The sequence below is a fragment of the Anabrus simplex genome, chromosome 2, assembly GCF_040414725.1.
Source record: "Anabrus simplex isolate iqAnaSimp1 chromosome 2, ASM4041472v1, whole genome shotgun sequence".
NCBI lineage: Eukaryota > Metazoa > Arthropoda > Insecta > Orthoptera > Tettigoniidae > Anabrus > Anabrus simplex.
In genome coordinates this window covers 340,827,184-340,971,362 of record NC_090266.1, presented here as the reverse complement: position 1 = coordinate 340,971,362, position 144,179 = coordinate 340,827,184, and the positions used below count along the sequence as shown (strand labels likewise).

General features: G+C 41.8%; 1 protein-coding gene across 1 annotated transcript; it reads right to left on the bottom strand.

Annotated features, from left to right (window-relative positions):
* Positions 1-35,289: 35,289 nt before the first annotated feature.
* Positions 35,290-142,593, bottom strand: LOC136862815 (uncharacterized). Its single transcript, XM_067139077.2, has 5 exons — positions 142,575-142,593; positions 73,886-74,177; positions 65,949-66,266; positions 47,881-48,221; positions 35,290-35,661 (listed from the first exon to the last, which is right to left on the bottom strand). The coding sequence occupies exons 2-5, from the start codon at positions 74,156-74,158 to the stop codon at positions 35,532-35,534; spliced, it is 1,062 nt and encodes a 353-aa protein (XP_066995178.2). The 5' UTR covers positions 74,159-74,177; positions 142,575-142,593; the 3' UTR covers positions 35,290-35,531.
* Positions 142,594-144,179: the final 1,586 nt, after the last annotated feature.

Genomic DNA, 144,179 nt, shown 5'->3' with positions numbered 1-144,179 from the left:
ATAGGTCATTACAACACGTCAGTAGGAATGTAGTGATTGAAAGCAATGTTATCATATGAAATACTCGATCAAATGAAAAACCGCAAACTTTCTCACTTTCAACGAACAGTACTACGGTGCCGATATAAGAGTCCGAAGTTCCAGAGCTGGAATAACCAGGTCGCAGACTGCCGTGAACACTCCTCTGTCATTATTCCGTTAAACATGCACACTACTCATTCCAATCAGTGCCTCCGAGTAGGGATTGAATAGCTCGAATACTATGATGAACCAATGTGTTACAAACCAGATATATCACAAAATGTATGAACCAGAGGAATGGCATGCTACTTCCCGCCAATATACAGGCAGGCTGTTTCAGTCGGTACGACCAGGCGAGTTGGCCGTGTGGTTAGGGGCGCGCAGCTGTGAGATTGATATATATAGATTTATCTATACGACCACTAATGACATAAATAACTTATTTGAGAATTACATTTCAGGCCTTCCCCTAAACTACCATTTCACTCAGCGTGATTAAAATAATTTATAGCCTAGATTGTAGTGGATCATCACCCGACATTACATGACGATTTTCATTAAATTCTCTTCAGCCGTTTCCTCTTGATGCGTGTACATACATACATATAGTTAGACAGACAGAAATTACGGGAAAGTAAAAAAATGCATTTCCTTGTTACTGTAGACATGACAGATACAGAAATACCATTCATTTCAAATTCTGAGCAATGTACAGGCAAAACACTTATTTTATATATAGATTACATTTCAGGCCTTCCCCTAAACTACCATTTCACTCAGTGTGAATTACATTATTGATAGCCTAGATTATAGTGACCTATTCCCAGACTTTGCATCCCAATTTTCGAGAAGATACGACCACTAATACAATAAATGTTTGACAATTAAATTTTAGGCCTTCCCCTAAACTACCATTTTTCTCAGCGTGTATAGCCTATATTGTAGCGACTTATTTCCAATGTTTGTCTACTGATTTTCGTTAAGGCACGACCAATAATAACATAAATCTTCGAGAATTAAATTTCAGGCCTTCCCCTGAATTATCATTTCACTCAGCGTGATCAAAATAATTTATAGCCTAGATTGTAGCGGTTAATCACCCGACTTTACATTCCGATTTTCATTAAATTCTCTTCAGCCGTTTCCTCGTGATGCGTGTACAGACAGACAGACAGACAGACAGAAATTACGGAAAAGTAAAAAATGCATTTTCTTGCTATTGTGAACATGACCGATACAGAAATACCATTATTTTCAAATTATAAGCAATGTACAGACAAAACTCTTAATTTATATACAGGGTGAAGCGAAATTCGCGCACTCAGGCGTCGCAGCGCGACTGCTCACATGCCAGCAATAAAAAAATATCTCTCACAAAAGTTCGTCCTTCGAGTATATCCGGCAGAAAAAGGGCGTTGAAGAGTGGCAATCTGGCAACACTGTAACCACATGTAGGGTAACTACCTCTGTCAGCACGTATTATTTGTGCTGTACAGTTGGTGCAGTGGTTACAGTTTTGGGTTAGCATTCAGGAGGTCGAGGGGTCGATCCTGGGTTGAAGCGTATTTTTTTTATTTCATAAATGTAGTCCAGGTGGTATGGTATCTGGCAACTTAATCGTCAACAGCCATTGCAGCGGGTCCTCTAGAAACCCTTTGCACTTACATACTACGATCCTACAAATGGACGAACAATCGTTTCCCTTGGTCAGCTTTGAAAGACGTCCTTTCCACGTCGTGGGCGTGAATTTATTCGCACAAATTCATATACTAAATGCGAAACCTGTTTTCTTTCTACCGTCCTCCAACGATCTCATAGATTAGTAGCAACTGTTATTCTTGCCTCGTTCAAGTCCATGGTATTTCGTAAGGGCTTACGTTACCAGTAGGCCTAACAAGGTATTTGTTGTGTTCAGCGTTACAAAATGTTGTAAATGTAGGATACATGAGACCTAAGGTACGGTGTCTTACTGTATTACAGTATGTAATGACCGATGGAAATTAGTAAACAAAAAATTGCGCGTTAACCTAGGATCGAAACCTCTACCACCTGCATGCCAACCCAAAACCCTATCCAGTGCACCAACTGCTCAGCACGGATATATGATGCTGACAGAGGTACTTAAAGTACATGTGGTTACAGTGTTGCCAGATTGCCACAATACAACGTCCTTTCTCTGCCTGATATACTCGCAGGACGAACTTTTGTGAAAGACATTTTTTATTGCTGGCATGTAGGGAGTCGCACTGCGACGCCCGAGTGCGCGAATTTCGCTTCACTCTGTATATAGATTACATTTCAGGCCTTCCCCTAAACTACCATTTCACTCAGTGTGAATAACATTATTGATAGCCTAGATTATAGCGACCTATTCCCCGACTTTGCATACTAATTTTCGTGAAGATAAGACCATTAATACAATAAATATTTGACAATTAAATTTTAGGCCTTCCCCTAAACTACCATTATTCTCAGCGTGTATAGCCTATATTGTGGCGACGTATTTCCCATCTTTGTCTACCGATTTTCATTAAGACACGACCACTAATAACATAATATTTGAGAATTAAATTTCAGGCCTTCCCTAAACTACCATTTCGCTCAGCGCGATTAAAATAATTTATAGCCTAGATAGTAGCGGTTCAACATCCGACTGTACATTCCGATTTTCATTAAATTCTCTTCAGCCGTTTTCTCGTGATGCGTGTACAGACAGACAGACAGACAGACAGACAGACAGAAATTACGGAAAAGTAAAAAATGCATTTTCTTGTTACTGTGAACATGAACGATACAGAAACGCCACTCTTTTCAAATTCTGAGCAATGTACAAACTCTTATCTATATATATAAAATAAGAGTTTTGTCTGTACATTGCTCATAATTTGAAAAGAATGCTATTTTTGTATCGGTCATGTTCACAATAACAAGAAAATGCATTTTTTACATTTCCGTAATTTCTGTCTGTCTGTCTGTCTGTCTGTATGTATGTACACGCATCACGAGAAAACGGTTGAAGAGAATTTAATGAAAATCGGAATGTAAAGTCGGGTGATGAACCGCTACAATCTAGGCTATAAATTATTTTAATCACGCTGAGTGAAATGGTAGTTTAGGGGAAGCCTGAAATTTAATTTTCAAATATTTATGTTATTAGTGGTCGTGTCTTAATGAAAATCGGTAGACAAACATGTGAAATAAGTCGCTACAATATGGGCTATACACGCTGAGAAACATGGTAGTTTAGGGGTAGGCCTAAAATGTAATTGTCAAATATTTATTGTATTAGTGGTCGTATCTTCACAAAAATTGGTGTGCGAAGTCGGGGAATATGTCGCTATAATCTAGGCTATCAATAATGTTATTCACATTGAGTGAAATGGTAGTTTAGGGGAAGGCCTGAAATGTAATCTATATATATAAAATAAGAGTATTGTCTGTACATTGCTCATAATTTGAAAAGAATGCTATTTTTGTATCGGTCATGTTCACAATGACAAGAAAATGCATTTTGTGCATTTCCGTAATGTCTGTCTGTCTGTCTGTCTGTCTGTCTGTCTGTCTGTATGTATGTATGTATGTACACGCATCACGAGAAAACGGTTGAAGAGAATTTAATGAAAATCGGAATGTAAAGTCGGGTGATGAACCGCTACAATCTAGGCTATAAATTATTTTAATCACGCTGAGTGAAATGGTAGTTTAGGGGAAGCCTGAAATTTAATTTTCAAATATTTATGTTATTAGTGGTCGTGTCTTAATGAAAATCGGTAGACAAACATGTGAAATAAGTCGCTACAATATAGGCTATACACGCTGAGAAACATGGTAGTTTAGGGGTAGGCCTAAAATGTAATTGTCAAATATTTTTTGTATTAGTGGTCGTATCTTCACGAAAATTGGTGTGCGAAGTCGGGGAATAGGTCGCTATAATCTAGGCTATCAATAATGTTATTCACATTGAGTGAAATGATAGTTTAGGGGAAGGCCTGAAATGTAATCTATATATATATATATAAAATAAGAGTTTTGTCTGTACATTGCTCATAATTTGAAAAGAATGCTATTTTTGTATCGGTCATGTTCACAATAACAAGAAAATGCATTTTGTACATTTCCGTAATTTCTGTCTGTCTGTCTGTCTGTCTGTCTGTCTGTCTGTCTGTCTGTCTGTCTGTCTGTCTGTCTGTCTGTCTGTCTGTCTGTCTGTCTGTCTGTCTGTCTGTCTGTATGTACACGCATCACGAGAAAACGGTTGAAGAGAATTTTATGAAAATCGGAATGTAAAGTCGGGTGATGAACCGCTACAATCTAGGCTATAAATTATTTTAATCACGCTGAGTGAAATGGTAGTTTAGGGGAAGCCTGAAATTTAATTGTCAAATATTTATGTTATTATTGGTCGTGTCTTAATGAAAATCGGTAGACAAACATGTGAAATAAGTCGCTACAATATGGGCTATACACGCTGAGAAACATGGTAGTTTAGGGGTAGGCCTAAAATGTAATTGTCAAATATTTATTGTATTAGTGGTCGTATCTTCACGAAAATTGGTGTGCGAAGTCGGGGAATAGGTCGCTATAATCTAGGCTATCAATAATGTTATTCACATTGAGTGAAATGGTAGTTTAGGGGAAGGCCTGAAATGTAATCTATATATATAAAATAAGAGTTTTGTCTGTACATTGCTCATAATTTGAAAAGAATGCTATTTTTGTATCGGTCATGTTCACAATAACAAGAAAATGCATTTTGTACATTTCCGTAATGTCTGTCTGTCTGTCTGTCTGTCTGTCTGTCTGTCTGCTGTCTGTATGTATGTATGTACACGCATCACGAGAAAACGGTTGAAGAGAATTTAATGAAAATCGGAATGTAAAGTCGGGTGATGAACCGCTACAATCTAGGCTATAAATTATTTTAATCACGCTGAGTGAAATGGTAGTTTAGGGGAAGCCTGAAATTTAATTGTCAAATATTTATGTTATTATTGGTCGTGTCTTAATGAAAATCGGTAGACAAACATGTGAAATAAGTCGCTACAATATAGGCTATACACGCTGAGAAACATGGTAGTTTAGGGGTAGGCCTAAAATTTAATTGTCAAATATTTATTGTATTAGTGGTCGTATCTTCACGAAAATTGGTGTGCGAAGTCGGGGAATAGGTCGCTATAATCTAGGCTATCAATAATGTTATTCACATTGAGTGAAATGGTAGTTTAGGGGAAGGCCTGAAATGTAATCTATATATAAAATAAGAGTTTGTACATTGCTCAGAATTTGAAAAGAGTGGCGTTTCTGTATCGTTCATGTTCACAGTAACAAGAAAATGCATTTTTTTACTTTTCCGTAATTTCTGTCTGTCTGTCTGTCTGTCTGTCTGTCTGTCTGTCTGTACACGCATCACGAGAAAACGGCTGAAGAGAATTTAATGAAAATCGGAATGTACAGTCGGATGTTGAACCGCTACTATCTAGGCTATAAATTATTTTAATCGCGCTGAGCGAAATGGTAGTTTAGGGAAGGCCTGAAATTTAATTCTCAAATATTATGTTATTAGTGGTCGTGTCTTAATGAAAATCGGTAGACAAAGATGGGAAATAAGTCGCCACAATATAGGCTATACACGCTGAGAATAATGGTAGTTTAGGGGAAGGCCTAAAATTTAATTGTCAAATATTTATTGTATTAATGGTCTTATCTTCACGAAAATTAGTATGCAAAGTCGGGGAATAGGTCGCTATAATCTAGGCTATCAATAATGTTATTCACACTGAGTGAAATGGTAGTTTAGGGGAAGGCCTGAAATGTAATCTATATACAGAGTGAAGCGAAATTCGCGCACTCGGGCGTCGCAGTGCGACTCCCTACATGCCAGCAATAAAAAATGTCTTTCACAAAAGTTCGTCCTGCGAGTATATCAGGCAGAGAAAGGACGTTGTATTGTGGCAATCTGGCAACACTGTAACCACATGTACTTTAAGTACCTCTGTCAGCATCATATATCCGTGCTGAGCAGTTGGTGCATTGGATAGGGTTTTGGGTTGGCATGCAGGTGGTAGAGGTTTCGATCCTGGGTTAACGCGCAAGTTTTTGTTTACTAATTTCCATCGGTCATTACATACTGTAATACAGTAAGACACCGTACCTTAGGTCTCATGTATCCTACATTTACAACATTTTGTAACGCTGAACACAACAAATACCTTGCTAGGCCTACTGGTAACGTAAGCCCTTACGAAATACCATGGACTTGAACGAGGCAAGAATAACAGTTGCTACTAATCTATGAGATCGTTGGAGGACGGTAGAAAGAAAACAGGTTTCGCATTTAGTATATGAATTTGTGCGAATAAATTCACGCCCACGACGTGGAAAGGACGTCTTTCAAAGCTGACCAAGGGAAACGATTGTTCGTCCATTTGTAGGATCGTAGTATGTAAGTGCAAAGGGTTTCTAGAGGACCCGCTGCAATGGCTGTTGACGATTAAGTTGCCAGATACCATACCACCTGGACTACATTTATGAAATAAAAAAAATACGCTTCAACCCAGGATCGACCCCTCGACCTCCTGAATGCTAACCCAAAACTGTAACCACTGCACCAACTGTACAGCACAAATAATACGTGCTGACAGAGGTAGTTACCCTACATGTGGTTACAGTGTTGCCAGATTGCCACTCTTCAACGCCCTTTTTCTGCCGGATATACTCGAAGGACGAACTTTTGTGAGAGATATTTTTTTATTGCTGGCATGTGAGCAGTCGCGCTGCGACGCCTGAGTGCGCGAATTTCGCTTCACCCTGTATATAAATTAAGAGTTTTGTCTGTACATTGCTTATAATTTGAAAATAATGGTATTTCTGTATCGGTCATGTTCACAATAGCAAGAAAATGCATTTTTTACTTTTCCGTAATTTCTGTCTGTCTGTCTGTCTGTCTGTCTGTCTGTACACGCATCACGAGAAAACGGCTGAAGAGAATTTAATGAAAATCGGAATGTAAAGTCGGGTGATTAACCGCTACAATCTAGGCTATAAATTATTTTGATCACGCTGAGTGAAATGATAATTCAGGGGAAGGCCTGAAATTTAATTCTCGAAGATTTATGTTATTATTGGTCGTGCCTTAACGAAAATCAGTAGACAAACATTGGAAATAAGTCGCTACAATATAGGCTATACACGCTGAGAAAAATGGTAGTTTAGGGGAAGGCCTAAAATTTAATTGTCAAACATTTATTGTATTAGTGGTCGTATCTTCTCGAAAATTGGGATGCAAAGTCTGGGAATAGGTCACTATAATCTAGGCTATCAATAATGTAATTCACACTGAGTGAAATGGTAGTTTAGGGGAAGGCCTGAAATGTAATCTATATATATAAAATAAGAGTTTTGTCTGTACATTGCTCATAATTTGAAAAGAATGCTATTTTTGTATCGGTCATGTTCACAATAACAAGAAAATGCATTTTTTACATTTCCGTAATTTCTGTCTGTCTGTCTGTCTGTCTGTATGTATGTACACGCATCACGAGAAAACGGTTGAAGAGAATTTAATGAAAATCGGAATGTAAAGTCGGGTGATGAACCGCTACAATCTAGGCTATAAATTATTTTAATCACGCTGAGTGAAATGGTAGTTTAGGGGAAGCCTGAAATTTAATTCTCAAATATTTATGTTATTATTGGTCGTGTCTTAATGAAAATCGGTAGACAAACATGTGAAATAAGTCGCTACAATATGGGCTATACACGCTGAGAAACATGGTAGTTTAGGGGTAGGCCTAAAATGTAATTGTCAAATATTTATTGTATTAGTGGTCGTATCTTCACAAAAATTGGTGTGCGAAGTCGGGGAATATGTCGCTATAATCTAGGCTATCAATAATGTTATTCACATTGAGTGAAATGGTAGTTTAGGGGAAGGCCTGAAATGTAATCTATATATATAAAATAAGAGTATTGTCTGTACATTGCTCATAATTTGAAAAGAATGCTATTTTTGTATCGGTCATGTTCACAATGACAAGAAAATGCATTTTGTGCATTTCCGTAATGTCTGTCTGTCTGTCTGTCTGTCTGTCTGTCTGTCTGTCTGTATGTATGTATGTATGTATGTACACGCATCACGAGAAAACGGTTGAAGAGAATTTAATGAAAATCGGAATGTAAAGTCGGGTGATGAACCGCTACAATCTAGGCTATAAATTATTTTAATCACGCTGAGTGAAATGGTAGTTTAGGGGAAGCCTGAAATTTAATTTTCAAATATTTATGTTATTAGTGGTCGTGTCTTAATGAAAATCGGTAGACAAACATGTGAAATAAGTCGCTACAATATAGGCTATACACGCTGAGAAACATGGTAGTTTAGGGGTAGGCCTAAAATGTAATTGTCAAATATTTTTTGTATTAGTGGTCGTATCTTCACGAAAATTGGTGTGCGAAGTCGGGGAATAGGTCGCTATAATCTAGGCTATCAATAATGTTATTCACATTGAGTGAAATGATAGTTTAGGGGAAGGCCTGAAATGTAATCTATATATATATATATAAAATAAGAGTTTTGTCTGTACATTGCTCATAATTTGAAAAGAATGCTATTTTTGTATCGGTCATGTTCACAATAACAAGAAAATGCATTTTGTACATTTCCGTAATTTCTGTCTGTCTGTCTGTCTGTCTGTCTGTCTGTCTGTCTGTCTGTCTGTCTGTCTGTCTGTCTGTCTGTCTGTCTGTCTGTCTGTCTGTCTGTCTGTCTGTCTGTCTGTCTGTCTGTCTGTCTGTCTGTCTGTCTGTCTGTCTGTATGTACACGCATCACGAGAAAACGGTTGAAGAGAATTTTATGAAAATCGGAATGTAAAGTCGGGTGATGAACCGCTACAATCTAGGCTATAAATTATTTTAATCACGCTGAGTGAAATGGTAGTTTAGGGGAAGCCTGAAATTTAATTGTCAAATATTTATGTTATTATTGGTCGTGTCTTAATGAAAATCGGTAGACAAACATGTGAAATAAGTCGCTACAATATGGGCTATACACGCTGAGAAACATGGTAGTTTAGGGGTAGGCCTAAAATGTAATTGTCAAATATTTATTGTATTAGTGGTCGTATCTTCACGAAAATTGGTGTGCGAAGTCGGGGAATAGGTCGCTATAATCTAGGCTATCAATAATGTTATTCACATTGAGTGAAATGGTAGTTTAGGGGAAGGCCTGAAATGTAATCTATATATATAAAATAAGAGTTTTGTCTGTACATTGCTCATAATTTGAAAAGAATGCTATTTTTGTATCGGTCATGTTCACAATAACAAGAAAATGCATTTTGTACATTTCCGTAATGTCTGTCTGTCTGTCTGTCTGTCTGTCTGTCTGTCTGCTGTCTGTATGTATGTATGTACACGCATCACGAGAAAACGGTTGAAGAGAATTTAATGAAAATCGGAATGTAAAGTCGGGTGATGAACCGCTACAATCTAGGCTATAAATTATTTTAATCACGCTGAGTGAAATGGTAGTTTAGGGGAAGCCTGAAATTTAATTGTCAAATATTTATGTTATTATTGGTCGTGTCTTAATGAAAATCGGTAGACAAACATGTGAAATAAGTCGCTACAATATAGGCTATACACGCTGAGAAACATGGTAGTTTAGGGGTAGGCCTAAAATTTAATTGTCAAATATTTATTGTATTAGTGGTCGTATCTTCACGAAAATTGGTGTGCGAAGTCGGGGAATAGGTCGCTATAATCTAGGCTATCAATAATGTTATTCACATTGAGTGAAATGGTAGTTTAGGGGAAGGCCTGAAATGTAATCTATATATAAAATAAGAGTTTGTACATTGCTCAGAATTTGAAAAGAGTGGCGTTTCTGTATCGTTCATGTTCACAGTAACAAGAAAATGCATTTTTTTACTTTTCCGTAATTTCTGTCTGTCTGTCTGTCTGTCTGTCTGTCTGTCTGTCTGTCTGTCTGTCTGTCTGTACACGCATCACGAGAAAACGGCTGAAGAGAATTTAATGAAAATCGGAATGTACAGTCGGATGTTGAACCGCTACTATCTAGGCTATAAATTATTTTAATCGCGCTGAGCGAAATGGTAGTTTAGGGAAGGCCTGAAATTTAATTCTCAAATATTATGTTATTAGTGGTCGTGTCTTAATGAAAATCGGTAGACAAAGATGGGAAATAAGTCGCCACAATATAGGCTATACACGCTGAGAATAATGGTAGTTTAGGGGAAGGCCTAAAATTTAATTGTCAAATATTTATTGTATTAATGGTCTTATCTTCACGAAAATTAGTATGCAAAGTCGGGGAATAGGTCGCTATAATCTAGGCTATCAATAATGTTATTCACACTGAGTGAAATGGTAGTTTAGGGGAAGGCCTGAAATGTAATCTATATACAGAGTGAAGCGAAATTCGCGCACTCGGGCGTCGCAGTGCGACTCCCTACATGCCAGCAATAAAAAATGTCTTTCACAAAAGTTCGTCCTGCGAGTATATCAGGCAGAGAAAGGACGTTGTATTGTGGCAATCTGGCAACACTGTAACCACATGTACTTTAAGTACCTCTGTCAGCATCATATATCCGTGCTGAGCAGTTGGTGCATTGGATAGGGTTTTGGGTTGGCATGCAGGTGGTAGAGGTTTCGATCCTGGGTTAACGCGCAAGTTTTTGTTTACTAATTTCCATCGGTCATTACATACTGTAATACAGTAAGACACCGTACCTTAGGTCTCATGTATCCTACATTTACAACATTTTGTAACGCTGAACACAACAAATACCTTGCTAGGCCTACTGGTAACGTAAGCCCTTACGAAATACCATGGACTTGAACGAGGCAAGAATAACAGTTGCTACTAATCTATGAGATCGTTGGAGGACGGTAGAAAGAAAACAGGTTTCGCATTTAGTATATGAATTTGTGCGAATAAATTCACGCCCACGACGTGGAAAGGACGTCTTTCAAAGCTGACCAAGGGAAACGATTGTTCGTCCATTTGTAGGATCGTAGTATGTAAGTGCAAAGGGTTTCTAGAGGACCCGCTGCAATGGCTGTTGACGATTAAGTTGCCAGATACCATACCACCTGGACTACATTTATGAAATAAAAAAAATACGCTTCAACCCAGGATCGACCCCTCGACCTCCTGAATGCTAACCCAAAACTGTAACCACTGCACCAACTGTACAGCACAAATAATACGTGCTGACAGAGGTAGTTACCCTACATGTGGTTACAGTGTTGCCAGATTGCCACTCTTCAACGCCCTTTTTCTGCCGGATATACTCGAAGGACGAACTTTTGTGAGAGATATTTTTTTATTGCTGGCATGTGAGCAGTCGCGCTGCGACGCCTGAGTGCGCGAATTTCGCTTCACCCTGTATATAAATTAAGAGTTTTGTCTGTACATTGCTTATAATTTGAAAATAATGGTATTTCTGTATCGGTCATGTTCACAATAGCAAGAAAATGCATTTTTTACTTTTCCGTAATTTCTGTCTGTCTGTCTGTCTGTCTGTCTGTCTGTACACGCATCACGAGAAAACGGCTGAAGAGAATTTAATGAAAATCGGAATGTAAAGTCGGGTGATTAACCGCTACAATCTAGGCTATAAATTATTTTGATCACGCTGAGTGAAATGATAATTCAGGGGAAGGCCTGAAATTTAATTCTCGAAGATTTATGTTATTATTGGTCGTGCCTTAACGAAAATCAGTAGACAAACATTGGAAATAAGTCGCTACAATATAGGCTATACACGCTGAGAAAAATGGTAGTTTAGGGGAAGGCCTAAAATTTAATTGTCAAACATTTATTGTATTAGTGGTCGTATCTTCTCGAAAATTGGGATGCAAAGTCTGGGAATAGGTCACTATAATCTAGGCTATCAATAATGTAATTCACACTGAGTGAAATGGTAGTTTAGGGGAAGGCCTGAAATGTAATCTATATATAAAATAAGTGTTTTGCCTGTACATTGCTCAGAATTTGAAATGAATGGTATTTCTGTATCTGTCATGTCTACAGTAACAAGGAAATGCATTTTTTTACTTTCCCGTAATTTCTGTCTGTCTAACTATATGTATGTATGTACACGCATCAAGAGGAAACGGCTGAAGAGAATTTAATGAAAATCGTCATGTAATGTCGGGTGATGATCCACTACAATCTAGGCTATAAATTATTTTAATCACGCTGAGTGAAATGGTAGTTTAGGGGAAGGCCTGAAATGTAATTCTCAAATAAGTTATTTATGTCATTAGTGGTCGTATAGATAAATCTATATATATCAATCTCACAGCTGCGCGCCCCTAACCACACGGCCAACTCGCCTGGTCGTACCGACTGAAACAGCCTGCCTGTATATTGGCGGGAAGTAGCATGCCATTCCTCTGGTTCATACATTTTGTGATATATCTGGTTTGTAACACATTGGTTCATCATAGTATTCGAGCTATTCAATCCCTACTCGGAGGCACTGATTGGAATGAGTAGTGTGCATGTTTAACGGAATAATGACAGAGGAGTGTTCACGGCAGTCTGCGACCTGGTTATTCCAGCTCTGGAACTTCGGACTCTTAGATCGGCACCGTAGTACTGTTCGTTGAAAGTGAGAAAGTTTGCGGTGTTTCATTTGATCGAGTATTTCATATGATAACATTGCTTTCAATCACTACATTCCTACTGACGTGTTGTAATGACCTATGTTGGATTAAGTTAGGAAAACCACCAAGTCAGTCTTTCTGAGAATCCCGTAGCGAAGCACGGGTACATCAGCTAGTCTATATATAAAATAAGTGTTTTGCCTGTACATTGCTCAGAATTTGAAATGAATGGTATTTCTGTATCTGTCATGTCTACAGTAACAAGGAAATGCATTTTTTTACTTTCCCGTAATTTCTGTCTGTCTAACTATATGTATGTATGTACACGCATCAAGAGGAAACGGCTGAAGAGAATTTAATGAAAATCGTCATGTAATGTCGGGTGATGATCCACTACAATCTAGGCTATAAATTATTTTAATCACGCTGAGTGAAATGGTAGTTTAGGGGAAGGCCTGAAATGTAATTCTCAAATAAGTTATTTATGTCATTAGTGGTCGTATAGATAAATCTATATATATCAATCTCACAGCTGCGCGCCCCTAACCACACGGCCAACTCGCCTGGTCGTACCGACTGAAACAGCCTGCCTGTATATTGGCGGGAAGTAGCATGCCATTCCTCTGGTTCATACATTTTGTGATATATCTGGTTTGTAACACATTGGTTCATCATAGTATTCGAGCTATTCAATCCCTACTCGGAGGCACTGATTGGAATGAGTAGTGTGCATGTTTAACGGAATAATGACAGAGGAGTGTTCACGGCAGTCTGCGACCTGGTTATTCCAGCTCTGGAACTTCGGACTCTTAGATCGGCACCGTAGTACTGTTCGTTGAAAGTGAGAAAGTTTGCGGTGTTTCATTTGATCGAGTATTTCATATGATAACATTGCTTTCAATCACTACATTCCTACTGACGTGTTGTAATGACCTATGTTGGATTAAGTTAGGAAAACCACCAAGTCAGTCTTTCTGAGAATCCCGTAGCGAAGCACGGGTACATCAGCTAGTTTTATATATAGATTACATTTCAGGCCTTCCCCTAAACTACCATTTCACTCAATGTGAATAACATTATTGATAGCCTAGATTATAGCGACCTATTCCCCGACTTCGCACACCAATTTTCGTGAAGATACGACCACTAATACAATAAATATTTGACAATTAAATTTTAGGCCTACCCCTAAACTACCATGTTTCTCAGCGTGTATAGCCTATATTGTAGCGACTTATTTCACATGTTTGTCTACCGATTTTCATTAAGACACGGCCAATAATAACATAAATATTTGACAATTAAATTTCAGGCTTCCCCTAAACTACCATTTCACTCAGCGTGATTAAAATAATTTATAGCCTAGATTGTAGCGGTTCATCACCCGACTTTACATTCCGATTTTCATTAAATTCTCTTCAACCGTTTTCTCGTGATGCGTGTACATACATACATACAGACAGCAGACAGACAGACAGACAGACAGACAGACAGACAGACAGACAGACAGACAGACAGACAGACAGACATTACGGAAATGTACAAAATGCATTTTCTTGTTATTGTGAACATGACCGATACAAAAATAGCATTCTTTTCAAATTATGAGCAATGTACAGACAAAACTCTTATTTTATATATATAGATTACATTTCAGGCCTTCCCCTAAACTACCATTTCACTCAATGTGAATAACATTATTGATAGCCTAGATTATAGCGACCTATTCCCCGACTTCGCACACCAATTTTCGTGAAGATACGACCACTAATACAATAAATATTTGACAATTACATTTTAGGCCTACCCCTAAACTACCATGTTTCTCAGCGTGTATAGCCCATATTGTAGCGACTTATTTCACATGTTTGTCTACCGATTTTCATTAAGACACGACCAATAATAACATAAATATTTGAGAATTAAATTTCAGGCTTCCCCTAAACTACCATTTCACTCAGCGTGATTAAAATAATTTATAGCCTAGATTGTAGCGGTTCATCACCCGACTTTACATTCCGATTTTCATAAAATTCTCTTCAACCGTTTTCTCGTGATGCGTGTACATACAGACAGACAGACAGACAGACAGACAGACAGACAGACAGACAGACAGACAGACAGACAGACAGACAGACAGACAGACAGACAGACAGACAGACAGACAGACAGACAGACAGACAGACAGACAGAAATTACGGAAATGTACAAAATGCATTTTCTTGTTATTGTGAACATGACCGATACAAAAATAGCATTCTTTTCAAATTATGAGCAATGTACAGACAAAACTCTTATTTTATATATATATATAGATTACATTTCAGGCCTTCCCCTAAACTACCATTTCACTCAATGTGAATAACATTATTGATAGCCTAGATTATAGCGACCTATTCCCCGACTTCGCACACCAATTTTCGTGAAGATACGACCACTAATACAATAAATATTTGACAATTACATTTTAGGCCTACCCCTAAACTACCATGTTTCTCAGCGTGTATAGCCTATATTGTAGCGACTTATTTCACATGTTTGTCTACCGATTTTCATTAAGACACGACCAATAATAACATAAATATTTGAGAATTAAATTTCAGGCTTCCCCTAAACTACCATTTCACTCAGCGTGATTAAAATAATTTATAGCCTAGATTGTAGCGGTTCATCACCCGACTTTACATTCCGATTTTCATTAAATTCTCTTCAACCGTTTTCTCGTGATGCGTGTACATACATACATACATACAGACAGACAGACAGACAGACAGACAGACAGACAGACAGACAGACAGACATTACGGAAATGTACAAAATGCATTTTCTTGTTATTGTGAACATGACCGATACAAAAATAGCATTCTTTTAAATTATGAGCAATGTACAGACAAAACTCTTATTTTATATATATAGATTACATTTCAGGCCTTCCCCTAAACTACCATTTCACTCAATGTGAATAACATTATTGATAGCCTAGATTATAGCGACCTATTCCCCGACTTCGCACACCAATTTTCGTGAAGATACGACTACTAATACAATAAATATTTGACAATTACATTTTAGGCCTACCCCTAAACTACCATGTTTCTCAGCGTGTATAGCCCATATTGTAGCGACTTATTTCACATGTTTGTTTACCGATTTTCATTAAGACACGACCAATAATAACATAAATATTTGAGAATTAAATTTCAGGCTTCCCCTAAACTACCATTTCACTCAGCGTGATTAAAATAATTTATAGCCTAGATTGTAGCGGTTCATCACCCGACTTTACATCCGATTTTCATTAAATTCTCTTCAACCGTTTTCTCGTGATGCGTGTACATACATACATACAGACAGCAGACAGACAGACAGACAGACAGACAGACAGACAGACAGACAGACAGACAGACAGACAGACAGACATTACGGAAATGTACAAAATGCATTTTCTTGTTATTGTGAACATGACCGATACAAAAATAGCATTCTTTTCAAATTATGAGCAATGTACAGACAAAACTCTTATTTTATATATATAGATTACATTTCAGGCCTTCCCCTAAACTACCATTTCACTCAATGTGAATAACATTATTGATAGCCTAGATTATAGCGACCTATTCCCCGACTTCGCACACCAATTTTCGTGAAGATACGACCACTAATACAATAAATATTTGACAATTAAATTTTAGGCCTACCCCTAAACTACCATGTTTCTCAGCGTGTATAGCCTATATTGTAGCGACTTATTTCACATGTTTGTCTACCGATTTTCATTAAGACACGACCAATAATAACATAAATATTTGAGAATTAAATTTCAGGCTTCCCCTAAACTACCATTTCACTCAGCGTGATTAAAATAATTTATAGCCTAGATTGTAGCGGTTCATCACCCGACTTTACGTTCCGATTTTCATTAAATTCTCTTCAACCGTTTTCTCGTGATGCGTTTACATACAGACAGACAGACAGACAGACAGACAGACAGACAGACAGACAGACAGAAATTACGGAAATGTACAAAATGCATTTTCTTGTTATTGTGAACATGACCGATACAAAAATAGCATTCTTTTCAAATTCTGAGCAAATTCTGACAAAACTCTTATTTTATATATATAGGTTTGTTCAATTTCATTTTCATTAGTAGGGGTTAAAAATAAGGAATTAGATGGGCCAGGTTCAAGGTGAGGGTATTTACACTGAGGAATGTTCTTAGCTAAAGACAGACCCATAGCAATGAAATAGTCATTAAATATAGTAGAAATTTGACTAGAATCAGTCACCAACTTATCATTTACTTTCAGTTGTATTTGTTCATTGTTACTGTTATTAGTTGTTAGTATATTATTAATAACTTTCCACTGATTATTTGTGCTATTTAACTTATTGATATAATAATTATTTTCCAGATCTCTTTTCATTCTAGTAACCCTGTTACGTATGTCTGTATAGTCTTGTATTAACTGCTGTGAAATATAGCCACATCCCATACTAAATCTCATCTGTTGTCTTTTAATTTTATAACATAAATTATTTTTTGTTTGGTTAAATTTAACAGCTCTGAAGTAAACCATGGGCAAAAGGGTCTAACTTTCTTATTTAGATTAGGACTTCCATTTTTAACTAAAGCAGTACTTTCTTTAAAATATGTCATTAATTTATTTGTTATGATATCCGAGCTATCCTCTTCATTTATAGTTAATGGCGTTTGAGACACGTATTTTTCCATAGATGGGACATGGTATTTTGTAGGTTGTATTACATAATTTCTTTGTGTATTCAATTTGGGTGTAATATTAATATCCAAGATTAATAAATTGTGATCACTCAGATCATATATTATGTTATATATTTTCCATTTGCAGACTCTGTTTATGTAAAAATGGTATATAAGTGTACTAGTTGTCAGTGAAATTCTAGTAGGAAAGACAGTGTTACATGAACTCTGATTATAACACCCACAGAGATTCTGAAGCTCAGTAGATATATGACTATGTTCTAAATTATTTATATTAAAGTCACCAACAGTAATACGAAATGTTTTACCACCTTTATTCCAAATATCTTCTAACCATTTTAGAAAATCTTTGGAAAATTTGGTATGAGGGTTATATACTGCCACTAAGTGAATGTCATTCACAAAACCCTTTATCTCGATTAATAATATCGATTAATAATATACTAGGGCCGATGACCTTCGATGTTAGGCCCCTTAAAACAACAAGCATCATCATCATCATCAATAATATACTATATGAACTGGCATTATAGTTAATAGATAATAATACAGTAGCCTTATACGGTTCCTTTATATAAATGGCAATTCCACCACCCCTATTATGTGATCTAGAGCAAAACAGACCATCATATCCATTTAGATTAAAATATTTTTCTTCCTCTGGAGAAACCCATGTTTCAACAATTACAATGATTTCAGGATATTGTGCTTCCTGTATTGTATAAAGTAAATTACTCCACTTATTACGAATACTTTGGGAGTTGATGTATATAATTCTAATTCCATCTTTGTTAGCAAGCTCCTGTAGTTCACTTAGTTGGAATTCAGAACTTTCCATAAAGAATATCGTGGATTATTCATGTACCTACAAGTAAATAGCCTACCTAAGTCCTAAAGGGAAGAGAGAGCTAAGACATTGTCTATGGTTTTGATATGTATAATGCTAGAAGTATCATTTCTCCTTACAAAAATTCTCCCTTCCCTTGACCACACTCATTTGAAGCCTTTTGCTCTAAGGTCTTTAGCTCTCTTAAGAAGACCTTTAGATTTAGCTGTTAGGTGGTCATTGAAGTAAATAGTATTGTTAGTGGCATTAATATTAAGTGCAGTGGATGAAAGTTGCCTAACATTTTTCTTTGCAACCATAAGTTCATGCTTCTTCCATCTGTTCACGAACTTAACCACAATAGGTCTAGGCAGAGATTTATTGGATGTTGGAATTCTATGAGGAATGTAAATGTCTGTTTTATTGATTACACAGCCAACTGCTGACCCAATATCCGTGACTAATTTATATATATCTTCACTCTGTAGTTCTGGTATACCATGAATTTCCACGTTATTACGTCGTGAGTATTGATTAAGTTCATCAATCTCGTCACAAGATTTGGATTTCATAGTTTCAAGTTCTAGTTGCAGTTCTTTTATTTTTGTATCTTTTTCATTTACTACCTTTCTAAGATCTTCAATAATCTTCGTATTGAAGTCGATGCTGTCCTTAAGCCTATCAATTACTTTATCGATAAGTCGCTCAAGGATACAATCGAAGAACGTAGAAGTACTCAGTATTTCACGAACAGTTGATTCTAGATTGTCAAGTCCACTTTCAGCAACTCGGATGTTAGTTTCGTCCACTTTGAGACACTTTAACTGACCCTGGGTATCCATCATGTTGCTGTTCTTGTTCTTATTATTTTGCTTTTGCTTATTCCGTGACATAACCTACAATTACAAATTTGATTACACTACCACAAAGCGAGAATACGAAATTATATAATTACACAGCACCTTAAGGTTAGCCCGCAGTACGTGATTTTTCCTTTCAATAGTCACTAGGAAATATACATTACTATAGCGTAGGAAAACTTCAAACTCCTTTAATTACCCGCCACAAACACTATTTTAAGAGACAAACATACATCACACAATATTAGCCCCTTATCCTTCCAGACTTCAACAAGGATTTCATCAGGTCCGGTTTCTTTGCTGTTTTGATTGGTGCAACCTCGGCAGGTGAGGTGGGTGCAACTGCACTCAGCACTGCACTGTCTGTGGGAACTCCTCATTACAAATGACATTAAAGTATTCAAGCCGGTGTCTAAGTATATCTGCTGGGTTTCCAAGAAGCTGTCTATGTTCGTCCTTGCTGTGGATGACATTACCATTACCAATATCTTCAGTGGCTCGATGACAAGTTCTGGTGATCCGATAAATAGAATTTGCTCCTCGGGTTTAATCTAATTCTCCATAGTGATCACGAAAGTAATTGACCTTTTGGGTTGCTATCACTGGTTTGGTGACAGATTTGAGTTCCCTATAGTGGACCAGATCGATGTCGGTTCTTTTTGGTGATATTCTTGGACTTCATAGAGCGCTGGCCCTCGTCATTCCACCACCAGACCTGTTTGCCCGTGAAACGCTTTCCTGGATTCGTCAGCCCTACTATTTAATTCGCACTCGATCAAATTCGTGCAGGGATCACCCCATGTACTCTTCACAAGGCGTTCATTATTGAGGAGGAGACAGATGGTGTCCATTAGCACTGTTGTTTGTCTTGAAGCTTCCACCATTTGATGCTTTCTGTGGCGGTGACAGGTCGTAAAGTTGATCGAAGGTGAAGCTGATATTCAATAACCAGGAGTCTATGCTGAGTAGTGATGTTGTCTTATGGTATCACTTTGCAGTCCACTACTAGCCGCAGATCCTTCCACTTCACTATCCTGTAATTGATTTGTGACTTGCGACAACCACTGCTATATGTGATAATATGGGGCAGGAGTTTCTTAAAGAGCGTATTTACTCTTTGCCAAGTTACATTCAAAGGCGCGGTCACCATATTCGTTAAGTACGCTAAACTTGAATTCACCACATACTCACTTGAAACCATCCTTTGAGTTGCCAACATGGCTGTTGAGGTCTCTACATAGATGACAACTGGCGTCAATAGAGTGGATGTATGAGTCAAGTTCTGTCCAAAAATCCATCTGGTTTCCCTACAGGGCATTCTATCTGTGGTTCATAACAAGAGACGATTGTTGACCCGGTGACAACTCGGATGCCATTCAAGCGATCGGCTAGAGGGTCTACGTAGGTGATGTTATCTCACAATCTCTCGGAGGCGGCACTTGCTACGCCATTTCAGAAGGATGTTGTGCCAGAGAATAAAGACTCGTATCCTTGACCAATGTCACAGGCTTTTGCACCTTTCCACTTTGTCCACTGGATACAAGGAATGTATACCCGTCGTAGCTTGAGTGATTCGGCCAACTCGCGGCTGCGTCCAGTCATTGTCCCATTACTGATCGTCACAAATTTGGTAATTTTGCCTCGCTTCTTTAACCTGCTTCGGCCTTGCGCTGGTTGGCCCCACGTATTTCTCGTACTTTCCGGGAGGCATCGGATTTCTGATGGCACTCCATGTCGTACGATGTCGGCATTAAAGCTCTCTGGAGGCACATTTGGTGTCTACCCGACAAAGTTCATTTAAAAAAACTCAGGCATAGGTCATCCAATAGCGTTTTAGTTCACTATTGCAATCTGGCGGATTAAAACAGAACGTGAAAACTGACATGCAGGCAGTCTATATGGCGTCACCTCAATATTCTGCGACCTGGTGGCTGAGGCCTTTCAGTTATTATCGTCACTATTATTTTGCTTTAAATTCGCCGCGAGCGCTAATAGATCTATTTGCAAATAGAGCATACTGATTGACTGATTTACTTTCTGGTGTTTAGAAGCAATTTCAGACACTTTCAAAGTGTAAGGTTAATTATATTTAGGGATAGCCCCGAAGACCTCCTATGGCGAATTTTCGTACCCACTAGGGCTGACGGTCGAAGTTCTCCCCCATCCCCTCCCAAACTGCTCCCTGAATCCGCCCCTGCTTCTCCATCATCTTCTATATATTTAAAACATTAGGCTGATTTTTGTTACATCGTTTTTGAGAGAACGGCTGAACTGATTGACATCGTAAAGCATTCTGACGAAAGCTCTTGACCTGTAGATTTGCAAAGTGTCTTTAAAACCATAAAACCATAAACATTTCTTGCCGTATATTTTAAAATTATATACGTAGGTTGAGTCATAAGTCATGGCAACTATTTTTTTCTCGCGAACAGGAGACAGCTCGGAAAATCTAAGATATGCATTTGGAAACGTACGGTATATACTCGTGCATGATGCCACTAGATGGTGTATGTAAACAACAGTGTGGGTCTAAGCATGCCCCCAAATTCAGTGTGTGAGTAAGAGCGTCACAAAATGGAAGTCAACAAGGAGGAACAACGATCTTATATTCAAATAGCAGTTCTCCGCGGCAGAAATGCACGCCCATGCCATGCAAAGCTACGGGAAGCATTAGGTGTGCATGCCATGCGCTATAGAACAGTGGCGAGGTGGGTGGAGACGTTCAAACGGGGTAGAGTATCAACTGCCGATTTGTTTCGCCCAGGACATCCAGTGTCCATGGACAAAGATGTATGGATAATGGTCTGTAATCAGTGGAGATCTGTCCTTTGTACGTAGTCTTGTGTATTTGCTGTCTATACCATAATGAAACAATGTTTACCAATGGCCTGTGTTCTGTCACTTTCCCACGAGAATCAGAATTTGCCTTCAGGCACTATGCATAAGTGCATGCCCTATATTTCCAAATGCATATCTTAGATTTTCCGTGTTGTCTCCTGTTCGCGAGAAAAAAAATAGTTGCCATGACTTATGACTCGACCCTTGTATTAAAGAAAACTGTAGCATTCTGATTGGCTAATGCGTTCGCCAGTACTTCAAGCTCGCCTCAACCGTGAGAGCGCTGAGCAGCAGGCACGATAGGGGAAGTGGAAGCGGAGTAGACACACAAGCGCAGTCACCTATACTGTACTTCGTGGATAGGAATAGAGGCTGTCTTGCTGCCCAGCCGTTGAACAGTACATATTACATTCGAAATTCCTCTAAATTTAAATCTGAATTCGGTGTCTGGTTTAAAAATAAATTCCAAAACAGCTAGCGATATTCGATTAGCACGGCTCAATATGGGATAAAGCCCCTATGGCATATAATCATTCAGTAATGTGCGTGAATCGTCTTCTAAAATATCATTGGTAACGACTTTCCATTCCTTCTGGTGGGAAACATATTTAACTTGGGAGAGATTCCATAAAGGTTTTGTCTGTTCTGCCACATGATTATCGTCAAACAATTATTCATTTATAATTGTATAAAGTAATATCCTCTTTGAAACTTTTCAAAATACGCCACTTACTGTAACTTACATAAAATATGCGGGCAAAATCACAAAAATAAATGGAATTCGCTGAGCTTTCTTTGCAAGAAATCGTAACGGTGACTGCCTCTCTGTAGATGGTGACGGGTCAAATCTTATTGAACTACCAGCAAGAATTTTAGCACATGATGATATCGTGATTGAAATTTACGGCAAAACGTTCACTTATGCGATATATATTATTCTCTTGAAAGTTCCCAAATGTAATTAATTTGAACGTCATTGGGCTTATAGTCCATCCGGTATTGTAATCCATACACTAGCGTCAACAAATTAATACTGAAGATGAAATGTAGCTACTTCAATTTCCTACATAATTCTTGAATTCCTTGGAATTAGTGGCTTGCCTCCACATATTCTTATTCTGAAAACAGGAGCCACATTATAACTCAGACCAACGGCGTCCTACAGGGGGACCCATTAAGCCCCCTATTCTTTACTGTCGCAACATACCATGTTGTGGACCGATGACCTCGATGTTAGGCCCCATTAAACAACAAGCCATACGATGTTGTACAGATGATTAGACAAGAGACGGAAGATATAAAAATCTACATATATGCGGACGACATGGTCATTAGATCGAACTTCATCCACAACCTGCAAAGAGCCACAAACCAACTCTGAGAGGTGGGCACAAGAAAACAAAATGGAAATTAACACCGAAAAAATTGTACAGATGACATTCCGCAACGGAGGTCGAAGAGTTGCGGAGCACAGGATATATCTAGGACCAAAACAGTTTTTGTGACAGTCAACAGCTTCAAATACCTGGGAGTGACTCTGCAAACCACCGCCAGATCTTTTAGAATACACGTGAAATCCCGTGCAACATCTGCCACAAAAGCAATTTTTGACATCAAAGGAATATCCAAATTATCATTAAAAACCACTATGACCTTATTCCAAGCAAAAATCCACTGAGTGAGCAAATGTCATGGGATAGCGGAGCACTGACTCGCAGGTGTGTTGTCTGCGCACCACACGCCCCATGTGCCAGTGGTAGTTGTATAGGAGACCTTGTGAGCAGTGGCTGTGCACGTGACAGGTGTAACATGGAACGTCGTCGTGAGCTGACACTGTTCGAACGGGGTATGGTGGTCGGTGCCCGACGGATGGGAAGTGCGATTTCGGAAGTAGTGCGGGAATTCGGCTTCACACGATCAACCATGTCCAGGTTGTATCGTGAATGGTTGAATGCGGGTGTCACCGTACACAACAGACGAATGACCGGCCGTCCAGCCACCCTCGATGACCGTGACCGGCGACATCTGAGACGGATTGTCAATAGTGACAGACGGCATCCGTGTAGCAAATCACGGCTCAGTTCAACACAGGCCGTGCTAGACACGGCTCCCAGTGGACAATCCGTAGGAACATGGGTTCTATGGGGTATGGAAGCCGGCGCCGCACACGGGTGCCACTGTTAACCCAACGTCATCGGGCACAACGACGCGCATTTGTCGCCAGTCACCAGGGATGGACACTGGAACAATGGTGTAACGTGATATGGTCGTACGAATCACGATTTCAACTGCACCATGCCGATGGGAGGCACCGTGTATGGCGCAAACCACATGAAGCGATGGATTCCGCCTGCCTCGAAGGTGTGGCCCAGGGCGCTGGTGTTTCTGTTATGGTCTGGGGTTCATTTTACTGGTATGGAATGGGCCCCCTAGTTGTTCTGGAAGTGACTTTGAATGGTACGCGGTATGTTGAGCTGCTTGGAGACCATCTCCACCCATTTTTGGCCTTCCAGCGCCCAGGCGGTTCTGCGGTGTTTCAAGATAACGCCCCGCCACATCGCTCCCACGTCGCCCGGGAATGGTTCCAGGAACATGCAGCGGAGGTCTAACGACTGCCATGGCTACCCAGGAGCCCCGATATGAACCCTGTCGAACATATCTGGGATGTCCTGGAACGCAGGCTCCGTGCCATGGATCATGCACCCACGAACAGACCAGCATTGGCGGCCGCTCTGCAAACGATTTGGTGTCAGCTGCGACCAGAGGACTACCAGGGACTCGTCGACTCACTTCCACGGCGCCTTACTGCAGTTCACAGGGCCAGAAGAGGCCCCACACGCTATTAGGTGACTATCCCATGACATTTGCTAAGTCAGTGAAGTTCCTATAGCAACTTACGGAATAAATATTATTCGGGATAAGTTAAGTCTAAAAGATCTAATGACTTTGGAAGCAGTTAAATCAAGATTCTTGAAAGCCACTGTAGGTGTTTCAAAACAGACAAATTTGGGGCTAGAATACGAGCCCGCGGGAGAACCGTTCTTTATAGAAGAACTGCGTATGAGACTCCCATCTACCGACAGCTCGAATAAACTTCTCATTGAATGACGAAAGGAACGAAGAGAAATTTGGCTGGACTTTTATACTACAGAAGCCATGGTAAATAGACCCTGGGCCAACACAAATTAAGACCTCCGACACCTGGTGACCTCAATAGCTGTGCATGGGTACCACCACAGAGTGTGCAAGAACAAGCGTTTTCACTATCCCGGGAATAACTGCGTATGTGAGTTGTGCTATCAACCCTGTGATCGTCACGACATGACCACTTGTAAAAACCGAGTTATACACAACTTGTGTGCATTACTTAAATAAATAATTACGCTCCTTAAAAATTGGAACGTTTCCCAATGGAACCTAAACGAAATCAGATTAAGGCTTAATTCTAAGAAGCATGTACGAAAATTGTTTAGATTTGGAAATAATAAGTGAAGATAAAGCTGGACAGAGCTCTGATCCCTCGAATTGACTTAATAATATCCGATAAAAACACTTATATTTTCTTTCTTTCTTTTCTTACCAATTCACTTGGCATTTAGTATCACGATCAGTAAACTTCAAGAGACGTGGAGGTCTCTGTTTACCTCGGCCAGTTTTCAGTCATGGCCAGTTAAATGTGGCAATGTCAAGAGAGCGATATTTTAAAGTTTCAGTAGTGCCGAAAGGTACAAGGAATGCACAGGGCAAAGGGCGGCGTGGTATGGATCTCGTAGCTATCAGATTGCACTCGGGAGATAGTGGGTTCGAACCCCAGTGTCGGCAGTCCGAAAGATGGTTTTTCCGTGGTTTCACATTTTCACACTTGGCAAATGCAAGACCACGCTCGCTTCCTTCCCACTTCTAGCTATTTCCTATCCATCGTCTCCGTAAGACATATGTTTCGGTGGGACGTAAAGAAAATATTGTGAAAATGTAATGTCCGAGGAATATCGTATGTAAGGAAATCCTTCAATAAATGACGGGTTGCAACTAGTTATCTTATATTGTTATTATTGTTATGTTATTTTCAGTATGCGCCACGTAATTGAAACGTTCTATGAGAGGAATAGACAGTTATGTTTATATCAGTCGTCATCCCTAAAGCTGGTTGGATCTTCAACAGCTCCACCATCAGCTGTCATAGATGGCCTAAAGGAGTACTAGGGAAATGAGGAATGAGGTAGTTTCCCGTTGCTTTCCTCACTGAGCCAGAAGTTGCTATTACATATCAGTCTGCCAAGCCCACCGAAATGCATACACCAACCAAGCCTATGAGCAAAATTTGCACACCATTCATAACAGGGACTGGCTGCATAAGCAATGGTATTACTAGCATCACTCATACCTCAGTCACTTTCGTATTGTCAAATCCAAGGATAAGACTGAGACAGATCATTGAAAGTAACAAAATTGCTCTAGCCCATACCAGAAGACATAGTGCACTGTAAACACTAGGTCCCGCCAGAATTGCGTAAATCTAAAGAAGGCACATGACAGAATACCGAGGGAAAAGGTGTTCACCTTACTGGGGGACTTTGGGATTAAAGGTAGATTATTAAAAGCAATCAAATGAATTTATGTTGATAGTTGGGCTACAGTAAGAATTAATAGTAGAATGAGTTCTTTGTTCAAGGTACTTACAGGGGTTAGGCGAGGGTTTAATCATTCACCTTTGTTGCTCATGGTTTACATGCTGAAATTTATGAAGTGTCAGGGAGGGATTCAGTTGGGTGGAAGTGCCGTCGGTAGATGCAGAGTGGATCTTGGCCCATAAGTGGCCACGGCTCCTCCGTGGTCCGACACTCTGCATTCTGACCGGCCAACCGACCAGAGGAGGGGTGGCCACGGCTGTACCGCCTCTGCATTCGGGAGTCGGGATTGGGACGGCGCCTACCATCGGCTGTCCTGAGAATGGTTTTCCGTGGTTTTCCATTCTCCTGCACCAAGGCGGATGTCGGGACAGTTCCTAGTATAGGCCACGGCCGCCAACCCCGTCACCTTCTCCGTGCGTCTCCGTCACCGTAACAAATCTCCCGGCCTCAGAGACGACGTCACCGTCTAGAGGCCCGCCTCCCTTCAGAGGAGGAATGAACATATTTTAGTAGTAGTAGTAGTAGTAGTAGTAGTGGTAGTAGTAGTAGTGGAAGTGCAGTAAGCAGTTTTGGCCTATGCCGACGCCTGGGTCGTAATGGCAGATTGTGCTGAAAGCCTACCAGCCTAATATCTTGGAACTTGAAAATGTTGCAACGAGTATGGTATGAAAATTAGCATTTCCAAGACTAAACTATATCAGTAGGTAAGAAACCGCAGAGAATTGAATGTGATGTTGCAAATACAAAGCTGGAACAGTTGGATAGTGCCATGCATGTAGTACGTGTATTCTTCCAGGATGGTAGTGTTGTAGGTGAGATGGAATCAAGGTGCAGTAAAACTAATGCAGTGAATTCGCAGTTGCGATCAACAGTATTCTGTACGAAGCTCCCAGACGAAACTATATTTACACTAGTCTGTCTTCAGACGAACTTTGTTTTACGGGAGTGAACACTGGGTGGACTGGGTGGATTCATAAGTTAGAAGTAATAGACGTGAAAGTAGCGAGAATGGTCGCCGGTACAAGCAGTTTGGAACAATGGCAGCAGGGTACTCGGAATGAGGAGATAAAGACAAAATTAGGAGTGACTCGATTGATGAAGCTGTACGCTTAAATCGGATTCAGTTCTGAGGTCATGTGAGGCAAATGTTGGAGGATAGGTTGCCTAAGAGTATAATGAACTCGGTCGTCGAAGGTAAAGAGAAGTAGAGAGACACCAAGAGGACGATGGTTGGATTCAGGTTCTAATTATTTAAAGGTGAAACGTATAGAATGAAGCGAGGTCGCAGAACTAGCTAAAAATAAACGTTTTTGGTGGCGTTTAGTAAATTCACAGAGGATTGTAGTCTCAACGCTGAAAGGTATAATAGTATATAATGAAGACATAGGTATGTCTATCGAGGAGTTGACCGTGCGTTTCGGGACGCGCTACTGTGTACTTGTATTCAAGAGCAAGTGGGTTCGAACCCCACTGTCGGCAGCCCTGAAAATGGTTTTCGGTGGTTTCCCATTTTCACGCGAGGAAAATGCTGGGACTGCACCTTAATGAAGGCCACGGCTACTTCCTTCCAACTCCTAGTCCTTTCCTATCCAATGGTCGCCATAAGACCTATCTGTGTCGTTGCGACACAAAGAAACTTGTAAAAAAAAAAAGGTATGTACATCTTAATTATAGCCAAATGGTTCAGGGAGGTGAGAAGGAAGAAAGGATCTCAGACAGGTGGGACTAAATTCGGAAGACATCTCAAACCGAACAAAGTTTAGGTCAGTGATCGACAGATTTCAGGGATTACATGACGAACCAAAACTTAACCGTGGTTGGACGGACGAAAGAAGACAGGCTGCCAGAGAGAGGATGCTGAAGTTCTGGGCTGTGAGGAAGGCTTCCAGAAACATGTAATTGTTATCTAACGTGGTCTGTAATGGCCGTAAACGAATATATATATATAGCCGGTAATTTCAATGCATCGTACTTAAGTTGGTAGTGTATTAACTTTCCGCCTTTGAATACGTCGATGCTCGTGCTAAGCACTTGTACCGGAGGATGAACTCCATTCCTAGCACGTTTGCTAATATTTTCTCAAAGCAGCATGCCTAGCTTTGGTACAAGCACCATATGAAAATACTTATTTTCCTTTGTTGTGTTTGTTTATTATGGAATCACTGCGCAATCTAACGTTGCTTTCTTACACACCGGTACTTATGTATGGTAGAAAAAGCCATGAATCTATTCTTTAACCGGATCGTCACAAGGTGGTAGCAGAACTACTACTACCTTTCCCCGCCTACAAAGGTCACCACAGTGACGACTGTTTCGTGTGGTAACACTTTGGTTTTTATTATTTGTTTGAGATATTGACTCTTGGCGAAGTTATAGTTAAATTAGTATGCCTTTCTACCACAGTGGCGATTAAATATGAATTTTGCCTTTTGAGTTAGTGATGAAGAGATCGTATGATTCTACGTAACCCAGTATTCGCTAAGCGTCACCGTTCTTCGTTTCTTTATCTCTGTCTACAGTGGGCTTCATAGTCTTCCTTCCTACGTAGATCGCTGGCGACGATGGTGTAGTCTTCTGGAGAGACTTCAGCCGTTTTCACATCGAACATTTCCAGAAGGAATCATGGGTCGTTGCGGGTAGACGTGTTTACGCCACTTAAATGTTGAGAAGTGAATTTTCCTTCCATCGTCGTAGACGATCTTCATCTTGTGGTCGTCATACCACAGGATTTCGGAGTTAGAACAGTCGATCTTTGTTGGTACATCAATTTCGATGCCGCTTATCGCCCTACGATTAGCACTGTATAGCTTATCATTTTATGTAAACATCTGATGATTTACGATTTCTTTCCCCTTCATCAAGTCTCCTGCACAGAACTCTCTTCTTGAGGGTCTTCACCAGTTCGTGGTTAAGTCTAGACATCGTGCAACTTTGAGCGATATAGACGGGATGTAGAGTGTAGCCTGTGTAACCGCTATCAACCCTTGCGAATTTAAGACGTTGACCAAGCGTTATCGACGCGCTCCGCTTACCGGGGACACGCTAACCCCTAACGTTTGACAAAATTATTTTAGATAGCATTCGATGAGGATGTTTTTCAGTCGGCTTACCTCGCTGGCAGTGTAAAAATATTTTACATCTACTACCAATAGGAATTTAGGTCAATACTAACATGGAATACAGACTCTTTCCGTAGCTGATCTGCGGGAGTTCAGACGCCAGAAATGTATTTTGCCTCTTTCACCTCCCTCCCCGCACCGAAGCCCATTTTCTCCGCCAAGTAAACCGTTGAGCACTTGGGATGCAGTAAGTACGGTTGTAAACTTATATTAAGGATATACTGGATCTGAAACATATCGTTAGCAACCTTGAGGAACATTTTCCATAGTCTGTCATTTTTATATCAGGCAAATGCAACGGCTGTAGCTTAAATGAAGATCACGATCGTTACCTTCCCAGTCCTCTCTATGTCTTGTTCCTGCACCGCCGAAAACTTGTTTGCATTAGCATAATGTTAAACAAATAGTACATACCAAAACAAAAAGACATCAAACAAAATCTAATAATAATAAGCCTTTGTAGGGCTCCTTAGCTAAGGTTTAGTATTACTTTGAATGCTGAGCTCATAGCAACAAAGTAAGTCGAGTGCTAATAAATACCAGAATTTGGTTTTTAAATGATACAGCTAAGTTCGTAAACAAACCAAATAGCTATTTTATGCAGTTGATGCGTGTTTATCTCTATAGTTTAACGTAGCGGGTAAACATATATGACAGCAGAGTGCCTGATGGACATCTTAAAATTAGGATTAGTGTTCCACGTCGTTCCTCCGGAACCAATAGAAAATTCTCTCCCCTACAAACTGTACATTTGGCTTTGCCAGAATTGTGTCGCCCACAGATGCATGCCAGTAAGAGGCCATTTTCCCACTTTTCTACAAACACACGGAATGTCTTTGCTTTATCATACATGGACGAGAATCACTTCGTCTCGTGTCTTCACACACACACACAAACACACGCACGCACACGCTCTCTCTCTCTCTCTCTCTCTACAGTCAATAAATACACTGACGTAATACGAAATTCCTACACCATGAAGACGTTCGTTTAGAGGAATGCAATTTAGGCTAAGGAATTGTCTAGGTAACTTATTTATTTGATAGAATGAAAACCTACAACCTGTTTTTCCAGTCTTTGACCGGGTCAGGGATGTAATGAATGAACTATATATAGGCTTTATTACAATTGGGTCGCCACTCCCAAGGTGATTTATTAATGACTGATAAATGCTATAAAATTATATTGGAGAGTGTTGCTGGAATGAAAGATGACAGGGAAAACCGGAGTGCCCGGAGAAAAACTTGTCCCGCCTCCGCCTTGTCCAGCACAAATCTCACATGGAGTGACCGGGATTTGAACCACGGTATCTAGTGGTGAGAGGCCGACGCGCTGCCGTCTGAGCAACGGAGGCTCTTTATTTATTTATTCGATTAAAGTTTTCAAATCACAGGTTCAAGTACAGTATGCGCGAGATTACATGTGGCATTGTGGTACATTAATAACCGCTGTAGTAGCCACGATTTTGAATGAAAGCATGCAAACCTGCATGCATTGTGTCGTACAGGTATCGTGTGTCATTTTGTGGGTGGAGTTCCACGCCTGTTGCAGACAGTCAGTCAAATCAGCAACGATTAATGCAAGTATTGGATGACGATGGATTTGTCATCCCATAATATCGCATAGATGTTCAATGGGCGAAAGGTCTGGTGGTCTCGCAGACCAAAGCAACTGGTCGACATTCTGTAGAGTACATTGGACGACAGCAGCGGTATGAGGACGAGTGCTATCCTGCTGGAAAATGTCCCCTTGAATATTGTGTAAAATCAGAAATTAATGGCAGCACAACCGGTTCAGTCACCAGTCTGACGTACAAATCCATGGACATATTTCTTGGGGTAACGATGAGAGTGCTCCTGCTGTCAAAGGAAATCGCTCCACAGACCATAAATCCTGATTTAGGTCCAGTACGTTAGCGCTGCAGTAGCACTCACCTACCATCCTTCTTACCAATCTACGGCCATCACTGGCACCAAGACAGAAATAGCTCTCATCTGATAACACACAGATCTCCACTCCACCCTCCAATGATGTCTGGCTTGACACTAATTAAGTCGCACCTGGCAATGAATCGGAGTTAGTGGCATGAACGCTACAGGACGTCTGGCTCAGAGCTGTCCCTCAAGTCATCAATTTGTTAGTTTGTTGTGTCAATCTGCGGCTCTAATGGCTGCTGCAGATGCAGTGCCATCCACCATAGTGATGCGCCGAATACGGCGGTCTTTCCTCTCCGTAGTGGCCCGTGTGCGATCGGACCACGGTCTTCTTGAGACAGACCACAGTTGCCAATACCGATTCACCGTGGATTCATCCCTGCCAAGGCTTTCTGCAATATCGCGGAAAGGAAATTCACCTTCTCTTAGACATATTACACTTCCTCGTTCAAAGCAAGCTGCTGATACTGCCTTTTTAGTCTCCTTAAAAGGCATGTTCGACTCTCACCTACCTCACGTTGTCAACACCGGAAGATGACTAACGCTCTCGAAGTGTACAGCGCGTATTTAAAGCAATCTTGATTTGCAAGGTCATAGTGACGCTACTAGCGCCACTCTTCGTTGAATAGCACGCAAATTGGAATAGGCACCATCTTTCAGATATGCAAATACGCCTCCTGAATCTCGTTAATCCAGTACAACTCCTTGTTGGGATTTCATTTACTGCCAATGTATAACACTCTTTAAAATCTGGGGCTTAAGAGAAACTGACAATGTGGAGAAATTGAACCTAACCATTGTAACCCAGATATATCACTTGACGACGTAAATAAACACTTCTCTGGCGTTAAAATTAAGCACCAACCACAGATTATAACTCATACAATTCATAAATTACTGACTAAACCACCACCAAATAGGCCAATGTTCAAATTCCATACTGTTAACGAAACTAAGCTGAAGCGTGAAATACTCTCGATCAACTCTAATGCCACTGAAGTTGATGATCTCCACTTTATCATCATTAAATGTATTCTAGATATTATTTGCCTGGTAATTACTCACATATATAATTTCTGCCTCAGTTCTGGAACATATCCAAGAATATGGAAAGATGCAATCATAAATCCGGTACCAAAAATGTCTCCAGCTGTTTCCCTGTCAGACTATCGACCGATGTGTATACTTTCATCTCTCTCCAAACCCTTCGAATGGATAATCCATCGGCAACTAACCAAGTACCTTAAAAAATATGCTTTCTTTGACCCATTACAGTCAGGCTTTAAAATGGGACACAGTACGACCACTGCTCTATTGAAGGTTACAGATGATATTAGATACGCAATGAGTGAACAGAAGGTCACATTACTTACTCTTCTTGAATTTATTAGTGCATTTGACACTGTAAACATAGGTATACTGCTGTCCAAATTAAAATCCCTTCATCTAAATCAGACTGCTTTACAACTCTTTAGCTCTTACCTCACAAACCGCAGACAACGAGTCGTTATAAATAACAAGACTTCTCAATGGGCAATGAAACACACAGAAGTACCCCAAGGTTCTGGTAGTTGGATCATTGCTTTTTATTTTCTACATAAACGACATAGCATCTCGACTGAAATATTGAAATTATCATATATATGCGGATGATCTCCAAATAAATTATCACACAAAACTGGGAGATATTCGTATAGCAACTGATAGAATGAATGCTGACTTACAAAATATATCATAATACGGTTGCGTAAACTCTATATTAATAAATACCTCCAAGACAAAAGCTATTATAGTTGGACAATCGAAATTAATAAACATGACAAAGACCTTAGACATCTATTCACTCACTCTACCTAGTACCAAAATTCCGTATGAAAGTTTGTTAAATAATTTAGGTGTTGTTATAAATGAAAACCTGAATTGGAATAAATAAGTCATACGTAACTGCAACAGAGTATATGCCTCACTCCATCGTCTGAAATACCACCATAACATTTTACCGTTAAATATGAAAGTCAGGCTTATAAAAACATTAGTTCTTCCTTTATTCTATTATTGTGGTGCTATATTCATAGATGCTACGAAAGAACAAATTAGAAAGATACAAAGGACCATGAATTCCTGCTTCAGGTTTATATTTCCGTTACGCTACGACACTCGTGTCACACCTTATTACAAGCAACTTTCCCTCCTGAAATTTGAAGAACTCAGAAATCTTCATGTAGCCGTGTTTGTGTTCAGACTGCTAACTGAGCGAACTCCCCATTATCTGTCATCAAACTTTACATACCTTTCCTCTTTTCACCAGCATAATACACACTCTGTTACTACACTTGACATTCCTTCAGCAGGTCAGCTGCCTATAATCGATCATTTATTGCGACGGGAACTCGATTATGGAACTACTCCGTTCCAAATAACATTCGCAGCAGTAACTCACTAGAGTCATTCAAGTCTTCCTACAGAAAGTAGCTCTTAGATGCATAAACCAACGGTGTGAACCTTGATGTGTGAATGATGGTGTGTGTGTGTGTGTGTGTGTGTGTGTGTGTGTGTGTGTGTGTGTGTGCATAATTTAGTTAATTTTCTTTAAATTATTTTAAACTTATTTTTTATTAAATTTCATTTAGTAGTTTGACAAATAATTTATACATATTGGTATAAGTATTATGTTGCATTTATTTTGAATTTATGTTGCAAATTAGTTTACTTTAACATAAATAATATTCTCCACAATTTCTCTGTACAATGATGTGGTTAAGTGTAAGAGAGGACCATGAGTCCTAACTTCACTACTAAGGACAAATAAAATAATAATAATAATAATAATAATAATAATAATAATAATAATAATAATAATAATAATAATAATAATAATAATAATAATAATAATAATAATAATAATAATAAATGTGTAAAATGAGTATAACACTTCTTAGATCTAAGTTTAAGGTTTAATATAGTAATGGGCAAATCGACTGTAATAAGAATTACTTAATATTCATGAAACAAAACAATTTTGGATTTCAGTCAACTAATCATCTCTCCTTAGTTTTTGGTTATCCATAACTAAGGCAACAGTACTTTATTATGTTACATTGTTAAACAGAAGGAAAACGCTGCATAAAAGAAAATCTTGAAAACTATTTAGGAGACGTAACTACACTATTTGGAATGGTAAATAAATTATCTCGATAAAACATGTTCTACCATGTGGGAACGATCGCCTTCAGCTACTGATTCAGAAACATTTGTTGCCCATTACCAATATTGCGATTAGAAGGGTATTTCTGCATTATATGTTTGTATAGTGCATGGGATTTCAATCATGTCTGTTCAATTAGTCCATCGCTGTTTTAGATAGTTTCTGTAAGTGTCATAAGGGCGTATTCATTGGGGAAGATGTGGAGAATGCCCATGTTTGTGTTGATGTCTCCGTATCTCTGTTCAGTAAGATGGAAGATACAGATTCTATATTTTGTTCTGATGTGTTCCAGGTACTGTGCTTTTAAATTTCAGCTTATTCATCCAATATTAGGTAGGTAGGTTGTTACGTGATTGACCCGACCATCTGAGAATCTGTCCAATGTTGTAGAAGGAACAAGGAACTTAGCCTCAGCAAGCCAGCAGGATGAAACTCTGGTCCGGAAACTATGACAACTAAGTTATAACATTTATTTCGACAAAATATATGCTAATATATAAAACATATTAGATATACTACACATAAATAAATACGATAAATAAACAAATAACGGATAAAGATAAAATAAATTATTGAGCTTGGAATTAATAAATAAGAGACAGTCTTATCGAAGAGGTGGCAACCGTGATCATTAGACACTGTAGTACAAATGAGGGCACTGCATATTCCTAGTTGATGTCAGGATCACGACAAACCGTCCAGAAAATGACTCGGTGCTTTTATGACACCATGTACTTCTTATTCTTCCACTTGCAAGGAATGAAATTACACTTCTCCCTCCTGGACGCTGCTTTTCGGATGTGTTGAAGTTGCTTACCGAGTGCAGGCGGGAGCAATATCTCCAGAATCCTGTAAATGGGAAAACGCATTAAAACAGTGTTCCCTGCATTTCCATTTCTAGAGCAACGTAAGTGATAGATCTACATTGGAATTTGGTTAATTCGAATTAATCACGAATCCGAATTAAACAGTAACACACACCCAAAGTCTATAAGACCGGAACAGAAGTATACGTGATAAAGTCGGTGGATTATCCACCAAAGAACTTTGTTCTAGCAAGCATAATATAATGGATACATACATATACTACATCTTCATTATAGACTGTTATGCCTTTCAGTATTCAGTCTACAAGTCTCTCTGAATTTACACAATGCCACCACAATCCTCTATCTGTAACTAGCTCTGTGGCCTCAATTAATTCTGTACGTATTATCTTTAAATCGTTACAAACTGAGTCTAAACATCACCATCTTTGTCTTCCTCCATTTCTCCCACCGTCCATGACCAAGTCCATTATTCTACCTTGGTAACCTATCCTCCTTCATTCCGGTCACATGACCCCACCACCCAAGCCAGTTTCTGCGTACAGCTTCATCAGTCGAGTTTATTCCTAACTTAGCCTTTATACCCTCATTCCGAGTACCCTCCATCTATAGTTCCCACCTCTTTGTACCAGCGATCATTCTCACTATTTTCATGTCTGTTACTTCCAACTTATGAATAAGATATCCTGAGTCCACCCAGATTTCACTCTCGTACAGCAAAGTTGGTCTGAGAACACAGACCGATGTAAAGAAATGTTAGTCCGGGAGCTGACTTCCTTCTTACAGAACACTGTTGAACGCGACTGCGACTCACTGCACCAGCTTTGTTGCAAATGGATTCAGTCTCACTTACTATACTACTATCCTGGGAGACCACACATCCTAAATTGAAATGATCTACATGCTCCAGTTTTGTATTCCCAACCTCACATTCTCTTAGGTTTCTTACCTACTGACATATCATGCTCATTGTATCTATTTTTGAGTTCCAAGTTACAGGCTTGCAGGCTTTCAGCACAATCTGTCGTTAAGACCAATTCGTCAGCACAGGCCAAACTGCTTACTACATTTCCACCTAAGTGAATTCTTTCCCTGCCACATAATACCTTTCAGTATATGATCCATACTGAACCATATCGTTTTATGGTGATAGAGCTATTACTTAACGCATCAGGAACGCTGTACGGAGAATCGAAACTGGAAAGGCGCGAAAAGAAGCTTCGAGCTCGAAGGGGGGCAAAGCGAGCTAGACTGGGCGTGGCAAGATGTGTGAGCGAGCGAAGAAGCCAGTGATAAGATAGAACGACTAAAACGCTGTCTGAAGATTCACAGATACCACACTTATAAGAAGAAACGCGGCATGAATCAAGTCTGGCAAGGTATGAAAACATGACGATAATTACTCATGTGAACAAATTTCGGCAAAGTTAAAATAACAGGAAATTTTGAAGTAATTTACTGTGTGATTCGAGCTTATCCGATGTACTAAGTGTAATTGCCTTTCTAAGTATGATCTGAGTGGGATGAGCGTGGAAACCAAGCTTTATATTGCACAAAGGAGAAGTGTTCGTATCTTAGTGGTTCCCCGTCTGTGGCGTCTCTCGAGAACATAGAAAGGAGCATTCAGAGAAGATGGGGCATTGAAAGACAGACGGTGAGATAAAGTGCGTCGTGAGCTTGTAGCAATCACACAAAGCCAGTGTTAGAATATATAGTGTTGGCCAGTTTTATCATCCGTAGCCTGGAGCAATAGCAATCAGTCCTCAGATTCGTGCTACAGTTTTAAAAAAATACTTTCTACTTATGATTAGGAGCTCTACGGGACGAACTATAAGCCCGATTAGGAGACATGTTCTACAGTTTATTCAGTCCTAACCCACGATATGCTGAACTAGGAGTGACGGGAATGCGCAAACAGGCATCTTAATTCTGTGTATAAAATTGAAGTTATTGACGGTACGGGAATCTACGACAAGACCTGATTAAGCACAAGACCTTCCCACGAAACCAGCGCTCAAGCAGATGGCAGCACGATGGACCATTCCATGGAACTGAACCGAGGACCAACAGCCCAAGGCGGCGCTAGCGAAATGTTGGGTTACGTCAATGTGATCAGTCTAGGATGGAGAGGTCGCAATGTAAAGGTAAGATTGAACAGATTTTTCTTTCAGCATGAGAGGGGCAGTTCAGCTACGCATATGTTTCTTTGTAAATAAACGTTCATTATGCCTTAATGGCGATCATTTAAATATACTTGGGACTAATGCATGTGTTCTCTGTGTTATTAGCTTTGAATCAATTGTGTACGGTTAAGAGGGTATTCGGTTTAAAACAGTTGTTTTTCTATAGTCATGTAAAGTAGTGTTATTCGTATTGGGGATTAATTTATGGAAGCTTGGGGAGCTAGGGTCACTGAAAATTAAAGGACGCAGGTGCCTTCTAAGTATCGAATGGGAAGACTCTTACTGTGAATGGTAGGAGATCTAAAGAATAGGAACCACATGTTATGTTTATGTGCATGAGTCTTTTAGATATGGAGAGCAAGCAGTGAATATCAAATCCCAGCGTTGCAATAGGAAAGGTTTTCGAAACAATGCGAAACAATCACGTGATATGAACTGGAGACCGTTACATAGAGAAAAGAAATTTACTGAGGATATTCCAGATGGGCAGAGGTGAGGCCAAGCATGTAGGCCCATCCGATGTGGAATACCAGTCTGAGGAATATGATTCCAGACCAGAACGATATGTTATTATGTTTTATTGAGAGGCCAAAACCGCCCGCAATGTTTCCTAGCGAATGGATGGGTGTCGGCCCAGCTGAGGACTGCCTTGTACTGTCTGGCAGGAAGGGGACCCGTTAGCCAACCTCGGTACTCTCTCATATGCTTTCTATAGATCTACCAAACATAAACACAACAGTATATTCCTCTGGAAGTATTTTTGTGTTACATGGCGAATACTGAAAATCAGACACTGACAACCCTTTTGTGGTCTGAAACCACACTGGTTTTCATCCGGTTTGCTCTCAACCAATGCTGGCATCCTCCCTTCAAAATGCCAGTGAATACCTTGCCTCGTATACTGATCAATGAGATACCCTGATAGTTGTTGCAATACTTCCTGTTCCTTTGCTTATAGATAGGTGCAATTTCTGTTTTCGTCCAATCAAAAGGTACCTTACTAACATTGCATGCTAATCTTATTACGCTATGAAGCAATTTCATCACTGTATTCCCAATATATTTCACCATTCCAGGTCTAATTTCATCTATTCCTGCTGTTTTATAACAATTTGGTTTATTTAGCATCATTTCTACTTCCACAAACGTAATTTCAGCAACATCATTGTCATCCTCCTCATGAGTTCGGCTGCTCACAACTTCACCAGAAAGACTTCTTTGTACGTTGAGAAAATTTTAAAAATATTCCTTCCACCTGTCCAGCGATCCCCTGGTACCTTTGAGTTCACCTGCTTTACGCCAAACGCTATTAATTTCCTTTATTCCTCCCTTTCAAAGATTCTTCATTATTTACTTGAAACTTTTCCCTGCCGCATGACACAGCCTTTCCAGTTTATTACCGAAAGCTTGACATGACTTCTTGCATTCTACAATTATTTGTATCGCTCTTTTTCTTTCATCTACGTAAAATTCACTGTCTACATCAGTTCTTGTTTGGAGCTATTTCCGATGTGCTTCCCTGTTACGTTTACAAATTGACCTTACTTCGTCATTCCACCAAGATATTCGCTTTTTCCCGTCTTTACACACAGTTGTTCCTTGGCATTCCCTTGCTATTTCTACTACAGCATTCCTGTATGCCACCCATTTTCCTTCTGTATACTGAACCTGCTTTATGCCTATTGTTTGGAACTTTTCATTAATCAAATCCATATACTTCGGTCTAATTTCCTCGTCCTGGAGCTTTTCTATCTTTATTCGTATGCAGACGGATTTCAATTTCTCTATCCTTAGCCAAGAGGTACTTAGTTCACTACAGATCGGATATGTCTGCATCATCAAAAATTTCCCTGAATATCCGCACATTCATACCAGAATTCCCGAGTTCAAAGTCGGTTATGATACAGTCTATTATGGATCTGGTGCCCCTATCCTCCCATGTGTAGCGGTGAATAGCCTTATGCTTGAAGAATATATTCGTAATGGCTTATCCCATACTAGCATAGAACTCGAGGAAATGCTTCCCATTCCTATTAGCTTTCATATCCTCCCCACCCTTACCCATTACCTTTTTATAACCTTCAGTTCTGTTTCCAACGCTCGCACTGAAATCGCTCATTAGCACTAATGCTCTTGAGCCTGACTACGGTGTCAATCTTTCCTTCATAAAACTTGTTAATATCATCGTCATCTGGACTCTAACATGGTGAATACAATAATACGATTCTCGTCTTAAATTCGCCAACAGCTACGCAATGAGAATTGTAAGAAAAAATCATACTGAATAAATCAAATTATCACGCTGGTACTTGTAATTACAACAGCTAATGTTCTTTATTATACAAATCATATTTTTCAGAACTTTACTTTGTCTAGGTACTTTGGTGCTTTTTTTTTTCATTGGACATAAGTTATAAAATTCAGTGCAATATACATGTGACATGTTTTACTGAAGGTCACAAATGACTGAAATGGATGACAGGGATAACTGTTTGGCAGAAGTTAAATGCTGAACCACTCAAAATGGAAGCAACACAAAACACCAGTATAATGCAAAAAGAAACAGAATTGGTAGCAGTATTCAAAACGAGGCTGGCGTATTATTTCTGCCAGCTATAGTACTACATGATAGTTATTACTCCAAGATGGGTAGGATAGCGACTACTTGATGGTCGGAAATTTGATTAGGGTATCTTAATTTAATGTTTGGCAGTCCATTTCATCTCTCAGGTTCATGACGCCTGGTTCATAGCTGGTTACACCAAACCGGATGTAAGAGACCAAGTGCTCACCTATTAGCCCGTTTTTATATATTATTTGTTAATTGCATGCTTGAAAATTTTGATTCACAGAGAGACGTAGAGCAATGTAGCGCGTTCATTTTCAGAGCTGCATTGTTCAATTCTGTGTATTTGTTGCTGGGCACAACAGAACAAAACCTGTCTTCATTTTCTGTCCAATGGCACTTTCCCAGACAAGCCGTATTGTAGATTAATTATTTCGAGTTAATTTCTTTTCAGTGGTGCGGCACGTTTCTTTTTCAGGTTAAGAGACAAATATGGATTTGCAATGAGCAGAGCAAGAGGATCGATATCTCTGAAGTCCGGGAACCAGATTTCGAATTCATCTGTAACTTTTAATAACATTGCTACGTGTCTGCTTTCTCCTATTTGACATTCTCTTATCATGTTTCCAATAAGGGAAATATTTGAGCTCACCTGGCTTCATACTCTTTTTCCACAGTTGAAGTTATGTGTCCAATATTTCTCCTGGCTTTATCCCAATTACTTGGGAATCAGTACTGTGCGTGGGTTTAGCCCAATTTAAGGGCGGATGCCTTCTCCGACGCCAATCCTATGTGGAGGTATGGATTCATTATTGCGTGCTTCTGAGGCGATCAGTAGTGTAATGTGTTGTGTGTAAATGGAGATGTGCAGGGTTCGGATAATTATGCATTTGTATATTTGTAGCAGTGTTATCTTAACAGTGCATATTTTGGATTTTTCCTCCTGTTAGGGCATATTTCAAAAGTATTTTTCGTCTTGAGTGTGCACATCAGCTTCTACAGGACACTACTGGAAAATTTTACATGTATTTGAGAAAACTGAAGTGTTAAGCTGTGCTGATTATTCTTGAGTAGGCTGTTTGACAGGTCGGCAGCGTGTTTAAATTTAGCAACACCAGCTCTAAAACCGGTCATGTCTTTGTCTACCTACAATGCAATGAAGTGGGTAGTGATTCTCGGAATTTCCCTTAGAGCAGGGCTGTCCTTTCGTCATTTCGTAAATAATTACCTTTCATGCACAATTAGTTTGTCAGTTTTACTTTGGTTGAGTTGAAACAGGTTGCGGTTCAATAAAAAAAATTAATTTCATTGAACCACAACCTGTTAGTACATGAAATAGTTGTATTCTTGCTACTTAATTTATAATGCCTAAGGAAAAGAGAACTGTTAGTGAAGCACTGAAAAAGCATGTACAGGAGTTTCAAGACTTTTCAACTGACAGAAGTGTAATTTTTTGTAAATACCATAGCACAGTCGTAAACGCAACTAAAGAATATAAATTCAACATCTTCAAACAACGAAACACAGCAAATAGAAATAGGTAAACTTGCAAAAAACCAGCCCCTTGTAACGACTGCTTTAGTTAAACCTGGACCAACCCGAAGTAAATCCAATGAAGATCTGTGTAAAGCATTTGTCTCGGCTAAGCTAAACAATAAGAACTTAGTTCAGTTTCTGCAGGAGTATACGGAACAACCAATCCCAGATGAATCAACAAGTAGGACGAATTGTGTTCCTGAACTTTATAAGGTATTTTTAGGTAAATTAAGGGAAAAAGCTGATGGAAAATATATTTGGGTTTCACTAGACGAAACAACGGATGTGGATCAAATATATGTAGCTAACTTCGTGTTTGGAATTTTAGGAGAGGAAGAAGAGGTAGAGGGACAAACCATATCTACTAAATATGGCTGTATTTCCTCAACAGTTGCTGAAGTTTTCAAGGATGCACTTTCTTGTTTGTGGCCGTCATGCATTCTTTATGATCATGCTCTCGCGGCCTGCACTGATGTTGCACCTTACATGTGTAAAGCCACGGGATGTCTTGGGATATTATATCCCAAGATGATAAACGTTACATATGTACCACATGGACTTCATCGAATCGCTGAAGCAGTCCGGGCTTCCTTTCCTGAAGTAAACGCGTTGATCTCTACAGTGAGAGGAGTGTTCTTGCAGGCTCCAAGTCGCAAGAAATTCTTTTTGGATGCAGTTGATGATGTGCCGCTCCCATCTTCACCAGTACATACAAGATGGGGAACGTGGCTCGAAGCTGCTGTTTAATATGCCTATTATTTTAGGCAGTAAAAAAAGGTGGTTGAAGACCTCGCTTCTGAAGAAGCTGCTTCTATTAAAGAAGCTCAAGAAGTCTTGAGCAAAGATGGTGTTCCAGTTTGCATTTCATACCTTCAGGAATCAAGAAATTGCAAGAAAAAGGACTGCCCCTTCACATTAGTATTGGAATTGTTGAAGAAGTCGAACGATCCCTAATGAACCTACTAATCAGGTTTTATCGGAAAAATTGCAGAGTGTAGTGCTTAAAAACTCCGGTCTCCTCAAACTCAAAATTATTTCTGGAGCTATCCAAGGCAAAGGCAAATTTGACAGTGCATCGATTCTAGAATTATCTGATTTCGTCAAGTAAGAGTGTGCTCCAATTATGGCATGTGATGTGGAGAGAGTGTTTTCGGAGTGCGATGTTATTATAACCGAAAATAGGTGCAAATTTGTGTTTCAAAACCTATTATATCATGCAGTGATTAAGTGTAATCAGGATGTTTGAATTTCGCTGATAAACTGCAGAATTTTATTGTACTACGGTATGTAATTCATTTTTATTTTGGCGAAGTTTAAAGCGTAACATTAATTTCTCATAATATACACCGCTAATTGATATCAGACACGTGTTTGTTTTTAATGCACATTTCAGACTGTTCAGTGTACATCTTGACACTTTTTACTGTATATTTGAATGCACATTTTGGAATTTTTAAGTGCATAATTATCCGAAGCCTGGCAGATGTGTATTAAGGTGGACACAAACATCCAGTCCACGAACTAGAAGATTAAACTAGACGTGGTTTAAAACCCCGGTCTGGCCAGGAATAGAACCCCAAGCCCCCTGAACCGAAGACCACTACTCTGACTACTTAGGTAAGAAGCCGGACAGTTGAAGTTATGCACTAAATAAATTTATCACCGAAATCATTTGTGGAATGTTGTTTTTCTTGCTCTGAAGTTACAAATATCACTCGCTGAGATTTTCAGTAACATCAAGAATACTAGTCAGAGGGAATCTTCTAAAATAGAGTACAGTAGTCATCACCACTTTAGGAAAAAGACCACAACTGGCAGTTCACAGAAGTGACGGGGAGGCCTTGTTGGTGAACAACGCAATAGCAAGAGATAAAATATGGAAATATTTCATTATTCCGGATAAGTGAAATGAAACTGGTAAGTCATATTCTGGAAGCAAAAGCCCCATCAGGTGTTATATCAACTAATTTTTGTGTTGGGAATTGGGATCTTGTTGAAGTTAAGGTAGTCTTTCACAAATATATCGTCGCTGCCGGGACAAAACCTCTTATGTGAAACATTTTAGCTTATAACTTTGGCCGGTAAGATTCTGTCGTCTAAGGTACAATATTGTGTGAATATAGTCAAGGCATTCTCACTCTTCATAATGTATGTGCTGCGAGTCAGTATATCTCCAAAAACATTATCACATAGGAGGTTTTGTCCCGGCAACGACGATATGCCCTCGCCTCGTGCTCGGTCGTTAAGAGGCAATTTTAATTGGCTCTTCCTTCACTCTGAAGTCATTGAAAACTATTCGGACAAACAATGGCTAACTGGGCTATGTCCCTGATAATAAGTTGTAGACCAACAAGACTGAGAAATAAGCAGAATGTTCCAAATCTTTCTTCAAAAGACAAGTGACGTTTCCTGATTTATTTCAACACGTCTAGTAACTTTTCAGGCTGTGAGTTGAAAATAATTTTTGGAATATTTATTCTGAACATGATCAAATAAGGAGGCAGCAGCTTGTAAATATATGATTTAATATACGCTCCATCTTTGAAAGTTATTTTCGTTTTTTTCAACAAACTACAGTGAGTCGAAATGAAACTCATACAGTAGAGGAAAGCTTATTCATTTGGATTTAACAAAAAATAACCATTCCTTTATTTTGGTCTTGGTTGTGGTTCAACAAACACGCACTTCTCTACTAAGGTACAAAGTAAATCAACTCCTATTTCTTATGCTTACAAATAAAATTAATGCATTATTCTTAAACATGCATGAAAGAGGTCAAAGAGAAACTCATACACCTACAAGTAGTTCCTGATTGACCTCTAATAACACAATGCTTTTAACAGTTAATACTTTGTAGGATACCTTTTGGCACTTTTCACAGCTCTTAAACAGTTAGGCATAAATTCTACCAACTTTTAGGAATAAGATAGATCTATTTTCTTCCATTCTTCACTTAAAGCCATTTTCACATCATCTTTGTTCCAAATCTGGTGTTTTCTTATCGCTACTTCAAAGTAATGCCATTTATTTTCTATCACATTAAGGCTGGTGACTGCTGAAGTGTCTCGAGTACTTTTGGGCAATTATACAGCAGCCACATCCGTACTTTATGAGCTTTGTGCTTCGGGTCGTTTTCTTGGTAATACTTAAATCGATGAAATATTCCAAGGTTTTGAGCACTAGCTCGTAACTGCTCTTTCAGCATATTTAGATGCACATGTTGATCCATGGTCCCATAAATAAAAGTCAACTCTCCTGGTCCAATAGCTTACATGTTCTCCCAAACAGTTACACTACCTCCACCATGTTTGACACTTGGACGTAGATTGCTAGATTTCAACTCCTCATTTGGCTTCCTCCAGACGTTAACTGTTCCATCTGATCCGAAGAGATTGTATTTGCTTTCATCCGCAAAAATAACGGTCTTCCGGAAGTCAAAATCTTTTTCTATATACTCCTTAACGAAGCTCAACCTTTTCTTCCCATTAATTTTGCTAACCAATTATTTTCCCTACCTATTCGTTCATGCCCGTTACTTTTCCTTAGGATAAATTGAATATTTTCTGGATGTGATCTATTGTTGGTATGTTCCTCAGCCATCACAGCCAGTTTCGGAGCACTAATAGCTGGATTTTTCTTCACTTGTCTTACTATCCACCGTCCCTCCCTGAGGTTGAAAATTTGTCTCCTACTCACTTTGTCTTTATTTTCAATGCTGCGTGTACTTTTATATCTATTTATAACGCACTGTACAGTTGCATGACTCCTGTTTACAGGTTTGCCAACTTCTCGGAGTGATTTTCCTCTCTTATGGTGAAAAATCGTCAGTTCTCTTCTTTCGAAGACTGTCCTCTTTGACGCCCCATGACAGCACCGGAACTTGTCTGTATTTTACAATTCTCTACAACAAACTGAATGTCGTGTCGAAACACGAACATACAGCATTTGTACTGCCCTCGTATCTGCCCATGTAGGACTGTATGAGTTTCATTTGGACGTGCCCCAGCAACATATAGACAAAGAATCTGTTATAGCTTGCTAAGTTAAGGAATACGCTAACTAGCCTGTGGTGACTTAATAATTCAAGACATACCTTTATTGTTCCACACATAAAATGCGAACATAAATTATTGTCCACATTGCTATTCATAAACACATACTAGTTACAGTAGTGTATGAGTTTCACTTTGACTCACTGTATGACTGTTGAAGACAGGCTTACATGCTAGTAAGTCTATAGATTACGTTGAACAACAATATAATTTAATATTGTAAAGTAAATGAATAAGGGACACTTCATTTCCTAAAAGCAAGACCAAACTTACTTTTCCGTCCTATAAATGAATATTTTTCCCCAATTTTTTCTCTTGAATTCCAAGTTTATCTTCAAAAGCTCCGCTCAAGTTTATTCGTCTACTAAAGTCATTCCACGCCATCTCTCCACTGACAGATCGGAACGTACCACTTAGTCGACAATCTCGCCTCCTTACTCCAAAGTCTTCCTAACTCAAAGTTTGCAGCATTTTCGTAACATATTCTCCTTTGTGGAAATCACGCAGAACAGATCATGCTGCTTTCCTTTGGATCTTGTCCAGTTCTTGTATCATCTAGTCCTGGTGAGGGGTCCCATACACTGGAACCGTACCAGTACTCTAACTGTGGTCTTATCAGAGACTTACACGCCGTCTCCTTTACATCCTTTCCACAACCCATTAATACTTTCATAACCTTGTGATGAGTAACCTTTATTTACAAGCTCGTTAATATGATTACCCCAATGTAGATAATTCCTTATATTAACACCCATGTACTTACAGTGATCGCCATGACGTACTATCGCCCTGTCAACACTGAGGAGACTTTTCCCTTAGTGAAACTTACAACGTAACTTTTCATCCCGTTCACCATCATACCACTTTCCGCTCTCCATCTCATAATGTTGTCTAGGTCCTCCTGCAGTCGCTCACAATCCTGTAACTAATGTATAACTCTATACAGTATAACATTATCTGCAAATAGCCTTATCTGCTATTCCACTTCTTTATGCATATCATTTATCTGTATAAGAAAACATAAATGTCCAATAATACTGTCCTAAGGGATCACCTTCTTAATCATTACAGGTTCAGACGGCACTTCACCTACTCCAATTCTCTGAGTTCTATGTACTATCAATCTTTTTTCTAGTAAAATGGCTCACATTTTTATCATTTATCTCCCATGATCTGCCCTATCAAAAGCCTCATAGCGATACAGTCCATTTGACCTCATGAATCTAATATCTGCCATATCTTGCTGGAATCCTACAAGGTGAGCCTCGCGGGAACAACCTTTCCTAAACCCGAACTGAGTTCTATCAAACTAGTTAGTAATTTCGCAAACGTGTCTAATATAATCAGAAAGAATGCTTTCCCAGAGCTTATAAACAACACATGTCAAGCTGACTGGCCTATAATTATCCGCTTCATGTTTTTCTTGTACAATGGGGCTACTGACCAAGCAACAACAACAACGTACTGATATAAATAGAAAAATAAGGAGATCTAGCGAGATGTACCGTACTCTTAAGAGATATTCTCTAAAATACTTCGCATTCAGAGAGCTGTTATGAGCGTTCTGGAATGGCGTTCCATTATCGGTACAGCCAATTCTATCTTGGTTACAACATTAAGAACAAATAACACGATAGTGCAGCTGTAAGCCTGCATTCAGGCGATAACCATCGTCAGGAGCCCTGAAGAATGCCTTCCATGCTTAATTAAAATCACGGCTATTAACTTCCATCTTACCTACACAGATTAATCGAAAACCGGCGTGAGTTAATGTGATGAAACACATAGCTAAGATGAACAATTTCTAGGGTATGCATTCAAAAATAACTTAGAATAAGCGTTCTTGTAAATATTCTAGGCAAACCGCGGTCTTATTAACCCCGAAAGTGAAGTGAGAACTTTACCTGATGGGTCTGTCATCCAGCTTCATCCTTCTAACAGCACGACCAACTTCACAGGATATCCTTTCGCTGCAATCTTTTCCATCTATTGCCTCAAAAATGAGTTTCGTAAAACTCATTACTTCATCTGGAGCGTTCTTTAGGGCCGATATTCCTCGAGACCGAAGAGATCCAAACTTGGGGAAGAAGAGTATAGACACAATGAACATTACAGCCATTCCTATGAAGCCAGCCATCGCCATGAAGAGTGGCTCCACGGCTTTCTCCTCGTTCTCCATCACCATCATCGCAGTCGGGTCCATTTTCATGTCTTCCGGTTTCTTGTCAGCCTCTTCTTTGGTGTGCTGATACAGAGAGATACAACATTGAATTAGACACAGCAAATGCAAGAGAAAAACTTTACCTTACAGACCTACTTCAGTGGATATAAAATTGTCTCTTTAGCTCAATGAACAGCAATCTTAATGAGAAAGTAATCATTAGAAGTCAAATAATGAAATACAGATTAATAGCAGCTAGAGTTCAGAGTAAAAGCAACCTAGCTTGAAGTCCTACGTGACTGTAAATCTTTGATAACAAGAAAATGGGAGCTACAGTCTTAAATGAAATCCAAACTACAGGGACGTGACTTTCCACTTTGAAAATCTCAATGTATTGACCAGGATTCGAACAGCAGCCGGCTTGGTTGATGATTATAGTGAGATATGATCCCTTAACAGAGCTGGATTCCGATCTCAAACGAAAAGGGAGAATGTCATATTGCCGAAAAATTTTCTGCAGGAGTATTTGAACAAAATATTAGGTATAAGTTTTATATGTAAGTGGATATTATTCGATAAACCACCGTAAATTTTACTGAAATTTCATAATACCTTTATGATTCGTAACTTTTAGGAGCAAAGGAACTGCAGTTTGTTCGACAAATTATACACGTAATCGTGTATTTTTCGTATATTCTAAGACGTGTACCATCTCGTCATATTTCAATAAAATACACATTCATAGCTAATTTCATGACTTTGTATCATCTTTATATTTTGAACAAAATGTATTATGTATTCATATTCTCAGATAAAGCATATATGCTTCCTGCAGATATTATCCAACGTTTTTAAGTGTTCTTACATTGTACTGTTAGGAGGTACAGAGGGTGAGGTCTGCCACTTAATGATGTTACTGGTCTTACGTCCCACTAACTGCTTTGAAAGGTTTTCGGAGATGTCACTTTGTTGTTGTTCATCATCCAGTAAATAGTTCAAAGCAAGCACGCTTGCGCGGCCAACAATGTCGTGCAGTAATAGGCTAGAAGGCGTCCAAATCCTTGGCTGAATGGTCAACGTTGATGTCCTCGGTCCTGGATTCAAATACTGGCTGCGTCAGGGATTTTAGTCTATTCTGATTAATTCATCTGACACGGGGACTGGGATGAACTTAACAGTATATATTTGTTCATTTACACATAAAACATTGCACAACAGTCAGCACATTCCTCCAGATACGGACAAGAGTCAGGAAGTGCATCCAGCTGTGAAAACAAGGCAAAGGCCACATGTACGACACTGTTTTCTCCCGCGGCCCCACCAAACTAAACCAAACCAAACCAAACGCATGGCGCAACAGCCCCGAAGGGTCTTGGCCTACCAAGCAACCGTTGCTCAACCCGAAGATCTGCAGATTATGAGCTCTCGTGTGGTCGGCACGATAAATCCGCTCGGTATTCTAGACCGAGGCCGCTATCTCATCGTCAGATAGCTCCTCAGTTGAGAAGCTTACTTCCAAAAGTACCAAATCCAAAAGTAAAGTTTTTGCAGGAGATAGGAAAACCGCTCAGAGTGTAAAATTTCAACTGAAGATCCATTTGAGCACTTTATTAGGTTCAGATAAAATTACTGCATTAAATATTTTGTCGTAGGGGTCTTTGGAAGATGTTTGTGATTTTTTAAACAAAAATTAGTGTAAGGAATAAGCAATTTACTAGCATTAAGGTGATTACGTGATTGGACTTATTATAAAGTTTTAACATTTAAAACTTAAAAGTACAAATTATTCCTGTTAATACTGTTGCAGTTTAAGGAATGTTCACGAAAAGGGGGTGGGGTTGGTGCTTTTTGACACTGAAACTCTAAATACTTCCATCTGAAAGAAAGATATTTCATTGCAGTCATCAGAAAACGGACTATATTTAGACATACAATGATCAAAATTTAGTTATTTACTGTGAACGCACAGATTACTTAAATAGCAAACAAAATCATCGAACACAACAATCTAAATTAAACAAGTGTTGTGGTCATGGCTCCTCATTGGCTGCATGGATACGTTATGTGTTGGTAAATTCACTCTGTGGGATTTGGTAATTATTGGCGTCAAACGTGATTTTCAATACCCTGTTTGACATGGATTTGGGTCGTTTTGACGATATCTTTTTCTTTCATATTACGGGGCTTCCTAATAACGTACGCTTTCGATCATCACCTCAATTGTGATTTTTTGGGGATTTAGTATATTTTGGAAATAAGCTTCTCACTTGTAATCACGCAGGCTGAGTGGACCACGAACCAGCCCTCAGATCCAGGTACAATCCTTGACCTGGTTGGGAATCGAACCCGAGTCCTCCAGGTAAGGAGTAGGCACGATAGCCCTACACCAAGGTGTGGGAAATGTGACAGAAGTATAAGAATAAGAAGAATACGTTAGAGAGACTCAGTGGCTCAGACGGCAGCGCGTCGGCCTCTCACCGCTGGATACCGTGGTTCAAATCCCGGTCACTCCATATGAGATTTGTGCTGGACAAAGCGGAGGCGGGACAGGTTTTTCTCCGGGTACTCCGGTTTTCCCTGTCATCTTTCATTCCAGCAACACTCTCCAATCTCATTTCATAGCATCTATCATTCATTAATAAATCACTTTGGAAGTGGCGACCCCATCGTACTAATAGCCTATATCTGCTTCATTCATTCCATCCCTGACCCGGTCAATGACTGGAAAACAGGTTGTAGGTTTTCATTTTCAAGAATACGTTAGAATGGAAAAGAATATAAAGTTCTTCTTGCCTGCTCTACGACAGATCGCACCAGATTGTCTATGCAGGTCATCTTTACCTACACACACCGACGTGGGTTCGCGGGTGCAAAGTGTGTGGCACCGACCTTCCTGACGCCAACCCTGTGTAGAGGGATGTATCCAGTTCCCATGTGTAGCTGCGGTGTTGACGGTGGAGCGTGTGTGTAAATGAAGAGGTCTATCATGTCCCCGAGGCAGAGGAATTAACCAGAGGTGGTTAAAATCCCTAGTCGGGGCCGATGACCTTAGATGTTAGGCCCCTTTAAACAACAAGCATCATCATCATCATCAATCTCTAGTCCGTCACGGAATTGAACGCGCGGCTTCCTGAATCGAAGGCCGCCAAACTGACCATAGAGCCAAGGATACAAATGTCTACGTATGCATGACATAGCGAAATAATTGCCGTGCTGGAAAGGCGTTAGACATTCGCTTGCATGCTAGCTTATATCACTGATGACCCATTCCGGCTCCATTGCCAAATGTTTATAGAGTGCTGGCCTTTGGTCACAGGGGTCCCGGGTATGATTCCCGTCAGGGTCGGAAATTTGAACCATAATTGGTTAATACCCTGTCGTCCTCGTCATCATTTCATCCTCATCACGACGTGCAGGTTGCCTATGGGAGTCAATTCATAAGACCTGCACCTGGCAAGCCGAACTTGTCCTCGGACACTCCCGGCACTAAAAGCCATACGCCATTTCATTACGGATGACCCAAATATTTTCCGTGGAATACGAAATATCTGGACGTGACTTTCAAAAACCTCACTTGCATTGGTCGGGATTCGATTCCCATATGCCTTGGTTAGAAGTCTCACACAGCCATCACATCCGCTATAAATAGTTCATTATTAACTGGTTTTAGATAGAGTAGAGAGATTCACCATTTCATTTATATTAACCTAGTTCGTCATCATCATCATCATCTTCCTTCCAAGTATTGGGCCATGTGACCCGTTACGGTCTTGCATTTTACTTTTTGCAAGACTTGAAAGCAATCAAATGTCCTTCCGACGGGTTGCTAGCCTGCCTGCTAGCTGCCACCTCTCAGCTAATGGACTAGCTGAAATCACAGCATTTCCTCCATAATGGATGTAACGGTTATACCGCCGTGACTCTGTCAACAGGGATGGGAACAGGTTTTTTCATCTCGGGAAGGTGAGGTTGGCCTTTGGGCAGGAGAGGTTATGTCATAATCATCATCATCATCCTTCCAAGTACTGGGCCATGTGGCCTGTTACGGTCTTGCATTTTCTTTCCATCGCTTCATTGGACGTCCTATAGATCTCTGTCCTCTTGGTTGATAGCGTAGGATCACCTTTGGTAGTCTTCCAGATTCCATCCTTTGAACATGACGTTTCCAGTTTTCTTGGTAATCATAGATGTAATTGATTACTGATTTCACATTCAGTCCCTTAAGCACATCTTCATTTATCATACGATCCCATTTCGTATAGCCTGCTGTTCTGCGCATGAATGTCATTTCAGGTGCTGTAATTCTGGAAATGTCTTGAGTTCTTATTGTCCATGCCTCACTGCCGTAGCAAAGCGTTGGTCTGGCTAAAGAGTTATAAAGACGTAAGCGAGTGTGTTTTTGGACAAGAGATGGCTTCATGATATGATTTATGATTCCTGTTGTTCTGGTAAATTTGGTTATTTTTGCAGAGATATCAATTTCCCCTTGGTAAGATAAATTGTATCCCAGATAATTGAATTCGTTGACTCTTTCCAAAATTTTATTATCTAAATAGATTTTACTCGGGATAGGGTCCTTCCCCTTAAAGGCCATTATTTTGCTCTTTTGTGGTGAAATGATCATGTCGAATTTTGAAGAGACTTTCTGGAGATTAAATACTGACCACTGGAGATCATTTTCTGATGATGCTACCAATGCAACATCATCAGCAAAGAGTATGGCATCTAGATGTGTGAGATATCTGCTGACTGGGATTGATCCATGCCTTTCATGCCTCCATTCCTGTATTATGTTGTTCATATAGATTATGAACAACAAAGGAGAAAGTCCACAACCTTGTCTCACACCTCTATTGATCGGTTTCCATTCAGTCTGATGATTACCTAACTTTATTGCAATAAGGTTGTCACTGTACATGTTGTATATGTTATCTATTAACTGTTGTTGGACATTATCTTCTGCTAAGATATTAAGAAGTCTGTTCCTATTAACTAGGTCAAAGGCTTTCTTAAAATCAACAAATGCTATGTGAGTTTCCAAGTTAAATTCCCTGCGTTTTTCGAATAAGATTTTCAAGGTAAAGTAAGCATCAGCACATGAGCGTCCCTTTCGAAATCCATGTTGTTCATTTCCAATCACATTTTCATAATACCTGAATAATTTTTCTCTGACAATATTTGAGTAAATTTTGTAACCTGAGTTGAGTATACTTATCCCTCTGTAATTTCCACAATCTTTCACACTGTCCTTCTTATGAAGAGGAATAACTATAGCTTTTTGCCAATTCTCTGGTGGTCTGTTGCCATTCCAAATTAAACTGATGAATTTGAGAAATCTTTGCTTGAAGATGTCACTGGAATACTTGAATAATTCTGCATTTATTGAATCTTCTGCAGATGCTTTTCCATTTCTATGTTTTCTGAGTATTAGCTCCAGTTCTTCGAGTGTAATGGTTTCCGAAGACTTGTTAAGAGATGTTGGCAGAAGAAATGGCTCAATATTTGAACCTCTCCAAAGGTTCCAAAAATAAATGAGCCACTCCGTTAGAGGTATTGCATTAATGCGTATGTCTTCTTTTACATCATTATTTACTTTCTTGAGTATTTTATAGGTCTGTGGTTGTGGTCTTGTTATATCAGTCTCCAGTTGTGAAACAAAGTTTTCCCAACTCTTTCTGTGCTTTTTCCGCACTTCCCTTTTTGCTATTGCTCTCTTGTGGTGATACTCTATTTTATGTTCTAATTTGCCAGTTGACAAAAAAATTTTATAAGCATTTCTTTTGTCTGAAATAACCTTTTCAATCTCTTCATCCCAGATTCTTAAACCCTTTTTCCTCTGCCATTGTTTCTTAACTCCCAAACTCTCAAAAGCAGACTGCTTTAAAATTGAACACAAATTAGACCACTCCATTTCCACATTGTCACTAACTGGTGTCATCTGTGTAAGTTCGTTAAGTCTGTTCTGGTACAGCCATTTTATACTGGGGTCTCTTAATAGGTTAACCTTATAAGAAGTTTTAATTTCTTGTGTTGTTTGTGTGTTTCTTTTATACCATCTAGGCCTCAGACGAATAGGTGCTACTAATAGATAGTGATCAGTTTCCAATTCAGGGCCTCGATAGACTCTTGTATCCAAGACTAAATCTGCCAATTTACCATTACAAATTATATAATCTATAACCGATTTCTGATTTCGTGCAGACCACGTATACTTGTCGGTGTCCTTGTGTGGGAACATTGTGTTCATCATCTTTAACTGATTGAAGACAGTGAAATCTATTAATTTCGTTCCATTGTTATTACGGGTTGTTTCTCCGTGGATTCCGATGTGATTCTGAATTTTCTCATTACCAACTCTGGCATTGAAGTCTCCCAGTAGTAGTAACATATCTTGTTTGTTAATTTTATAGACTATCTTTTGCAGATCATTATAGAACCCATCACTTTCGTTTGAATTGCCCTCCACTGGAGCGTATGCCCCTATAACTGTAAGATAACCCCTGAATAGTTTTAGTCTTAATTGGATAATCCTTTCATTCCAAAAAGTGTAGTTATCAATTGTTGATCTTAATCTTTTGGGTACCATGAGCAGTACACCCGCCTGTGCTCTAGTATCTCTGTCAACCCCACTGTAAAACTGTAAATAATTTACTGTCTCTTTTGATCCCTGAAGCTTTCTTTTTGTTTCTGAAATTGCTGCAATTAAAATGTCTTTTTTTTGCGAGAATGTCGTCCAGCTGGTCGTCTTTGTGTGAGATACCTTGTACATTCCAGGTAGCACATCTAAAAGTATTTTTCTTCTTCCAATCTTTGTCCATTTCACTGTCCTTTTCAATGCCAGGAGAGGTTATGTATTCCACATAAAGTTAATTTTAGATAATATACAGAACAATAACAAATAGGTTAATATGCCAAGTTCTTCATGATATAGATAAAATACATATAAAGTGTATAAAATATCATAAATTTAAAATATTCACCGTATAAGGAAACTTCAATCTTCAAAGAATAAGTTAGTGTTAAGGATAAGTCATTCCAATATGTACAGTCATAGCAGTCTTTCACTGGCAGTGACAAGAAGCAGATTGTCTATAAAATGGACTAGTATTTCCAGTAAGTTTGACGAAGAGTCTATTTATTAAGAGTAGGTCTGCTTCAGACACTTTTAGTTACACGAGGCTGCTGAGCACAAAAGATTTCTCAATGAGTAACAAAATCAACAAACTCTGTTGTGACAATTGCTGATCTGATTGGCTAAACAACGAGATTGTTAGGAAATTATTCTTCTCCGTGCCTTAGAGAGACAAATGCATCTCTATTTCTCCACAGAGTTCCTCACTGAGTTGGTGTATATTGAAAATCTGATCCAGAAATCATCTTTATAATCAAAATTACCCCTATCTTTCATCCGTCTTATCCTTCCATATGGTATTACCTAATAGTCCTACTTTTACAACTTTCCTTTCTAACACATTTATTTTTTACTCTGACAAAGACAGCTTCATGATCACTTAGGACCTATACCATCCACAACTTCACTTTCCCTATCTGGTTTTATCAGCACCACGTCTAGAATATTTTTCCCTCTAGTTGGTTCCATCACTTTCTGATTCAGTTGTCCTTCGCATAATGACTTATTCACCATTTCTTGGTCATGCTTTCTGTCATTTGCATTCCTTTCCCAGTTAACATTTGACAAGTTCAGATCATCCGCTACAATAACGTTCCTCTCTGTATCGTTCCCCACATCGCCGATTATCTTATAAAATAATTCTGCATCAGCGTCAGTGCCAGCCTTGCCAGGTCTGTGCACCCCAAAAACATAAGTCGCCTATTTTCTTTAGAGATGAGTCTTACGCCTAGAATTTCATGTTCCTCATCCTTAACTTGTCTTACCTTTCAAATTCTTCTTTCACCAGTATAAAAAAACCTCCTATCGTTCCTCACCTGTTTCTATGATACAGTTCTGTGAGAAAATGTCCTCATCCATAATATCACTTCTCAGCCATGATTCAATTCCTATTACAATATCCGTTAAATATACATCTATCAAATTACTTAATTCTGTTCCTTTCTTTCCCGGCCAACTAATACGGTAAATTCGAAATAAAATATATCCTCACGGTTGGGATTCTAGGTAAAGCTACAAGCTATCTTGCTTACTTATTATTTGTTTTAACGTTCTTTCTAACTCGTAATGGTCTTCTTAGGCACTACGGTGTCGTATGTATCTCCCGTAGGATTTATTTACTGTACTGGATATATATTTGTCGCATTAAATACTTTGAGATACGGTGGACATCAGCCGGGACCAACCCTGTAACTTGAGAACAGAAGACCGAGGAGTAACTGACTGATACAGCGGTCGGAAAGAGCAAGTTCAGGAAATAGGCAAAGATGTTTCAATTAAAACACTTATGACTGCTGTACGTGGTATGATATTTCATGTCAGAGATATTTTCAGCATATGGAGATTAAATGTATATTAATGCTACAATAAGCAAAATATCTGTATCTTTTCTACCACTGATTTTTGTTTTTATTAAGTCCCTTTCACCACATATATAACTTCAGAAGAAAGGTGGGCCTAACATTTGCAAAGCCCCTCCTAAGTTAAAATTCACGTCTTTTATGGGCGCTAGGCCGGCACGCGCTTGGTATCACAATGGACGTTTGTTCAGGAACATAATAGAATTACTGTCGTTAAAAAAAGGTATAGCTGTGATTGGAAAAGTTGATTGCACAGTAAAATTATTGAATCTTTTATTATGCACGTGTACACAAATTCATTTCTTACTATATATTAACGCTGAAAGCTATGCTCTACGAATTATTGACTTCTTTTGAAACTATGGTCACTATTACTGTTTACAATTGTGATGGAACAGCACAAGACACTTATGATGGTACATGAACGAAGACAATATTTTCTGTTAAGAAAAGTGTGATTTGAGACAAGAATGAGAGAGGAATCCAAGAACAACCTGATGCGGTGAAAATGAAATGGCGTATGGCTTTTAGTGCCGGGAGTGTCCGAGGACATGTTCGGCTCGCCAGGTGCAGGTCTTTCGATCTGACACCCGCGTCGTGATGAGGATGAAATGATGCTGCAGACGACACATACACCCAGCCCCAGTGCCAGTGAAATTAACCAATGATGGTTAAAATTCCCGACCCTGCCGGGAATCGAACCCGAGACCCCTGTGACCAAAGGCCAGCACGCTAACCATTTAGCTATGGAGCCGGACACCTGATGCGGTAAATGAAACGTTGGAAGAATGGAAAATTTAAAATCAGTACAGAGAAAACGAAGGAAAATGTGATGGGAAGAGTTAAGGAGAAGAGAGTCAAAGGATAACAATTGGAGGTAAGGCTATTGAATTGTAAAGAATTTCAAGTAATTAGAATGTGAATTAAAGGAGCATCCATGATCAGAAATGGGAATCAAGTGTGGAATTTAATGAGAGTATTATTTATAAATTATTTGCATCCAATGTTTAACTTTCTAAAGTCCAGTGATTAATTTTAAAAACAGCGTCTTAATCTTCCTTTAAAATAATACCACGGTATGTCCGACTCGTTGGCTGAATGGTCAGTGTAGGCTACTGGCCTTCGGTTCAGAGGGTCCCATGATCGCATACATTCAGCAGCAAAAGTTCGCATGTTACTCTCACATACAACATACAATATGCTTTTCTCTTGTAACTCGTTATAGATACTGATTTGTGATTTCCAGTATGAATAATAATGACATCCTGTGGTTCACATAGATTTCTGTACAACACATATTCAATATTCAGCTTTCATGAACTAGACTTTCAGTTTATTTACAAGGTCGTGTAGAATGCGTCCAGTACGTACGGAAGAGATCGAGAGAATATCCGGCGCGAAATCTGATGGTTACTGCCTGTGGCTGGTTGGAAAGTTTTGTTCTGCGCTCTGTCCTTTCTCCTTGGGTAAATGATCAGCGTACTGGTCTTTGATTCAGACGACTCAGGGTTTGATTCCTAGTCGGGCCGGGGATTTTAACTATGTATGGTTAGTTCCTCTGGCTCGGGGACTGGGCGTTCGTGCTCGTCTTAAGACACACATCTTCATACACATACAACGCAACACACTACCAACCACCACAGAAAACACGCAATAGCGATTGCATCCCTCCACGTAGGGTTGGGTTCAGGAAGGGCATCCACGCGTAAAACTGAGCCAAGTCCACATCTAGTGCCAACTCCAATAACTTGGGAAAGGGCCATGAAGAACAACTCAACATCTCCTCGTCATGTAGTATACGTACTCGACACGACCTAATAACTAGAGCTAGCAATTTTAGGTGCTGCACCTTCATTTTTTTCTCTATTAAAATGCCCAAATTAGCTTGTCTTGCAAGGGAAACATAAAATGAACACCCCTAACTCTGTTTTAGTTGCACCTTTTCTCAATGCAAGCACCTTTTCCCTCGTGTTTCATACTTTTTTTTTTTTTTGGCTATTTGCCGTATTTCATTCCTAAAGAAATTAAACAAGAAAAACGAACGTTTCTACTATAGAGCTTGGTTCTATACGGTTCCTCAGTTCGCCGATAGGATCGTGGGCTCCCTATTCTGCATTCGTGGGGAGCTTAAGCGTGGGCCTGTGATTGTTGAACTAGTATCTTGACGCCCTCCATCAGCAGCGTATCTGCCGGCCTTGTTAGTGTTACGTAGGTGACTGTTCACAATGCGCTTTGACGCCATGTTGCATGCATTGGCAACAGTTATCAAGCAGAGTTGGGAAGTAACTGGGTAAAAGTAATCGGATTACTTGTAACGATTACATTCTTAGTCAGTTTTACTTTTAATCGTTACTTTTTTAAATGTCATTTTTACATGTAATCATTACTTTTTAAAGTAAAAGTTTTTACTTCAAATTTATTTCTTGAAACAAATTTTGATCGTTACATTCTAGTAATTGATATACATCGCGCGGAAGCAGAAACGGGAAAATACATTATCACGAAAAGGTTTTTTTTTTTTCAGTTCTGTTAACAGCAGAAGCAGTAACTTCACTAGTTGAGGATGAGCTAATTTGTTACCTTTCCAGTGCTTCCAAAGATATCATTCTTATGTTGTTAAGATCAAACACAGGTAGCCTATTCCTTCAATGCCCCAGTAAGTCGTGTTTCCAGTAAACGCAGAGGTGTACTTTCCCCCAAAGACGTCGACACTTAGAGATGACAATCTGAAGAACCAATTAATTTATTTGCAAAGTAAATGGAAAATTATCTGAAACGCCAAAAGTCATTAACTGAAATAAAAATGATGGAAAGCGAATTTTGGAAAGGTCCAAGGTATCATGTCTAGTCCCACCTGGCGATGGCGGCCACGTAAGTTTTTTAAAAAGGAAAAAAAAACACGTACACAAAATGAAGAAATATATTTTCCTTTCAAACTTTGTATTATGCTAAAAAAAGTAATATTTCCATTAATACTAGCGGTCTGTAAACCGTCCCCCCCAGCCCCATGGCACTACAGCCCTTTAAGGGCCTTGGCCTACCAAGCGACCGCTGCTCAGCCCGAAGGCCTGCAGATTACGGGGTGTCGTGTGGTCAGCACGACGAATCCTCTCGGCCGTTATTCTTGGCTTTCGAGACCGGGGCCTCTATCTCACCGTCATATAACCCCTCAATTCTAATCACGTAGGCTGAGTGGACCTCGAACCAGCTCTCGGGTCCAGGTAAAAGTCCCTGACCTGGCCGGGAATCGAACCCGGGGCCTCCAGGTAAGAGGCAGTCACGCTACCCCTACACCACGGGGCCGGCCAAGCGGTCGGTAAAGTAATTGTAATTTTACAGGTTACTTGTTGAAAAAGTAAATTTTAATTGTAATTGAGTAACTGTAATTGGTAACTGTCCGGCTCATTGGCTGAATTGTCAGAGTTGAGGCCTTCGGTTCAAAGGGTCCTGCGTTCGATTCCCGGCCGGCTGAGGGACTTTAATCGCGTCTGATTAATTATTCTGACTCGGGGAGTGGGTGTTTGTATTTGGTCCGACAATTTCCTCTTCATAATCAGACAGCACACTACACTACCAACCACCACAGAAAAACGCACTAGTGATTACATCCATTCAGATAGGGTTGGCGTCAGGAAGGGCATTCGGTCGTAAAACAGGACCAAATCCACATGTGTTACACAGTTCGCACCCTCGACCCCACAGGTGTGGGAAAAGGTGGAGGAAGAAGAAGAAGAAGAAGAAGATTTGTCAGGTAACTACTATTTAGCCCAATTAATTTTATCTTGTATTTTCCCATCACTGGTATCAGGTATGCTGAATCAGAAAACAAACACCGAGAAAATACGTGACAGTGCTAAACAGTTTAATGCAGATGGTATTCAGAGCGACGGGTCTATTCTGATGTATAATGTTTGTGATATATCAATAAAAACTGATTAAAAAAATACACCAATGTAATCATATGCAGCATATAGCTAGCGCAAAACATGTGAACTACAATGTAGTAAGGGTGCAGTGCGAAAACAATTCATTGTCGAGGCAATGGCTTCTTAAAATTCAAGATTTTTTTGTATTGTTTTTACTGAGACAGCAAAGACATTTGTGGCGTGTGGTATTCCTCATTTTAAGCTTAATAACCCTATTATGAGAATGTATTTGCAAAAATATACTGGTAAGTCTGTTCCAGAAGAAAACACCTTATGAATATCATATCTTCAGCCTCTGCATGAAGAAAAATGACAACAGATCATGCAAGTAATAGATATAACAGTTTGTATATTCTAGACATTTTTATATCACCACTAAATGGACAGCAAGTGAGTTGAAAATGTACTTACTGAATTAAACCAACAATTCCAGTGTGATCCAAAGTATTAATGATGCATGTATTTTACTGTGGCTTGAAGGAATACAGTATGATCGAGTGTAGCTAGTACTTTACGAGTTATCGGCATCTGCCAACCTGAAGCCTATGTATTGAAATCTAAAGCACGTGACCTGTATTGCACATGCATTGCATCAGGTTTGTGAAGCAATAAAAGATGAATATTCATATGCAAATACATTTTATCTTGCATTAAGAGGTTACTAAAAAAGGCTTCTGCTAGGAAACAACTGTATGTTGAAAATACAGGACATCCTCTTCCAGCTTCCCCATTTCTTACTAGACGGGGTGCAGTGTTTAACCATTTTAAGGCTATATGAAATTTCTTAAAAGGGCTGTTGTGATGGATGTGAATGAAGCGCTGGAGGGTATTGCAAAGACAGAGCTTAGCCAGAAACCCTGATGTTAAGGATGTTGCAACAAACAGGCATTTAATATCGACTGCAAACAAAATATGCACCACCTGTGTCTGTTGACGTTCAACATTCCTTTTCTATGTTGAGTATTTATTTAGTGACCGAAGATGCAACCTCACTGAAAATAACATTGACAGTTTGATTTTAATAACATTGTGTTCTGGGACTTCTTTTAGGCATATTTTTAATACATGATAACATGAGTGAATTTTGTATCTTTATATATGATGTAAAATTGGTTTTGGTGATGTTTGTATGAAAATTTACATTTGAAATGTCCACCTTTTTTGCGCCTTTTTCGACTAAATGAAAGCACCTATTTTGCACATTTTTAACCAAAATGTTTCACCTAAAATTCCTAATTCTACTAATAACCCGAAAGTATACTTGAAAATAAATATTTCTCCTCCTCAGTTCTAACATCCTAGATGACGACGTCGCACATCGTCCGAAGCAAGTACGTTACTTAACAAAATTATTTATCTTTTCATATTTATGTTTTCACTAGAAATTAGCTTATAATACAAATAATTTTCGCGTTAATGGTTAATAATTTACATTGCCTTCTTCCTGAGATAGCGTTCTTGCAAGAACTCCATGGTACAAATACTGTATACATGTTATGTACAGAAGAACACTGCTTGATGGCAGCTCAACTAAAGCTTCGTCATTTTCCTTTTCAATGTGCCGGAAAAATCTGAATGCTTTCTATATGTCATCATCATCATCACCATCTGTTTACCCTCCAGGTTCGGTTTTTCCCTCGGACTCAGCGAGGGATCCCACCTCTACTGCCTCAAGGGCAGTGTCCTGGAGCTTCAGACTCTTGGTCGGGGGATACAACTGGGGAGAATGACCAGTACCTCGCCCAGGAGGCCTCACCTGCTATGCTGAACAGGGGCTTTGCGGGGGATAGGGAAGATTGGAAGGGATAGACAAGGAAGAGGGAAGGAAGCGGCCGTGGCCTTAAGTTAGGTACCATCCCGGCATTTGCCTGGAGGAGAAGTGGGAAACCACGGAAAACCACTTCCAGGATGGCTGAGGTGGGAATCGAACCCACCTCTACTCAGTTGACCTCCCGAGGCTGAGTGGACCCCGTTCCAGCCCTCGTACCACTTTTCAAATTTCGTGGCAGAGCCGGGAATCGAACCCGGACCTCCGGGGGTGGCAGCTAATCACGCTAACCACTACACCACAGAGGCGGACCTTTCTATATGTACCACCTCTAAAATTGTTTTCTTGTACGTCATTCACTACTCTATTAGAAAATAATATCACTTTGTTCCTACTTTGCCGACGAATTTTCCTTGTCGTTTATGTAAGAATTCCTTTACTATTAGTATTGGTAAGTACTGAGGGGCTGCCTGGCCGAGGCGGTAAAGGCGTGCTCGGTTTGCCCGGAAGGGCGTGGTTTCGAATCCCCGTCAGGAAGTCGTAAAATTTAAGAAACGAGCTTTCCAATTCCAGAGGTGCATCTGGCCCTGAGGTTCACTCAGCCTACACCAAAAATGAGTACCAGGTTAATTCCTGGGGGCAAAGGCGACCGGGCGTAGTGCTAACCACTCTATCCCATCACGTGCCGTGGTTAACAATGGTGGAAGCTTTTACCTTCAACTCCTCCAAGGGCCGTCATGGCCTGTACGGAGGTGACTTTGTCTTTTGTTATTGGTAAGTATTTCCTCCACACCTATCACATTCATCGTCATCCACAGCACAATATTATTCCTCAATATGGTAAATGCACGAAAATTCCACTCATGTAGCTAATTATCCCCGGTCCGTATTACCCAAACCTACAGCTATTTACAAATTTTCGTCTGGGTTGAGCAGGAAATGAATGTTTCACGGCATTTTGCTCATAGCATTACCGGTTTCGTATTAGCACATTGATTCATTGTTAGATGAGACTACCAAGACTCCCATGAGGACAATGTAGCCTTCTCGGACGACGAACAACAAGTAAAAGCGTAGGATATCGACCTTGACGCCGTATTTTACATAGAATCACCCAAAAGGCGATACAGCCAGCGACGAAGGTCTCAAACAGAACTGTTTGGATACTTAGGGCCAAGCATGTTTTACTTATTTCTGCCTACGATGACTTTAGTTAATGCAAACCGTTAATCGTCGAAGGAATTTATGCATACATCTTCATTATAGACTGTTATGCCTTTAAGCTGTGAATTAACTGACCGCCGCCACAATCCCCCATTTGTACTATTTGTGTGCTCTATTTTAGTTCTATACCTCTTATCTTTAAATCGTTAGAAACTGAATCTAACAAGCGTCGTGCTGGACTCCCTTCTCTTCTCTTACCCTCCATAGCAGAGTCTATTATTGTCCTACGTAACATATCCTTCTCCATTCGCCTCACATGACCCCACCACCGAAGACGGTTTATGCGTACAGCTTCATCACCTAGCATTTATCTCCTGATTCCGAGTACCCTCCTTACACTGTTCACATCCCTCCCTGCCGCTTAATACCTTTCAGTAGGTGATCCATGAACAACTGCCTTGTCTTTTCCTTTTTGTACCTTACGTCGCACCGACACAGATATGTCTTATGGAGACGATGGGAGAGGAAAGGGCTAGGAGTGGGTAGGAAGCGGCCGTCGCCTTAATTAATGTACAGCCCCAGCATTGTCTTGGTGTGAAAATGGGAAACCACAGAAAACCATATTCAGGGCTGCCAGCAGTGGGGTTCGAACCCACTAACTCCCGAATACTGGATACTGGCCGCACTTAAGCGACTACAGCTCGGTCACAGCCTTGTCTAACTCCCTCTAAGTATCTTGAACCAAGAACTCATCCTACCATAAATTCTTACCGCAGCCCAATTGTCAACAAAAATGCCTTTTATTGATTTTAATCATAATAATCTACCCTTAATCCCATAGCCTCGCAGTATGGCGAATTATTATTATTATTATTATTATTATTATTATTATTATTATTATTATTATTATTATTATTATTATTATTATTTAGTCCGTCCCTGTGGTGGAGTGGTTAGTGTGATCAGCTGCCCCCCCCCCGGAGGCCCGGGTTTGATTCCCGGTTCTGCCACGAAATTTGAAAAGTGGTACGAGGGCTGGAACGGGGTCCAGGGGGGGGGGGTTCGATTCTCACCTCAGCCATCCTCGAAGTGGTTTTCCGTGGTTTCCTACGTCTCCTCCAGGCAAATGCCGGGATGGTACCTAACTTAATGCCACGGCTGTTTCCTTCCTCTTCCCTCTCTATACCTTCCAATCTTCCCTTCCCCTTACAAGGCCCCTGTTCAGCATAGCAGGTGAGACTGCCTGGGTGAGGTACTTGTCCTCCTTCCCAGTTGTATCTCCCGACCCAAAGTCTCACGCTCCAGGAAACTGCCGTTGAGGCGGTAGGGGTGGAAGCCCTCACTGAGTCTGACGGAAAAACCAACCCTGGAGGGTAAACAGAAAGAAAGGAAGAAATATTATTACTTTAGCTTCGTTGCAGTCATCCAGTGAGTGTTGCCAGGTGTCCCGAAATTTCAAGAGATCTCCAGATTTTTTGCAACTTACTAGAATATCCGAACAAACCAAAAAATCTCCCGAAATTTCTTCTAATCCAGTTTTAAGGAATATAAAATAACAATGATAAATAGTGCATAATATATTCGTGACTTTTATCGATAACATCGCTCATTAGGTACTTCACCACATTCACTTTAGGCTCGAATTACTTAATCTCTCCCCTCTTTTTGAACTCAAAACTCACGCTTGACTGCATCATTCGAAGGGAAATCACCGACCCACACATAGAAATACAAAATCTACATCCTGCTGCGACTTCAAAATTGCCGCACAAATTCTACGCCTGATGAAATGAAATGTCGTATGGCTTTTAGTGCCGGGATATCCCAGGACCGTTTCGGCTCGCCAGGTGCCTGTAGGCGACCTGCGCGTCGTGATAAGGATGAAATGATGATGAAGACAACACATACACCCAGCCCCCGTGCCATTGGAATTAACCAATTAAGGTTAAAATCCCCGACCCGGCCGGGACCTTCTGAACCGAAGGCCAGTATGCTGACCGTTCAGCCAACGAGTCGGACTACGCCTGATGAATAACTAACTACATATACAGGAAGATTGGGCAGAAACAGAAGATATTACGGGTGAGTGAAATTGTATATTTTTCTCATAATAACTTCAAATTACTATTGCATTCTGTAATTTAAATACATTATTAGAGTTAAGTGCTCGTGAAACTACCAAAATTTTCATTAAAACTCCCGAAATGTTTACGTAGAATCTACCAGTAAAATCCAATAGTTAAAACTTCATTTTGAAAACAATTTTCCTCTTTTTTTTTTTTTTTTTCTAAGGGCTTTACGTCGCAAACAATTTTCCTTTCCGTTCGTATGATCACAGGAGTAAAACATAATTGGAGATAGTAGAATTTGGTGCAATTATCGTATAATTTCGCCTATTCACTTCTTTACACTCCGTTCTCACTTCAACATTTGCAGTTACAGTAGATGTGAAAGAATAGTTACCTCATTCTTAGACGGCACAGCTTTGATGGGGTAGAAGTAGTAGTAATATCCTGGTATGGACGAATGAGTACCCATTTGTGCAGGTCCGGCCGCCAGTAGACTCTGTAGCTGCTCAAATCCCTCAGAACCTTTGACAGAGTTGGACAGCATGCTCACCAGGGAGGAGCCCTTGCTAACTGCCGCTTGATACAGGGCCATCAGCTCATCCTTCGACAATGGCGGTGGAGGATTGCTCGGCATATTTATTAACTGACTGAGGCCCATGTTTTGGTTTGTTGCTACTGGAACTGAAGCCGTTTCTGTAGAGGCCATGTCCATCTGTAAGTAGAAAGGGAAAAACGTATGTGTTTACATTATAATAGTGAATTGTAAAGAAATGGCAAATGTGAAAATAATTCAATTACTATAAGAACAAATTAAAATAATTAAGCGCTAATTTCCGCTACCAACACATCTACTAACATCAGTCATTTAATGCCATACTTAACAGATCCGTGCCTCTTGTGTTGTTGACACGTTATGAATTATGTCGTTTTCCTTTCCTGCTTTCCCCGAATATCATTCCTAAAACATCCAATCCCGTCAAGTTTGTTAATTCAGTAAATTCTTACATAAACTTAATTCATATTGCTGCCGTTTAATCGAATTCAGTCCGTTTCCCGAGTCACCTCTGGCCTGTCAAATGGAAATGGAGGGGCCGATGACCTCAATGTTTGGCCCATTAAACAAACAACCATAAATGGAATTATGTCACCTCCGCCAACGGCCGTAGCCGTGTTGAAACACCGGATCCCGTGAGATCTCCGAAGTTAAGCAACATTGGGCGTGGTCAGGAGTTGGATGGGTTGCCACGCGCTGTTTGGGGGGGGGTAAGGGAATGGAGGAGCGGAAAGGAACTGGCCACCCTACCGCACGTAAACTCCGGCTCAGGAATGCCTCTGCGGAGGTTCGGACCTGCATTCGGGCAGAATAACCCTTATCCCGGCTCTGCCACGAAATTTGAAAAGTGGTATGAGGGCTGGAACGGGGTCCACTCAGCCTCGGGAGGTCAACTGAGTAGAGGTGGGTTCGATTCCCACCTCAGCCATCCTGGAAGTGGTTTTCCGTGGTTTCCCACTTCTCCTCCAGGCGAATGCCGGGATGGTACCTAACATCAGGCCACGGCCGCTTCCTTCCCTCTTCCTTGCATATCCCTTCCAATCTTCCCATCCCTCCACAAGGCCCCTGTTCAGCATAGCAGGTGAGGCCGCCTGGGCGAGGTACTGGTCATTCTCCCCAGTTGTATCCCCGACCAAGAGTCTGAAGCTCCAGGATACTGCCCATGAGGCGGTAGAGGTGGGATCCCTCGCTGTGTCCGAGGGAAAAGCCGACCCTGGAGGGTAAACAGATGATGATGATGATGATGATGATGATGTCACCTCCACCGGCTACTAGCACACTGCAGACGTGCTTCGCAGGTGTCTATGAAGTATGGTCCTGGGCTTGTATATATAAGGTGAACCGAAATTCGCGCACTCGGGCGTCGGAACGCGACTCCTCACATGCCAGCAATAAAAAAATATCTCTCACAAAAGTTCGTCCTGCGAGTATATCCGGCAGAAAAAGAACGTTGAAGAGTGGCAATCTGGCAACACTGCAACCACTTGTAGGGCAACTACCTCTGTCAGCACATATTAGTCGTGTTACGCAGTTGGTGCAGTGGATAGAGAGATGGGTTTGCATGCACGAGATTGTGGGTTCGATCGTGGGTTGAGGCGTATATATTTTATTTCGTAAATGTAGTCCTGGTGGTATGGAATCTGGCATCTTAATCGTCAAAAGCGAATAAATTCACGCCCACGACGTGGAAAGGGCTTCTTTCAAAGCTGACCAATGAAAACGATTGTTCGTCCATTTCTAGGATCGTAGTATATAAGTTCAAATGGTTTCTAGAGGACCCGCTGTTGACGATTAAGGTGCCAGATACATCTGGACTAATTTACGAAATAAAAAACATTACGCCTCAACCTAGCATCGACCCCTCGACCTCCTGCATGCAAACCCAAAACTCTATCCACTGCACCAACTGTACAGCACAACTAATATGTGCTGACAGAGGTAGTTACCCTACATGTGGTTACAGTGTTGCCAGATTGCCACTGTTCAACGTCCTTTTTCTGCCGGATATACTCGCAGGACGAACTTTTGTGAGATACATTTTTGTATTGCTGGCATGTGAGTAGTCGCGCTGCGACGCCCGAGTGCGCGAATTTCGGTTCATTCTGTATAGGTCTACTGAACTTTAAACTGCAACGGCTTAAAGACCATCAGGTAACGCGTTTACAACATTTAGTGGCCTGCAGAAGTGACAGACTTCCATTTCCTTTGATGATTGTTTTCTTCTTCTTCTTAATCAGTTTTTCCCTCCAGGGTCGGTTTTCCCTCGGGCTCAGCGAGGGATCCCACCTCTACCGCCTGAAGGGCAGTGTCTTGGAGCTTCAGACTCTTGGGTCGGGGGATACAACTGGGGAGGATGACCAGTACCTCGCCCAGGCGGCCTCACCTGCTATGCTGAACAGGGGCCTTGGGGAGGAATGGGAAGATTGGATGGGACAGGCAAGGACGAGGGAAGGAAGCGGCCGTAGCCTTAAGTTAGGTACCATCCCGGCATTCGCCTGGAGGAGAAGTGGGAAACCACGGAAAACCACTTCCAGGATGGCTGAGGTGGGAATCGAACCCACCTCTACTCAGTTGACCTCCCGAGGCTGAGTGGACCCCGTTCCAGCCCGCGTACCACTTTTCAAATTTCGTGGCAGAGCCGGGAATCGAACCCGGACCTCCGGGGTTGGCAGCTGATCACGCTAACCACTACACCACAGAGGCGGACGATTGTTGTTTTAAGGGTCCAAATATGGACGTCATCGACCACCTCCATTTCCATTTGACAGTCCAGATACGACTCTGGAAACGGAATGAAATACGATGGAACGCCAGCAATACCAATGGAGTTTATGTAGGAATTTACCAAACGACCACTGCTCAGTCCGAAGGTCTGCAGATTACGAGGTGTCGTGTGGTCAGCACGACGAATCCTCTCGGCCATTATTCTTGGCTTTCTAGACCAGGGCCGCTATCTCACCGTCAGATAGCTCCTCAATGGTATTCACGTAGGCTGAGTGGACCTCGAACCAGCCCTCATATACAGGTAAAAATCCCTGACACGGACGGGAATCGAACCCGGGGCCTCCGGGTAAGAAATCTACTGCTACGTCGCGGAAGAGGACGCTAGATGTGTAAAAAAGAAACGTTTCCGTTATTAACACACAATCTTTTTTTGCTATTTGTTTTACGTCGCACCGACACAGATAGGTCTTATAGCGACGATGGGATAGGAAAGGGCTAGGAATGAGAAGGAAGCGGCCGTGGCCTTAATTAAGGTACAGTCCCAGCATTTGCCTGGTGTGAAAATGGTACACAACGGAAAACCATCTTCAGGGCTGCCGACAGTGGGGTTCGAACCCACTATCTCCTGAATACTTGATACTGGCCGCACTTAAGCGATTGCAGCTATCGAGCTCGGTAGTTCCTTTCTACCAATGTTACCACCAATTATACAATTTAAGACTTTATTTCTGTATTCTACCAAAATTAACGAACCGGTAGAAATGAAGAGCGCAGCCGAACAAGTAAGTGATGACATGATCGTTCAGCTATCAAGCATCGTGAACAGACAAGTGTGAAAATTCAAGGTCATACTATCTCCTTTCCTGTTCATCTCATCTCAACCTGCAGGCAATGCACCGGCTATTTTGCAAAAATATACCAGGCATTTTCATGGCCCATTTTTGAAGGAGAATTCCATAACCTGAGTGTTTCCTTTAAAGAACTAAGGAAAGACACGTCATAAATGTGATAATTTGGCAAACAAGATGAACACAGTCCGCCTCTGTGGTGTAGTGGTTAGCGTGATTAGCTGCCACCCCCGGAGGCCCGGGTTCGATTCCCGAGGGCTGGAACGGGGTCCACTCAGCCTCGGGAGGTCAACTGAGTAGAGGTGGGTTCGATTCCCACCTCAGCCATCCTGGAAGTGGTTTTCCGTGGTTTCCCACTTCTCCTCCAGGCGAATGCCGGGATGGTACCTAACTTAAGGCCACGGCCGCTTCCTTCCCTCTTCCTTGCCTATCCCTTCCAATCTTCCCATCCCTCCACAAGGCCCCTGTTCAGCATAGCAGGTGAGGCCGCCTGGGCGAGTTACTGGTCATACTCCCCAGTTGTATCCCCGACCAAGAGTCTGAAGCTCCAGGACACTGCCCTTGAGGCGGTAGAGGTGGGATCCCTCGCTAAGTCCGAGGGAAAAACCGAACCTTGAGGGTAAACAGATGATGATGATGATGATGATGATGATGAAGATGAACACAATCCATGACGAAACAGAGAGAATCCAAATTGAAGACGAGAGAAATGTTTACCATGCTGAAGCAGATAACGCAAGTAAAGTAAAAGACGAGGATAAGCAGATGGTAAAAACTGACAGTAATTTAATTTTCCACATTGTCTACCAACTCACTTTCTCAATTCATCTGTGGCATTTTACAAGACATTGGACATTTCATATGCCTATGCTAACAGTACCGAGACCTGTGTCTACAAATAAATGACTGCATTACCTCCAGAAGTAGCTCTGTTCTCGGACGCATTTTCAGAACAGAATGGAAACTCACATGTGTCAGCCTTGTTTTATGGAACTATGAAAGACAGTCCGAGTCAGAGTCAAATAACTTGATACAGAATCTAAACTTACAATAGAGAGAGAGAGAAAGAATTCCACAGAATTTTCAAATAATTCTTCTGGCTTCTTCGTCGTTTCTCCACAGAACAAAACAGTGATTCTTTTCATCTTTTTCTTTTTGACTGTTATTCTTGTATGCACCTTCTTTTTCTTTCCTGGTCTTTCCCTAGTCATCTAGGATCGGCACGAATGTCTATCGAGCCCAGTTTTATGGCCGGATGTCCTTCCTGACGCTAACACTTTGTGGAAGGAAGTGTTCACTATTGCTTGTTCTTGTGATGTTTATCAGTATGATATGTTGTGTATAGATGAGGATGTGTATTAAGACTACAACAAACACCCAGTCACCGAGCTAGAGAAATTAACCAAACGTGGTTAAAATCCCTGCGCTGATCGTGTAACACACTCGGGGACCTCTGAACCGAAGGCCACTACGCTCGAGTAGAAATAAGAAGGAAGGAGCAGGAATGTCCCAGAAGAGATCAAATTGTAAGTAGATTTTCTTCTAATTAATGAAGGTACCGTGCTGACGTCCAATTGCAAGGGTTCTTCGCTTTGTGAAGCAGTGTGTACTAAATGTGACGTAATTACAAGGATTGTCTGCTGGTTGGGGATGCACGGAGACAAAGGTGGTGAAATTCTGCACTTGGCAGACCGATGCAAAAAGCAAAATATTCATGAAGGTTACGGACTGCCTGGAGTAAAATTGTTCTAGCAGACTGGGACTATAATGGCAGGTTGATCCGCAAAGATCGAAAAATGAATTATATAAGAAAGTGAAGACACTACAGGATATAGAAAACGCCATAACCAACTGTGTACACTGAACGAACCCATGGCACGTAGAGCCCATGGAAGACCCTGGCCTGCCACAAGGACTGCTGCCCAGCCAGATGGCCTACAAATATTGGAGTGCCACATGGTCAGCGTTACGATAGCTTCAGCCGTATTGCTTGACATTCGTGACTGGGTCCGGAGCCGTTTATATCAGACTGTTCCTCAGTTGGGTTCACGAAGCTCCAGCCCTTAGTCCAGAATTAAACCCCTGAGCTGGCAAGTTCAATGTCTGTATACATATCAACCACTCAGTCCCGTTTCCTGCTACGGGGTCGGGGATGAGGTGAGATTAAATTGAAAACTTGTTTTACGGGCGGATGCCCTTCCTGACGCCAACCTCAGTTGCTGAGCTAATGAAGATTAAATGAATGATGACGAATGAAATTGGATAAGGAGGTGGAGGGAATCGGTTATGGCACATAAATTGGGACTTCCCCGGCTTTCGCCATGAAGTGGAAATGGGGAACTACAGAAAACCATTCTCAGAACTGGCACGCTCAATAATAATAATAATAATAATAATAATAATAATAATAATAATAATAATAATAATAATAATAATAATAATAGGTTTTAAGGGCGTGACAGCCGAATGGCATGAACATTGGCTTCTAACAAAGGCGGCCGTGATTCGAACCCCTGTCAATGCATGTGGAATTTTAGAAATGAAGAGCCATGTCCCTATGATTCTGATTCCACGTAAAACTGGAGGTCTCATGACCGTGAGCACGATATCAACAGTCATGTAAGACTGTACCTATAACACGAACACGTTGTCCTCGACACGCGGAAATTAACCATCCGCGGTTAACATCCCATCGAACCCGAAACCCCTTAAACCAAATGTCAGTGCGCCACCACTCAGCCACGAAGCCAAAGAACTGGTGAATTAAATAACTAGATACGTCTAAGTAAGTGTTGGAAGAAGCACGTCAAATAAAGTCTGGTGGTTACAGAGTCTCTTAGGATAAAGGTTAGGGCCATTTGAAGAAACAGATAGTACGCGAGAAGGAAGTTTTAAAAGTTGACAAGAATGTTTCACTGAGAATGGAAGAACAAACATATTCTAGCCCTCACGAGAAGACACAGAGCGCTGTAAATATTAATCGTATATCTCACCAACCAGACGATTGCTGTACAAACTCGAGGGTATCAGGGCAGGAGAGTACTTCAGTTGAGAAGATAAAAGATAACAGTAGGAATAAACTCGGTGGATGAAGCTGTACGTGCAAACAGGCTTCAGTAGTGGGATTATGTGAGGCGAGTGGAGGATGATAGGTTACATTGAGGGTATCAGAAGTGGATGGAGACCAATGCAGTGATGGGTAATGTTTAACAAGAGGTGTAGAACTTCAACGAGGCCACAGAGCTAGCTGTAAATAAAGGTGTATGTGGAGGCATTTAGTTAATTCACAGAGACTTGCAGACTGAATGCTGAAAGGCATACCAATCTGTAATAACTGTGTATGTATGTATGTATGTATGTATGTATGTATGTATGTCGACGGTGCGCGAGCAATACCTTGTATCCCACAATGCTCTTCCTGTCCATTATGTTCCTTAAGACTGGTCACGCCTCCCAGCCACAAATGGATGAACAGTCCATCAGAACAACGTTCGTTGTGTTCAGTTTCCTATGTTAATGAGTAAAGGAAAATGAACCTTAAATGCAGTATACTGTAGGAATGAGTGAATACTTCATGAAAATATACTTTCCTACAGTACGGTACAATAAGGTTCATTTTCCGTTACATGTTAGCATAGGAAAATGAACTCAACGAACATTGTTCTCATGGACTGCATATCCATGTGTGGCTGGGAGGCGTGACCAGTCTTAAGGAAAATAATGGATAGGAACAGCGTCATGAGATGCGGGGTATTGCTTGCCGACCGTCGATATATGTATGTATGTATGTATGTATGTATGTATGTATGTATGTATGTATGTATGTATGTATGTATGTATGTATGTATGTATGTATGTAACCAGAGATTAACTGGGCGAGAAACTAAAAAATCTCCAAGTTTCACAACTGCATGTAAATTCTGGTTTTCGATTAATAATTGTCGTCTCTCAACTGCACTTCCATAGGTGTTGGACGAAGGCATTAATTCATTCAATTGTAGACAAATATCTTCAAACGTAATTTTAAACTAGAAATGTCCCTTAAATTCAGATAAAATGGCTTTAACATGTTCACAACAACAAATTAAGAAAATAAGAATTTCAGACAGCAAAGATACTGAAAATAAACCACTTCTCCAATCTTGGTCTGCAGCCTGAATGCTGTGCATCACACCCGCTACCCGGGGAACTGTGCGGCGTACTTACATGAGCTGGAACTGGTGTTGGCCCCATAATTTTATACTGCGATGTTTCCTGGTCTTGTGGAGGAGATTCAGCAGCCTTACTCCCAGATGTTGAAATACGATTCAGAGTCTGACTCTCATTCGGGGGTTTCCTTTCCTTCTTCAGATGTGTTATAACAGATTCAAGGAATTCAGCACTGGACTCAACCTTGCGAGGTTCCATTTCATGTGGTGACGAATGAACAGCTACGATGTAAGAGGCAACCAGTATGATGAACAACCTCGGCGCTGCCATGTCTACAAAATACTCTTTCCTAAAACAAAAAGTTAAGAACAAAGTTACAGTAGAAATATATAACACCTCGACCACAAGCATTTATTGACGCGACCACATGACACATATCAGAGTGCTGTCGCTACTTTATTTTAGAAGCTAGGAACAATGAGATTATCGCCTCCAATTCCTTATGAGGGAGTGAATATTGTCAAATAACTGGATCAGTGATAGTATCCAGAGAAGTGACAGTGTAGCGTGTGTTTCGGTAAAAGCGAGAAGGGATGCGCCACTGAACATTTGGATATAGGGAACCTAGGGTATGTCTCAGAACAGTGACAATCAAAATAGTTACTGGGAACGCATGTTTCTTCAAGGCTGAAAATTATCGTAAGCCTCTTGCAGAATGTCCAACTTTAAGACACGTGGTTTCGATTATCTTCCAGATGGTTGGTGATCCTGAGCCTTTAAAAATTCAATTTCATGTAGGCCTACTTCCATTTGCATTAGGGTTTTAAAAATCACAACATGCAATGAGCAATTCTTTCTAAGCAAAATAACAATAATGATAAATATAATGTAACAGAGCCTAACTTCGTTCAGGGTCTTTGCTGAACGAATATAATTTTAACTTACACAGTTTGCTAGTTAGGTGCACTTAGATTATAAAGTTCTGCTGAAAAGCCCTCAAGTTTTTCTGAAAAGTTAAGAACACGGAGATTGACAAAATTAATTTGTAATTTTTCTTATAATAAATTACTTGGGCTATTAAAAAATTAAAGAACTTAATTATTTCTTTCCCTCATAAAATGCAAAGTTTCGGCCATTCTAAAATGGTAAAATCAAGGTTTTGATAAATCTCTCTTCATTCATTATGAATAAAACTACAGGGTTAGCAATACCAAACACAAAACCAGACACTTATCTTAAGTAATTTCTGAGAAGAGTGCACCAAAACACGTAAAAACATTTCCATTGAGCTCATTTTGAAAAACTCTCTATGAAATTAGGACGTGTTTTATTATCTATCATCATTGCACCGGAGCTCACTCCCTGACTGCCATGAAACACTTTCCTGTCCTCCACTTAATTCCATGTATCATCCAACTTATTCTACTGGAGGTTAAAGCAGGACAGCTGGCTACAATGAAGACAGCTCTGATCGACCAATAAAAAGATCAAATAAATGAGTTGCACATCGCCTCAGGGCGAACGCCACAACTCGAACAATGTGTAGTGGTAAGAACTGTTTCACGTAACCTACATAGACCTAATATGACTTTAGAAACTGTATTTAGGTCGATAACGTTTACATTCAACATTCTTTCTTCTTTTTCTTTTATCAGAGAAGAAAAGCTACGAAAACCCAGATAGAGGTGGTCATGTTTTATACATTAACTGTAACACAGATTCATCTAAGATCCTGTCCCGCTCCATGGCTAAATGGTGAGCGTGTTGGCCTTTGGTCACAGGAGTCCCGGGTTCGATTCCCGGCATGGTCGGGAATTTTAACCATAATTGGTTAATTCCGCTGACTCGGGGGCTGGGTGTATGTGTCGTCTTCATTAACATTTCATCCTCATAACGACGCGCAGGTCGCCTACGGGTGTCAAGTCCAAAGACCTGCATCTGGCGAGCCGAACTTGTCCTCGGACACTCTCGGCACTAAAAGCCATACGCCATTTCATTTTATCCAAGATCCTGGCGCATCTCAGAGCCAAACTAGTTACTGGGAACAAATGTTTCTTTAAGGCTGAAAATCATCGGCAGCCTCTTGCAGAATGTTCAACTCTCTTTCGGTCACCCGGCAAACGGTTGGTGGACACTGAGCCAGAGATGCTGTTGATCCGCTATCCTGCATCTATTGTATTCTTGGTATGGTCTCGTCAAAGTGGGAAACAATCACTGATAAAGATTTTGAGATAATTGTCATGTCAATTAATGATAATAATAATAATAATAATAATAATAATAATAATAATAATAATAATAATAATATGTGGTGACCGGAGAGGCCTGGTGCAAGTCTTTTGAGCTGACGCCAACGGGCAACTTGTGCGTCTATAACAATGGGGCCCCACCTAGGACGATAGGACGAAATTTAACGTTGAAGACAGCAGTAACACCCAATCTCGGAGCCAGACAAACCAACGACTAACCAAAGAAAGTTAAAATCCCCCAACAGGCCGGGAATCGAATCCGGGAACCTTTGGGCCAAAGGCCAGCTTGCTAATTAGTTAGCCGCGAAGTTGGACACGTTGATACTCAAAAGAAGTATTTCTGGCTTGATCGGTATTTAGGAATTTTCTGATTATATGACAGCTGTCCAATATCACTGCCTTCTCCACATTGTGATAGATGATATATGGCATGATATTTATGGATTCAATTCATGTAGTATAGTGTAGTAGCTGTTTTTGTGAGACTTCACTTGCTGAGATTGCAATAGCTGTTTTCAGAGACTTTTGATTTTCTAGAACCTTAGTTTTCATGTCACGGGAGATCGGTACAGTTTACAAAAGTCTTTTTTTTTCTTTTTGCTTTACGTCGCGCCGACACAGATAGTTCTTATGGTGACGATGGGATAGGGAAGGCCTAGGAGTGGGAAGGAAGCGGCCGTGGCCGTGGCCTTAATTAATTATTGCCTGGTGTGAAAATAGGAAACCACGGAAAACCATCTTCAGGGCTGCCGACAGTGGGATTTGAACCCACTATCTCCCGGATGCAAGCTCATAGCTGCGCGACTCTAACCGCACGGCCAACTCGCCCGGTTTACAAAAGTTTATTGGCAAAGTGTGTATTGAATAAACGTATAATAGGGAGTAAGATAAATTCTTTTATTATAAAAAACCACCACTCGGGAGGAGGTATATGAACTTTGATACTGATACTGGTCATTTTTGAACTTTCCGAACCCTATGGGATCTATCGATTTTGTCCACTGACAATTCCAGTCCAATTTCATGCGCAGTATCGGTAACGATATTGTCCGTATTTTATCTTGCAGCTTCTTCCATACCAGACAAGAGTCTGCTCAATTCTTCTGTCTAGAATCGTACACACCTACAACTTGGAAACTCATAACGATCACTGCTAAAGAATCAATGAGCTCCATCGGAACCAGTAACATGTAAAGTCATTATTATTATTATTATTATTATTATTATTATTATTATTATTATAAGTGAAATAATTTCCATATTACAGCTAACCACTCCATCCCACTCACAATTCATGTTACCGATATTTATTTTATTTTTTACAATTTGCTGTACGTCGCACTGACACAGATAGGTGTTATGGAGACGATGCGATGGGAAAGAGCTAGGAGTGGGAGGGAAACTACCGTGGCCTTAATTAAGGTACAGACCCAGCATTTGCCTGGTGTGAAAATGGGAAACCACGGAAAACCATCTTCAGTGCTGCCGACAGTGGGGTTCGAACCCACTATCTCCCGAAAGCAAGCTGACAGCTGCGTGACCCAAACCACACGGCCACTCGGTAGGTTACGGGTAGTAGAGGCCTCCACTTTTCAGATGGTTCAGGGTGAATTTATCAATGAAAACTTCAAAAATGGAGATCAGGCTTAGTGTTCTTCTGATACCATTCAGAGGTTATTTACAAACAAGTTATAGAACTACTTTCATTAACTTAAACTTAACCTTTAACGTACACAAATGTTGCGAAATGCGACACCGGATAAAATTTTCAATGTCAACTGACTGCACCAGGATTCGGCCCCGCAACCTTGAGTACTGGAGGAAGTTCCTATCCAACTGAGCTGTGCAGCAGTTCATAATAAAAAAGTAGTAGTAAATAACTTACTATTTGTTGTACGTCTTACTAACTACTTTTACAGTTCTCAGAGACGCTGAGTTGCCAGAATTTTGTCCCACAAAAGTTCCTTTATGTGCCGGTAAATCTACTGACGCCGGGCTGAGTAGATCAGATGGTAGAGCGCTTACCTTATGTGCCCACGTTGCCGGGCTCAGTGACAAATAAGAGTAAAAATTAACGCGAAATCACTCTAGCCGCCTGAGCTCAAGGAGGGTAATGATTCCGAATATGCCCCTAGCCCAAACGAAATAAAAATGTATTTCTTCGACCTGAGAGCTGTTAGGAGCTTGATTCATTGTTGATACAAACCAAAAAAGCTGCACATTTCGGTTGTAGACTACTAGGAGCGAAAATGAAAATATGGGTCAATCAAGAGCTTTCATTTTGCTAGAGAATATTATGTATCGAGATCACGCATTCTTATGTTGTCATCCTAGTATATCTAGATCAAGTCTCGGGAACTGGAAGGCGCACCGCAAGGAGTCACTGCACGTCTGGAGAGCAGCCAAACTAGATCGCAGAACTACAAGCTCCTACCTACTTATTTTTTTTTCGGTGTACTGCCTGTGTACATTATATCATACAAATAAGGCCACAAACTCCCCATTTAAGAAGGTTTTGGTATTCCTAAGAAATCCGCATTAGCAAATCAATTTGTGTTGAAATTAAAACACAATAAATGTATAGTTTACCTTTTATATAGCCAATGGCGTAGCAGTCTTGAACCGAGCGAGTTGGCCGTGCGGTTAGCGGCGCGCAGCTGTGAGCTTGTATTCAGGAGATAGCGGGTTCGAACCCTACTGTCGGCAGCCCTGAAGACGACTTTCCGTGGTTTCCCATTTCAACACCAGGAAAATGCTGGGGCTCTACCTTAATTAAGGCTATGGACGCTTCCTTCCATTCCTAGCCCTTTCCTATCCCATCGTCGCCGTAAGAACTATCTGTGTCGGTGCGACGTAAAGCAGATTACAACAGGGAAAATGTATTCTTGAAACCAGGTCCCGAGAGATCTCCGAAGTTAGGTAACATTAGAATGGTCACTACTTGGGTAGGTGACCGCATACTGTTGGCTGCTGGAAGACAGGATAGAAACTGACCCAGCCTGTCGCATGTAGAATAGAGTTTTAGATGTGTGACCAGCCATCCCTTGACTTAGCTCAAGGTTCTGACTAGGTCTCCAATATTGCAAGAGACTATTCTTATTTTGGATCCCGCAAAGAAAATAAATCGAAAGGAGAATAATAAAACTTTGTTTTACACCTATTCAATATCTAATATCCAACAATGGATAACATTCACTGATGCCAAAACATCACTCTCTGTAAACAAGCGCAATGGCTCCACTATAAGTTGGAACAGATCATTACATGTCATAATGAGGCTACAACAAATAATTAAAAGAGTAAAGTTACTTAAGTATGGTTCGTCCATTATTGGAATATGCAAACAGTGTTTGGGAACCTCACCAAGAATACCTAATAAAGGAAATAGGTAGTGTTCAGAGGAAAGCAGCAAGATTTGTAACAGGGGATTTCAGGAGATAGAGTAGTGTATCAGAAATGTTAAAGGAACTTGGGTGGGAAACTTTAAGTAAGAGAAGGGAGAAAACTAGATTTATAGGATTATATAGAGCCTATACAGGAGAAGCATGGGGAGATATCCGTGAGGGGCTTCAGTTGGAAAATAATCATATCGGCAGGACTGACCACAAATATAAAATTAGAAGGAATTTTAGCAGAAGCGATTGGGGTAAATTTTCATTCATTGGGAAGGGCGTGAAGGAGTGGAACAGTTTACCAGGGGTAGTGTTTGATCCTTTTCCAAAATCTGTACAGATATTCAAGAAGAGAATAAACAGCAACAGAGAAAATAAATGAAGTGTTAGAGGGCATTCGACCAGTGCAGGTTATTGTAAATAAAAAAAATGTGTGTGAATAAATTAATTCCATCCCCTGGTCTAAGGAGTTTGGACAGCTGAAGTAGGGGACTGCCTGTAGGGGTGAAGTACAGTGGGGACTTCGAGGGCCCTGGGACCGCTACGGTAGCTGTGAAGGCCCTTCAGGAACTCTGAAATGTGGTGGCAAAAGGGGCTCTGGTTAAAACGCAGCAGGTCGTTATGCTACTTAGGTTACAAAATGAGTAAAAAATAAATAAGTAAATAAATGCAATGTAAATTTTAATCTCATACCAGTTGTATAGTATTATTTGAAGTAATTCCACATAATGTATATGAGTTGACTATGTTAGTAAGTACAGGAGATATTTATACGTAGAATTTCGTAAACAATATAAATTTATTAAGGATGAGCTGTGTGTTTAACAGAAAAGATTGTTAGCGTAAATTGTATAATATTGTATTCTAGGAAAATTTTCTTCTTCTCTTGTTAATTTAAAATTTAATGCTTGACAATAATGTATTTTAGTGTAGCATTTGCCACCGAGGTAGACACCTCATTTGTAAATAAAGAGATTTTGATTTGATTTGAACATTTGTAGGCACGTGATCTAGTCTCACCGTTACCAGGTGTATGCGTAAGTTCTTGCCGGTTTTTTGTGGTAAAGAAAACTCGTAATTTTCAAAGGAAATTCATGTTTTGTTTATTCAAAATATTGGCCATTGGTTTCTACACACTTCGCCCATCTTTCAAGTAAATTATGAATACCATGCCAGAAAAACTGCTTGTCCTTTGCTGAAGTGCTGCTCTGCGAGCGCTTGCGGAGTACGGCGGGTGCGGAAGGAAGGAAGTCCCATCCAAGCGATTTCAAAGTGTCTTTCACTGGTTTTTTTGTGTGTGAGACGGCGCATTGTCGTGTAACAAAATCACATTGCCATGCCTTCTGGCCCATTCCGGACGTCTTTCGATCAATGCGTGATTTAAATTAATCATTTGTTGGCGACAGCGTTGTGCGTTAATTGTTTCGCCGGGCTTCAAGAGTTCATAATACACAATACCGCTCTGGTCCCACCAGACACAAAACATGGACTTCTTGCCTTGGTGTTGAAAGACCGGCTTCGCCAGGTGACAGCCACAATTTTCTCCGCTTCGGGTTTTAGAAATAAATCCATTTTTTCGTCACCCGTCACAACTCGTGGCGTTGAAGCAGCATTTCACAAGTGGCTTTGTGATTTTCCATTTGCCGTTCAAACGAATCGTATTAGACCCATTTATCTAGTTTATTTATCTTCATTGCTCGTAAACGTCTTCTGATTGTTTCTTGTGGCACATTTAATGCTTGTGCCAAATACTGTTGAGTTTGAGTCCAGAGTGCGCACTGTCTAAATCGCCACGTTTAAATTGTCGAAACCATGTCTCACATGCTCTAATCTATGGAGCGTGTTCACCATATGTTTGTACCAGCAAACGATGACTTTCCACAGCCTTTCCTTCTGATTAAAAAAGAAAAGCAATGCGTGATGCAAATGTTCTTTTTCAGGCACAAACGTCGACATGATCACTGAACGATACAACACAGACGCTAGTGTTTGGCGGACTCAACTTGTGTGTGTTGGTGGTCTAATGTCAGGCGAACAAACTGACGTATGTGTCAAATTCATACGCTGCGTACTGTTCGCTGGCGCCCTTTCTTAAGTGAAACCGGAAAAGACTTATGCATACACCTGGTATGTATCCTATTTTCCTAAGCAGTGTTCTAACGACGTAATGCAAAGCTGAAATCTATGTGATTTTCACAATTGGCATTTCCCTCGCTAGCACACATTTCGGGAATTATTCATGCTGGTTTAATGAGAGACACGAGAGGACAAAGGGTCTTCCCAATTTGCAAATTGCTATGAAAGTACAGTTAGTGATGTGTTTCAAACTTGAAAAAATCATTGAAGAACGCTGAAATGAAATGGCGTATGGCTTTTAGTGCAGGGAGTGTCCGAGGACATGTTCTGCTCGCCAGATGCAAGTCTTTTGTTTTGACTCCCGTAGGCGACCTGCGCGTCGTGATGAGGATGAAATTATGATGAAGACGACACATACACCCAGCCCCCGTGCCAGCGAAATTAACCAATAATGGTTAAAATTCTTGACCCTGCCGGGAATCGAGCCCGGGACCCCTGTGACCAAAGGCCAGCACGCTAACCATTAGTCTTGGAGCCTGACATTGAAGACCGCAGATATGCATTTTTCTTTCACTGAATCCTTAACAGGGCATTTGTAGGACTGGAAGGAAGTGGCGCTATATTGACATTTGAGTGTTCGCCTATGGGCCTAGCTGGGGTCCGAATGCCGGCACCTCAACCGTCTGAGCCACTCAGCCCGGAAGGCAAATAAGATAGTTTCGTCCTGGAGCTGACTGCATTAACTTTGCTGCACCTTGATTCAGTACCACTTCTATACTTCCATCCTGGGACGATACACATCTACCGAATGAGTGGCTGATCGGTTCAGTTCACGTAGCTGTCGTTTGCATTCGGGAGGTAGTGGGTTCGAACCGCACTGTCGGCAGCCACCTGAAGGTGTTATTCCGTGCTTTCACACGAAATAATGCTGGGGATAGGCCTATACCTTAATCAAGGCCATGGTCTACTCCTTCCCACTCCCAGAACTCTCCTGTCCCATCGTCGCCATAAGACCTATCTGTGTCGGTGCGACGTAAAGCAAATAGCAACAAAAAGAATACATATCCTAAGTAAATTACTTGAAATGGTCTACCTGTTCCAGCATTTACACCCAACCTGATATTCAATTCTCTTAGGTTTATTACCTACTGACATCACTTTAGGCTTGGAAAGGCTAATTTTCATCCACCTCTATCGTGTAGTGGTTAGTGTGATTAGCTGCCACCCCCGAAAGCCCGGGTTCGATTCGCGGCTTTGCCACGAAATTTGAATAGTGGTTCGAGGGCTGGCACGGGGTCCACTCAGCCTCGGGAGTTCAAATGAGTAGAGGGGGGTTCGATTCCCTCCTCAGCCATCCTCGAAGTGGTTTCCTGTGGTTTCTCACTTATCATTCATGCGAATGCCGGGATTGTACCTAACTTAAGGCCACGAACGGTTCCTTCCCACTTCCTTTTCTATCCCTTACGATCTTCCCATCCCACCACAAGCCCATGTTCAGCAAATCAGATGAGACCATCTGGGCGAGGTACTGGTCCTCCTCGCAATGGTACCCCGCGACCCAAAATCTCATTCTCCAGGACACTGCCCTTGAGGCGGTAGAGGTGGGATCCCCCGTTGAGTCCGAGGGAAAAACCAACCCTGGAGGGTAAACAGATTAAGAAAGAAGAAATAATAATAATAATAATAATAATAATAATAATAATAATAATAATAATAATAATAATAATAATAATAATAATAATAATAATAATAATTGCTAAACCAGCCTGCTGTCAGCTCTTGATGGATACAGTACTTTTGTATCCGTCTCTTGGCACAGGCCAGAGCAAAGTGTAGCTTCCACCGAAGTCCCAGTCTCGTCCATGGCTGTGGCAATATGGAAGCTACTGGGGTTATGGGTGGTGCTGAGTAATGACATTCGGAGCACAAATAGTGTCTGAGTGTTACGAAAGGTGTCGGTCATAGGGTCACACGTGCTGCAATGGCACCTTCTGGTCCAGTGAGGAAAGCAATGGCGAACTACCTCACTCCTCGCCTTGCCTAATATGCCTCATTTTGGTGCTGCCATTGGTTTTGTGGTTTTCCTAGAGCTGCATAGCCTTTGGTGGAGCTATTTAAGGATTCAATCAGCCTCTGGGCTGATGACCTAACAGACAGACAATTGCTAAACTGAGAAAGAAAACAAGCATTTCACCTACGGAAGCTTTATGATGTTTAAAATTATATATCTGTGAACTTCCGTTCGTCCTTTTTTCGAAATGCATTTTATAAAATGATTCTTGAGTTGAAATTTACATTGTTTCATTCCCTAAAATAACAGTCAACACCACCGGAGCTATTCCCAAGTGGTCAGAATTACTATGTAAGGTTTGGATTCTTGTTCTATATTTTTCTTTCCGAGAGTGTCCTACAATTTCACATTCAGGGTGCAAAGAACTCAGTGTGACGCAATTCGGCTGGAAGGCAAGAGGAACATGGGCTGACTCTGTAACACTCATCATTCCCTTATGCTCCGCTGCCCTCATACTCTAGCCTTGCCCTCAGTCTTAAGGTAGAGTAATCCAAGGACTTTGTAGTGACCCAAACGAACAAATTCACCACAAATAACTCAATCAAACCGCTGATTTGTCAGCTCCGAGAAGTGAACTGTATCATTTTTACCATTACTCTGGGTAGTTACTCAGGAATCAGCTACAATGAAGTAAGATTTTATTTGTTATTTCTAGGGACAGGAACAATATAACATTTCATATAGTGAACCATGGCTGCTAGCGCTCTGGAAAGTAGGATATTTATGTTTGGCGAAGTTTAGATGGTAGTGCACGCCAAGAAGAATTCATATTTCATAACATTTTACAAAAAATGGTATATTTCGTGAAAATCTTCATATTGCTTCATATTTTCTAAGGTTTATACATTTTCCTTCCGTTAATATTTCCACTGACAATTAAAATTGCCTTCACTGGCACTTTTCCTAAAGAGATAGAGAACTAACTGACGGAAACTTGGAATATTGTGTTATGATTTTTATTATGTTTTATGCAGGTGATTGATAGTTTTGACTTTCAGTCAAGCAATTGTGTGTAACTTGCACAAGGAGGAATTTTGCAGTAAAAACATGCAAGAAGACCTAGCATGGGCATACAGGTACATTTTGTCAGAGTACCTACTAAGAGTATGATGCATGCAGAAGTTGCCACTGCTGACATCAGTACAGTACGTACGAGGCCTGACAGAAAATATGGCTCACCTTCTAGGGGCACCTGGAAAAGCAGTTTCTACAAAACTTTCTTTACTACTAGAAAATACATATAGTATTATCCTTGAAATTAGTAAGGTGCTTGAAGGTGCTTCTTTATTCCTCTCGCCTCTCTGTATTTCTTAAAATGTATTCTTTCATAGTACTTAACATTCTGTTGTCTGCGTAACTTCGATCTGTTTGTTCTTCTGTTTGTTTCAAGACAGTATTAGGAGAACGCTTTTTTTTGTTTTGTTTTTGTTTTGTATTTGCAACTCATAGAAGTGATGTTACGATTACATATTAGAAAACTAAGTTATCAATAAATGGACGTGCGCCAACAGATTTGGCTGCACAATTTGGGTCATGTAGCTGTATGCTTGCATTCAGAAGATAGTGGGTTCGAACCCCACCATCGGCTGAAGATGTTTTTCCGTGGTTTCCAATTTGCACACCAGACAAATGCTGGGTATGTATCATAAAGCCACGGCCACTTTTTTCCTCAATCTTATCCTTTTCCCATTCTTGCGCCACGTTTTACAGGACTGAGACATAGTGGTCAACTTATAAACTTAAGAATTTCTCATGAAAAATGTACACTACCTGAGACAAAAACTGAGCGCCCTCTCGTACTGAAGTATACCTCATCCCGAGCTATGGACTTTCTTAAGAAAATAATTATGTTTTGTGTTATACCGGGTTGAGCATCTAGGATGCTTTCTATGCCCAAAATGGCAGTTCGATCCCGGCTCTGTCCTGCCTCGTGGTGGAATATTTACCGACAGATGTGATAACTGCTTTTCCCAGTTATCTGTGGTCAACCCAGGTTTATGACCAGATGCCCTTCCTGACGCCAACCCTTTTTGGATTTACGTGTTAGTGTGCTTTATATTGATGCCGTGTGGCCTTCAGAGACACTCGATGCAGTTCCTTCTAGTTGACACCCATGTGTGTGTGTGTGTGTGTGTGTGTGTGTGTGTGTGTGTGTGTGTGTGTGTGTGTGTGTGTGTGGTGATTATCAGGGGCTGTGCGTGGTATTGTTGCAGTGTTGCACAACTCCCAATAATTTTGCACTTCATTTGTCGTCTTTTCTTCTAATTATTCAGTTTAATAAATCTAACAAATATTCGAAAACATGTTAAATCCAACTATCTTTGGTCGTTCGCTGTACTAATGCTTCGTAACCCTGCATAGCATCAGGTAACATGCTCGCCGGTATCGGTCTCAGGGAGTTGCACGAGTCTAGCAAGTCCCCTCTCGAGAAACAGTTCGAAATATTTATTTATTTATTTATTTATTTATTTATTTATTTATTTATTTATTTATTTATTTATTTATTTATTTATGTATTTATTTATTTATTTATTTATTCCTGACTTACATTTGTGGCGAAATTAGACCTCACGGCCCTCTCTTAAATTTAACCACTATAAACAATAAAATTTAAAAATTTAAACATAAAAGTAAGACAGAAATTCTAAAAGGACATAGGCCTAATACTACGGACAGATAATTCTAAGAATAAGTTAAGCCTACATATCAGTACGGCTATTAGTGTGACAATACTAATAATAATAATAATAATAATAATAAATGAAGAAAACCCATTCACACAACAAACACACAATGATTCACACAACTCAGTTTTATGTTCCCATTAAAAACTTTCGGCAGGCAGATTTGAGTTTATGAGAGGAAATAAGGCGCCGAATGTCCATTGGGAGTGCATTCCAGAGTCTCGATGCAGTAACTAAAAAGGAATGATTGTAGGAATTCGTTCGACTTAGTGGAATTTCAAGTAGGGAACCAGAACGTGTACTAATTTCGTGGAATGAGGAAAGGAAACGAAAATTAGAAGAGAGGTAAGTAGGAGTGTTCGTCGAGAGCACTTAGTAAACAAGTGTCATTAGGTGAAAATTCCTTCGTTCATTTATGCGCAGCCATCCCAATGTTTTGAAATATGGTGTGACATGAGTGTCATATCGCAGTTGCAAGGCATATCGTATGCATGAGTTTTGTGCTCGCTGAAGTCTCAAAGCTTGTTCAGCATTTAGATTGACTAGTACCGTATCACAGTAGTCTAGAATTGGGAATAGTAGTGCTTGGATTAATTTTAATTTAAGTTTTTGAGGAAAATAATTCTTGTGACGTTTCAGAGCTGCATGAACCTTTCTACATACATTTGTTACATGTTCATTCCAGGTCAGATTCTCATTGATGGAAATTCCAAGATTAGTTACATTTTTAAGGTACAGTACAGCAATGTCACTGATAATGATTGGAGGAGGATTGATATTGCTTATTACATGTAATAATTTAGAGTTTCCTATGATAATACTTTGTGTTTTACGAGGATTTAGGATTAAGTGGTGGTTTTTAGCATAGGCGGTAAGCCTTTCAATATCCGAATTAATATGCTGAACTGGTTCATGTAAATTGTTTGTAGTGGTGTGTTTGTATATCTGCAGATCATCAGCATATAAGTGGTAGTTGCAATACTGAAGTGTGGAAGATATGTCATTAATATGCAAGACGAGCAGTAAGGGTCCTAGAACATACCCTTGAGGGACACCGGGTGATTTTACAGCCCATTGGGATCTTTGATTGTTTACCACAACGCACTGACGGCGATTGTAAGGTACGACTTAAAAAAATTTAGGGCTATCTCCGTTAGCTTGTGCCACTCTGCGGAGATTACTTCATTTCTATTTTCTCTCCTCTCGCAAAGATCATTCCATTTCCATTATTATTATTTAAAATTTTTTCTTTACGTTGCACCGACGGAGATAGGTCCTACGGCGACGATGGGATAGGAAAGGGCTAGAAGTTGGAAGGAAGCGACCGTGGCTTTAATTAAGGCACAGCCAAAGCATTTGCCTGGTGTGAAAATGGAAAACAGCGGAAAGCCTTTTTCAGGGCTTCCGACAGTGGTGTTCGAACCCAATATCCCCCGAATGTAAGTTCACAGCTACGCGACCCTAATCGCGCGGCCAACTTGCTGCGTAACTTCTTTCCTACGCCATACTACACCATATTATAAACATCTTGCTTCAATGAAAAACAGAACGGAAAATTTTCAATTCAAGTGAGGCAAAAGTAACTGGCAGGCTGAGTGTCTCACTCGGTTGAGACGCTGGCCTTCTGACCCCAGTGTGGCAGGTTCGATCCTGGCTCAGTCCGGTGGTATTTGAAGGTGCTAAAATACATCAGCCTAGTGTCAGTATATTTACTGGCATGTAAAATAACTCCTGCGGGACTAAATTCCGGCACCTCGGTGTCTACGAAAACCGTAACATGTCCTTAGTAGGACGTAAAGCCAATAACATTATTATTAAGAGTAACTGTAGTTATACAGTAGTGTTTAATTGGCCTCTTATTTCCTGGGTTGTGATTGCCAGATATATTTCAGTTTTAGTAGGAATGTAGTTCTTTACGTAACGATAATAGAGTTTGTTAATACTTCTGTAAGCTATAAAAATATGACACTGAAAATTTTGGTGCAACCCCCAGCTTCAGATACCACCAGCCGCCACTGGTGATTATTATGATGATGAGAAGGAAGAGTGTATAACCAGTACTGGCACATGGCCTACTCCTGTCGAATAACACCAAGGGAACTACTCAAGGCTTAACATCACCATCCGACGGACGAATCACCATCAACAGCGTTGTATGCCCTCACTCCATATGAACATTGTGGAGAGGTTCAGAATTTTATCCAGGCTTTTGACATACAATCTAGTTATTAGAAAGTGTATATACCGGGCGAGTTAGCCGTGCGGTTAGAGGCGCGCGGCTGTGAGCTTGCATCCGGGAGATACTGGGTTCGACTCCCACTGTCGGCATCCCTGAAGATGGTTTCCCGTGGTTCCTCATTTTCACACCAGGAAAATGCTGGGACTGTACCTTAATTACTTCCAACTCCTAGGCCTTTCCCATCCCATCGTCGCCATAAGACCTATCTGTGTCGGTGCGATGTAAAGCCACTAGCAATGAAAGTGTACACCACCTCTCCTACCCTGCCGACCAACATCCTGACGATGGGACTGGAACCGGCTATCTACGGTGTTAGACCATAAAGACTTAACAATCACATCCACCAGGCGGGCTTTTCTCTTGTAGAATGTAGTGCCGTGCGTTGTGTGTCTAGGAAGATGTGTATTAAGAAGATCACAGACACTCAGGCCCCGAGCTACAAGAGTTAACAAGACGCGGCTTAATTCCCCGACCCGACCGGGAATCGTACCCGGGGCCCTATGAACTGAAGGTCACTATACTAGCCGTTCTTCTAAGGAACCGGACACATAAGAGAAATCTCCATTTCAGCGTCTCCGAACCCCGTACATGTAACTGTAGTAACTAGAATGTAAAATCAATGTCTTAATACACTTAAGAAAATGGAAATTGCAACACCATGAAGGCATTGGTTGTTTGTGTTGATTTTCAAGATATGGAACGATGCTATGTAGGTATGTAAACGATCAAAGTTTCAGACCCATTGAATTGTTGCTACAGGTCTCCCCACGTGATTGGTCGCGGAGGAATCAACTCCAGTATACGGACTCTGGTGTAGCGTAGTTGACTTGCAGTCTGTGCAGTGAAGTGTTCCCCGTCAAACATGCCTCGACGACAGAGAAGAGCACGCTATCAACAACTGTCGCCGTTTGAGAAGGCTCGGATAATTGGGCTGTGTGAGGCTGGATTATCGCTAAGGACTGTCGCTGCACGTGTTGGCCGACAGGCATCTACGGTACAACGTGTATGGCAGCAGTGGTCAAATGAAGGTACCCCACACTCGTAGACCTGGCACAGGCCCAGCGCGACAGACAACTGTGAGAGAGGATCGACGCATCATTCAGATGGCCCGGATGGAACCCCATGCAACAGCAGCGCAAATTCGAGCAGCTGTGGCACCCCACGTTACACAACAAACAGTTGGTAATCGCCTGCGTGCAGCTGGCTTACGTGCCCGTATCCCTGCAGAAGGTGTTCCATGACCCCACAACAGCGACGTGTAAGGCTGGCCTGGTGTCGAGAAAGATCGACGTGGGTCGACGAATGGCATAGGGTCGTCTTTAGTGATGAATCGCGCTTCTGTCTTGCCCACAGTGATCGCCGGAATCGTGTGGGCCGACGTACCGGGGAGAGGGACCGCCCAGATCTTATTGTCGAGAGGCACACAGGGCCAACACCAAGCATTATGGCCTGGGGAGCTATTGGCTTTAATGTGAAATCACAATTAGTGCTTGTTGAGGGCACTATGACTGATCGACCTACGTTGATAGGGTACTCAATCCAGTGGTTGTCCCTATGATGGCGAACATTGCTAATGGGATGTTTCAGCAGGACAATGCCCGGGTTCACACTGCACGCATCTTCAGAGAAGCTCTCCACGACATCACAACCTTAGAATGGCCCGCCAGATTCCCGGACCTCAGTCCTATTGAGCATGTGTGCGACATGATGGGTTGACAAGTGGCCAACCGTCCTCAGCCACCCACAACTCTGGAACAACTGACCCGTGCAGTGCAGCAAGCATGGGCCACAATTCCTCAGGAAGCGATCCAGGGCCTTATTGACTCCATGCCTCGACGAATTCATCAATGTATTGCAGCTCGTGGTGGGCACATCCTGTATTGATTGTTGTTCAAACTTGCGGTCAGAGGGACCTGAAAGTGTAATCATCGAATCACAATCGAACACTCGTCCTGCTTGTTCAATTGCAGTAATATAGCACCACTCCTTCTGGGTGTTGCAATTTCCATTTTCTTCAGTGTATAAACAACATTTGTCCAATAACCACTTTGCCAACAAGATTGCTTAGTTCTACTCTGTTATCAAGGTGACAAGCAGCGTTTACGGCAATTCGTAGCGAATATTATCATTTAAACTCGTTCTGAAAGCACTGACAAAGTGTAAACAAACTTCTGTGTAATAACAAATCAAGAAATCTCTATGATAATGTGCACCTTCCTGTCCGCTGTGCTTGTGTTAGGAAATGTTCAGGCTGTTTAGGAAATTAATTTAAGGATCTCCAGAATGTGTACCTCTACATAAAACATTCTATAAAATATCGTATCAAATGATTGTTTTTCTTCTCATGGAAACGGGAAATATTTCCTTCAGTCAAGAGATCGGCAGCCCTTTGCCCTGTAATGTAAGGTCTACATGCACTCAAGCATAGTGGACAAGAAATGTTTTACAACTTGCTTTACGTCGCACCGACACAGATAGGTCTTATGGCGACATTAGGAGGGGAAGGGCCTAGGAGTGGGAAGGAAGCTTCCGACGCCTTAATTAAGGTACACAGCTCAAGCCAGCATTTACCTGGTGTGAAAATACGAAACTACGGAAAACCATTTTTACGCTACTAAAGCAAAGAAAAGTCACCTCCGTACAGGCCATGAAGGTCCTTGGAGGAGTGGAAGGTAAAGGCTTCCACCATTGTTAACCTCGGCATGTGATGGGGTAGAGTGGTTAGCTCTACGCCCGACCGCTTTGCCCCCAGGAATTAACCTGGTACGCATATTTGGTGTAGGCCGAGTGAACCTCAGGGCCATGTGCACCTCCGGAAGTGGAAATCTCGTTTCTTAAATTGTACGACTTCCTGACGGGGATTGGAACCCACGTCCTTCAGGGCGAACCGAGCACGCCTTTACCGCCTCGGTCTGGCAGCCCCTTTTACGCTACTAAGTGAAAGAATATTCTTCTTTCGTCTTTTACTACCGCTTTCCCACACGTGTGGGGTCGCGGGTGCGAACTGCGTCGCACATGTGAATTTGGCCATGTTTTATGGCCGGATGCCCTTCCTGCCGCCAACCCTATATGGAGGGATGTAATCACAATTGCGTGTTTCCGTGGTGGTTGGTAGTGTAGTGTGTTGTGTGAATATGAATGGGAGAGTTTTGGGACGGACACAAACACTCAGTCCCCCAGCCAGAAGAATTAATCAGAAGCGATTAAAATCCCCCAACCGGCCGGGAATCGAACTGGGACCCTCTAAACTGTAGGCCAGTACGCTGACCATTCAGCCAACGAGTCGGACTAAGTGAAAGCATATTATTGCACAATATACTTGTAATAATGTTGTTGCAAATTGTACATTCTAACATATTGAAGTATTCAAACTTTGGACGCATTTTTTCAGTCGTGAATTATCATCGTTTTGCTCCAGTGTCGCAGGGGGCTCAGTAGTTGGAAAGCCACACATCTTCGAGACGCTAACGGCTAGTGCGCCGTTCATACATTACTAGAGTTAGGATATTTATGTTAATACATATGTTTCATTTATGTGTGTCTGTCTGAAAACTCAACATGCAGGCAAATTAGGCTACTGAGGCCATTATATTCAATCTGGACACTACATACTTTTTCATAACATTTACATCCAGGCCATATGTTGCTAATTAAAAACCTTGTAGAGAGAATGATAAAAAGAACATATGTATGTAACATCACTGAGGGTTGTGCAGTGTGTCTTAAAGAATAATTGCAAAATTTAATGTGAAGTGGCGTATAAGGACTGCAACTTCGGCTGGATTTCTGAGAGCATTAACAAGTTTCAAACTATCGGACTTTTACTCATGGAATCGATTGACATCATAATGAAGTAATAAAATAAACTTAGTGCTGTCCGTAGAAGTCCGACTCGTTGGCTGAATGGTCAGCGTACTGGCCTTCGGTTCAGAGGGTCCCGGGTTCGATTCCCGGCCAGGTCGGAGATTTTAATCGCTTCTGATTAATTCTTCTGGCTCGGGGACTGGGTGTTTGTGTCAGTCCTAACACTTTCCTCTTCATATTCAGACAACATACTGTCCCCGTTAAAATTGGCGATATTACGAGTATTTTAACAAGTGGAAAGCAAAAATTTTATTGTCTGCTTATAACCGCAGCATGTCATCTGGGAAGTTGTGGCGAGCCGAGAACGAGTTTTTTTTGTCGTTCAGAGGGGTGAGATTACCGGCGAGACTGTGCCAAGGTCAGGCCAAACCACGTGACTGCCTTCGCACGCGCGCAACCTAGCTTGTTTCTGGAATAGTCTGCGCAAATTAAAGGAGACCATCAGCCAATTACCGTTCTCGCTGAAGAACACGCCTCCCTGGCTAATTAGATAAAAGGCCTTGCTTCGAGTGAATCGCTCTCTTAATGCTTGTTCTCTTGTTCTGAAGCTCTCTCTGAATATATTCTTCGCTGTGTGAGACATCACGTTACCGGACCACGTGGAAAGAAAATTTTCAAGTCAAGTCGACGCCCGTTCTACCAGAATTTAGTCTGATAATTAGTGAATTCTGTGGAATAAAAACGCCTAGGAGCCAAGTTAAGTGTGACAGTGTAGACGAGCTGTTTATATTCTGCGTGTGCTTGTGCAAAATACTTAATTTTGTAATCTCAGTTACAGCTTGTGACCAGCAATCTACGGAAGACGTCTTAGAATTGAACATCTCAAGATGAAGAATTCCGCAACCACCGGCAACACAATTTCATCGAGGAACACCTGTTGCAGAGCCTCCATGGAGCTGTAAAAATGTAAGGCGTCTCTGGTAATTGGAAGGAGACTGGCCGGAGTATGCTGAAATAACTGACTGTCGACGGGAATCGAACTTCACAAAAACTTGAGTACCCTTTTAATTTAATTTATCTGTCTTACCTTTTGTACAACTAGAGGTCTTTCTTCTTAAGTCGTAGATCTATTAGATTGCTGTAGTTAGAAATATTTCATTTTTCTACTTCTTAAGGTGTCGTGGTAGACTAGGTACGTGTGAATGAAATTTTGGAATCTATTAGAGTAGACATGTAAGTTGTCTTTGAATGATTTCCCATGCTTAAGGAGCTTCATGTTTAATAATCACTGACCACACGATAAATCTACTTTCCTTGTAATATTGAAAGCTACCGGACGGAAAATTTGCGTGTACATTTTGAGTGAATAGGGTCGAACCTAGTGTCTTTTAAGATCACTTGTTGTTTTTATGATGAAGTCGTCTAATTTTACGATATTCCATGAGGATCAGTAGATGTAATAATCACTTAAATAATAATAATAATATTGACTAAAGATCGGGTAAAACAGAAGTAAATGCTCGTGAGCCATAAAACTACTGTAGAGTTCCTAAATGTGAGATGGAATGTGCTCTGTTTATGAAGGGTCTGGAATATGGCCAATCCTGAGGGATATTTGTTGTATAATTGAGCAATTGATGAATTAATGGTGATATTTGATTTATTCTTGTGTATTTGGAGCGCAAGATGGACTATAATTATTGGAGCACGTGTTTGCGAGTGTATTTCGCAGGTAGGAAGTAAAAATAAGACGAGTAAGGCTCACGCTTGCGGTAAATTCAACCTGTAGCCCAAATGATGGTAGTGCTTATGGATTTTACTAGAATCTTCCATTATAATTTCATGAATTAGATGAACTTGCGTTGATGTGTGGAATGTGTTTCTATCAAGTGATACCCATGACTTCGATCACTAGCCACCAGTGATGAAGGAGAATTTCTGTACACGGATTATTCTGCTAGGCATTATGCGTCCCGACCACCAATAAAAATCATGAATAAATTTGCCAAATCAGGATTCGATGTAAATAGTGTACATAAAAACGTGTTTCCCTAGTGTGAATGTGTGTGTGTGTAAATGTGTATATTTCTCTTGTGTCATGTTGATTTCATTTAATTTTGATCTGGTCATGCACTTGCTGTGACGCAGATCACACTCATCGTTGTGTGTCGCCTTAAGAAATATTTTCATGCCCTTAAGGGAAAGTTTAATTAAGTTAAGTCAAGGAAGACTAGGAAGGAATTTATTTTCTTAATTAGCGAGATTTAAAAGGAAAGATCATCTCGTTACTTTGTGAAGGCACTCGATTTGTAAATAAAATTTATTTAACTAGCTCACACGTTGGTAATGTAAATTTCTAAATATCTGAAATACTTTAAGATTAATTTGAATAGAAATGAAATGCAAAGATCAGAGGTAGAAATTCGTTAGCCGCATGATTGCTTTGAAACATTGTGAAAATAAGTCATTAATAATTAATTAGAAATAATTACTCTGAAATGCTAATGATGATCATTAGGTAAATGATGCAGTGGAAAATTAATAAGAACACGATCGTGTGACAATGAAACAGGTTAATTGAATGATAAGAAAATAATAATAATAATAATAATAATAATAATAATAATAATAATAATAATAATAATCAGAATAATTAATTAATTTTGAGAATTTTGGAAACAATTTTTATTTTCTACTGAAGTTCATGTTGGTGTCATTGACCAATATTAAATACTGTAAATGACACATTCAGTTGTGTACATCTTAAAACCACGTGTTGAGACTACTTTAAATTGGTAGAGCTTTGAACACATGTTAATTTATTTAATTCTTTCAGTCAAATGTTTGTTTTGAAAAGGCAAGTGGCCTAATTACTTCTTTGGTTTCATTACAGCACAGTAAGGCTGGAGATATGAACACGTGTCACTCTAAATCGAGGAAGAAATCCGATATTATGAAAGTTCTCTGTTAAAATTTAAAAAAAATCATCAAGAATATTTAATTTGTTTGTCTGCTTATGTGAATAAATGTCAGAGTGTTGTTTTAATATTTCTTTTTATCCTGCTTGGTCATCAATCCTTAACAACCCTTAAATGCCTCTAGAAAGTGATAGCCAACGATCGAACGGTCCACCTTGGGATTCCTCGCTCGATGGCTGGGCTTAGCTCGGGAAAAATGGGGGCAATACCACACTACCAACCACCACAGAAACACGCAATAGTGATAGGGTTGGCGTTACGAAGGGCATCCGGCCGTAAAACAGGGTTAAATCCACATGTGCGACGCAGTTCGCACCCGCGACCCCACAGGTGTGGGAAAAGCGGTAGGAAAAGAAGAAGAAGTGCTGTCCGTAGAACTGTGGGAAAACAAGGATCCCTTTAAAGAAATCCGGGTTATGCCAATTCATCCAATATTTCTCTGTTGAGAAACATGTGAAGACATTGCTGTCAGCCACATCCATGTACTGAATCATATACCTGTAACCTCATGTAATGCCCAGAGATCGTTTTTGGTGAATAAGAATATACTTTCTGATCAATAAAACTTTAATCCTGAAAACATGGAAAATATATTATGGTACCGGTACACTGAATTCCATGCCCTGATTACGTTGAGAATCGCACCAATAACTATTGTGACGTATTGTACCCTTTAAAACGAAGGCAATTTGGGTGCAGTATTGAAATGTTTAGTTCATATCAAATTAATCTTCTTTAACTATTTTCATAATAAATAGTATCTATTTTTAACTCCGAGCGCAATTTTGACATTAGGCCTACATATTTAGTAGACTATATCTTTGAAGTAGGCTATTTTATTGAATATTTGTGCACATATTTTTGTATAACACATACAATTCCGGACTTTAGGCATGAATGCAAGCCCCCTCTGCCGTGACAGTGCACTAGGGGAGATGCGGACATCCACTTGCTTGCCTTTGGCTTTCATCGTCATGAACCCGCTTTTTTTTCTAGTTATCTGAACGTGTGCACCTCCTGTCTTCATAGCAGGGTTTAAATCCTACTTGGTAGAGCCGGCAATCAAACTCGGGTCAAATATATTTTCAGCTTACTGTGTTAATCCGTACATGCAGATTTTCAAGGTTTACTTTACTTCCAATGGTCGCTGACAACTGTTGGCATTATCCACACCGCAGCCTGCTGTTTCCCCAGTTCACACATATGACCTTCAGAGTTTTCTAAATCAAGTCCACTGTTCCAAGCGTCCGTCAATACATGAGGAGTAGGTCTGGTACAAAAGCTGATCGGATCCTTGTACGGAGGAACGATTCAGAATCTAACTTCGTAAACCTCTTCCTGCGCTGTGGTCATGGGCGCCCGCAAGGGGGGGCACTTGCCCCCCCCCTGGAATTCTAAAGATGTTGATGTTCAATTGTTTAATATCATACCAGATTATTTCATAAACTGAAATTACTGACAGTCATCTAGCATATGTTATAACTGGAAGTTTCTGTAAACAATTTAATGTTGCTGACGTTATATTGGTTTTTATATTCAAGAAAATTGTTAATGTGCCCCCCCCCCCTGGAAAAGATCCTGCGGGCGCCCATGGCTGTGGTCTTTCGTTATGCAATATTTTGTCTTACTTTTTAATATGCATTCCTCCGAAGCACATGTCTATAAACTTGCGCAATTCTGTTGTTAGGAAAGTGACCAACTGTATTTAGGACAATTCATATCAAATGTTATAATCTAAAGTCGTTTTGATAGCCAAGAATTGCACATTGTTTTGTTTTTGACAAAGTGTAGACAAACTTTCGTGTATAAACTGGCCCAAAAAAAGCTATGAAAAAGTGACCCTTCCTTTCGATGATGATGATGATGATGATGATGACGACGACGATGTTGTATTGTTATAAGTGGCCCAAAATCGAGGCTATCTGTCCAAAGTCGGATTCAAATCACAATCTCTGTCAGGACGTAAACATTCGTTGACTCTTACATCATCTCGAGAAGAACATAGGCAGTGTATCGAATGTACGGGTGATGGTACAAACTTGGCCCCAATTAAGAACAATATTTAACACCAGACCAGATATTACAGTCACACTGTTTAAAATACAAGCTTCATTCGAACTAAGTAGGTTACGCAGAGGTGAAGACAGTGACATCCTAAGCTGTTTACATTATGGCAACCATTCCTTTAACCAAATTACCTATTCGAGCAGTATTTGGAAGAACGAGCGCCTTGAAAGCCACGAGCTGCCACTGTCGAGTGTGTTTTTACCAAGAAGGGGGTGACAGTGGTAAGTCGGCCACTGAGGAATGGACCAAACCACCAACGTAATCGACGAAAAGACACCAAATTAGAAACTTGAAGAAGTAGCCTAATGTTATACTACGGGAACCGGATATTTCGTAAAAGTGAGACAGCCAACAAGCACAAATATTTTCGAGCTCAAAGACGCTCCATTTCTTACGGAAACAAATGTAACACAACGGTAGAGTTAAGCTCGTCATAACCACATTCCAAGAGAGCTTTCACTATTTAGCAACAAGCTAGAATTGTATCTCATTGGGACCTTTTCGGCTCTCCAGTAATAATAATAATAATAATAATAATAATAATAATAATAATAATAATAATAATAATAATAATAATAATTTTAATGTCGCGTGGCAATTTCTAGCCGAGTGCAGCCCTTGTAAGACAGACCCTCCGATGAGGGAGGGCGGCATCTGCCAAGTGTAGGGAACTCCGTGTTATTGTGGTGGAGGATAGTGTTATGTGTGGTGTGTGAGTTGCAGGGATATTGGGAACAACACATACACTCAGCCCCCGAGCCATTCGAATTAACTAATGAAGGTTAAAATCCCCGACCCGGCCGGGAATCGAACCCGGGACCCTCTGAACCGAAGGCCAGTACGCTGACCATTCAGCCAACGAGTCGGAAATAATAATAATAATAATAATAATAATAATAATAATAATAATAATAATAATAATAATAATGTTATTGGTTTTACGTCCTTCATAGTACTTTTACGGTTTTCTTCGAGGTGCCGGAATTTTGTCCCACGGATATTCTTTTACGCGTATTTCAGCGCCTTTGAATAGGTTCCACTGGGCTAATCCGGGATCAAACCCGACTTGGGCTCAGAAAGCCAGCGCTCTACCACCTGACTACTGCCTACGAAACGTTTTCATTCCTCCCCTGAAGGGGGAGGCGGGCCTCTTAGACGGTGACGCCGTCTCTCAGGCCGGGAGATTTGTTACGGTGAAGGAGATGTGCGGAGAAGGTGAAGGGGTAGGCGGCCGTGGCCTATACTACGAACTGTCCCGGCATTCGCCCTAGTGCAGGAGAATGGAAAACCACGGAAAACCATTCTCAGGACAGCCGACGGGTGGGACCAGGCGTGAAGTCCGGCACTGTGCCCCAGGCCCGTCTCCCAAAAGCAGAGGCGTAGAGCCACGGTAGAGCCGTGGCCAACTTTCCTCTGCTCGGTTGGCCGGTCAGAGTACAGAGCATATGGGACAACAACCCACTCTGCATCTACCGACGTACCACCTGAACTACTCATCCCGGGCCATTCGTGTTCCAGCGTCAACAACACACACACAGCGTTAAATATCGCCCGGATCCTCTTCATGACTTATTACGGACCGGCTGTAACAGAGCTTGACTGTACTATGAAATGAAATGGCGTATGGCTTTTAGTGCCGGGAGTGTCCGAGGACATGTTCGGCTCGCCAGGTGCAGGTCTTTTCATTTGACACCCGAAGGCAACCTGCGCGTGGTGATGATGATGAAGACGACACATACACCCAGCCCCCGTGTCAGCGAAATTAACCAATGATGGTTAAAATTCCAAACCCTGCCGGGAATTTTACCCGGGACCCCGGTGACCAAAGTCCAGCACGATAGCCATTTAACCATGGAGACTGTACCGTGATGCAAGTTGACTAGTACGTTCGGACGCTGAAACAGATTGTACTGTTGACATTGGAAACCGAGTTCAATCAATCAATCAATCAATCAATCAATCAATCAATCAATCAATCAATCAATCAATACTGATCTGCATTTAGGGCAGTCGCCCAGGTGGCAGATTCCCTATCTGTTGTTTTCCTAGCCTTTTGTTAAATGATTTCAAAGAAATTCGAAATTTATTGAACATCTCCTTTGGTAAGTTATTCCAATCCCTAGCTCCCCTTCATGTAAATGAATATTTGCCCTAATTTGTCCTCTCGAATTCCAACTTTATCTTCATATTGTGATTTTTCCTACTTTTAAAGACGCCATTCAAACTTATCCGTCTACTGGTGTCCTCCCACGCAATCTCTCCCCTGACAGCTCGGAACATACCACTTAGTCGAGCAGCTCGTCTTCTTTCTCCCAAGTTCTTCCCAGCCCAAACTTTGCAACATTTTTGTAACGCTACTCTTTTGTTGGAAATCACTCAGAACAAATCGAGCTGCTTTTCTTTGGATTTTTTCCAGTTCTTGAATCAAGTAATCCTGGTGAGGGTGCCATACACTGGAACCATACTCTAGTTGGGGGGTCTTACCAGAGATTTATATGCCCTCTCCTTTACATCCTTACTACAACGCCTAAACACCCTCGTACAGAGATCTGTACCCTTTATTTACAATCGTGATTACCCCAATGAAGATCTTTCCTTATATTGACACCTAGATACTTACAATGATCCCCAAAGGGAACTTTCACCCCATCAACGCAGTAATTAAAACTGAGAGGACTTTTCCTATTTGTGAAACTCACAACCTGACTTTTAACCCCGTTTATCAACATTCCATGCCTACTGTCCATCTCACAACATTATCGAGGTCACGTTGCAGCACCGACGGTCAGAGCTAACCTTTACTGACTGTTTGAATTGCACCGGTGGTCAGTTCCAGCGGTGTTTGCATTGCACCAATGACCATAGCTTCAATTGTCCTATTGTTCTACCCTCAATTACAGTACTTTTAATAACCTAAATTTGTAACAGGCTCATCTAATAAGAACAACTGTCGTTTCTTCCAGGCTCGAAAGAGAAGCACTCTTTATGGGTTTGCGCATTTCCAGGCTAGTGACAAAACCCATTGGTTCAATACGTCAGGAGTGCAGAGGTTCTCTACCCTGTGCTCGTGTGCACCTTCGTCCTTAAGGTCATGAGAATCATGAATGCTTCCAATATTCTTTCTTTCTTAGTCTATTTACCCTCCAGGGTTCGTATTTCCCTCGGCTCAACGAGGGATCCCACCTCTACCGCCTCAAGGGCAGTGTCCTGGAGTGTGAGACATTGGGTCGGGGGATACAACTGGGGAGGATGACCAGTACCTCGCCCCGGCGGTCTCACCTGCTATGCTGAACAGTGACCTTGTAGGGGGATGGGAAGATTGGAAGCGATAGACAAGGAAGAGGGAAGGAAGCGGCCGTAGCCTTAAGTTAGATACCATCCTGGCATTTGCCTGGAGGAGAAAAGGGAAACCACGGAAAACAACCTCCAAGATGGCTGAGGTGGGAATCGAACCCACCTCTATTCAGTTGACCTCCCGAGGCTGAGTGGACCCCGTTCCAACCCTCGTACCACTTTTCAAATTTCGTGGCAGAGCCAGGAATCGAACCCGGGCCTCCGATGTTGGCAGCTAATCACACTAACCACTACACCACAGAGAGGGCAATATACTGTATATATTACCAACCTCTCACTCTACACAAGAAGACCAAATAGAACTCATCATGGTAGAGAACACATTCTTCTCGGTGCTGTATAACTGTACCTAGGTCATGACCACCCAGAACCTGTCCTCGAGGAATTGGAAGCCGTAAAAACACAGGAACTAGTAATGGAGCCAAGCTGTCCATTCTCTAACAACGTATTTCCTGAGATTATTCTCCCGGCATGAGATGGGGTACTCCGACTCTCGACCACAACCGTCTAAGGGGAACTGCCGTCTTAGCCGGCAGGCATAGCTAACAGCCGACGTGTGAAACTCAGCACATATTCTTTCAATTCGAATTCGGTCAGTTGTCTTTATTTCTAAGCTAATATCATTGTGCCCTAGTCAGACAGGGGTGTTGAAAAATCCACAGAAACGAAATTGGCGTATTTCAGCAACTTTAAATACCTCCACGCTGAAGTGGAGTCGAACCTACTAACTTGAAGTCTACCGTCTGTACCACTCAACCGTCCGGCTCCATGGCTAATTGGTAAGCATGCTGGCCTTTGGTCGAAGGGGCACCCAGTTCGACTCCCGGCGGGTCGGGGATTTTAACTTCCATTAGTTAATTCCTCTGACTCGGGGCTTGGGAGTTTGTGTCGTATTCAGCAATCGAATTCATTTTTGGTAGGGCCCCATTCTCACAGACGCGCAGGTCGCCTACAGGACGTCAACTCGAGGGACCTGCACCAGGCCACACTCCATTATTCTTCTACCACTTAGCTCAGTAACCTTCAGAACTGGCAGGATGGCGTGCGAGCGACAATCCAACTGTGTTTCTCAGTCGGCCTGGAGATCTGATCTATCACTGCGTGTCACTTGGCCCAAGATCCAAGAGAGCTTTTGTGTTTTAGAATTGAGAAAGGAGGCCCGTGACTTTGACTATGTAAGAAACCTTGATTTTACTGGTGTAAGCATGGAGAAGGCCAGCGAAAAGCACTTTCGGGATACCTGTTTGATCAAAGTTGTCTAATCGACAATCGAACATTTCAATTTTAGCTCCACAACCCTCTCGGAGAAAGTCTCATCACCACACTGAAATAATAATAATAATAATAATAATAATAATAATAATAATAATAATAATAATAATAATAATTCGACTTTTCCCAACGACTTGGGGTCGGGACCATTTGTGCATAAAGCCCAGTTTTACGGCTGGATGCCTTCCCTGACGCCAACCCTATGTGGAGAGAGGTATTCACTATTGAGTGTTTCTGTGGCGGGTTGTATTGTAAATGAAGCTGCATGTTAAGACGAACACAAACCCCAGCTGCCGAGCTAAACCTTTCAGAATTGAATGACAATAAGGAAGGGGCTGTCTGGCGGTAAAGGCGTGCTCGGTTCACCCGGAAGGAGGTGGGTTCGATTCCCCATCAGTATGTCGAAACTTTTATGACACGAGATTCTACTTCCGGAGGTGCTCATGGCCCTGAGGATCTCTCAGCCTGATAAATGAGTACCAGGTTAATTCCGGGGGGCAACGGCGGCCGGGCGTAAAGCTGACCATTCTCCCCTACCAAGTGCCAATGTTGTGGATAGTGGAAGTCTTTACCTTCCACCCCTCTCAGGGCTTCTATGGCATGCCTTCTTTACTGCCATATGGTACCTGTCACGTAGCGATCAACTTGTATTCAGTAAATAATGGGTTCGAACCCCACTGTCGGCATGCCTGAAAACGGTTTTCCGTTGTTTCCAATTTTCACGCTAGGCAAAGACTGGGGCTGTACCTTAATTAAGGTCACAGTTGCTTCCTCCCTACTCCTAGCCCTTTCGTATCCCATCGTCGCCATAAGAGTTGTGAAAAAACCTTCAATCTGCTGGCCAAGCACCATCCATAAAAACATGCGAGGAATATTCAGCGCTACCCGCACAAATGTTGCAGCTCGGCCTAACGCGAAGAAAGCATACAATACGCTCAGAAATAAATAAGCGCCTATCCCGCACAATTGATTGGCTTATATCCAAAGTGACGCATCTCCAAGAAACAGGAAATACCATTTTTAATTACTTGATTTCCGAATAAGATAGAAACTTCATTTTTTCTATGTAGCATCATCACTTCGAACAAAATCTGCTTGTCATGATGGCTAAAATCTTAGTGCAAAGAATACCATAAAAATATACAGGGGGATCTTGGCTTTACGTCACTTTGGAACTGAAGACTGACTCGAAATACGAATTATGCAGAACAGTGTAGGCTAGGTTTCTTGGTCAGTGCTCAAACATTCAAAATATAATATTTAACACTTCACAAATGCTGTATTTATTCACAATTTAGGAATTTCAAACTGCATATGATATTAACAGAAAATAAAAATGTCTACAATGTTATAAACATAAATTTAATTTAGACTGAAGACTGAAAACGAAGATGAAGATGATTGTCTCGTATTTTTTAACACAAAAATTTTCGGGAGAAAATGTTTGGAAAGATCTATTGATCCATACAGTTCACATGTTCAACTCACAAAATCATTATTACATTCGAGTTGAAGGACGTAATGCTTTTCTTTGTGGGTTTCAATATTCAGCAGTTGAAGCAGAAAATTGCATTGTATCATAAAATGCCATGGTAGTATGTCCTTCAAGTACATCCAGTTTATTGAGGAGGCTCTTATTATCCTTGACCTTGTTTTATTTCAATTCATAGCCCATTGATCCTTGTTGCCCTTCAAGAAACAACCATTTCCTACCTCTTTTTAGCAGGGTGCGTTTGCACACTGCAAAACCACGAGCAAAAGAGCAGGGTCCCGCCACAACCAGTAAGCGGTCACGTGAAATATGCACGCCGAGCTATTGGTCATGTGGAGTAGCAGCACTTTGAAAATAAATACGTTCCCACACGATAAAGTACTATTGTGGGAATACATTTGCACGTTCAGTTTGAAATTCGAAAAAAGTGGGGTTGCGTCACTTTGGAAATAAGCCCTTCAGTTGTGCACACACGGACTGAAAGGGCTACAGGAATTAACCATACACTGTTAAAATCCCCGCTCGAGCACCGGGCCCTCTCAAGCGAAGGCAATTATGCTGACCATTCAGTAAAGGACCTGGACGAGGTAATAAATTAATGTTTTGCAAATCACAGATAGTAAGTACTGTACTTCGAAAGGAAATGTGTAACCATTACCACACCGGGCCAATTCATTTGAAGATTTTGAGTTGAAGGACTCCACTCCAAAGGCAGATGAGGTCCAAGTTTCAGAGAACAATAACTGAGGTACTTTCTTTTGCTTTACGTTGCACCGACACAGAATGGTCTTATGGCGACGATTCTTTCCTTTGTTTAACGTCACACTAGCACAGGCATAATCACACGATATTGGGAAAGGAAAGGGCTGGGACTGGACGAGGGAATGGCCTCCACCAACTTCTGAATTGCTACCTTATAACAGAACGTCTCATACCGCGCAGCCATCTCGCTTGGTGAGATGAGCGCCTGACTTCACTACACTTGAAGGTATATACAGTACAGTTGAGTTTTTGTGAACAACGTTGTTGTGATTGGAGTCAGACGTGCACGTATGCTGTAGGCTGCACATGCAAGCCAGAGGAAATGGAACACGTCCTAGTGTTACCATTACTTGTAAAAGAGTTTTTGTCTACCATGGTAAGTAGCCACTGGCCTGTCTCAAGAGCCAGCACATTGTACCGCAGAGGTAAACTCCTAGATCTAAAGCAAGCCCCCGCTGCTTGAAATATTTTTTTTACCAACTCGGCCATCACCCTGTTGTCCGACTCGTTGGCTGAACGGTCAGCGTACTGGCCTTCGGTTCAGAGGGTCCCGGGTTCGATTCCCGGCCGGTTCGGGGATTTTAACCTTAATTGGTTAATTTCAATGGCACGGGGGCTGGGTGCATGTGTTGTCTTCATCATCATTTCATCCTCATCACGACGCACAGGTCGCCTACGGACGTCAAATAGAAAGACCTGCACCTGGCGAGCCGAACCCGTCCTGGGATATCCCGGCACTAAAAGCCATACGACATTTCATTTTTCATCACCCTGTTAAAAATCTGTGTCAATATGAGCCTATTAGAGCAAGTTGGTTTTGTTTTTACAATTTGTTGTACGTCGCACAGTAATAGACAAGTCTTATGGTGACAATGGGATAGGAAAGGACTATGAGTGGTTAGGAAGCTGCCTTGGCCCCAGCATTTACCTGGTATAAAAATCGGAAACCACGGAAAACCATCTTCAGGTCTGCTGACAAACGGGTTCGAACCCACTATCTGTCGAATGCAAGTTGACAGCTAAGTGTTCCAAAACACGCACCCACTCGCTCGGATCATTGGGGCATATCATCTCGATGTTTGGTCCCTTAAAACGACAATCATCATCACATCACAAGAGTGGCTCAATCTGCGACTGTCTTGTTACTAAACCAGCCATACCACACGGGACAATCACTGAAACCAATATGACTGAACGGTGTTATACTGGATCGGTTAAATCTTGTGGAAATAAATTAATCAATCAATCAATCAATCAATCACCACTGATATGCATTTATAACAGTCGATCAGGTGGCGGATTCCCTATCTGTTGTTTACTTAGTCTTTTCTTAAATAATTGCAAAGAATTTGGAAATTCATTGAACATTTCCCTTGGCAAATTACTCCAATTTCTAACTTCTCTCCCTATAAACGAATATTTCCCCCAATTTGTCCTCTTGAATTTCAACCTTATTTTCATGGTATGATCTTTCCTACTTGTAAGAACACCACCCAAACTTATTCGTCACCGGACGAGTTGGCGGTGCGGTCAAGGGCACGCGGCTGTGAGCTTGCATCCGGGAGACAGTGGGTTCGAATCCCACTGTCAGCAGCCCGGAAGATGGTTTTCCATGGTTTATCATTTTCACACCAGGCAAATGCTGGGGCTGTACTTTAATTAAGGCCACGGTCGCTTCCTTCCTACTCCTAGGCCTTTTCTATTCCATCGTCGCCATAAAACCTATCTGTGTCGGTGCGACGTAAAGCAACTAGCAAAAAAATGTAATTCCACGCCATCTCAACACTATGATTTGTTTGTCGCGTTTTTAGAATATCGTAGTTAGTTCATTAGCACGAAGGTACCCGAATCCGAGCAATGGAAGTCTGCCAAGAAGAAAGAACTAAGGTTAGAGGTCTTAGTCTTGGTCTTTTCTTCTGTTTTTTTTTTTTTTTTTTTGCTAGGGGCTTTACGTCGCGCCGACACAGATAGGTCTTATGGCGACGATGGGATAGGAAAGGCCTAGGAGTTGGAAGGAAGCGGCCGTGGCCTTAATTAAGGTACAGCCCCAGCATTTGCCTGGTGTGAAAATGGGAAACCACGGAAAACCATTTTCAGGGCTGCCGATAGTGGGATTCGAACCTACTATCTCCCGGATGCAAGCTCACAGCCGCGCGCCTCTACACGCACAGCCAACTCGCCCGGTTTTCTTCTGTTTTAGCTTGTATCTCAGTATTAGTTGCACGTCTGGCTATCGGGGAGAGGAAATAACTGCAGCCTCTTGATGACGGCAGATGCTTAAAAATATCATAGTGCGTTTCATATCGTTAAGGTAAAGGACATTGAAGATTTTTATCTTAAAATGCTGCAGTGCCTTAGCTCCAGTCCATCGACCAAAATTTAAAAACGAGGCCAAAAAATATCGGCCACAGTTTTTAAAAAAATTGAGAAAATCAAGCTGGCAACCGAATCCAAGGCTGCAAGAATATATATTACGTGCCTACGTACCTTTGGAATTAGTAAGCATCGAGTGGAGGTCGATTTTACATGCTTGAAGAAGACACGAGATATCATTTTCTTTTGCTAGTGGCTTAAAGTCACACTGTTAATAATAATAATAATAATAATAATAATAATAATAATAATAATAATAATAATAATAATAATAATAATAATAATAGCTTGTGGCCTCTGAAGAGACCTGGTGCAGGTCTTCCGAGTTGACGCTGTAAAGGCGATCTGCGCATCTATGAGAATGGATCCCTACCTATGATGAATTCCAATGATGAAGACAGCACACACCCCAGCACCCGATCCATCGGAATTAACCCATGAAGATTCAAGTCCGCGACCCGGCCAGGAATCGAACCCGGGACCCTCTGGACCAAAGGCCAGCACTCTAACCATTTAGCCATGGAGCCGAACAACGTTGCACTAACACATCGAGGGTTTTCGGCGACGCAAGAAAATGAAAGGGCATGGCATTAATAATTATTGAGATACAATAATAATGTTATTTGCTTTACGTCCCACTAACTACTCTTTTACGGTTTTCGGAGACGCCGAGGTGCCGGAATTTTATCCCGCAGGAGTTCTTTTACGTGCCAGTAAATCTACCGACACGAGGCTGACGTATTTGAGCACCTTCAAATACCACCGGACTGAGCCAGGATCGAACCTGCCAAGTTGGAGTCAGAAGGCCAGCGCCTCAACCGTCTGAGCCACTCAGCCCGGCTTATTGAGATACAGCCACAACATTTGCCTGTTGTGAAATTGGGAAACCACGGAAAACCATTTTCACGGCTGCCGACTGTGGGATTCTAACCCACCATCTCCCGAATGCAAGCTCACAGCTACGCGACTCAAACCTCAAATATAAATACACGAGAATTTAAATCCTAGAAGAAATCTGCGGTGGGTACAAAAGTACAAAGTGAAGAGCCAGTCAGTGATTAGGTTCAAAAAGTATTGAAATATAAGTTCTCATAATCCAACAACTTACAGTTGTAGGTAAAAGACACAGAGACCGACTGTGTTTACAAAATGTCGGGGCCTCGTCCTATAATTGTATGAAAGTGGATTTACTTGTTCAGTTTTCGAAATTTGCGCCTTAACTTAACGCAATGTCCGTCTCTGTGGTGTAGTGGTTAGTGTGATTAGCTGCCACCCCCGGAGGCCCGGGTTCGATTCCCGGCTATGCCACGAAATTTGAAAAGTGGTGCGAGAGCTGGAACGGGGTCCACTCAACCTCGGGAGGTCAACTGAGTAGAGGGGTTCGATTCCCTCCTCAGCCATCCTCGAAGTGGTTTTCCGTGGTTTTCCACTTCTCCTCCAGGTAATTGCCGGGATGGTACCTAACTTAAGGCCACGGCCGCCTCCTTCCCTCTTCCTTGTCTATCCCTTCCCATCGTCCCATCCCCCGATAAGGCCCCTGTTCAGCATTGCAGGTGAGGTCGCCTGGGCGAGGTACTGGTCACTCTCCCCAGTTGTTTCCCCCGACCTAAAACCTCACGCTCCAGGACACTGTCCTTGAGCCAGTAGAGGTGGAATCCCTCGCTGAGTCCGAGGGAAAAACTAACCCTGGAGGGTAGACAGATTAAGTAAGTAAAAAGCAAAAAAGCAAAGTCATTTCCGTACAGGCCATGAAGGCCTTTGGAGTGGTGGAAGGTAATGGCTTCCACTATTCGTAACCTCGGCACTTGACGGGGTTGAGCGGTTAGCTCTACGCCCGGCCGCCTTTGCCCCATAAATTAACCTGGTACTCATTTTTTGTGTAGGCTGAGTGAACCTCAGGGCCATATGCACCTCTGGAAGTGGAAATTTCGTTTCTTAAATTTTACGACTTCCTGGCGGGTATTCGAACCCACGTCCTTCCGGGCGAACCGAGCACGCCTTTACCGCCTCGTCCAGGCAGCCCCTGATTAACTAAGTAACTTAACGCAATCATACGAGAGCTGCAACCGGCAGGAGATTGAAATCTACATGCACACTTAAGTTGAACACGCGCAACGTTGCTGCCTGCTTGTGAGTATCTACGTGCTCATTATGGGAGCTCAGTCTCTCGAGTAATAATTATTGTAGCCTATACAAGCTGAATCAGTTGCCCCTATCAATATTTTGTTATGCATCCCAACAAACATGTGGGATCGTCGTGAGGTCGATATTTCTCTGCTAGCATCCAGTACGGTACTAGCGCACTGGAAGTACATCCTACAAACGATTCTGAACACTATTATCATTCCCGGCGTATGACTATAGACCCTATGAAAAATGGCATCCTTTCAATCATTTATCGTATGTCAGTCTACCGTATAACAATATTAAGATGTCGTGCCAAGTGACCAGGTATAGCAAAACGCAAAATGAACACTAAAGTACGATACACATGCATGGAGAGCGTACAAAACAGCGAACTGAAGGAGTAATGTACTCTAAGGTATTCTTAACGCATGTGGGCAAACGCTAGCCTTCCAATGAACGGAACGTAGTATTGATAAGTTTGAATCCTACATCGTACACAAATGTTTACATCGATATAAAGCCTCCAGTGTGCCACTCGCAGGCAGTAAAACGCCGCTATTAATGTGCACACTGCACTGTTATACGATCGAAATGAAGTCGCTTCGGTCATTCGCCATGTATTCCACGGACGAATACGTTGATATCCTTATCTATGGGGAATCGAGAGAGAATTCGTTGCAGGAAAGGTATCAGGACAGGCGAAGTTCGACTGCAAAGGTGTTCCGCAGTGTTGGAAGACGTTTACGAAAAACGGGGGTACTTCAGACGATACTATGCGTGTCAAAGAAAAGGCCGTAACGTCTGGTGAGAGTGGGGAGGTTGTTCTGGACATAGCTCGCAATAACCCACACACAAGTACATGGGCAATTGAACAACAGCTAAGTTTCCGTACTACGAATTCTGCATGCGCACAAATATCACTCCTACCATCTATAGACAAGCCAGGAGCTCTACGGGTGGGATTTCGAAGCTCGAATTAATTTCTATCATCGACTGTTAGGAAATGTGGAAAATGATGTAGCATTCCTGTCGAAAATCCTGTTCTCGGAGGAACTGCGATTTCACAATAATGGTAAAATGAAATGACTTTTAGTGCCGGGAGTGTCCGAGGACAAGTTCGGCTCGCCAGATGCAGGTCTTTTGATTTGACTCCCGTAGGTGACCTGCGCGTCGTGATGAGGATGAAATCATGATGAAGACGACACATACATCCAGCCCCCGTGCCAGCGAAATTAATCAATTACGGTTAAAATTCTCAAACCAGCCCGGAATCGAACCCCGGACCCCTGTCACCAAAGGCCAGCACGCTAACCATTTAGCCATGGAGCCGGACAATAATGGTACCGTCATCCGACACAACATGCACAAGTGGAGTGCTGACAACCCCCACTGGAAGCGACAGGCAGCCCATCAAGTGCAATGGTGAGTTAATGTATGGTGTGGAACTTGGGTGATTTCTTTATCTATCTACCCCAGCTTTCATTACTCCCCTGAAGTGGGAGGTAGCCACCTAGTAGGGAACACCCACTCTCTGGCCAAGATCGCCTTATTGGACCGTATTACTTACAAAGCCATGTAGCAGGCTACCTGCACTTTCTACGTCATGAACTCTCATTTCTGCTGGAGGATGTGCCACTAGGAGAGAACGTTTATAAGAGGATTGAACTCCACCACAATGAACGCTAGCCGTTAGACGTTAGCTATCTGAATGAGATACATCGAGAAAAATAGGCAGGGAGGACATGTCTCTTGAACCTCCAGGTCATCGGATTTAATGTCGTTAGCCTCTTCAGTCCAAAGGCCAGACGAAATAAGACAAATATTTGTTTACTTTCTTTCTTAACACATAATGGTCTAAATTTAACATTAGAAAGGGCATTAATTTCACAGGGCCGTTTTGATAGATGTACCAATGTGTGCCCCAATATTTACATTGAATTGCAATATTTTGAGGCGTATTATTGAAAACATTGTGTACAGAAATCAGTCATGAATCAGAAAAGTCACAGAAATTATTTGAAGGTTTCAACAATTAAAAGAAACATTAAAACACAAGCTCACTCGAATACATTAGCTGTCTGCCACCTCGATATTATTGAGTATTTCCCTACAGGATTGTCTTATTTTGGTGTAAGCTGCCACTGGTGTAGGTTTCATGAACTCAGGGGTTCGTGAATGTGACCCTATAGTCATAATTCACGTAACAATGCCAGCTATTATGCAAATGTTAAAAACTGGAGTTGTACATTTATGTACCTATGGTCTGAAACGAACACTTTACACCCAGAAACCTGAAAATTCGAGCGCCTTCGACAACTCATCGTCGATGTGCCCAGATGTGCTTAAACCAAGCAGCACTTGCTAATAAAACTAATCGTTGTTAGTGAAGTTTGATATCCCTCCACATACACACATTTTCATTCTCTGAAAATGTGCATAAAAGAGGAAAATTCACGTACGTTACGAGACAGTAACGAAATAAATAATATAAGAGTATCCCTGCCCCAGACTCGAATCCATCACATCTAAGACTGGTGCATCGCGTTCGTCTTGCTTTTACCATTTACAATATACTGCACCGCGGCACAATGCGTGTAGATTAGAGCTCATGTGGTACAAAGCAGTTTCAACACCCTCGCGCAATGACCACTTCGTATTTCACAAGAGTTTCATTGAGAAAATCAGATCAATTACAGAGTGCACTCGCGGTTTCTATTATTTAATAATATTATAGCATAATAGCTTCCATTATTTTCTCTCTCTCTCTCTCTCTCTCTCTCTCTCTCTCTCTCTCTCTCTGTGTGTGTGTGTGTGTGTGTGTGTGTGTGTGTGTGTGTGTGTGTGTGTGTGTGTGTGTGTGTGTGTGTGTGTGCAACTGTCAAAACTAAAAGCAACGAGGTATTCAGATATCTTTTCCATTTTGGAATGAAAATACAATCAAGGTTTTAATGATAATCTCAATAATATTGCGAATAATTGACATTATTTATATATCACTAAAAATTCTCTATTATATGTGTGAAAATAAAATCTCATTCAATTTTCTATCTCCAAGGATAGCTGAAATAAGTGCCTCGGAACTTACGAAAAATACATTACTCGATTATTTTAATGGCTGCTTCTGTGCCCATTATTACAGTTAGGAAAATATTTTTATATAATATTGTTTATGAATGCTTCTACATCTGGTTTCATATTTTCGAATTTTTTTTAAGAAAACCAAATCATTTTTATAGTCTTTCGTCCGAATTGACATGGAATGTCCCTTGTGTATAAAAGCCAACATAACACGTAGCTGTCAAGTGTAATGTTACAACGACTAGGCTTTCATGGCTTATACCTTAGTATCAACGTCAGAATGTCCGGCTCCATGGCTAAATGGTTAGCGTGCTGGCCTTTGGTCACAGGAGTCCCGGGTTCGATTCCCGGCGGGGTCGGGAATTTAACCATAATTGGTTAATTTCGCTAGCAGGGGGCTGGATGTATGTGTCGTCTTCATCATCATTTCGTCCTTATCACGATGTGCAGGTCGCCTACGGGAGTCAACTCCAAAGACCTACATCTGGCGAGCCGAATTTGTCCTCGGACACTCCCGGCACTAAAAGCCATACGCCATTTCATTTCATTTCAACGTCAGAATGCCGCCTAGTGCTCGTGTGATGCGCTAACAATTTGCAGAGTTTCTATCAATGTTAATAATAATTAATGTGTGTTGAATAAGCGGGTCTCGGAAGGATGCCAATTTTAGAAACAAAACTTCCACTTCTTGAGAGGCACATGGCCCTGAAGACGTTCACTCAGTTCACTCAACCTACACCAAAAATGAGTTCCAGGTTAATTCCCGGGAGGCAAAAAGCTGACCACCCTACCACAGTTACTGCCGACGTTACAGAGATTAAAAGCATATACCTTCACTCCTCCGGGAGTCTTCATAGCTGCTTTTGCTGAACATAAGGATCCTAACAACCATCGCTTGAATGCAAGCTAACAGCATGGCCAACTTGCTCTACGTGACACTGACCTCTGCCCCACGCAACCCCTCGTGGCAGAGCTAAATCCTGTAATCTCACAGCACATGACTGCATGGAGCAGATCCTGACATCTCTGCTGTAGGAAGCTCTACTCTCATGACCAATAATAATAATAATAATAATAATAATAATAATAATAATAATAATAATAATAATATAATAATTGATTGCTGGTACAAACAGGTGCCGCCGACAGTGAGGTTGGAACCTGAGGTTGGAACCTACTGTCTCCTGGATGCAAGCTTACGGCCACGCGCCCCTACCCGCACGGCAAACTCGCTCAGTAACAATAATAATAATAATAATAATAATAATAATAATAATAATAATAATAATAATAATAATATGAACCAACAAGATGGCTGCGCCGTTAGGGTGAACTTACAATTGAGGAGATTATGGGTTCGAAGCCGCCTGATGACAGTCCTGAGTACAACTTTCCGTGATTTCCCCATTTTAACACCAAGCAAAATGCTGGGGCCGTACTTTAATTATGTTCACGGTCTGTTCCTTCCCAGTCCTAGGCCTATCCTCTCCCATCGCCGCCATAAGACCTGTCTGAGTCGGTGCGATGTACAACCGATAACAAAAAAGTCTAATAATACTAGTTTTGCGTCCCACTAACTACTTTCAACGGCTTTTGGAGACGCCAAGGTGTTAGAATTTAGTCCCACAGATTTGCGTGATGGTAAATCTACCGACACTAGGCTGGCGTATTTGAGCACCTTTAAATATCACTGGTCTGAGCCGGGCTCACCAACTTACTCTCAGCCTGGCGGGAAAATGTAAGTCATAACTTCTTAAATTTGTTTCGAAGAAAGTGAAGTTTCTAAACATTTCCGTGTCCGTTCTTACGCAACTAAAGAGCAGAAAGAAGACCAGATTAAGACCAGCGGCCCTCCCCTCCTTTGACATGATTTCAAGATCCGTCCCAGATGCTGATGGAGGAGAAGACCAGTGTTGCAGCAATCGCTATCTTATTGGGAGCACAACACGACCGAGTTCTCGGCGGACTTGTACCTGCACTCAATATTATACCTCGGCTCCCTTCTTCCTCTAGGGATAACAACGAACATTTTTCATTTCAGCACAACTTGGTGCCGCACACTGTAGTTTTAGTTATTTATCCTGAATGGTATGGACAGAGTCTTGGGTGGGGAGTACAGAATTAAAATAAAAAAGTCCAAAACAAATGTAGTGGAGTGTAGTCGAACGAAGTTAGGTGAGGCAGGTAATATTAGATTACGAAATGAAGTCTTATAGGAAGGAGATGAATATTGTTACTTGGGTACTAAAATAACTAACGATGGCAGAGGTAAGGAGGTCATAAAATTCAGACTAGCACAAGCATTTAAGAAAAGAAATTTGCTCACTTCGAACATTGATATAGGAATTACAAATATGTTTTGAAAGACTTTCGTGTGGAGCGTGGCATTGTATGGAAGCGAAACATGGACGATAACTAGCTATGGAAGAGAACAGAAGCTTTTAAAATGTAGTGTTACAGAAGAATGCTGAAGGTGAGATGGATAGATTGAATCACGAATGAAGAGATACTGAATCGAATTGGTGAGAGGAGATCGCTTTGGCTAAACTGGAAGAAAAGAAGAGATAGAATGATAGGACACATCTTAAAGACACCCAGGACTTGTTCAGTTGGTTTTTGAGGGAAGTGTAGGCGGTAAGAACGGTACGGGTAGACCAACGTATGAACATGATAAGCAGATTAGAGCAGTTATGTAGAAATGAAAAGGTTAGCACATGATAGGGTGGCATGGACAGCTGCATCAAATCAGTCTATGGACCGATAACTCAAACAGCATCATCCTTCAGTACTTATACACAAAGTGTGCAAAAATTAAAAAGTCACAAAATGCGCGTATCTTCACAGCTAATCAAACATTTTCTAATTAGTTTCTTTCCCTTTGTATAGTTCAAACTTTCTCATTTTAATCGAGTTAGTTGGCCAATAGCGGGTTGGAACCCAGCGGCTCAGACCACTCAGCCATGGAGCCGGACTTATCAATGGAGGTCTTTGCGATGAGAGGTGCAGAGGGGCAGGAACTTAGATGTGGAATAACAACGGATATATACAGTACGATGTATTGCAGACACAGGCAGTGTTCTTCTTCACCGATCAAAGAACCTCGCTAAAGAGCTGGCCGATGTGGGCAGTAATCCTAGACGAGAGAAAGGAGGGTTCGAGTCCGCACTAGAAATTGTTTCCAAATAAATGCTTGGGTGATCATTTTCCTCTTCTACTTCAGTTAATAGCTTAACCAGTTTTGCACCCTTACGAGAACAGATAGCACCGTTATCACACTCAAAGAAACTACTGCTGACCACAAGTGTGTCCCAATGAATCAACTACAGTATACAGAATCTTTCTCCATCACCGGGCGATTTGGCCGTGGGGATAGGGGCGCGCAGCTGTGTGCTTGCATCCGGGAGATAGTGGGTTCAAACCCCGCTATCGGCAGCCCTGAAGATGGTATTCCGTATTTTTCGATTTTCACACCAGGCCAATGCTGATGCTGTACCTTATTTAAGGCTTCGGCCGATTCCTTCCCACTCCTAGCCCTTTCCTATCCCATCGTCGCTATAAATTTTTACAATTTTTTACAATTGGCTTTACGTCGCACCGACACAGATAGGTCTTATGGCGATAATGGGAGAGGAAAGGCCTAGTAATAAGAAGGAAGCGGCCGTGGCCTTGATTAAGGTACAGCCCCACTATTTGCCTGGTCAAAAAAATGAAACCATGGAAAACCATCCTCAGTGCTGCGGGCAGTGAATCCACTATGTCCCGGATGCTGCGCGCCCCTAACCGCACGGCCAACTCGCCCGGTAAATCGCCATAAGGCCTAAGTGTGTTGGTGCGACGTAAAGCAAAGTGTAAATAAAAATCTTCCTCCATTTTCAATCTGTCCCCTGTTATGAAAATACATTTTCTTGTAGAGCACTTGTCCGCAATGTTCATGTATTGCCTTAATCTTAAATGGTTAATTCCCTTGGCACGGGTAAGGTGCCTGTGCTGTCCTCAACGTTCCTGCAACTCATACACCACACAATACTATCCCCTCACACAAGAACACGCAGTTCCCGTACACAGCAATTGTCGTCCACCCTCGTTGGAGGGCCTTGGAGGGTAGCGATATCCACACGAAATTATTACAATTATTATCTATAAAATAATAATAATAATAATAATAATAATAATAATAATAATAATAATAATAATAATAATAATAATAATAATAATAATAATAATAATAGGAAGAATGTGTGTTTAACGGGAAGCGCTGCCGTACCAACACGAACGGGCTATGCAGGAGTCGTGTCGGGCCGACTTGAAGAAGATGGACTTTTAATAAGAGCATCACGTGGTTGCAGAAATAATAATAATAATAATAATAATAATAATAATAATAATAATAATAATAATAATAATAATAATAGACTAATAATAATAATAATAATAATAATGGCTTTGCGTCCCACTAACTACTTTTATGGTTTGCAGGAGGCGCCGAGGTGCCGTAACTTAGTCCCACAGGTGTTCTTTTACGTGTCAGTAAAGCTACCGACACGAGGCGGACGTATTTGAGGACCCGACTGAGCCAGGATCGAACCTGCCACGTTGGGGTCAGAAAGCCAGCGCCTCAAACGTCTAAGCCACTCGGCCCGGCTGTCTTCAACATGTAAATGCGTTTAAAACGAATACATGTAGCGGTCGTGTTCTTAATTAAGGTACAAGACATATTTATCTGATGTGAAAATGTGAAAGCACGGAAAACCATCTCCAGGGCTGCTGACGGTAGGATTCGAACCCACGATCTTCCCAAATTAAAACTGTTACAGAAGTAGGCCTACAATCATAAGATTGTAAATCTGGCTAAGGAATATGAAAACATTTGATGCAGTTTCCATCTACGTCTATTAAGTAGTTCTAAGCTTCTGCAGTATATGAGAATTGTTTGATATACTTAGTTACATCTTTCAACTGGCCATTTGTGCAGGTCTGTTGGAAAATCTCTCAGTTATGTGTGGCTACTATTGGGGCAGATGTCAGGTACTCTCTTAACGTTTCAATGAGTTACGTGTGAGGTAGAGCCAAACTCAGGAGTACGGAGTCCTAACAAGAGTAAACATGTGTGCGCTCGACCACGAGGGACGGAAACATTAGTCATGTCCCTTCTCCTTCAATAATAATTCCTTATGGTGTTGGCCTTCTGATGAGGTAGGCGGTGTCTGCTGCGGGGAGATGTAGAGAGTGCGTAGCAAAACCATCCATCCTCAGAGCCGCAGGGAACTAACCACACAGATAAAAATGTCACAATCTGGCCGGAACTCGAAACCAGAACTCAAACCGTGGTCCTAAGATCAAAAGGGGTCGTGCAGGGAGTGAGATACCTCCTTTAAAGTACTGTAGTGCTGATACAAAAAAAGGCGGATAAACAGCAAGGGAAAAATGTAGTCCCCCTTCCCCCTTCATGTTCACTCCCACAAGCTAATTGAAAGTAGCCTAATTTGATTTAGAATGAAGATAATTGTAACCCAAAAGCTACTGCACTTTGAAGGGTTGTGTGAGCCGAGTGACATCGTCGCTGGATTCCCACGAATGTGGCGTGGTTCGAAACCCGGAATTTTTGAAATGAAAAGTCATGTCCCGGTGGTTATGATCACGATATTAAACAGTCACGTAAAACAACAAACTTACTTGTTTTATTATACTCAGGCTAGAAGTGACTATGTCGATCAGTGTTGGTCAATATGGGGTTTGGATAAGTGACTGGCGGATTGTAGCCAGTATTGAGCCGATGAAACATCTGTCTCTACACGCGAGCTCTAATTCAGCACTGTAGTTATAAGAATATACAGGGTGAAGCGTAATTCGCGCACTCGGGCGTCGCAGCGCGACTCCTCACATGCCAGCAGTAAAAAAAATGTCTCTTACAAAATTTCGTTTTGCGAGTATATCCGGTAGAAAACGGACGTTGAAGAGTAGCAATCTGGCAACACTGTAACCATATGTAGGGTAACTACAGTTGGTGCAGTGGGTAGAGTTTTTGGTTGGCATGCAGGAGGTCGATGGTTCGATCCTGGGTTGAGGCGCATTTTTTATTTGCTAATTTCCATCTGACATTACCTACTGTAATACAGTAAGACACCGTTTCTGAGGTGACATGTATCTTACATTTACAACATTTTGTAACGCTGAAACAACAAATCTGTCCGCCTCTGTGGTGTAGTGGTTAGCGTGATTAGCTGCCACCCCCGGAGGCCCGGGTTCGATTCCCGGCTCTGCCACGAAATTTGAAAAGTGGTACGAGGGCTGGAACGGGGTCCACTCAGCCTCGGCAGGTCAACTGAGTAGAGGTGGGTTCGATTCCCACCTCAGCCATCCAGGAAGTGGTTTTCCGTGGTTTCCCACTTCTCCTCCAGGCGAATGCCGGGATGGTACCTAACTTAAGGCCACGGCCGCTTCCTTCCCTCTTCCTTGCCTATCCCTTCCAATCTTCCCATCCCTCCACAAGGCCCCTGTTCAGCATAGCAGGTGAGGCCGCCTGGGCGAGGTACTGGTCATACTCCCCAGTTGTATCCCCCGACAAAGAGTCTGAAGCTCCAGGACACTGCCCTTGAGGCGGTAGAGATGGGATCCCTCGCTATGTCCGAGGGAAAAACCGAACCTGGAGGGTAAACAGATGATGATGATGATGATGATGATGATGATGATGAAACAACAAATACCTGGTTAGACTAATAAGAAATAGACAGCTGAAACAAACAGGTTTCACATCTAGTAGATGAAGTGGTGCGAATAAATTCACGCTCACGACGTGGAAAGGGCGCCTTTCAAAGCTGACCAATGAAAACGACTGTTCGTCCATTTCTAGGATCGTAGTATGTAAGTGCAAATGCAATCGCTGTTCACGATTAAGATGCCAGATACCATACCACCTGGACTACATTTACGAAAGAAAAAACATACGCCTGAACCCAGGATCGACCACTCGACCTCCTGCGTGGTAACCCAAAACTCTATCCACTGCACTAACTGTACAGTACGACTAACTTCTGTTGACAGAGGTAGTTACCATACATGTGGTTACAGTGTTGCCAGATTGCTACTCTTCAACGTCGTTTTTCTGCCGGATATACTCGCAAGACGGAACTTTGTAAGAGACATTTTTTTACTGCTGGCATGTGAGGAGTCGCGCTGCGACGCCCGAGTGCGCGAATTACGCTTCACCCTGTATACAGGGTTATTCAGCTAAGTTGTCCACCTAAAATATCTTCTGATCGGTTAAAGGTGTCCGACTCGTTGGCTGAATGGCTCCACTTTGTCCAGCACAAATCTCACATGGAGTGACCGGGATTTGAACCACGGTATTCAGCGGTGAGAGGCCGTCGCGCTGCCGCCTCAGCCACGGACGCTCTAAGTACATATATTGTGTTAGATGCATATTCCTTACCGTATAACAAGATATTTCTCTGAAATGTCTGTCACTCTGTCAATCCATTATTCAGAAGAATCAAGCTTGCCTCTTTGGGATCTTTTCTTGTGACTTGACGTAGTTTGAGTCACGTAGCAGTGAATTTATATTCGGGAAACAGTGTGTTCGAACCCCATTGTCGGCACTCCTGAAGATGGTTTTCCGTGATTCTCCATTTCCACACTAGGCAAACTGAGGCCACGATCGCTTCCTGTCATATCGCATCACAACATTTGCAGCAGTCCATGTCCTTTAACTAACGGTGAAGTTAATGACAACATTTATTCCATCAGCTAAATGAAAGGAACATTACGTTTGTTCCGGAGTATCCGTAACAACTGGCACACCAAATATACGTATACTGAACTCCTTTATTATTACTAATGTAAACTTGTCAGTCTCATGCCTCAACTACCATTGATACCAACTTTACGGTCTGATAATTGTAATTGGCCTTGCCTTACAGCTGCATGCTTATTAGTGTGTCCTATACAATACAGCTACGATCTCGAGGTTGCCCTGCGGGCTCTACAGCCATTTCCTTAAAAAATGAACCGTGCATCTTTACTTAAAGAAGCTCAAGCTGGAACAATCTAGTTTCATTGTTTGGACATGTACAGTCGCTCAAGAAAAAAAAGTATAAGCACCTGATATTGTATCTTCCTCAAATTTAATATTTTATCATATTCCATTTTAATTATCATGAAAATATAACTCACCTTCCATGTAGATACACACCATGTGGTTACCCACAACTATATCTATAGGTTAAATTGTTTCTGTGAGAAGTGCACCTGCGAGGAACTTACAGTATACAATACCATGAACTCATACTTGTTTTAATTTTATTTTAGCGACTATACATAAAGATCAGCAAACAGCAATGGTATTGCTATGGATGCCGCACTTCTGTGCTATTAAATACACGACCTTACCCCCGGACTGAGCAAGAATCATATCCTACCTCCTTTATAGGCATTGAATTCAAGGTACGACTCTCCGTCTTTCTGGGGCAAGTAATTAGGAAGAAATCGGCCGTAGCATTCCATAAGGTTATCGTTGCAGTATTGGCATAATACTGGAAATGAAAAATCATGATAAACCATGTCAGCGACAGCCAAAGGTGAGGTTTGAACCCACGCGTGCCCCGCCTCCGATAAGCTTGACCCCAAAATGTAGACTAGTTAACTGGTGTTCAGCACACTCTTAAACCACAAAGATTCTAATTCCAGATTTCTGTAAATTATTTGTTTGAAAAGGAAATGTGGTACACTACTGTACTCTTTTAGTTGTCTGTCTGTCAGGTCAACAGCCCAGAGGCTGGTTGGATCCTCAAATAGCACCACCAAAGGTTATGCGGTTATAAGGAAACCCCAAAAACCAATGTCAGCACCAAAATGAGGCGTACTAGGCAAGATGAGGAGTGAGGTAGTTTGCCATTGCTTTCCTCACTGGGTCAGAAAGTACTATTGCAGCACGACTGACCCTGTGAGCAGCACCTTTCATAACACTCAGATGCACTAGTTGTGCTCTGAATGTCATTACTCAGCACTACCCATACCCAGCAGCTTCCATATTGTCACAGCCATGGATGTTGACTGGGACTTCGGTGGAAGCCACACTTTACTCTGGCCTGTGCCAAGAGATGCAAACGCACAGCTACATAACCAAGTCGTGCAGCAACTCGTTCGGTACTTATTTTATTATGCTGATGTATGTATGTATGTATGTATATGTATGTATGTATGTATGTATGTATGTATGTATGTATGTATGTATGTATGTAGAGTCGTCAGTCCTACCGAGCTCGATAGCTGCAGTCGCCTAAGTGCGGCCATTATCCAGTATTCGGGAGATAGTAGGTTCGAACCCCGCTGTCGGCAGCCCTGAATATGGTTTTCCGTGGTTTCCCATTTTCACACCAGGCAATTGCTGCGGCTGTACCTTAATTAAGGCCACGGCCGCTTCCTGTCCCATCGTCGCCATAAAACCTGCGAAGCAAAGCAACTTGCAAAAAAAGTCCTCAGTCCGAAAGCGGGTTAGATCCCCACCAGTTCCACCGTCAGCTGTGAGACACCCTAGGCATCACTGATGAGGCCTACGAGGATAACGAGGAGTGAGATAGTTTGCTGTTGCTCTCTTCACATAGCCATCTCACATGTCAGTCTGCCAACCCCAATGAAATGTACATACAGACCGACACATTCACACCATCATAACAGGGACTGGCTGCATAAGGAATTGTGTTACTAGTGTCGCTCATTCATCGGCAAGGGTGAGACAAACAGGTCAATGGAAGTAACAAATTTGTAGTAGCCTATACCAGAAGACATACTGTACTGTAAACATTATGTCTTACCAGAAATAGATCTGGGCTTATTAAACATGCGGAAGACAATTAAAGTCTCCAGTTTAAGTAGTGGTAAGCGTTATTCGTTACGCTTTGTGGTGAATAATAACACACTCATCAAGGTAAAACACTGAGCAGTTAACTGTCTACTAACATTTTCTGCTGCACAGTATAATAACTAATAACCACCGTGGAAGGCTAATAATGCAGCTTGACCTAATGATAAGAATTCCCATCGTGTTAACGTACATATTATATGGATACCTATTCAGGCTCCATAGCTAAATGGTTAGCGTGCTGGCCTTTGGTCACGGGGGCCCCGGGTTCGATTCTCGGCAGGCTCTGGAATTCTAACCAAAATTGGTTAATTCCGCTGGCACGGGGGCTGGGTGTATGTGTCGTCTTCATCATAATTTCATCCTCATCACGACGCGCAGTCGCCTACGGGTGTCAAATCAAAAGACTAGTATCTGGCGAGCCGCACTTATCCTCGGACACTCCCGGCACTAAAAATCATGCGTAATTTCATATTTTATGGATTCCAACCAGATAATGAAGCAGGGAGGACAGCAAAAAAAAGTATTTTGGATAGATGAACACCTCAAGGACAATATGATTCAGCTACGCACCCTCACTTCGTACTGTACACTGCATCGCTAACTCTAGCGAGGGCAGCATCACGGGGAAGGTTCCCCCTGTTCACGCTTGACCTGGTGCATCGAGCCGGACACGCTTGACCTACATTCAGGGTCACCTTCCTTCTGACGTAAGAAGAAGTCTCGAAAGTGACTGCTGCGAAGGTAGCATGTGGCTGAGATGAACATCTTACGTGACTTGGATCAAACATTACAGTTCTCCATATGTCAACTTGATTTAACAATCCATCAGACCTCTCACGTCATGGAGCAAGTTCCCATGTCTTCCAGCGTTCAGTCCGCTAACCTTTAAACTCTATTCACAACACAACAAGCTTCCTCCCAAATTTTAAAATACTTTTTTAGTCACAAAAAGTGGATTCATACTCGCTGGACCGGCCGGCCGTATAGCTCAGTTGGTTATGCACTTCCTTACTGTGCTTTAGGTCCCTGTCAGTAGATTTACAGGCACGACAAGGAAAGAGGCATTTAGACGTCTCGTAAGATTAACGTTAGTTGAAGTTCATGAAGTTCAATAATAATAATAATAATAATAATAATAATAATAATAATAATAATAATAATAATAATAATAATAAATAATTCCCTATGCATCAGAATGCCTTATCCTCTTTCTCCGAAATGTGCACTCGCCTAGTTAGAGCGAAAAAGAGGGAACGATTTTCCACAATATATTTGGCCCAAACTACAGAAACGGGATCTACACAAGAAAATGAAAACCTACAACCAGTTTTCCAGTCATTGACCGGGTCAGGAATGGAATGAATGATTAATGACTGACAGATGAAATGAAATGATATTGGAGAGTGTTTCTGGAATAAAAGATGACAGGGAAAACCGGTGTACCCGGAGAAAATCCTGTCCCGGCTCCGCTTTGTCCAGCACAAATCTCAGATGGAGTGACCGAGATTTGAACCACGGAATCCAGCGGTGAGAGGCCGACGCGCTGCCGCCTGAGCCACGGAGTCTTTCTACACAAGAAAATCCTGACAAGAAATCTACTCTAAGATAGAGAAGATCACGGACATATGCGGGCCGAGCTCGATAGCTGTAGTCTGTTAAGTGCGGCCAGTATCCAGTATTCGGGAGATAGTAGGTTCGAACCCCACTGTCGGCAGCCCTGAAGATGGTTTTCCGTGGTTTCCCATTTTCACACCAGGCAAATGCTGGGGCTGTACCTTAATGAAGGCCACGGCCGCTTCCTTCCCAGTCCTAGCCCTTTACTGTCCCATCGTCGCCATAAGACTTGTCTGTGTCGGTGCGACGTAAGGCCAATAGCAAAAAAAAAAATAATGCGGAAACGCATGCCTCGCTTTTTTTGTCACCTGCAACGGATGGGCGACTCTCGATGGACAAAATACATTTTTAACAATTTTGACGTAAAACCAAAAGCAACAATTCCCTGGCACTTTAACGCCAAGAAATACCTACGACCAGAAGACGCGCACAAACGAGGCTTTTTCAGAAGAAGCATAGTGAATTTTGGGACTTTCCGGGATGTGATGTGGGCACTGCTGCGAAGTGGTCGGATGAAAGCCCTGCTCGACACAGCGACCTAATGAGAACTTACTGGAGCAAACGAAAATTGAATAAACGCATGAATTTATAATGAAACTTACTTAATAACAACAGTAGCCATGTTATGATTGTTAGCATTGCCTCCTGTTGATCCGGAGGTTATGGGTTCAGCTCCCGGCCACACACGCATTTAAGACTGACATGGGGAGTAATTATCATACGAGCGAGTTGGCCGTGCATTTAAGGCCGCGCAGCTGTGAGCTTGCATTCGGGAGATAGTAGGTTCGAATCCCACCGTCGGTAACCCTGAAGAGGGTTTTCCACGTTGTCCCATTTTCACACCAGGCAAATGCTGGGCCTGTGCCTTAATTAAGGCCATGGTCGTTACCTCCCCAATCCTAGCCCTCTCCCATCCTTCCGCCGCCGAAAACTTCGGTGTGTTAGTGCAACGTTAAACAATTGTCAAAAAAACAGGTCCGCCTCTGTGGTGTAGTTAGTGTGATTAGCTGCCACCCCCGGAGGTCCGGGTTCGATTCCCGGCTCTGCCACGATATTTGAAAAGTGGTACGAGGGCTGGAATGGGGTCCTTTTTCCACTTCTCCAGGCAAATGCCGGGATGGTACCTAACTTAAGGCCACGGCCGCTTCCTTCCCTCTTCCTTGTCTATCCCTTCCAATCTTCCCATCCCCCCGCAAGGCCCCTGTTCAGCATAACAGGTGAGGCCGCCTGGGCGAGGTACTGGTCATTCTCCCCAGTTTCATCCCCCGATCCAGAGTCCGAAGCTCCAGGACACTGCCCTTGAGGTGGTAGAGGTGGGATCCCTCGCTGAGTCCGAGGGAAAAGCCAACCCTGGAGGGTAAACAAATAAAGAAGAAAAAGCAGTTATTATTACAAACATGTACGAATTATTTAATTAGTTTTAGTACTTTTAAACGCAAGCTACCATTGAAAAATGGTTCACCGAGAACCCTAACGACAATCAGGAAGCTGCTTGGTATGAGAAGTACTGCATGTAATCTAAGAACATCAAGGTTGACAGCTACAGGTGTCGTTTACTAACTTCGTGTTCTTTCTAATATTCGGGCCGCGAGTGATCCTTTGTATACACTTTCTGAAAAAAAAAAAAACCTGAGTGGGCTCTTGTAAAGAAGAATGTGTGTCAACCTCTTGTATATGTCGTCCTGTGATATAGTATTTCGTAATAAAAATTTATTGGCTTAATGCGGGTCTGAGTGGCTCAGACGGTTGAGGCGTTGGCCTTCTGGCCCCAACTTGGCAGATTCGATCCTGGCCCAGTCCGGTGGTCTCTGAAGGTGCTCACATACGTCAGCTACTTGTCGGTAGATTTACCGGCACGTAAAGGAACTCTTGTGGGACTAAATTCCGGCACCTTCGAGTCTTCGAAAACAGTAAAATTAGTTAGTCGGACGTAAAACCAATAACATTATTATTATTATTATTATTATTATTATTATTATTATTATTATTATTATTATTATTATTATTATTATTATTATTATATGTAATCAGCCAGCATTCCTCCGGAACTTAACACGGGGAGATATAAATAAAATAAGGGAACACCTTAATATTTCTCTTGAAGTTGGCTCGGAAAGGTAAAATAAGGAATCACCTTACCAACCCTGCGAAAAATTAGTGGAGGAGATGAAATTTGGAATCACCATAGCATTTCTCTGAGAGCTTATTCAGGGCGGTAAAATGAGGAATCTCCAACATTCCTTTGAAGGCTCCTACTACTTAGGCCCCATGATGATTTAAAGCAGGACCAGTTAACTTTTAAGGCTTCCGAGTAATAAGCAAAGCGCATAAACTTGTCGTTACGTGACTTTAAATCTAGTACAAACAATCCGAAGAACCTACAATTTTACGAGGAATCAGAACTGTAGGGTGCTGATTTATCATGAAAGACCTCTCGTGCTTGACGTAGGATCAGAACTGTGGAGAAATTGTCGAGATTATGAATATTAATCTTGCAACAGTTAGCCACCGGGTCCTACAGTTACACGCAAGTCAGAATCAAATGAACGTGACTTTTCATTCAAACTCACGTGTGTAATAGCCGGTATTCGAACGACGGGCACCTTATTGCAAAATAAACGACCATATAATTTCAGTTACCACGCCACTCAAGACATTTTGTGCAGCTACTGCGTAGTAAAGATGATTAGTTCTCCTGCCTCGGTAGTTATTCATCAGACGGTCGACTGTTCAAGTCTCGGGACATAATAATGTTATTGGCTTTACGTCCCAGTAACTTCTTATACGGTTTTCGGAGACGCCGAGGTGCCTAAATTTAGTTCCGCAGGAGTTATTTTACGTGCCAATAAATCTACCGACACGAGGCTGACGTATTTGAGTACCTTCAAATACCAGCGGACTGAGCCAGGATCGACCCTGCCAAGTTGGGGTCAGAAGATCAGCGCCTCCGCCATCTGAGCCACTCAAGGCTCGGGAAGGAATCCCAGTACAGTCGGATGATATTTAAGTACCCTAAATACGAGAGGCCTGTACCAGTGGAACTCCCTTTTTTTTTTTTTTTTTTGCTTTACGTCACAGATATGTCTTATGGCGACGATGGGATAGGAAATGCCTAGGAAGTGGAAGGAAGCGCCATGGCCTTAATTAAGGTACACCCCCGACATTTGCCTGGTGTGAAAATGGTAAACCACGGAAAAACCACCTTCAGGGCTGCCGACAGTGGGGCTCGAACCCACTATCTCCCGATTACTGGATACTGGCAGCACTTAAGAAACTGCAGCTATCGAGCTCGGTGAACACCTTTACAGGATAAACTCCGTATATTGTAATACCTCGACCAACAACGGATGAAGGAACATTGAAATTAGAGTATTATTATCACAAGGCAAATCCGAATGGTTCGATCAGGGGCTAGGGCAACTTTCGTCAAGCATTCAGATGTCTATATCCATTCTTGCATTTATTTATTTATGTCTGTTCCTTTGTTTAAACATCATGCCTACATACATACTGGAAGGGAGATAGTTTAAAGCTGGACGTTTTTAACGGAGTATGTACATAACATATCATGGTCCTCTAGATATTAACATCGCTGTTTCCGATTGGCTAACCTGAGAGTGATTGCTAGTGCGTAGTGCTGCTACGTATCTAAGGCTAGGTTGGTGGCCTGAGAAGCGCACTCAGCCTCTGGTAACGACTGAATAGAAAAGTGGGTTTTTCAGTCATCCTGGAAGTGGCTCTCCATGGTTTCCCCAACGTCAACTCCATGCAAATGCCAGGATGGTACCCAACGTGTGGATTTCGGGCGCTTCTCTCCTAATCCTATGCACAGCAGTAGAGCCACCATATTTGACAAAACTTTAGATGCATGAAGTTTAACGGACTGATGATCAAGTTGTCGCAAGTCAGCAACAACAACTACTACTCTGCACTAAAAATGCCAATAAGAACAGCGTAGGGAAATTTTAGAAAGAGGTGAACATATAAGAAGTGTGAATGGTAACGAAAATATATTTGGCAGTTCTCTAAAGAAGAATGCTGGCTCCGCGGTGTAGGGGTAGCGTGCCTGCCTCTTACCCGGAGGCCCCGGATTCGATTCCCGACCAAGTCCGGGATTTTTACCTGGATCTGAGGGCTGGTTCGAGGTACACTCAGCCTTCGTGATTACAATTGAGGAGCTATCTGACGGTGAGATGGCGGCCCCGGTCTAGGAAGCCACGAATAACGGCCAAGAGGATTCGTCGTGCTGACCACACGACACCTCATAATCTGCAGGTCTTCAGGCTGAGCAGCGGTCGCTTGGTAGGCCAGAGCTCTTCGGAGATGTTGCGCCATGGGGTTTGGTTTAGTTTTCGAAGGAAATATGTACGTCCGGCTCTGGCTGAATGGTCGGCGTACTCAGAGGAACCCGGGTTTTACTCTCGGCCGGGTCTATGATTTTAGCTGCGTATAGTTAATTCCTGTGGCTCGGGGACTGGATGTTAATATATATGTGCACAATGTATCAAACTACCAATCACCAGAGAAACATTTAAGGTGAATACATCCCTCAGCATAGGGTTGGTGTCAGGAAGGGCATCCGTCCGTAAAACTGGGTCAAGTCAATATCATCACATACCGACCGCAAGGAATTGGGAGAAAGTCAAAAGAAGGTAGCTATGTTAAGTCCTCAGCCCGAAGGCTGGTTGAATACCCAATAACTCCACCATCATCTGGCATAGATAGCCTGGGCGGCACTAAAGAGGCTTACTGGGGAAATAGGGAGTGAGATAATTAACCGCTGTTTTCCTTACTGACAAGAATAAAGGCAGAGAGGATTTGTCGCACTCCGTGGCTCAGGCGACAGCACGCCGGCCTCTCACCGCTGAGTTCCGTGGTTCAAATCCCGGACACTCCATGTGAGATTTGTGCTGGACAAAGTGGAGGCGGGACAGGGTTTTCTCCGGGTACTCCGGTTTTCCCTGTCATCTTTCATTCCAGCCACACACTTTCCAATATAATTTCATTTCATCCGTCATTCACTAATTATTGCCCCAGAGGAGTGCGACAGGCTTCGGCAGCCGGCACAATTTCTATTCTTGCCGCTAGATGGGGGCTTCATTTATTCCATTTCTGACCCGGTCAAATGACTGGAAACAGAGTGTGGATTTTCATTTTTCACTACGTGTCATCTAGAAATCTGCAGGCCTTCTATCAGATCAGCTGTCGTTTGGTAGGCCAAAGTCCATCAGAGTTGTAGAGCCATGGAGTTTGGTTTCCTCACTGAGCCATAAGGTCTTATCGCATGTTAGTCCGGCAAGCCCACTGTAAAGAGCACACTATGGCCCGGTTGTATAAAGACATCTGACTGGAGATCAATTAAGAACTTAGTTCTGAAAATGAACTGAGATTACGACTTCATCGCGTTGTATAAAACTGAACTCGGTTTACACATGTGTAGTTCAAATGTAATCGGAGTTCAAAAAAGTGGACGTGGCAACACCGCAAAACAAATGAAATACGAAATAGCTTGGCCCTTTGGATAATACATAAATGGCGGGATTGACCTGGCCGTGACTGTAAATAAATGAAATACGAAACTGCCGTGACTGTCGAAGGAGGAGAAGAAGATAATGAAATGGAAGGAAATTCAAAGGAGCGTTCTGCGAATTTCACACCGAAATAAAAGGACGATCTGGTGGATATTGTACTATCAAGGTACAAACATATAATAAAAAATAAAAGAACCGATATGGTGACATCAAAGTTGAAAGAGAAAGCCGTTGACTTGTCAATTTGAAGAGATCTCCAACAACCATTTGAAAACTTCTTGTAGCATAAAACATACACATGGGTGACAGGCGATAATTTCTTTGAGTAGGTTTTTGTAGTGTGTCCCTTAACTTCAGTTCCAGTCGTTCCCCAACATCTTTCGAGAAACGAAATCTCATTTTGAACATTTGATCACTCATTTAAATCATCGGATTCCGTCTGTACCGAAAGACGCGAGGAGCTCCTCGTAAAATCAACTCTTCTTCATCAGACGAAAAGTCGGAATAATCTGACATCCCTGCTAAATAAAAAAAATGTATATATTACACAGTTGCTTTGTTTTGTAAACTTGAAACATAATTTAAAATAATTCATTATTGAAGCAGTATCATAAAACTAAGTAACAACAACGCGTTGGTATGGCAGTAGTCTATTGTTTATATGATATTCACATAACCTCACTTCTGAAAAAATCGAGCGATCTTTAGCAATATCATTTAACTACTAGCATTCAAGATATTTATAACTCATCTCGATATTATTAAGGTGCGGTATTCTTACGCAGATACGATAGAAGGAAACACTTCTCAAGTCTTCAGGGCTAGTTCAATGTTTAATATGAATGATAATGATCTAAGTTCAAGGAGATTAACCGACGAATATTCGCCAGTCAAATCTGAACTTAGATCGAGACGAGATGATCTTAGATTAGCGTTTATACAACGGAAAATCGAAGTTCAACTTGACTGGCAGCCATTTTTCCTCGTTAAACTCAGATCAAATGTTTTATACAACCGGGCCTATGAGGGACATGTTCACACCATTACTAGCATCACTAATACCTCGGTCACTTTCAAATGGAAAAGTCACAGCATGGTAAACACTGTCTCTCTGAAAAGTAAACTCGTGTCCTTGTCCCGAGGTGGTGTAGACCGCTTCAAGCACAACCCCAACGAAGGCGAGCTGCATGCTCTATCTTAATCACATACCAGCTATCCTGCCCTTCTTAAATCTCTGGCAGTATCGGAAATCGAACCCGAGCACACGAGGACAGCAGCGAATGGCGCTAACCGTTTTTGGGCTTGTAAGCCGGTACTCTGTTATAATGAATATCTAGGAGACAAATTGAATTAGCTGCTAAAGATTCCTACCGTGAATAATAGAGGTGAAACTGTGATCGTTATACAGTAACAACAATGCTAGCTAGGAAAAAGTTAGGAGGTGTTGAGCTGGAGTTTTGAGGGCACAGCGGCCTTGGGAGGGTTATTTAAGAACCATTGGAGTATAGTAATTTTGTCAATTGCTGTGGTCTAGGGTTACGCATAGTAGCTTCCCGCCCGACAACTCGGTCTGGATTTGCGGTTCAGTCAACAATTTAACATACACCTAAGAGTCTGGATAAGAAACATTTAGGCCTATGTCCACAACAAAGGCCCCACTCCCCGATAATGGACCTAGTAATGAAAATCTAGGCCTATATTCGTGATCACCTCAACTGTTATAACTCGTAAGGCAAAATGCATCAGATACAAAAGATTTAAAATTGAATGGCCTACATTTTGGTCCTGTGCACTTCTTAGACAGAACTAATATTTTCGGATATATTTGTAAGTTTGAGAAAAATTGCATAATCAAGAGTCTGTTATTATTTCTCGTACGGTACGAGTAGAAACGCATCATACGTAATAGTTCATCATCTGTTTACCCTGCAGGGTCGGTTTTTCCCTCGGACTCAGCGAGGGATACCACCTCTACCGCCTCAAGGGCAGTGTCCTGGAGCTTCAGACTCTTGGTCGGGGGATACAACTGGGGAGAATGACCAGTACCTCGCCCAGGCAGCCTCACCTGCTATGCTGAACAGGGGCCTTGCGGGGGATGGGGAAGATTGGAAGGGATAGACAAGGAAGAGGGAAGGAAGCGGCCGTGGCCTTAAGTTAGGTACCATCCCGGCATTTGCCTGGAGGAGAAGTGGGAAACCACGGAAAACCACTTCCAGGATGGCTGAGGTGGGAATCGAACCCACCTCTACTCAGTTGACCTCCCGAGGTTGAGTGGACCCCGTTCCAGCCCTCGTACCACTTTTCAAATTTCGTGGCAGAGCCGGGAATCGAACCCGGACCTCCGGGGCTGGCAGCTAATCACGCTAACCACTACACCACAGAGGCGGCTTTACGTAATAGTTGACAAGTTATATTTTGCGCAACTCGTGTTGTTGTTGTTTTTGTTGTTGTTGTTGTTGATGATGATGATGATGATGATGATGATGCTTGTTTAAAGGGGTCTAACATGTAGGACATCGGCCCCACAACCCGTGTTATGTACATTAATTCTAGTACACAAACTGGCGAACACTGAACTTAAATACTGACTTTCTAGAAATTCTGTTTTGCAATTTTCCCGTAAAGTCGACACAAGTCCGCCTCTGTGGTGTAGTGGTTAGCGTGATTAGCTGCCACCCCCGGAGGTCCGGGTTCGATTCCCGGCTCTGCCACGAAATTTGAAAAGTGGTACGAGGGCTGGGACGGGGTCCACTCAGCCTCGGGAGGTCAACTGAGTAGAGGTGGGTTCGATTCCCACCTCAATCATCCTGGAAGTGGTTTTCCTTGGTTTTCAACTTCTCCGCCAGGCAAATGCCAGGATGGTACCTAACTTAAGGCTACGGCCGCTTCCTTCCCTCTTCCTTGTCTATCGCTTCCAATCTTCCCATCCCGCTACAAGGCCACTGTTCAGCATAACAGGTGAGACCGCCTGGGCGAGGTACTGGTCATCCTCCCCAGTTGTATCTCCCGACCCATCGTCTCACGCTCGAGGACACTGCCCATGAGGCGGTAGAGGTGGGATCCCTCGTTCAGTCCGAGGGAAAAACCAACCCTGTAGGGTAAACAGACTAAGAAAGAAAGAAAGAAAGAAAGAAAGAAAGAATATGGGAAGCATTCATGATTCTCATGACCTGAAGGACGATGGTGCTCACATCGAGGGTTTTGGGCGACGCAAGAAAGTGAAAGGGCTAGGATTGAGTAGGCATGGCCATGACATTAATAATTATTGAGATACAGCCCCAACATTTGCCTGTTGTGAAATTGGGAAACCACGGAAAACCATTTTCAGGGCTGCCGACTGTGGGATTCTAACCCACCATCTCCCGAATGCAAGCTCACAGCTACGCGACTCAAACCTCAAATCTAAATACACGAGAATTTAAATCCTAGAAGAAATCTGCGGTGGGTACAAAAGTACAAAGTGAAGAGCCACTCAGTGATTGGGTTCAAAAAGTATTGAAAGACAAGGTCTCATAATTCGACAACTTACAGTTGTAGGTAAAAGACACAGAGACCGACTGTGTTTACAAAATGGTGGAGCCTCGTCCTATAATTGTATGAAAGTGGATTTACTTGTTCAGTTTTCGAAATTTGCGCCTTAACTTAACGCAATGTCCGCCTCTGTGGTGTAGTGGTTAGTGTGATTAGCTGCCACCCCCGGAGGCCCGGGTTCGATTCCCGGCTCTGCCACGAAATTTGAAAAGTGGTGCGAGGGCTGGAACGGGGTCCACTCAACCTCGGGAGGTCAACTGAGTAGAGAGGGGTTCGATTCCCTCCTCAGCCATCCTCGAAGTGGTTTTCCGTGGTTTTCCACTCCTTCTCCAGGCAATTGCCGGGATGGTACCTAACTTAAGGCCACGACCGCTTCCTTCCCTCTTCCTTGTCTGTCCCTTCCAATCTTCCCATCCCCCCGCCAAGACCCTGTTCAGCATAGCAGGTGAAGCTGCCTGGGCGAGGTACTGGTCATACTCCCTAGTTGTATCCCCCGACCCAGAGACTGAAGCTCCAGGACACTGCCCTTGATGCAGTAGAGGTGGGATCCCTCGCTGAGTCCTAGGGGGAAACCGACCCTGGAGGGTAAAAAAGATTTAGAAGAAGAAGAACTCGACACAAACAAAAACTGAACTCAATCTACTTTCGATTTTTTATATTTCATTCAACATAAATAATCCACTCTTTAATTTTCAACATCATTCTGTCAGTCCAAAGCGGAGATGTCTGTGCGAAGTCGAAAAACCTTTACGTCGTTGAGATCAACTCATGGTCATGATTTGAGATAAGGTACCTTTCCTACGCCGGCCCCGCTGTGTAGGGGTAAGCGTGTCTGCCTCTTACCGGAGGCACGGGGTTCGATTCCCGGCCAAGTCAGGGATTTTACCTGCATTTGAGGGCTGGTTCGAGGTTCGAGCCTACGTTATTACAATTGAGGAGCTAACTGATGATGAGATAGTGGCCCTGCTCTAGAAAGCCAAGAATAACGGCCGAGAGGATCCGTCGTGCTGACCACAGGACACCTTGTAATCTGTAGGCCTTCGGGCTGAGCAGCGGTCGCTTGGTAGGCCATGGCCCTTCGGGGTTGTTGCGCCATGAGGTTTACCATTCCTACAAATTCCTGGAGTGAACGGGGTGAATTTGCAGAAACCGATTTCAAGTTGAATGCTAATGCACTGACAAGGAACGCTCGTTTGATTGTGCCATGGATGACATTGTTACATTACTGCAGTGTACAATGGCGGAAGAGCTGGAAGGTGCCCGCTGGCATTTGAACCTGTACTTTTAGATTTGTGTTAAGTAGGTCCTGCTAGTCGTGGCCCAAGGGCGTGATTATAGGGCTTCAAGACATCCTCTTCAGTGTGTACTACCCACGTAAGTTTCCTTGATGGCTCATTTCCCTAGTCCTCACAAATATTCGGTCAACGTTGAATGCAGAGCTAGCAACTTTGGAACTTGAAGTGCCCTTCGACCGCCCTCACATCTCATGGGTTTATTACAAAATGTTCCCTTTTCTCATACTTTCCATATTAGTGTGCTGTGTTCTAGTGTTGATATCTTGTTCTCTGTACTTCATTTGCAGTGATTAAGCTTATTCTTACAAGTTGCTTCACGTCGCACCGACGCAGGTAGGTCTTATGGCAACGATGGGAAAGGAAAGATCTAGGAGTAGGAACGAAGTGGCCGTGGCCTTAATTACGATACAGCCGCAGCATTTTTCTGGTGTGAAAATGGCAAAGCACGGAAAACCATTTTCAGGGCTGTCGACAGAGGGATTCGAACCCACTATCTCCCGAATGCAAGCCCACAGCTGCACGCCCCTAATCGCACGGTCACCTCGCCCGGTAGTAATTAAGTGAACTAGATAATCACTATGGGTGAAGCAACACCAACGGCATCACATCTCAGGAGCTCCGAACTCGTCCTCGGAGTGGGTACTCCTACTGTACAACCGCATCACATCTCAGGAGCTCCGAACTCGTCCTCGGAGAGGTACTCCTACAGTACAACCGCATCACATCTCAGGAGCTCCGAACTCGTCCTCGGAGAGGTACTCCTACAGTACAACCGCATCACATCTCAGGAGCTCCGAACTCGTCCTCGGAGAGGTACTCCTACAGTACAACCGCATCACATCTCAGGAGCTCCGAACTCGTCCTCGGAGAGGTACTCCTACAGTACAACCGCATCACATCTCAGGAGCTCCGAACTCGTCCTCGGAGAGGTACTCCTACAGTACAACCGCATCACATCTCAGGAGCTTTGACTTTGAAAAAGTGCGGTTTGTGTCACTTAGCCATCAGGTTGTATTCGGGAGACAGTGGGCTGGAACCTCACTGTCGGCAACCCTGAAGATGGTTTTCTATGGTTTCCCATTTTCACATCACGCAAATGCTGGGACTGTACCTTAATTACCAGCACGGTCGCTTCCTTCCCACTCCCAGCCCTTTCCTATCCCATCGTCGCCATAACACCTCTCTGCGTCGGTGTGACGTAAAGCAGATTGCGTCATTTGATGCCCCCACTCAGTAAGTGTATAGAACGAGTTGCTGCTTATAAGTTAAAACACATTATAAGCAGGATGCTGGCAAGACCTAGTGTTTACAGTGCACTAGTATAGGCTAGAGCAATTTTGTTACTTTCATTGATCTGTCTTTGTCGTATACTTGGCTTTGACAATATGAAAGTGACTGAGGTATGAGCGATGCTAGTAATGCCATTCCTTATGCAGCCAGTCCCTGCTATGAAATGGTGTGAAACTATTGCTCATAGGGTCGATTGGTGCATGCATTTCAGTGGGCTTGGCAGACTGATATGTAATAGCAACTTCTGGCTCAGTGAGGAAAGCAACGGGAAACTACCTCACTCCTCATATCCCTAGTACGCCTCTCCAGTGATGCCTAGGCCATCTATGACAGCTGATGGCGGAGCTGTTGAGGATCCAACCAGCCTTCGGGCTGATGACTAAACATACATACAAGCAGGATGAGATCGTTTTGTGCGTCTCATATCAGCGAACAACGACATCTCAAAAAAATATACCGCGATAATGATTGAGCAATGCTATCGTTTGTCACTTAGCTTATTTTCCATTACTGACTAATAAAGATGGTTTCAGCATCTTAGATACAGTATTCAACAAGAGGTGCAAGAAGCATCCTTGTTAAAGTAAAATAAGGAATATAGCAGAGAAGTATGAAATTGTCATTTTTGAACAAATGTTTCATTTTAGTAAACATAGGAACCAAATGCATTACCATGTAGAAGAAGTTTTCCCCATAATTAATTAGACTTGCATATGTCTAATACCTCGATTTGTTAGTATTTTCTTTTTACCGAGCTTGATAGCTGCAGTCACTTAAGTGCGGCCAGTACCCAGTATTCGGGAGACAGTAGGTTCGAACCCCACTGTCGGCAGCCCTGAAGATGGTTTTCCGTGGTTTCCCATTTTCACACCAGGCAAATGCTGGGGCTGTACAGTAATTAAGGCCACGGCCGATTCCTTCCCACTCCTAGCCCTTTCCTGTCCCATCGTCGCCGTAAGACCTATCTGTGTCGCTACCACGTAAAGCAAGTAGGAAGAAAAAGTTAGTATTTTTTAGGAACTCGATGAACATGAGAAATATAACATTATAGCGCGCAATTACGATTTCTGCGTATATTTTTGTCACGTTATTGCAAACTTTTTCTCGGGACCGCAAAGCAACGCACTTTTTAAAATATGCCTCTTTTAATTTTAATTTCTATGTCCTTAGGTATCTCTTCACGTGTATGTATGAAGTAAACATGCATGTACCGAGCGAGCTGGCCGTGCGGTTAGAGCCACACATAGCTGTGAGCTTGCATTTGGGATATGGTTGGTTCGAATCCCACCGTAGGCAGTCCTGAAACTGTTTTTCCGTGGTTTCCCATTTTTACACCAGGCTGTACCTTAGGGCCACGGCGGCTTCCTCTCCTAACCTTGCGTAGCCGAAAATCTTCGATGTGTTAGTCAGACATTAAACATGCATTTATGAGCTATTGTTCTGAGTTCGCTTTACTCCATTTCACCATTTATTTCATTTCTCTTTGGTTGGCATGACTGCAGAAATGAACGCTCAAGAGGCGCTCTCCTCCCTTCCCCGTCAACACTTTGCCACCGTGCGAGCTGGCCGTGCGGTTTAGGGGCGCGCAGCTGTGGGCTTGCATTCCGGAGATAGTGGATTCAAACCCTAATGTCGGCAGCCCTGAAGATGGTTTCCCGTGTTTTCCCATTTTCATACCAGAAAAATGCTGGGGCTGCACTAGGCTGATAAAGGCCACGGCCGCTTCTTCCCTACACCTAGCCCTTTCCTGTCCCATCGTCGCCATAAGGCCTATTTGTGTCGGTGTGACGTAAAGCCAATTGTAAAAAAAAAAAAGAAACACGTTGCCATAAGAAACTCGCGCGCACAGTAGCCTGCGTAACATGAGCAGTAATAATAATTTCGTGTGGCTATTTCTAGCCTAGTGGAGCCCTTGTAAGGGAGACCCTCCGATGAGGGTGGTTAGCATCTGCCATGTGTAGGTATCTACGTGTTATTGTGGTGGAGGATAGTGTCATGTGTCGAGTGTGAGTTACAGGGATGTTGGGGACAGCACAAACACGCAGCCCTTGAGCCATTTGAATTAACCAATGAAGGTTAAAATCTCTGACTCGGCCGGGAATCAAACCCGGGACCCTCTGAACCGAAGGCCAGTACGCTCACCATTCAGCCAACGAGTCGGACAACATGAACAGTGCCTGGCATGGACGGCAGTAACCAAGTTCTTTCAGTTCTCCATAGGACCGTCCTGGACCAAAACTTGCTTTCAGTGACAAATCCCATGAAGACTCAACATCCAGGTTCATTTTTGCCCTAGATGAAGCAGTTCCTTGCGAGATTTAAGAACTGTTCATTATTTAATGTAACATTAGCTACATTAGTGAACATGCCACTGAAGTGACGTCACGTATTTACAGAGACCTGACAACTAAGTGACATATTCACTGGCTTCTCACTAAGGTGGCCGTGGGTCGAATCCTGGCCAATGCTTGTGGAATTTTTGAAATGAAATGGCATGTCTCTGTGGTTCCCATGCCACATATATTCAAGTCTATATATCAACAGTCACTCATAACTATTGTACAAGCGTGCTTGCTTTTCGCTTTTCCAGTTCACAGGCTTTAGTGGATACAAAACTCAATACTGACTTTTGTACTTCACTGCGTGCTCTTCTGTAAACGACCTAAACTTCAACTAAATATGAATCTCTTCTTCACCTTCTTCTACCGCTTTTCGCACGCTGTGGGGTCACTGGTGTGAACTATGTCGCACATGACGATTTGGCCCTGTTTTATAGCCGAATGCCCTTCCTGACGCCAACTTTATATGGAGGGATGTAATAGCCATTGCCTGTTTCTTTGGTGGTTGGTATTGTAGTGCGTTGTCTCTAAATGAAGATGAAAGTGTTGGGACCAACACAAACACCTAGTCCCCGAGCCAGAATAATTAATCACACGCGATTAAAATCCCCGACCTACCGAGCTCGATAGCTGCAGTCGCTTAAGTGTGGCCAATATCCAGTATTCGGGAGATAGTAGGTTCGAACCCCACTGTCGGCAGCCCTGAAGATGGTTTTCCGTGGTTTCCCACTTTCACACCAGGCAAATGCTGGGGCTGTACCTTAATTAAGGCCACGGCCGCTTCCTTCCCACTCCCAGCCCTTCCCTGTCCCATCGTCGCCATAAGACCTATCTGTGTCGGTGCGACGTAAAGCAACTAGGAAAAAAATCCCCGACCCGGCCGGAAATCGAACCCGGGACCCTCTGAACCGAATGCCTCAACACTGACCATTCATTCAAGGAGTCGGACAACTAAATAGGTATCTCTAAACAGTAGGCGCGTGCGCGAGATCGATAGATCACTTCGTCACTGAGATCTAAAATAAAGTTTCCTGATGTAGATAGGGCGGGGGGGGGGGGGGGGGAGACTCTATAGAAAATATTTCAAGAATGACCAAAGGTAAGTATAGAATCCAGCCGACTCCTGAATCCGTTGTACTACCACAATGACCAACACTTTAACACACTCAACAACCCTTGGTCGGTAAAAATTCTTCTAAGTAATAATAATAATAATAAGTAAAAGTAAACTCGTGTCCTCATCCCGAGGTGGTGCAGCTCTTTTCAGGCACACCCCCATTGGAGGTGAGCTGCGTGTACCATTTGAACCACATACCAGCCCTCCTGCCAGTCTTAAATTTCTGGCAGTACCGGGAATCGAACCCGGACCCCCGAGGACGGCAGCTAATAACACTAACCGTTACGCTACGGAGGCGGACATAATAATAATAATAATAATAATAATAATAATAATAATAATAATAATAATAATAATAATAATAATAATAATAATAATAATAATAATAATAATAATAATAATAATAATAATAATAATAATAATAGCCTTCGGCACCGCGTTCGATTACCGGTTGGGCCGGAGATTTTAAGCGCGTATAGTTAATTTCTCGGGCTCGTGGATTGGGTGTTTGTATTCATCTTAATGCACTCCTCTTAACATCTACCACCATAGAAACACTGCAATAGTGAATGTATCCTCCCAGATACGGTTGACGACAGGACAGGCATCCGGCCATAAAACTGGACTAAAAGCTTCGCGACTTTAACGAACACAACACAAAATTCATGCATAAGATACGCCTTCCAACTGCGACATGACGCTCATGTTACAACATATTTCAAAACATTGGAATGGCTACGCATAATCGAACGAAGGAATTTTCACCGAATGCCACTTGTTTACCAATTGCTTTCGACGAACTTACCTACTGTATATTCTAATTTTCCTTTCCTTTCCTCATTCCATGAAATTAGTACACGCTCTGGTTCCCAACTTGAAATTCCACTAAATCGAACGAAATCCTACAATCACTCTTTTCTAGTTACTGCATCACCGGGCGAGTTGGCCGTGCGCGTAGAAGCGCGCGGCTGTGAGCTTGCATCCGGGAGATAGTAGGTTCGAATCCCACTATCGGCAGCCCTGAAAATGGTTTTCCGTGGTTTCCCATTTTCACACCAGGCAAATGCTGGGGCTGTACCTTAATTAAGGCGACGGCCGCTTCCTTCCAACTCCTAAGCCTTTCCTATCCCATCGTCGCCATAAGACCTATCTGTGTCGGTGCGACGTAAAGCCCCTAGCAAAAAAAAAAAGTTACTGCATCACGACTCTGAAATACACCCTCACGGACATTCAGCACTATACTTCCTCTCATAAATTCAAATCTGACTACCGAAAGTTTTTCCCGGGCACTTATAAATGAGTTGTGTGAGTCATCGTGTGTATGTCGTGTGAATGGCTTTTCTTTTATCTATTTTGTACTTACTGTTATTATTATTATATTTTCTTTTATATATTATACACTTCAGTTATTATTATTATTATTATTATTATTATTATTATATTTCATCATCATCATCATCATCTGGTTACCCTCCAGGTTAGGTTTTTTCCCTCGGACTGAGCGAGGGATCCCACCTCTACCGCCTCAAGGGCAGTGTCCTGGAGATTCAGACTCTTGGTCGGGGGATACAACTGGGGAGTATGACCAGTACCTCGCCCAGGCGGCCTCACCTGCTATGCTGAACAGGGGCCTTGTGGAGAGATGGGAAGACTGGAAGGGATAGACAAGGAAGAGGGAAGGAAGCGGCCGTGGCCTTAAGTTAGGTACCATCCCGGCATTCGCCTGGAGGAGAAGTGGGAAACCACGGAAAACCACTTCCAGGATGGCTGAGGTGGGAATCGAACCCACCTCTACTCAGTTGACCTCCCGAGGCTGAGTGGACCCCGTTCCAGCCCTCGTACCACTTTTCAAATTTCGTGGCAGAGCCGGGAATCGAACCCGGGCCTCCGGGGGTGGCAGCTAATCACGCTAACCACTACACCACAGAGGCATTATTATTATATTTCCTATTTTATTATTTGTATTAACCGTATCTGTCAGTAGTATTATTTTTTGTAGAATTACTGTCTTACGTTTATGTTTAAATTTTAAAATTATATTATTTAAAGTGGTTAAGTGTTAGAAAGCGCCGTGAGCCGTAACTTCTCCACAAATGTAAGTCAGGAATAAATAAATAAGTAAATAAAATCGACGTTACGTACAGGCCCTAATAAATTGTGACAAAGGACAGGAATGTTGTTGTTGTTGTTGTTGCTGTTCTTGTTGTTGTTGTTGTTGTTGTTGTTGTTGTTGTTGTTGTTGTTTGGATCATCAGTACATAGATTGGATTGATGCAGACTTCATGCCACCCTATCTTGTGCTAACCTTTCATTTCTACGTAATTATTAATCTGTTTGTCATATTCACACCATGGTCTACCCCCTGCACGCCCTCAGATACCAACTGGCCGGGCCGAGTGGCTCAGACGGTTGAGGCGCTGGCCTTCTAACCCCAACTTGGCAGGTTCGATCCTGGCTCAGTCCGGTGGTATCTGAAGGCGCTCAAATACGTCAGCCTCGTGTCGGTAGATTTACTGCTACGTAAAAGAACTCCCGCTGGACTAAATTCCGGCCCCTCGGCGCCTCCGAAAATCATAAATATTTAGTTAGTAGGAATAAATCCAATAACATTAATTTAATTAAAAACCAACTGAACAAGTCATGGTTGTCTTAAGATGTGTCCTATCATTCTCTCCTCTTCTGGTTAAATTTCGCCAATTTCATTCCTGATTCGATCTACTCATCTTACCTTCAGCATTCTTTCGTAACACCACATTTGAAAAGCGCCTTCTCTTTATTTAATATACTCTTCAATAATAATAATAATAATAATAATAATAATAATAATAATAATAATAATGCTTAATAATAATAATAAAGCATTATTTTACTCAGTCAGTGTCAGTTGACTGGCGCTTCCTTTCTGAGTCGGAGATTGTGGGATGTAATCCCGGTTCAATTGATCAGCACTTAATGGCATTGAAATGGAAATGACTCATGTCATTAGATGTAATGACACGTTTAATATCCACTTCCATGGCTGAATGCATGTACGCACGAACGTCTAATAATAATAATAATAATAATAATAATTACAACCGGGCGAGTTGGCTGTGCGGTGGAGATAGTGGGTTCGAAACTCACTGTCGGCAATCCTGAAGACGGTTTTCCGTGGTTTCCTATTATCATACCAAGCAAAGCTGTACTTTAATTAAGGCCACGCCCGCTTCCTTCCCACTCCTAGGCTTTTCCTATCCCATCGTTGTCATAAGACCCATCTGCGTCTGTGCGGCGTAAAGCAAATTGAATATATATATATGTACTTTTAACGACTGTGATCAGGGGTCTTCTGAGGCACAGGACTGGGAAGGACTCAGCATGCTTCATTCTCGAATTCCTGTTATTTCTGTTCCATTTCCGTGTCTAAATAGGCCGTGTTCTATACATTTTACGAAGGCTATGGTTTTCTATACTACACACTTCCTAAAACAAAAGATTCTAAAGAAGAGTAGAGTTTATTGGGGTAATCCAACGTAAAATATGCCGATTAACCCTAGACGAACTTTGCTAGCCTTAGTCACCCTAACCGGAAGGATGGTGGTTAAATGAAATGATCGTGGTTGTCAGACAGAAACGGTTTTGAAAAACGTATCACACAACTAGCGTAGGGCGAAGTTAAAAGATTAGGGTCCACCGGAAAGGAATTCAACACAGATCACTTCAAAAACGTAACATCTTTAATCTAGTATATATAAACCTTGACGATCCACTTAGAATTGCGCAGGATAGCAGGATACATTTTTATTCTGCGTGAGGTAGAATGTTTCCACCCTCATCTTATCAATGCGGGCACTGGTCAATTATTGCACAGATCCAGTTTCGAACTCACGATCTCCGTTTCAGAATAGAGCACGTGGTTGAAGCAGACCACACGGCCTGTCTCTTTCCTCCTCTCTTCGTAGAACACAAGTGGAGTCAAACAATATTGTAACTGGTCTTGTAGTTAGAACAAAGCACAGTCTGCTGGAATGATAAGCAGAAATGCCCTTCACCAAGCTACCAGCCAACAACGATCGGCGATGTAAATGAAACGCGTTTGTCCACTTGGGAGGAGTCGCCAATGAAATATAGATTACTCTGCTAAGAGTGACAACAGGTGCTTGAAGTACTCACCCAATACACGAGCAGACCGGCCGCTGAGCTTAGACTGAGTCGGCCGGGCTGCGTGCGAGAATGGGTCAGGCGAATCGGACGGCTGGGGTGGGGGATGGGGAAACTCGTCCGACTGGTCCCACTGACCTCATGCATATAATCGAAGAATATGGTAGAGGAACATCAAGGACAAGGACCAACTTCCATTACTGTTATTACGACTTCTTACCGGCCCGTCCCCCTGCCCTCTTTCTCCAACTCCTGGAATGTGGAAAGATTTCGAAATTTTATCCTCAACTATATCAAAGGGTCCGAGGATTAGTAATGTTATTATTAGTATATAAAGCACGTGGTTGAAGCATACCACGTTGCTTGTCTCTTTCCTCCTCTCTTCGTAGAGCACAAGTGGAGTCAAACTACTGAAACTGATCTTGTAGTTAGATTTTCAGATTTAGGAGACGCCGAGGTGCCGAAATTGTGTCCCGTAAGAGTTCTTTCAAGTGCCTACCGACACGAGGCTAGAGTATTTGAATACCTAATACCATCGGACTGAGCCGCGCTCAGCCCGGCTTGGTGGGTTGAAAGGCTTCTCGCATATCATTATGTAAATTAGTGCCTAGGTTCCAAATTGATCCAGCTATTTTCAAGCACGCCCCAAATGGTCATGAGCTGCATGTACCTTTTTAACCACATACAGTAGCAGCCCTCCTGCCGATCCTAAATTTCTGGCAGTCCCAGGAATCGAACGCAGGCTTCCGAGGACTGCAGCTAATAACGCTAACCGTTACACTTCGCGTCTCATGATGAGCCCCATTTTCTATAGCGTCACATAAGAGTTATACCAATTCATGGGCCCATATCTCAGCAGTGTAGTGGACTACATATTCACGAGTCATAAGTATGAAGTACGCCCCAAACTCAAGCTATAATTCACCATCAAGTAGAAACACAGACATTGTAACTAAAGGGTTATTGAACTGCTTCCTACCGAGCTCGATAGTTGCAGTCGCTTAAGTGCGGCCAGTATCCAGTATTCGGGAGATAGTGGGTTCGAAACCCACTGTCGGCAGCCCTGAAGATGGTTTTCCGTGGTTTCCCATTTTAACACCAGGTAAATGCTGAGGCTGTACCTTAATTAAGTCCACGGCCGCTTCCTTCCCATTCCTGGCTCTTTCCTATCCCATCGTCCGCCATAAGACCTATCTGCGTCGGTGCGACGTGAAGCAAGTTGTAAAAATATTGACTGCTCTCTCTCTCTCTCTCTCTTTCTCTCTCTGTTTCTCTCTCTCATCTTTATCAGCTTCAGCAAAATAATATTGGCTTTCTGCGTCTGTTAAATTAAAATAATATCTTCGAGATTAATCGTTATGCACAGAATGATCGGTGGAAAATGGTAAATAAAAAAGGAAACAGACTCTGGGATGGGTTTAAAGCAGTTGTTGAGGAATGTGAAAATAGGTTTATACCTTTAAAGGTGGTAAGGAATGGTAAAGATCCACTATATTATAACAGGGAAGTAACGAGACTAAGACTGGTCTCGAAAGCCGAGAATAACGGCCGAACCGAGCTCGATAGCTGCAGTCGCTTAAGTGCGACCAGTATCCAGTAATCGGGAGATAGTGGGTT

Coding starts and splice junctions, on each gene's coding strand:
- LOC136862815 (XM_067139077.2), bottom strand. CDS start 74,158: ATGGCAGCGCCGAGGTTGTTCATCATACTGGTTGCCTCTTACATCGTA. Junction 66,267..73,885: donor CAACACCAGTTCCAGCTCAT/GTAAGTACGCCG, acceptor TTCTACTTACAG/ATGGACATGGCCTCTACAGA. Junction 48,222..65,948: donor CTGTGCCGTCTAAGAATGAG/GTAACTATTCTT, acceptor TCTCTGTATCAG/CACACCAAAGAAGAGGCTGA.